We start from the raw sequence: 118,704 nt of genomic DNA, 5'->3' as shown, positions 1-118,704 counted from the left end.
GGCCCCGCCGGGCTTAACATTTCGGTTACTGTGCGCAGACACGAAGAAGATGGCCACAGTCAATATTTACAAGGATGTAATTCAGACGTTATTTGACCGCCGCGGGCGAACGAGGAGCAGCCGTCTGCGCCCGCGGGCCCGGCGGGACGTGCGCGGCGCGGACCCCCCACACCCTCCACGGCACCTCGCTTCCCCGTGGGCTCCCTGTCCCCGTCCCTGTCCCCGCAAGCGTCACCCCAAAGGACCCGAGTCTGCACAGCCGCTACCGGCTTTACCCCTTCCCCTCTCCATCACCCCGGCCTCGTCCCCTCCCGTCCTGCCAGGCCGGGGAGGCCGCCGCGGAGGGGGTACGCCGTTCTCCGCGGCCCTCGGAGCTGGGGTGGTGGGCACAGGCGGGCCGGGGGCCGCCGTCTTCCCAGCCCCGGAGCCGCGGCGGGGGCAGGTACCTGCTGCGGGCGCAGCCGCCCCGGGCACCCCCGTCCCCCCACCGCGTCCCCCCGCCCCGGCTCTGCCGCAGCGTTTCTGCCCCGCCGTGGGGTGCTTTCTGCACCCTCCCTGCACCCCTCCGTCATGGGCGCGTGACGTCACGGCCGCTCTCTGCGACGTCACACAGCCACACGCATTGTGCAAGGGGGTCCCTGGAAGAGCGGCACCCTGGCGTCGGGGATCACCAACCCGACTGTAATTTCTCCAGTTGCTGGAGGGAACCAGGAGAAACATTGGGGAAGGGGAATGTGCTGAAGATGCCCCATCGTTCAGCGAGAAAAATCGCTATCCCCCAGGTGGGAAAAAAAACCCACAAATAACTTGCTGCCAGTGCCCGGTCGAGAAAACGAAGGATAGAAACGGGTGTAAATGACCGTGAGAGTGCTTCTGCACAGCCCGTGCGACCCGCGCTCCCACGGGCCTTTGGGCAAAGTCCTGTCCGAGGCTCCGCCACAGTGCGTGCGCTCAGAAACAGCTCGGGGGGAAAGGCGAGCTCACAGGGACACCACGGGACAAATGCCTCCTGTTAGCCTGTGCTTATTAGAGGCTTGCTGCAAAACACTCAGCTCCAACCCTTGCCATGCCCGGCTGAACTGTTTATGACCTGGGAAATATTGTTATAATTAGATTACAGTGAAAGGAGACTGAGAAAGTGATGGGCTTGATCAAAAACAAGCTCCTGAGAGCTGCTGCTCACTCCCATGAAATGGGAAGGTGATCTCAACCACTTGCAGCTTCATACAAGTATTTGCCCCGTTGTCTTCCCATTCCCCTCTCCCAGCCCCTCTGGCACAGCAGGGGTGGTCCCCTCTGGCAGGGGAGGCGCAGGCTCTGGCCCCCAGCTCCCGAGGGAGGCACGGATGGGGCACGGCAGGTTTCTGTGGGCCCTGCAGGCTGAGGCAGCCTCTGGAGCAGGGTCAGCCCATGCACTGGCAGGGTACAGAGCAGGTGCCCTTGGAAGAGCCTCCCCTCCTGCCTGCCTGCCGTGGTGGGATGGATGCTCATTCCCCGCCTGGTGGCTCAGGAGGAGCTGAGAAGGCAAAGATAATCCTCCCTCATGTCTTCTGATGATGGTGCCGCTTGGGCATAGGCTCGGGGGATCCTTGTCTGCACTTGCAGGGTACGTGGCTGTCCTCAAGGACATGCATGCTCCCCAGGAGCGGCGGGGGTGCGCGCTGCCCACCCGCCTGCTCGCCCAGAGCCGGGCAGGGCACGGGCAGTGAGGGCAGCAGGTTGCTGAGGGCCTGGCAGATCCCACACGCACACCCAGAATAAATCACAGCAACAAGAGCCGAGGGCAGAAATCAGCATTTGGAAAGCGGCTCTGGAAAAAACCAAAAGTCTGTGCGGGGCAGGCGCTGCCAAGCGCGTCGAGGCAGCGGCAGGAGCAGTTGGCACCGCGGCGCCTTACAAGCCTCTAAAGCAGCGAGATCTCCCAAATCATCACATGTAAATCTCACACACGCCCGCCCCCTCCATATTTTATTACTTAGATCACAGTTGAAAAGCTTAAATGAAAACAGGGTTTCTATTTCCAGGGCTTGTTTAACATCGCGAATGTGATACAAATTGTGGGCTTCATGTTTTTAATTAAGGTTACGTACCCAGCCATGCATGGAAAAGTAAGTCAATAGCTGCTGGCCGCATACCACGGCCCGCAGCCGGCTCCCCTGAGGACGGTGCAGCGCCAGCTGATGGGAGCACCGGGGCTCCCATGCATCCCGCAGCGGGGTGGGGGCCTGGGGTGCAGGCGGAGCTGGGGCACCTGGGGCTGGAGCTGCAAGAAGCTCCTTGCTGGTCCTTGTAACACCCCTCTCCCAGCCCTTTGCCCACGTGCCCAGCCTCAGACAGCCAGCAGGCTGGGCCGGCATGCCAGAAAGTGGCAGCAAGGCACCTTTCCAAGGGATGTCGTGCAGAAAGACCCTAGGAGTAGTGCTCTGGGGCCTAATCTGTCTCACTGGAGGAGCCAGGAAAAAATCAACCATGCTGTCAGGCTAAGAGGAGAATTTGCTCCCAAACCTGCAAGTGATGGAGCTCCCCAGTGCCAGCCCTGCTCCAGCTGGTGGAGAGGCTGCAGCCCCAGCCCAGCTGCCCATGGTGCATGGCCACGGGAGCAGGGGGCAACCCAAAACCAGTTTGGTAGAGCGCTGTCTACGCTCCTAAATACGGTCCTCGTTTCTGGTTTGCACTCCCAGCAAAATGTTGCTTTTGTCCCTTGCTTCGTGCTCTGGTTATTTTTTAAAAGCTTTCAGCAAACATTTTCTTGGTGTTGCATTCTCACAGCTCCCTCCTCCAGCTGCAGATTCTTTCACAGCAAACATATATGTTTGAAATTCAAAGAATTTCCTCATGTCCCTGGTACACTCTGCACTATGGCATGCTGGGTGGCTAAATAACTACAGCCACGTATGTTGAAGGGCCTGAGAAGTCGGGTAGGTGAGAAATTGTTTAGGATTATTTAAAATGAGGTGTTATCTACACTGCAAAATAGCCACACTTGCAGGGAGAGCAGCTGCAGAGACCTGTTGCGATCCACGGCAGCAGCTGGGTCAGCACTGAGCAATGTCTCAAGGCACACGTAGACAAAGATGAACCTGCTTAACCAAGCTGGCTGAAATGGTGCCTCAAGGGGTTTGCTCTGCTTCTGCGGGCAGCCAGAGCTGGCAGAGCCGTGGCCTTAGCAGGGGCTCTTCCTTCTCAGCCTGGCAGCCCCCAAAGCACTGGGGTGAAATAAAGTAGGGGTGAAGTTAAATCTCGTTACATGGAGTTTTGTTAAATATAATCCTAAGGAAGGAAGAAGCGTCCTCTTTGAACATTCCGCGGGACCAATGCCTAGAACAGCCCCTGGCTTAGAGCAAGGGGGGCTCAGTGCTCCACCCTTGGGAACAGCAGTGTCATCATACTGGGCATACAGCACCTAAGGGGGGGGGATAATTATGTTGGTCTACTGGAAAGCAAAGATAGGCTCTGAAGTTTCCACCTAATTACAGGCCTTTTTGCATGCAAAGAGCTGTGGAAGAAATGAGCTTTGGAAGGTTTCTCAACAGCAGTGAAGGAGCACCTGAAAGATAAAATGTGTGCTTATTTCTCTTCTTTATGGGTGTTTGGTTTGGAGGAATTGGTAAGAGGGTGTACTGAAATGGAAACATGCATGCAGGTAGCAAACACATCGACATCAAGTGTGACCATCCCTAAAGCAGCTTTGCTGGTGGTGCTGCGGCAGGTGGTGCTGTCAAACAGCAGGGGCAAAGGCTGCGGGGAGCAAGGAGGGCACCAACAGCAAGAAGGTGAAAGGAGGAGGTTGTCAAGAGGACATCCTGAAGCCTGGCAGGTGTGACCATTAACCAAACCCCGGTTTCACGTCCAGGTCCAGCAAGACTGGACTGAGACAAAATTATAGGCTGTAGCTCCAGTGTAGCACTCGGCGTAACTCAGATATTTCCTTACCATTGACACCCGGGAAAGGTGTTCATTAAAAGAGCTGGTCTGCTGTCTGCAGGCAGCTGAATGCTGCAGAAAGGTGGACCAGACTTCGCCTGATGAGAAAGCCAAAAACAAGAACAGCACCAGGCGCTGTACAAATGTGGGAGGCAACCTGGTGTAAAGGTCCAGTTCTTGTCTTCCACAAAACAGGAAGGGTTGCATGCTATTTGTGTTTAGAAAGGAGTAGGCTGAGGGCACAGGCTGGGTTGTAGAGTGGACTTACGTGCTATGACACGTAATATTTTGTCACCTGGCTTCTAGCTCAGCTCAGCAATGAAACCTAGAGCCTGGGTTATGGCATGGCAAGGGAAAGTGGGCATGGGTCTTCAGCTGCAGGAAGAGGTTAACCATGAAGCTGTGCCTTGAACCCAGCCTTACACAGGGCTGTCAGGTGTGGGGGGACCGAGGCCACTCTGGGGGCAGGGAGCTGGGCTAGCAGACATGGGGAGGGAGCAGGTGCTTCTTTGGGAGCTGCAGCAGGCAGTGCTATCCTCTGCTAAGAAGCAGGGTGCCCTGTGGGGTGGCGTCCCTGGTGACACCCTCAAACTCTGGAAAAAGCGCTGGGGTTAGTGGCAGCAAAAGCCCCAGACAAACCACAGACCAAAAAAAAAAACCCCTAACCCATAGCTGTTTATTCATCTAGGAGGGTGGAGGACCCAGTTCTGTTCTGCACCTTCTTGATATGTTTTGTCCTAAGAATTAACAAACAAAAACATAACAAGATCTCCAACCAAGGACTAGATCTCAGTTCTTTCTACTTCCATGTGACCCCCCCCCTGAAAGATGCAGAAAAACAAGCTCCTTACTGATACTCAGGGGCTTTATTTTTTCTTGCTGCTCTGTTCCACCTCCATTTTTTGTTGCATTTTTTAGATTTCCATCCCCTGGGCCGTGTAAAACAAAACACCTTCCATAGGCCCCCTGCTGTGCTTCGCCTGCTGCGTGCAGTGGACATGGGGAGGAGGAGGGCCGTGGTGTTTGCGGGAGCCGTGTTTTCCCAGCGGCCCTTAACTCAAGCTCTGTCAGGGCTCTGTGACCAGCCCCAAGGGCAAAAGGGCTCCAGAGAGGGGCCGGGTACTTTTCCTGGGAATGACAACGGTGTGTAATGCAGTGTTAATTAGGGGGAAATGTAGTTAGCAGGAGATGCTGTGCAGTTTGGTCTGGGACAGAGTTAGTGGCTCAAGACCAGGCCTTTTGGTTATTCAGCTTCATTCGTGTGTGTGAGCTGTTCTCCATTTCATGCTCTTAGGACCCAGGTGGGATCTTCTCTGTGTGCGTCACCAAAGACCCTACTCATGGATCTTATGGCCCACCTGGTTTCTCCAGTTCTCTGCCCTCCTTCAAGTCAAGCTGTGTGTGGGCTGCACCAGTGCGCACCGTCCTTCCTCTGCTGCTCATTTTTGCTTAACCCCAAGGAATAAAAAGCCAGAGACTCAGGCCTTACATAAGTACATGAACCCTTTTTTCTGTACAAACAGGAGCTGAAACATCCCAAAAGAGGCTGATTTTTCTAATTATGTTGTAATGTATCAATATAATCAACATTAATAATTTTACTGTTACTTATATTTTATTCTTTTCATAACCATGTTTCTTTTAACTGAGTTTTAAAATCTGTATTTAATATCATTTCAGGAAATTCACATCTTCGGTGCCTTTACTGGCCAAGGAATGATTCCATTCCATTTAATGTAGTATCTCAGATGGCTGATGTCTGCTCTACATTTGAAAAATGAATGTGGATTTGTTTGGATTTAACCTTAATGGTTACAGGTCACATTGCAGAAATTACTGCTTTGAAAAGTTAAGGATAAATGTTGAACAGTTGATAACAATAATAATAATTCTAATTTTTCTTCAGCCACCTGTGCAAAAATAAACACTGTACGCTGTTGAATTCCCTACTATTTATTCCTGTTTTTCCATCTAGCACCACTGGAAAGCATAAAGTCAGGTATTTTTACCACCAATATGCTTCAGTATTACAGATATAGAGGTCAATCCATCATTTTTAATAATTATCTGCAGAATGGTTCAAACCATGAGGCATATTTGCTCAAGCCTGCCTTTTCCGGGCAGGGAGAGAGGAGGATGTGTGGGAGTGCAGGTGATGCAGTAACGCACAGGGACACTGTGATTCGTGTGGCGTCAGCCTGGGACCTGCCACCTGGGACTTACTCTACCAGCCCCAACTGTCGAGCGTCCCCAAATACCCAAAAATGTGAACTAAACTGGCAAGGTGGAGGGACAGGTGTGGGCTGAAAGGACGGAAGGGGCAGCTGCGAGGGGCTGACTCCGTTCCCCACTTGAGCCGCACGCGGTTTTGTGTGACCTCGAGGATTTCACAATCCCCGTGCTTCTCTTCTGCAGCTGTAACACGGGAATAATAACGCTTCCTTCCCTTTCTCTGCTTCCTACTCTGCTTTTGGCACACGGCTAATACAAGAGGGCTTGTTCTCAGTTGGAATCTATCAGTGCTACTGACATGTTAATAATACCAGCAGAAACGTTTCCTCTTTCCTTCGCACTGACAAAGCTCTGCGCGGGGTAGCAGCTCCCAACACGTCAGCCCAGAGCATATTCACTTTCAACCCCAAATCTGAGGCATTTTCTGGAGACAAGACAGAGAGGATACAAGATTCAGACTGACTTTTAGGATTTTAAACAGGGAGAAGTAGTCATAACATGCTTCAGTTTGATGGGCCTCCAGTTATTGCATAAAAAAAACCCTCAGAAACATCCTCAGCCTCTTGGCTACTTGCACAGCATAAAAACTTGTGCGGTTGAGTCAGGGTTTCGATGATTTTCTGTCTAGAAGCTCCCCTGGTAGATGTTGGGTCCTGGAGAGGACAGGCAGAGTCGGAGCATGTTGCCTTGGCAACGCGGATGTAATTGAGGGGATTTTGTGTCTTGAAGGAAACCCCCAAAGTTAATGCCAGTTTCTATAAAAGCTGTATGGGGTCAGGCACCCGGAACCACCCGGGAAGAGCTCCCTCCGGGACACGGGATCCTGCTCTCTCCGGCTCTGTTCAGGGGTCACCCAGTAGCAGCTTGGTTTCCTGCAGAGGAAGCCTGAGAAAGTCTGAGGATAAAATAAGGTTGAGGAAAGATTTTCTAAAGATGACTTGCAATTAATGTTTTTGGCCTGAGTTTGAAAATCTCCTTCCTTATTGCTTGCAGTCATATAAAAACATCTCCCTAGTTGTTCTAGCTTTTACATAATTGATAATTTATAAATCTCCAATGACTTAGAAGATTTCTTAAAGTTTTCCAATAATAATAAATATGTTTATTCAAGCAGATTAAAAAGTCAGGCAGAGCATATTAATCTGTTTAACCGCTGCTGATAGCTGTACTATCTCCTTTTTAGTAGAACTGAAGTTAAAGCTCTGTAAATAGTTTTAAAATACACAAATGTTACCCTAGCAGAAGCTAAAGCCAAAGACTCGAAATGTAGTTTGGCTTTCATAAGCTATTGCCAGCTCCAAATGTCAATACCCAAGGAGAGGCAACAAACTCATACTCTGTCTGTGTTTTCCTCCTTGTGTACAGAATAGATGGGTTCTGCAGGGTGCAAAACATGAGGTGTAGCAGCATAACTCATGTACAAACCGTTACTATTTATTATTGGTGAGGCTGAGGCATGCAAGCCAGCAAAGGAAATAGCTGGCACATCTTCATTAATTCCTTCTGGTTCTAAAGTAGTTTTCAGGAAATAATTCTCCAAGACCTTGGCTACACACACAGCGTATTTATTCGGAGTTGGCAGGGGCACCAGAAACCGTATAGTTCATAGAGCCCTTGTTTCTTTGGATCCTGAAGGTGTTTATCAAAAATGATTTTTAGACAGATTAGAGCTACACACACATACGGTACCAGTTCTACGATACTTGCTGCTGTCTTCAAGTACTTTAGGTTTAATCATAACCCTCATCCACCCTATGAATAAGCTTCAGAAATTCCCCAATTACATTAATGGTTATTTTGAAAATGAGGAGCCATCCACCTTAGCATGTCAAGTGAATATTGGCTTTGCAGGGTTTTTTTTTTTCTCCAAGATATTTGAATATAACTATTATCTTTTCTTCTGTATTGTCACTATTTGACTTGTGACCTCAGGGGTAGTTTTCTTGTTGCTTTGAGATCTAGCTATGACTAAAACCAGAAGTTCAGATACACATTCAGACTTTTTTGTCTGAAAAATAGACTGAAAATCTTGAATATCAGTCTCTCTCATGAGATGTCCTGATTTCATGCACTACAGCAGGGCCAGAAATAACATGAGAACAGCTTTTCTCACAGTATTTCGGTAGTTCTTTTCTGCCCATTGCCAAAAGCAGGATGTGAAGACATGCATGAACATTAAAGCAAACTCTTATTAGAATAGTTCAAGTTCCTTTTGCATTGTGGTAAAAATTTGTGTCAATTTTTATTCTATTCAGACTATTTCAACCCTTTCAGTACTTCAAAAATCTGTCAGTGTTTTTTAATAAATCATTTTGCTAGCTTAAATGTGATTTGTGGGTTTTCATCTTTTCTTTTTTTTTTTTTAAGCACAGGCCAAGAATATGACAAAGCGCTCAGAGCCAAATTGCACATTTGATTGTACGCATAAATGTTGGCTATCCCACTGGCTATCCCATTGGCTTTGCAAGCATTCCTCATTTGTGTAATATTAAGCATCCAGTAAGTGAGTGCTGGACTGGGACAGAAGCTGCCCTCAGGTGCCCGTGGGGGGGCCACAGCTGCCATCAGTGGGGACGTGCCCCAGGGCATAAGGACAGAACCAGTTTCAGGTTTGCATAATTAAATTGTTTCCTTCAAAGCTGTCAACAAATTCAGGTGCCCGTCACCTCACAGCATTTCCACAAAGTAGCAAAACGGTATAAAGTTACCTGCTTCAGCTGCCAGGGTAAATACTGGGAATAAGTGCAAGCACAAAGCAGGGTCGCAGCCTGCTCCCGTGTGCTCCTCCGGCGCGGGATGTGCCTGGGGCAGGCAGCCCTGGCAGGGCAGGGCAGATCTTGGGGCTGTGCCTGCCCCGTCCTGGCAGTGCCCGTAGCGGTACTTACGGCACTGTTGTGAAGTGCTCCGGCCGCTTATTGAGAGCAATATTCTAAACGTGGCTCTGCCCAGACAGTGGCTCGGCCCCTCCTGGAGAGAGGCTCTCCACCTGCACCGCAGTCGTGGTAGCACCAGCCAGGGTTATGGTCCTCTGCAGAGCAACGCTTTCCAGATCTCTGAACGCGGGTGCTTCCCAGGGCACAGTGGAGGTCAGCGAAGCCTTATTGGACTTTACCTTCTCCGTCAGGTTGAAGTAAGGCAGCCTGTTTTAACAGACCGGGGCAAGCCTTGCTTGCCTACGTTTCCCCTTCTCCAGTTCAGTAAGGAAAGAAACGTGGGGACATGGTGAGCAGCTTGTCCATGCAGCACCTGCAGCGGTACCTTGCTGCCGCTGGCAGGCTTTTCCTCATGAGGAGCCAGGCACCTCACCCGTAAACTAGGTTCTCCAACCAGAGGGAAAGTGAACAGCGCTTTGGACTGCCCAGGACAGCAGTGAAAGCCCAGATCTCCTCAAGTGATCTGTTCACTAGCTGCTAACCCCAGATCATCACATATAACCAGGTGGTTGGCTCAAGCACTTGGTCTTCTTAGGAAAGCTGTCACCCTGTCAGGTCCTGGGTGAAGTGGGTCAAGCCATGGTTACACACAGAGAAGAGACTTCTACTTTTGTGCTGAGACTCTCCCTGAGGACAGCTGAGGTATCAGTATCTTAGTCCAGATGGGTGAATCAGAGCATGAAAATAACTGCCTAGCAAGCCACGAACTGCCAGGCAGTTCAAGGTTTGTGGATCCAGCCCTGGGATTAAGAATCCCAGGATATCAGATTGAGAGAGGACTTCAGGAACAGCCAAACCCTAGTAGAGGATTTTGCTGTTCACCTTTCTCCAGACAATAACAGGGCTAGAACCACCTGGCTACAAACTATTGGAGTTGAAAATTGACCTCCTTCTCAACATTTGTTGACTCTCCTTCAGGGTCCTATAATATCTGCCTCCGTGGTTTGGTATGCAGATATCTGGGGAGGAACAGATGGCCTTTTGCAGTGCACAAGTGACACACTGCTGGTTTTATTCAAGAAGCCCTTGAGGAAGAAAGACATCCTAAATAGCTGCTGGGCCTCCTGTAGTTCAGTGAACTCAACTGTGAGACCTTTTTCAATGTTGTCCCAGCCACTGTCCTGTAAAAGGCTGTGACTGAGTTGCCTGCTCCCGCTCGGAGCACTCTCTCCAAAAAAAAGGCACTGCAATTCGTGCCTGTGTTTATCTGGGAGACTCTCCACAGATTAAGCCATAAGGTCCCCGTTAAGGTAATTCTGTCTGGCAGCAGCACCAGATAGTTTGCAACGAACATTTACAAACCAGCCAAGGAATATGATTTCTTACACAAAAGATCCAACTTTTTAAGGTTCTTACCCATGGAGCTGCTTCAAGCAGTCCTCATGTCTCGGTCCTCCCTTGGATGGACTCTGCAGCCCTGGACCAGGTGCCTGATAATACAGAAATGCTGAAAAAGCCTGGAAAGGACACAGTCATGTCAGTCATCTCCAATGAAGGTAGCAGTCACAAACACATGGGTTTGCCAAAAGTCTCTGGCTAGTTCCAAGAAGCCTTCATTTGTTTGCATTGCTAATCTACCAGAGACTGAGACTGCTCGGAGAGATATCAAGCCTTTTGTAAGCTTTCTTTCACCCTGCTTCTGTTGGGATCTGCAGGACAGCAGCCATCTGAGAAGGTTTTGGGAGACTGCACAGTTATCAGACTGAGACAGAAGGAAGTTGTCTGAGCTGGAGGCAAGGCAGCCCATGGAGCTAAATGCACGTGTTCATTCTGCCAGTCCTCTTGCTTCCCCCGTGGCTCAGCTGCTTGTCAGGGCTGGCAAACTGCAGCGGGGTCTGGACAGGCTGGAGGGATGCCCTCCTGAGGTTGCATGCCCGTGAACTCCAGTGAATGCCTTGACGTGAGGAGGGCATTTGACTCACAGATCATGTTGGGATCCCCCACGGCAAGAAAAATTTCCGTAAGGTTTTTTGGAGCTCCTTTCTCATAGCAGAGCAAGGAGGGTAATCTGTATCACCATATACTTTCAAGTCTTTATGGAAAGGGGAGCAGCATGAGGGTAGTATATGGTGTATAGGGCACACGCCCTTTTCCTGAGTAGAAGCAGCACTGTTTCATATGCCTTGTTGGCTGGAATGATTCCCCAAAAGAGGGGTTGCCTTTGGAGCCTGACAGTCTGGGTTGCCATCCCACCATGCAGCATCCCCAAATCTGCATTTATCGAGCTAAGAAACCACACCATCTTTCTTTGCTTCTTGAACAAAGTCCTTCCTTAATAAATCTTTCTTTCTACCTCACTTCCTTCCACACAGCAATGTGACGGACCAGCACCTCTCCCTGTAGCTGAGAATGCAGCTGCACTCGTGTGGGCCCTGCAGCAAAGAGCAAGGTGAGAAACAGAGTGCGTGAGTGCAGTCGTGCTGCCCTGGTGCTCCCAGGGCTGGAGCACATCGGGTGCCTGCACATCAGCGGCAGACGCAGGAATCACTGGGGGTGACTCCCACATCCCTCCCTTATAGATTTTCCTTGGGCAGGAGTGATATCCTACAATTTGTCTTTGGATTTTTGCGCTGTCACCTATCGCCCAGAGCTGCCCAAGGGAACTGTTCCTGGTCACAGCAGGCTGGGTTTGCAGCACATCCTCAGCCGTCGGGAGCTCTCCAGGGGCAGCCTGCAGCTCCCTTTGTCTCTCACCCAGCTGTTTTGCCATCATTTCGTTTGCAGTTATTCAAGACATTTTTTCCCAAATCACACTTGCTACTGGCCAAGACAAAATGTTACCTGCCCCAGCAAAGTGAGATTTCACCTATTTTTCCACAAACCTTACTGATTAAAACCTTGAAGGAGTACCTGCAGGTGGCAGGCACTTTTTCTAACTGAATTCCCTCCACATTCTTATTACTTTGTAAAACTGCTACTAGTTGATTATAGAAGCACAAGCTTGTTACTTTGTTGGCCTGTTTCATTTTAGAAATGTAAATCTGGTGGACCTCTGACAATTACTAACTTTCTTATTGGATTAAATTCTTAGACAGTTTTATTGTTTCATTCTGCGGGGTTTTCCAGGGTTTTCTTTGGCTGGGTCAGCCTTTCTAAACTGCCACTTAGATTTGCTATGAAAATACACGCCTCTGTGCATCCAGTGCACACCCTGCCAGCCGTGCAGTGGAAGCCCTGAGCCCAGGCTGCTTATCAAGCCCCTGCCCGGCACTGCAGGGTGCTTACAGATCTCCAGCGGGGCCCGTGGCACTGGAAAGCCCCATGGCGAAGATCTGTTTTCAACCTCAGCCCTCTCAGGGACATCGACACTTACTTTAGGTTGCAAAGAGATGCTTCACAGCCCTAAAGCTGCTTCTGGAGTTGAGCATTTTGGCCAGCACTTTCTGAGGCCCCAGTATCCACAGCGGCATTTTGTCCTAGTTGTAATGGTTGTCCATCGTATGGAATAGCTGTTCCCAGGCCACGAGGGTCCTCTCTCACATTGGCTTTCTCTGATGGAGACTCTCTGAGACTTGCAGAGTGTCTGAGGGTGCTGTGGGACACTTGAGCCTGCATTTCCCATCTCCCAGAGCAAAGATGTGCATGGTAGAGTACAGAGTATTTTCCTCTTAAAGCTGAAATATATTTCAGTTCTTTGGGATGGTGGATGTGGATGTGGCAGTCGTGTAGGAAAAGAGACACATGATTCAAATTCAGTTCTAGCAAAAGTTAAAGTGGTTTCTATTACACATTCCTACCAAGTTCAGAACAGATTAAGTGGCAATTAAATATCAGTAATTGTCAGTGGAACTAAAATCATAACATAGATCTCAGTAACTGTGTTGATTTAGAAATGTCAACAATAATGAGTCTACACTGGTACTTGTAGAGCCTAAGACTGCTGAAAACAAGCATATCCACGCAATGGAAGTGTCTTAAAGATATGCAAAAATCTGAAAAGCAGCGCAGGGGGACTGAAAAGAGTTCTGTTCTGGTTTGGGGTTTTTATTTTTTTAATGCTGAGTTTGGAAAGAATTAGGCCTCAGTTTCTTCAGAGAAATCACTCCTCTTTGTTTTGTACCTCTTCACGCCACATCAGATCCAGTGCTTGGCAGTCACCTATATTCCTTAATTGCTGTGCTGAAAAACATTCACCTAGTCATTACATTCTGGGAAGCATACCAAGGCTGGCCCACAGATGTCCGCTTTTCCAAATATTTTTCCTTTTACATGACACCCCACCACAGACAGTTGTGGAACGGGTTAGGAGAAGGCATCAATCTGACCATAACTTCTTCTGAACATATTTTGCCCCTCATCTGCAAGTGCACATGGAATATTTCTCTCCAAGAGTTGCTCCAGCTCCACTTTGAATATTTTCCTGCCTAACCTCACGCAGGAGTAAGGACTGGGTAGTCTGCTTTCAAAATGGTGTCATTAAAAAAGAAAGTCAGCCATAAGTGAGTTCAGTGAAGGTCTGCAGAGCAAGACTGGCAGCCATGGAGGCAGGAATTTTCCACATACTGGGCAAACACAGCACAAAAAGTGGCAATCCTACAGCCTCTGCACTATCGCGCCCCTTGTGACCAAGCGCAGTTATCGAGGACGTGTGGCTTTGGTTATCAGACTGAAGCAACACTGATATCCCAGAACATGAGGAGCTGTTTTTCCTTTGGGCTGGCTGCCCCCTGGAAAGTGGGCAGAGAAGATCCACTGGTTTTATACATGGTATCGTCCTCCAATGGGCCTCATCTTGGCCCTAATCAACCCCAGTCCCATAACCAAGGTTTACTAAACTGCTGACCATCTACCACCAGCCTCCTTCCGCTCTTTTTTTTTTACTTTTTGAGTGTCTGTTTGTCCCAATATGGGTTCCCCCACCCTTCCGTCATTGGAAGCTTTAATGCTGAGTGAAAAACCACGAACAGCCTTTGAACGTGTTCTGCCAAGTCTCTTTACAGTACAATACTGGCAGGAGTAAAACACTGGGGCCAGGCAAATATGCAAGCTTCATCACATTAAAGGAAGCAGAGCAGCACGGTTATTGCATCATTCTATGGCTTCCCAGACATTGTTGTTATTTTTTCATTAGAGCAACAGAACTGCGCTGGTGCTTTTTGCTGAAGAGCCAAGGAGGCCCCAAAAGGCTGTCGATTGGAGAAGAGAACACGGCAACTAGAAAGATGAGTGGTTTACTGCACTAATTTTATAGCACAGCCTTTACCAGTCTGTGGTAGAGGGAACCAGCAACATGATCTGTGTTCACATTTTTTTAAAAGAAGACACGTAGCCAAATGCTTAAAACTATTTGCTTGTTCAAGACAAGTTATTTGGAAATTTAACTACTACTGAATCAACCAACATTTTTCAACACTAAATCATTTCCATTCCATACCATATGTTTTTAATTTTATCAGCATCTGTAATTTTTTAATTACCCTTTTTATTAAAGCCTTTTTTTCAGAAGCAGTACACAAATCCCTCGTTATTTAATCAGGGTATTAGAAGGTGCAGTTCAAGGCTCAGCCATCGGAGCAAAATGCTGCTGCCAGAGGCACCCACTGTATCACAGGTGCTCTGTGTTGCTCTCCTGCATTCACCAAGCCCCTTGGAGAAGTGTGGTGTGTCACAGCATGGCTGGACAAAACCTCACCATCAAGATTGTAATGAACAATTTTGCCCCCCCCACCCCCCAAAGCTTCTCAGCAGATTCTCACCTCATGAAGAGTGGAGAAGCTTTAAAGGCACTCCAGGATCCTGGCGCAATGGGGAGTTGACTGACAGCTGCTGGTTTATGGCCTACTGTTTCATGGTTCAGCACTAGTACAATGTCATTCTTCTGGCCTTTTTCCAATACACACTCAAAATGACAACAAGCAAAGGTTTTGGCTGGCTGACTACTATCTTGTCACCGTGTCAGGATTCCCAAATGATGGCGGAAAACACATGAAATTAGTGAAGATGGTTTTGTGACACTGGAGAACTGCAAAGGTGATAGGATTAGGCCATATCATATAATTTGGTAGCCAAAGTCTAAGCTTCCTTACATGGGTTTATGAACCTTTCAGAAAGAAGACATTTGTGTTCAAAGTACAATTGATTACAGTCATTGTAGAAGAAAGATCAAGCAGCCGAAGGGTACTGTGCTTCATGTAGCCTAGGATAAAACACATAACTTGCCAACAACAACAACAGGAAAAAAGAGAGGAACTTGCCGATGGAAAGGTGTCCGGCAGATAGCGCAGGAACAAGTCAAGAGGATAAACGCAAGCCATGGTGATGCTGTCCATGGAAATCCTTCCCAGCAAGTTGTGAGTATTACTGAACTGATAACTAGGCAATAGGATGAAAAGCACACATTACAATGTAAAGTTGCACTCAAGGAAAAGATTCATGAAAAAGGATGACTTTTGGCTGGCTTCAATAGCCAAAGCAGCAAAATACTGAGCATTGAGGAACATCTCTGTTTAAGCAGGGGAGGGAACATAATTGGTAAAATTAATTCCTTCAGAAATGGTGCAATGTAACTTCCCACTGCAATGGCTACGGCTGCAGACACGCTGGTCCTGGCATGTGCCAGGTCACCGAACAGCAGAAGATTAGGTTGTCTGAATTGAGAAATGTCCAAGATGCAGCATTGCTTCCTTCTGTTGTTCTGGATCCTGAGCAGTGTGTGGCAAAGCTTAAGTGGCTAAAGAAGAGACAAACCACAATTTACAGTGGGGGAGCACTTAGCTTCTGACTCTGGAAATAAGCTCTGCAAACAGCCCGCAAGGAAACTTGAATACCACTGCTGAAGAAACACATTACATGTTTCCATCGCAGTCATCCTGCTGTCATGTGTGAAAAAAAGATTATTTTGGTGGAAATGTGCAAGGAACAACCATTTAATTTATTATGAGATGAAATTCTTAAACTAACATATTATCTAGTTCAGCCTCTTGGGATGATTCATATCTGACCCCCAGCGTCAGCAGCTCATTCGACTCATTTTAGGAGATGTGGAATGAAAGAGGTACCATGCTTTCACACAAAGCGATCAGTTAGCCTGAAGCAAATTAGTGAGTCAATTCTCAAGACAGCCCTGTGAATCTCAAGCTCATTTACTCGCCAAAGAAAAGTTTCAGTGACAGAGCAAAATAACAAAGCCCCTAATATATCGCAGATCCATTGCACCCAGGCCGTGAAGTTTATATTTCCCTAACAACTTGGAGACAATATTGTATGTCAGAACACATGCACTTGTCATTAGCATGAACATTAAGAGGAAATGAACATAAATCCCAGATTCAAATGTGTAGTTTGAACATCCTGGGACAATTAAATTTTTGATAATGGTTATCTGTCACCAAGCAATAAATCATAAAGTCACGGAGTGGTAGAAGAAAAGCTATCTTGCTGCTGACAGACGTGTAGATTGAAAGATGTGGTAGGCCTTTATGGTTCCAGAAATAATTGCATAAAGGTGAAAGATTTCTTCTCTTGCTTTTTTTCTCATCACCTATAGTATTTCCATACTCAAAGGAACATTTTCTCATGACAACTTTTCATACTTGGCCTCTATGTTTTCTGACATTTTAATGAAAATGAGGAACGAAGCTGACAATGAGCAGCTGGTGAAGAGCAGGCCTGGCTTTATGGCTGTAAGTTGGAGCTCCATGCAGAGCTGGGAGCTGGCTCCCAAAATTGAGAAAAGTGACGGATACTCTCAGCTGATGGTAACATCAATGTAAATAAACCGAAAAAAAAAAAAACCCTAGTACAAGACCATGAAAATACAGGAATCACATAGAGAAAACAAGGCGGGAGCAAACTGAGCAGGTGATGGCAAATGAGCAGGACAAAGGCTGATCTTTTTAAGTCACTTCATTTTTGCAACTAAAATAAGACTCTATATTGAATTTGTACATCAAATTGCTCTGCACTGAATATAATATTGAGCTCCAGTGCTCAGTATAACCATATTTCCTAAGAGGCTACAGGTTTATGTGGACAAGTAGCAGCTGGTGGAAAGAGAAAGGAGTGAAGGCATTTCCCTCGCAATCACAGGAGCCGGGGAGCGGGAGCTGGCTGGTGCCCGGTTATAAGCGGTGGGAATGCCGGGCCCGGGCGGCTGCGGCTGCTCGAGTCGGTGCCAGGGCTTGAATAGGCTGGCGGGCGCTGCCAGGAGGGGTGTGTGAGCAGCAAGTGGGACCCAGCTTTGTGAGGATCCCTTTTCAGAGGGCTGCAGTGCTGTGAAACTCAACACAGCCCTGCGGAGAAAGTGGAAGCTTTTCAAATGAACACGCTGTACTGCACTGCTCAGAGAGGCCAGGGATCACATTCATTTATTCATTTTCCAACAACTGAATCTCTTTGTATTAATTACGTGGAATCCACCAGTTTGGGCCAAAAAAGATGTATTTTTTTAATACTGATCCTTTGCCTGTGTGGTGATCTGTATCGATTTCAGCATTTCTTCTCCTTGTACAGAATTTAAAAACTGCAGGCATGATAAAGGAAAAGAAAACAGCGCAAATAAGTCAGCTTAAGTCTGGGATTAACTGTCTGAGGCCTTAAAATAAAGACTTCAGGTCAACTACTCAAGGGCAGAAGGGCTACCAGCGTGAGCGGAAGTGGCAAGCTGAAGCCATTTCATTGTCAGGAACATAACATTTATTGCCCTGACACCTATATCATAAAATTAAGTTTACTTCATAACTTAATCCATTTGAAATCCACGCTAAACAGTCAAGAGTGCCTCGAGAGGTCACGTTAAGGACAACAGTTATTGTCAGGGAGTTTTTTTCTCCTCGACAGTTAGAAAAATAAGCCACCATTTTATGTATTTTTCATAAGCAGGACTGTGATAACCTATTTGTATCTACAGCTTCTCTCACAGCAAAGACAAAAATAAAATCAAGCCTCTCCTCTTCCAAATGAATTTGGCAATTAGCATTTATTTTAGAAGTATTTTGGGGTATAGTGATGAAGCATATAATACTACTACAGCTGTGACATCAGTATAATAATATGGATATATATACCAGGTCTATAGGGCAGAGCTGGAAAATACCTAAAATAGTATTTGCTTGGTCACTGGTTACTGATGGAACTTGTGGCAACCCCATGACTATGTTGGTGTTTGCATTGATCAAAAAATACTACTTGGATTAATATTTTGATCTCCACACTGTCAGCACCTGTCTGTAGTTTGTTTCCTTTAAGATACTCTCTACACCTTCCCTAAGGGCCCAGTGCAATCCTCCTTTTTCAGAATTGCATCATTCTAAAATGAAATGTTAAATGAGCCTTCACGTCTGCTTCAGAGAAAACACAAATAAAAAAGCTGGATTTGCATTGTCTGCCTTAGAAGCTTCTGTTGGAGTGAAACTGTTGCCTTGAGTAGCCATGCTAGTTAGAATAAAAATAATGAAATTACAAACTACTTCCAAAACAAGAAAATTGTTAATTATTAAGGGTATTAAAAAAATCATTCAGAAGTGAGTCCTTGATAAACACAAGTTATTTAAACATTTGGGTTTTTTCAGTTTTGTCAGCAGTCTGTTCTTGTAATTAAGACATTACTGCTCTCAAGGAAATGCTTTAGTATTATTTGTTGAGCATGGTATGTACAGTGGGTCTGCAATCTATAATATCATTGTTTATGTGGTTATTGAAAGCAACTCTAATTCTGAATATAATTTCATGCAGAAAAATAAAATAACTACATCAATACAATGCTGTCCTCAGTTTAAAAACAAAAAAACACAATAAGATAATGTGTAAACGTAAATGTAATTCTCCACATTTTATTTACAGCTGGTAAATTTAAATTTGAGTTAAACACATGTTAATTAAAACGCATTTCACCAGCTACTTACAAAATTAAGCACTATTTTGTTTGATGTTGGTAGAAAGAGGAAATTTGGAGTGATGTCTACTGCTACAGCTGTTTGCAGTCCTTATATAACACCAGATGTGAGATTGATGTATCTGTGCTTTGTCCTCTCCTGTGAATTGCAAGCGATCAAACACACAAAAACATAATGACAGGATGATTGGACAAGTTTAGCACGAAGGGAATTGTTCAAGACTTTCATAAATCACTGCACAACCACACATGCAGTGAAGCAAAATTTATTGTAATGTCACAGATATGCAAACCCATTTATATCTACAGTGAATTTCAAATACAAGCATATTAATTGTAGAAGTCTTTGACATATCTTAACTGACAGTCTTTTGAAAGATGTAATACTAAAAGACACACAAAACTAGGTGTGAGTGCTTTATAAAACCTAGACGTGACAAACCAATAATGTAAAAACAAACATAATTTTCCACAGATTTATTTTTGTTATTAAATTATCCTCATATAAATGAGCTCTGCTATGAAATGCAGATGCTAGAAGGAGTAATAATGTATTTAAATGTAGCTGTATTGGAAAACAAGTGTGTTGGTAAAAGCTGCTGAAGCATCAGCCATACTTTGCCTTTTCTGTTGCTAGAGCCAATCTGCGAATGTTTGCTATGCAACCAGCTGCTGCCTCCTGCAGAGTTTCATCTGTAGAGCCTACCATGGCCAGTAGGAGCTAGCAAAAAACCAAAAGAGAAACAGCATAAGAAAAACAAATAAGTATGCTATTATTTCAATAATATTCAAATTATATCTAGAACAATTGCATGAATTTACTCACATATAATAAACAAAATACTAAAAATCATATTAACAACACTGTATTATATATGTATGTAGGTATACCTATATATGTGTACTTTTGTATACTTATATGTATTAACATACACATAGAGCACAACGCTTTATACTTTATCATATTTGTACCTGTAATTTGGTATTTTCATGTCTGGTTTTCTGTTTATTGTATCACACCTGTCTGTTGGTTGTGACTTGGATTTTTTCTTGTAAGTAGAAATTGCATATGCTTGAATTGAAATCATGGTTTACCCCCCCAGGTACACTAGTATATTTGTACATGCTCAAGACTTTTAATAAACAAAGCTTTCTTTTGGCCTTGATCGTGAAACTGGATCCATGTGAATGGACCCTCGTGTCCCATTGACTGCAGCAGGTTTCTTTCTTGTCATAGCAAACCACTCACATTAAACTGCTTGAGGGATACAGATCTGGGCATATCATTCTTAAACATTTGCATGTAAAAGTAAAAAACAAAAGCTCAAAAAGGCGCCAAACTTTTGGAGCTGATTTAGCTTTTCAGTCATGTGGAACAGATCTTTTACTCTGGGACTCATTCAATTTTTTCAATGCAAATTCACTTGGAGTAAGGTATTGTTCAACAGAAGTATGACATAAGACAGGCCTTCATGATAAAACATTTTTACATATCAGAAAACCATTCATAATGGGTTTGGATCTCACTGCCTCAGCGTCTTGCAAGTCAGTGATGCAACTGCAAGTGCAATATATGCTGGGAAACAGAAGAGTCTTGCTTAGCTTAAATCAGCTCCACGCAATCCTTGGATTTCTGAAAATCAGCCAAGCTTAATGTGCGTTAGGTATTTTGAAGCTCAGACAGCTCTAATTAAAACCTATATTTTCAGTCTGCAATACTTAGGATTCTGTGTTCACCCAAACAATGTTGAATCAAACCACAGAGAAATCTGTTATCACTCAACTACGGTGCATATTTTTCATACAGTTAAAATATTACACAAAATTATGAACTGCTAAATATAAAAGCATAAATTGAATGCAGACATCAAATTCGTATGCTACCTTTTTCTAACCTTCCAGCAATCGTGAGGCATGGGCCACAGCTGTACACATATGGCATTTGCTTAGAGAGATCAAAGCATTTTATACTTGAGGAAGTATTTGTGTTAGCCAAATGTACAAAACAAGCATCTTGCCAGTCACCTTTCACCCTTTGACCCCTACATGTAACTTGTAAGGGTGCCTGTGATGGGCCTGAACTGTGTCAAGAAGAGTATTACGTAAATTAAGCATCAATGATTTTTTTTTTCCTAGTAATTCTTCCTATAATTTCCATTAATTTAATCAGATGTCTCTGTACAAATAGCTAGATAAGAATTATTGAAGTGTGAACACTCCTGAAGGGATACACCAGAGGTAAAATGACATGAGATGAAATTATATGAAAAAGCTTTATATTCTTATATTTTATTTGCATGCAAATGTTGGGCCAGGGGCAGCAACCACAGAAGTCAGTGGAAGTTTCACCACTGACTTCAACTGGCAGGAAGACCAAGCAGCACAACTCTGTGTAGTGATAAAGCTGCTCTACAAAGCACAAAGGCCGGAATGCAAGTCTTATCAGATCTTAATGTCTTTTTTTTTCTTAAGAAATATTTCTGGATGAAGATCTTTCTTCCTTGCTATTTTCCACCACCTGATTTCTCATCAGCTTAAACTATAAAGTGTTTCTTTGGGTGCCTCACAACCTTCTTGTATAACTTACAGAGGAAAACTGGTACAGATCCTTCATATCCCTGACTCAAAACCAAAAATATGTATGCACATACCATTCATATGGTGGTTTTGGTTATGCCATAAGTTTCAAATTTGGGGGCAAGAAAACTATATGCCTTATGTGATTATTCACTGCATCTTCACAGACCTAGTGGAAGGCTTTTTCAGTGTAGTGAGTGTGGAACTCATACTTTCATAATAATTTCAGCATAAGACTTGTTATCGGTTTGTAAGAGCAGAATTTCATCACAAAAATAATGTTTTGGAGATACATCATCTAGTGGAAATATAGCAAAAAGCAAAAATAGACCTCTGTCTTTATTACAACTACATGTTAGGTAGGACTCAATTCAAGGTTATTTATCTCTTTTAGCCAACACTTCTTTCTAGGCTCAGAAAACTCAGGAAAATAGATATTTTTCTGTCACTTTCCATGCAGAGCTCAATATTAAGCAATAACAATAGTAGTAGGGGAGAAACTGTGCTCTTTATTGCAGGTGCATTTTGGAAAATCAGGGTTAGGTATCAAAGAACAGCCTACTACACAACACTGGTACCCAAAGAGATGTCTAAAGTATTAGTGGTACGAATGCAACCAATGCAATCAGCAATTTTTATAAAGGTATCAAATACTGTTTTTTCTCCTTCTGAGTTTGGCAGATCAGGGATCAGTTCCTCTGTAATTCGTTGTTCTTCTAAATCACTTGCCAGTGCTAACATCCATAAGAACTGCCACGTCATACAAAATCCTGTACTACACTGTGTCTCAGGATTTTCACAATACAACCTCAAAGAAATATTCTTGGAAACGCAGTCTAATACAGTAGTGCCTGAGGACTGAGGATATACAGCAACATTTGTCAGCCAACCTACTCCTTTTGTGCTAACAAAAAGGCAGCTGAAGAGAAGATTATCAAAGAAGCAAAATATTTCAATATAAGTAGGCAATTTCATATTTAGGAATCTAACTTTGAAGATTTTGATATAAATCCTGCCTTAAATGAAATAAAATTTTATTCTTTTTGTATGTACCAAGGAAGTTATAATTCTTTCACTTCCTGACTGCCACTCCTTGACCCTTTCATGGGCTCGGTTCAATTTACTGGCTATTTGGGTCATCCAATTCAGGTATGGAAATGTATTCATAGATAGTATACACAGACTATGCCCACCTATTAGATATATGTGACAAGTCCAAGAAATTTTTTTTTTATTCCAATGCACCAGTGCGATATAACATGTCCTTTTTCTTGATGCAACGCCCTTGAACTTCATGTATCCCTTCCCTTTACTGTTCAGGTATTGTTTTCTGACACATGTAAATGTTAACAGATGTGAGAAGCAGTAAAAAAGCATGTGGTATAAATGCTTCTTTCTGGCACATAAGAGGCACTTTCCATAGACAGAGAAAGCATTTGCAGCACTATGTAGCCTTCATTTTCTGTTGGCAGGTCTCTATATTCTAAGGCGAGAGTCCAAAATTTTTTGCACAGTTAGCACGTCATACCAGCAAATAAGCACAAATACAAGCTGTTTGGAGAACGTACAGAGCATATGTAGCAGTTCTGGGTTCCAAAAGCAAGAGTGATGCACAGCCAAATCATTTAAATATTCAGAACAATTAAGAAGATTTTGCTATTACTATCCCAGCTTTAAAATAGCACAGAATTGTGATACTATATTAGGATTGCACAATTCATAGAATAATTCAGAATGGAAGGGATCTCAGGAGGTCTCTAGTCCAATGTGATGCTCAAAGCAGAGTCAGCTACAAGGTCAGACCACGTTGCTAAGGGTTTTATCCAGCCTGATCTTGAAAACCTCCAGTGATGGAGATGGCACAACCTCTTTGGGCAACCTACTGCAGTGTTTGACCGTCCTCGTAGAGAAAAAGGTTTTCCCTACATTCAGTCACTCATTTCAGTTTATGCCTGTTGTCTCATCCTCTTGCCATGCATCACTGTAAAAAGCCTAGCTCCATCTTTTTGATGACTGACCTCCTTGTAGGTACTGGAAGGCTGCTATTAAGTCTGCTTGAAGCTCTCTCTTCTCCAGGCTGAAAACCCCAGCTTCCTTAGCTTCTCCTCATAGGGCAAGTGCTCCAGCTCTTGACCATCCTGGTGGCCTCTGCTGAACCTATTAAAGTTTATCCATGTTTTTCCCATACTGGAGGGCCAAAGCTGGATGCAGTATTCTAGGTGTGGTCTAATGAGTACCAAGGGGAACAGTCACTTCCCTCAATCTCCTGGCTGTTCTCCTGCTCATACAGCCCAATATTGTGTTGCCTTTGCTGTCAGGACACACTGCTGGCTAACGTTCTGCTTGCTCTCTACCAAAATCTCTATGCCCTTTTCAGTAAACCTGCTCCTCAGCCAGTCAGTCCCTAGCCTGTATCACTGCAAGTGCAAGTCCTTCTCAGGTGCAGACTTTGCATTTGTCCTTCCAGAATTTCAGAATGTTCCTGTTGGCTGGTTCCAGCCCTGCCTAGGTATCTCTGAATAGCAGCCCTTCCCTTGGCTGTATCAAAACCATTCCCCCCTACCCCAGCTGGTGATTTGGTGTCATTGCAAACTTCATGAATAAGCAGTGCATTGCCTTCCCCAGGTTACTGACAAACATGTTAAATGGTCCCAACAGAGAGAGCCCTTTGGCACTCCCCTTGTCACTAGCCTCCATGAAGAGTACAACCCGTTAGCTACTATGCTCTGAGCTGGATCATCCAACAATTTTTAATCCATTTGGTTGTTCACACATCTAGAATATAATACGTCCTAACTTGGACAGAAGTATGCTGTGGGCAACAGTGCTGAAAACCTTGCTAAAGCCAAGGTAAATTACATCCACTGCTCTCCACTCATCTACAAACTTATACACATAGAGGGCAACCAGGTTTACCTTTGGTAAATCTATGTTGCCTGCTCCAAATCATCTTCTCCTTCTTGTGCCCAGAAATGTATTCCAAGAGGACTCCCTCCATAATTTCCCCAGAGACCAATGTGAGGCTGACCAGTCTGTAGTGCCCCAGACTAGGAGGAGGAATTGTTACTCTGAAGATATGTTTTGCAGGCTCTCACTGTTGGGTCCTATGCTTTCTGGAATAGCAAAGGTGTAACAAAAATGGAAAGTCTTTTGTTCCTCAGGGCAATAGTAAGAGGTAAGGGGGTAAGCCATGATACTTGCTTGGATATTCATGCATCATGAATGATGTCACCTTCCACTGTCTGATAGCACAGCTTCCTTAAAATCCTATCTCTACAATCACAAAATAACCAATTGAAAAATTATTATTTCCAACAAGATAACACAAGCATCTACATAAGAAGTTGTAAAAGTGTCATTCCGAAATGGGTATGGATCTCTGGATGAGTAAGACAGTAATAAAAACGGGCTAGTAATTATCTTTTCTATGGAGATGTCTTTCTAGAGTTTTTCACTTCTACAAAACAAGTAGCTCAAGGGGATTTTAGAGCAGAAAAAGAGTAGACAACTTTTGCAACAGTAAATCCTGAATCTGACAATATCTCAGATGTTAGTGATGCTCTATGTATGGGTACAATAATTTGTAAGTACTCAGTTTCCTTTGGTCACAGTCATTGCAGCTTCCAGGCTCAGAGGTGGGAAGCAGGAAACATAGGAAGTGGTGATTTCAGAAAGAATACAGTTTTGCATGTATTAATCTTTAAATAAGGGGTTAGTCATGTGATCTTTCTACAACAAGTTTTCCAAAACAGTGGAAAGTGTAGAATGATACTGCTGGAAAGAGGTTCCCTTGCTCATATAAAACAGATAAAAGATCAGCCTATTCGATACTCGGGAGTCCTGTGAACATAAATGCAAACAATGAATAAAGAATAACTATAAAAAGAATATTTAATGCCCTTTTTTTCTGGCTTCTTCAGGTTTTCTGCCCTGTAAAACAAATTTTACTTGATTTTTTCTAATCAGAAGGAAATATGGACAAACTCCTTCAACAAGATTCATATCTATACTGGGAAGCTAGTCAGAGTTCACATAGAGCTTAACATTCCTGGAACTAAAGACATTTACTTCAATACAACTCCTGCTTCTATCTGCTGTGCTGGTGATGACATCTAGTAGATTGACATAGTTGGTGGTAGGACTTGCCATTTTTTTTTTTTTTAAATTTAGATTTAGTATCTGACTTGTTTTACATGCAACATTTCCTAAAGGATGCTAAATTTCTAGCACTGTGATTTTCTAATTGCGTAACACTTCTTTTCCAAAAAAGACATTTCTCACATGCTTTTTATAAATCTAACCTAAAAGAAAAAAATACTTTAAATAAAAGCATATGGTAGAAGCTTATCCAAGAAAGTATCAGTCTAGATCCAGCCAGCATTTTGCTAACTTTCAACACCATATTGCACGCTGGAAAATATTAAAGCACCTAGTTTGAGTGTTATGTTACACATATTCCTATGAAAATACTTCTCATAAAATTAAATTATAAATAATAAAACATACTCCACAATCAAAGCGTAATGAAGGTTAAGCTAAGTCACTGTTTCTAAACTAAAATTCAGGCCGAGTTCCTGATTTCCTCTTTCGGCTGAGTGAAAGGGTAAGACAACATGTACCATGCACAGCTTCCTAAGAAGAAGATGCTTGTGTACGTTCTGCAGTGTTTTCTGTTAATTTTGTTTTTCTCAGGTGGCAAAAAGAGAAGAGATTTCAGACGTAAAGTCCTGTGTGCCAGGGAACACTCTGAGCTAGCAGACGTACAAAATCCAGTATCAAGAAATTCCAGTATCAAGAAATTCCAGTAAAGGCAAAAGATGGGCAGGGCAGACACCAACTGTGCTGATTCCCTGTTGTATAAGGTCTCTTCTCTCTGGGGCTAAAGTCAGAGCAGCCCCTGATGCAGCCTTTACATTCACGTTGAATGTAAAGAGGTGGGAACTGAAGCTCTCTGGTGGGGGTGGAAGAAATCCTGGTAAGATTGCACCTGGCTTCTTTTCCCTTCCTCTTACTCCTCTTCTCTCTCCCATGAAACACATCTCCATTCTGGCAGCCATGGAAGAAGGATAACAAACTTTAGGAGTCACTCAAGCATGGCTGGGGGGACAAGGACGTCTAAAGGACGCAGCTTGGGCTAAGGGACGCCTGAACGTGGTGGCAGCCAGCAGGCTGGCCAGGAGTTGTCTCTTCTTCCTCATCTTTCCCTTCCTCCCTCAGAAAACCAGCTCTTTCGAGTACAGGGGCAGGCAAACCTGTGCACTTTCTGCAAACAGGTGCAGGACATGTTAGGATGAGAACAAACTTGTCTGCGGTTTGTGCTGCACTTCCAGATATTAAACATTTCACCTATCTCGGGACTTAACGACAGATGAGGTGTCCTCTGCAAGTTGTTACTTTTTCCTATGTGACTGCTTGTGACAAAACAGCCGTTGGTAAGCTGAATCCCAACCAAATGCGGGAAACAAGGGAGAAAGAAGAGTAGGGCTTGATAGATTCAGTGAATTCTTCTGAACATCTGATTACTGATACCCTACCATGAGATGTTTACTATTTCTTTAGAATACACAGCTTCAGTGAACTTCATCTGATAGATTTTGAGTTTAAAATCCTTCTGGGTACAGCTTCATGTTTTTGTTTTTTCCTACTGCTATCTGTCCCTTGTTGTCTCTCTATTTTTAGTCACCTCCTGCACTACAACAAAACCAAAAGGTATTTGGGACAAGGACTGTATTTCTCCAACACATCTGAATTGTGCCTGCTACAATAGCACTCTTGAAAAGAAATCCTCTTGAGCACACACTAATAAAATACAAAATAAGAATATAGTTCTCATACTCTCCAGTAAGGTCAAATGTTGCATTGCATCACTTTGGAGAAATACATACAACCCGAATGCCTAAAGGGAATTATAATACAGAGTACACACTTTAAATACATATGAGTACTTGCAAGTTTTTATGTATCTACAAAATACGAAGAAACCCTACAGCTCTCACTCCACCTCATATGTATTAATTGTCTATTTCTTATGTAATTATTTAGAAAAGGATGCCCCGCTTCTGTGCAAAGACATAATAAATGTGCAGAGAACTCTGAATATCAGTGACAAGGAGAAAGTGAACAAAATGCTAAGCAGTAAAATGTAAAATAGTTTAAAAACTGTAAACTTGCAGGCCACTTTAAAATACACTAAGGTTTTAAAGGTTTTCCCATCTCAAGTTGTTACTTATAGGACTTCAGAAGGATATTTCCAACAATTTCAGATGTAAGTCTAACTAAATATAAACATACCATGCAAAAGTAATATAGCTAAACAAAACTAGTAATAAAAATTATTTCTAATCTTTGTTTAAAAGGTATGATTATATGTAACCAATCGGAGCCCTTAAAGGCAGATAGTTTGAATCTACATTCAGCTGTAAGAAGTTTGGTGCAATATTAAGAAAGAATTCAATCATCATGAACATTCCAATTTACAAAGAGTCTTATGGGATATGAAATTCATCCCACAAAAAGCAATAGGCAGATCTGATAATCCAGAAGTGATGAAGCCCAGGGTCTTACAGCATATTTTTATTTGAACCACTTTCTCTATTTTATTTTTATTTCATTGTAGTTTTCAAGAGATTAACATATAAAAGGCTTTTGGTGAGAAAGAGAGAATAAATAACCTTTTCATAATCTCAGTAGAGTGACATTTTTTAAAAAGTTTTTTCAATTCACTGGAAATTCATATTATTAAGATTAAAACAGGAGCCTGCTTACTTCCTACATGTAATGAACATTCAAAACCGTAAACTTATGTCATGGATGTTCCTTTCATAATGAGGTATAACAAGGTATGAGGTTTAACAAGGCCAAGTGCCGGGTCCTGCACTTCGGACACAACAACCCCATGCAACGCTACAGGCTTGGGGAAGAGTGGCTGGAAAGCTGCCTGGCCGAAAAGGACCTGGGGGTGTTGGTAGACAGCCGGCTGAACATGAGCCAGCAGTGTGCCCAGGTGGCCAACAAGGCCAACAGCATCCTGGCCTGTATCAGGAATAGTGTGGCTAGCAAGAACAGGGAGGTGATTGTTCCCCTGTACCTGGCGCTGGTGAGGCCGCACCTAGAATACTGTGTCCAGTTTCGGGCCCCTCACTACAAGAAAGACATTGAGGTGCTGGAGCGTGTTCAGAGAAGGGCAACAAGGCTGGTGAAGGGTCTGGAGCACAGGCCTTATGAGGAGCGGCTGAGGGAACTGGGGTTGTTTAGCCTGGAGAAGAGGAGGCTGAAGGGAGACCTTATCGCTCTCTACAACTACCTGAAAGGAGGTTGTAGTGAGGTGGGTGTTGGTCTCTTCTCCCAAGTAGTTAGCGATAGGACGAGAGGAAATGGGCTCAAGCTGCGCCAGGGGAGGTTTAGGTTGGAAATTAGGAAAAATTTCTTTATGGAAAGGGTGGTCAAGCATTGGAACAGGCTGCCCAGAGAGGTGGTGGAGTCACCATCCCTGGAGGTGTTCAAAAAACGGGTAGATGTGGCACTTGGGGACATGGTTTAGTCTAGTCTACCCTTGATTGGTTTAGTGTGGACTTGGTAGTGTAGGTTAATGGTTGGACTGGATGATGTTAAAGGTCTTTTCCAACCTAAACGATTCTATGATTCTATGATTCTAATATTTTAAAGTATGTTAGATCTACTGGTATGCTTCAAATTAAAAAAAAAAGAGAGACTTCAAACTCTCTTCTGCATTCAGTTCCAAGTACTGATTTTGATCTCTAAAGTTAATATAGCTTTGGGTCCAACAGTCTAAGCATCTGTGTCTCTGCCTATATACGATCATTATAATCAAAACCAGTGGGGTGCTTTTGCTAGTAAACCTTACATATCAAAGTCTGGGGATAAAAGCAGGATGTTCTCACTGTAGAGCCATACAATAGCATTTACTTCAAATAAGGAGCCAGGGTATTTTAAAGCTGTTTTTTTGTGGCATGCAGGAAGACTGATCTATAATCTCATGTTTTTAGATGTGTGGGTGGCAACAGTGCATACATTTACATGAACTGGAAGATGACTAGCATTGTTCAACTCATAGTCTGGTTTTAGACTAGTAAATATACTAGAAAATGTTCAATTAGAACACAGCATAAATAAATGCATAGATGGTATGAACACAGCTCGGCTTTATTCATACAAGTATGAAACTGAATGTAATGAAGCAAGAAATGAGCTGGGGCTGTCCATGGGCAAAGGTCCCTGTATAGTCCACATACTAATTCATACCTGTACATTTAAATGTATGATATCAGAAAAAAATGAAAGCAACAATGAACATAGAGTGGAAGTTACTTTTTAAGATTGTCAAACTGCTTCTTTTTTGTTATTAGACAAAAACATAAGGAATAAATTATTTTATACTGAGGAGTCAACTTCTATTATCAGCCCAAATTTCTGAGTCACTTGAGCATTGCTTTATGAACAGCGTGTGATATAGTGATCATAAAATACATTTACTAGTGCTGGAAATGTATATGCTTTCTTAAAGTCTGTGCTGTGGAAAAACATTACCATGCACACTTATTGTGACAGATAAATGCTTTGGTTTTTTGGTGATTAAAATGTAAGGGGTGGCTTGAATTAGCACTCCATTCAGGTCATATTCAACCAAAGTATTTGTGATTTGCATATAGTTCTCTAGAGTGGAGTTAGACAGATATTTTTTAAAAAAGCAGCAAAACATCTCCCCAACATCTCCTTGAGTGGACTCACCCTGGCCGCAAACTGCATGAGTGGCTGCTGGATTTTGGAAGCTTTGTGAGATCAGAGATTTTTAAAGACACTGTGTAGTCTGCAAGCAAGCAATAATACCTGCCTGCCTGACTTGTGTATGTCAGCCAGGAAATACCAGAGGCCTTGATCTGCTTCCTTCCCACTCTAAAGATATAACTATGAAGTAGGGAATGAAAAATTCACTAATAGAAGTTAAATCTAAAACTTTCCTCTGATTAGAGCAAAAGTCTGTTCCTCAACTTTTTTCTGAGTAATTGCTCAACTTTAATTCCAAGCTTCAAGTTTAGGGGATGTTTTTGGCTTATTCATTTGCTTGGGCTTTTTTAGTTTTATAAAAAGAAAGTTACAGCTACGCTTGGGCAAGTGGAGGTTGTAGCACATGTATAAAAGCTCTGCTAAAGCTGGTTAAAGCATGCGGGGGAAGATGTGAAAATTAATTTCCTAAAACTATGCAACTCTGTGCTTTAATACAGAAAGAAAAAAATCATGTGGGTCTTCTAGCCGAATGCTACCACTGCACAAGATAAAAAGAATCACAATTAATACTCTAAACTGTGTATGGTGGTTACTTTGTATCTCAGGTAGGAGGAAATGGTTGGAAAGGTTAGTTACCTAGCTACCCAAAGTATTTCACAACACTAATGCTAGCACAGGAACATTATTAACAGCATGTTGGATATTTTTGGGTGAGTATACTTGGGGCACAGTGCCACCTAATTATAACAATATGGGGAAGCTGGTGTAAGACAAAGCAGTACTCCTACATAGGGAATGTACTCTCTTTTTCATCAGTTCCCAACTAAAAGAGGCTACTTCTTCATGAAAACACTGCATCACATGCTTGAATCATGATAAAATTAAGGAACTTAACATCCTTTCCTGAACAGGAGCATATTTATGCAGAATATTGGCATTTGTCAAAGAGTGGTTTCTCAAAATACAATTCCCTTATATGAATTTGTGATGCTGAAGGATTAAACAGAAGATCAATTTCTCCCCCTACTTCCCAGGAAGTCAACAGAAATTTAAAGATAAATAACTCTTACATTTAACTGCAAATGTTATAAGAATTCTTGGATCATGAGAAGAGCAGAAAGAGTATAACAGTCTGATCAATCAGAACCAAACCCAAGATCCAAGTCAGGGCTTCAGGGTGTCCCTAGCTGCATGTTACATTGAAAATTTTTTCTGTCCAAATTGTTTGCGAGGGCTTTATTGCCTTGCCCAAATATATAGACAACTTTTCAGTTTTAACAGATAGTTACTGGCAGTCCCTTTGCATCTGCTGCACATGTAGTATGCCATGCTGTCCAGCATAGTAAATCCAATGCTTTCATGGAAGGTAAAAACTTTGCGCTGAGCTGTGATGTACCTGCACAGCAGATGTGACCTCCATGGCTCAGCATTGCGGACTGCGCTTTGCAACTGGCTCTCATCTCTACTACCATGAAGAACTTAGTATTGCCAGCAAAGTTTGCAACCTCACCATTCACCACACTTCCCATCATCATTTATGAAATACTGAATGGCAAGATCCCTTGGCTGCAGAACTTGATCCTAATTCCTACACTTTGATTCCTCATTTTTAACCAATTATTTATCCTTTCTAGGACTTTGCCTTCTCATTGCATAGCAGTTTAACTTCGTTAAGAGTTTGTGGTGAAGAGTGCTGTTGAATCCAAGTGTGGTCAATTCAACACTTCCAAATAGCAACAAGATTATTGCACATGAATAGACTATACAACTGTTGAGAAGACAAAATACTTTGAGAAGCAAAAGACTAATAAAATATTCTCTATACAGTGAATGACCAGCAAATCCAGTACAAAAGTATGACAGACCTTCTTTAGGTATATACATGCTCCATTAGCCTACAATGCCTCTGGAGTCCAGCAATTACCTCCCTTTGGATTTCTGCAAAGGAGCTAATCCAGTCTAATGACCGTTGGATTTGTGCAGATTGCACAGATATAATGTACAGAGATAAAAAGAGCAAATAAACCTGCATTCATCCCACATAGCTGTGCACAAGGTAAGCAATAGTGAAGAATCAGTGAAGGACAGAACCTCCAGAGGACAATTCTGTTTTTAGGTGTTCTAAATACCTTTTGGAGATTTTTAATATTTCTATATTGCCACAGACCCCTAATTTAGGTATCTTAGCCTGAATCCAGTATTTCGAACTGTCATATCTGTATGGCAGTATGGAAGCACCTTTATCAGTGCCTGCTTTCTCAATCCAATGTCATGGAGAGGTGTTTTTATCTTCAACACAAATGCAATGAGCAGACTAGACACAACTTAAATTCATTTTCTATCTAGAATAGAATAATTTAGGTTAGAAAAGACCTTTAAGATCATTGAGTCCAACTGTTAACCTAACACTAGCAAGTCCAACACTAAACCATGTCCCTAAGCACCACATCTACATGTCTTTTAAATACCGCCAGGGATGGGGACTCAACCACTTTCCTGGGCAGCCTGTTCCAATGCCCGACAAACCTTTCAGTGAAGAAATTTTTCCTAATATCCAATCTAAACCTCCCCTGACGCAGCTTGAGGCTGTTTCCTCTCATCCTATCGCTAACTACATGGGAGAAGAGACCAACACCCACCTCACTACAACCTCCTTTCAGGTAGTTATAGAGAGCAATAAGGTCTCCCCTCAGCCTCCTCTTCTCCAGGCTAAACAACCCCAGTTCCCTCAGCCGCTCCTCATAAGGCTTGTGCACTAGACCCTTCACCAGCTTTGTTGCTCTTCTTTGGACACGCTCCAGCACCTCAATGTCTTTCTTGTAGTGAAAGTTTTCCAGTTTCCCCAGATCTGAAGATAATGTATAATTTGCAGTGTATCAGACTCCTTTGGTAATTAACTAGCAATACTGACCAATATTCTTTTACTTTAATTTTTTCTTCAAAACTTCTAGAGATTAAAAACTACCATAAACTGTTGCAAGAAATCCTGTACTGATTAGCAGCTGGTAAATACAGCCAATTACCATCCTTGGAGCTAAATCCAAAATGAAATAAAATAAAATTTCCAATAAAATGAAATTGTATGGACCTTCACTCATAGTCTAGAGTCTTTTAGCCTTTACATACAATTGATTGTTATATAGTCCCCATTGCATCATAACCTGATCCAGCCCTCACTGAAGTCAGTGACAGAATTCTCATGAGCCTCCTGTCCCCTGGCAGCCTCATCAGGCCTTTAGACTTTATGCCAAAGTACAGAACATTGACAAGGAACATTAACACTAGAGCCCATCCCATAATCTACACACTGCAAAAGGACTTTTCCTTAGCATCTATACCTTGAAAGTGATAGCAGTAAGATGTGCCATATTACTTAAAAGAGAGTACTCTTTGAAATGGCAACATAAAAGAGATTACAATGACTGGGGCTTGAATCCAATTTGAACAGAGTGATTGATTCTACAGGAAGAAGGAAAAAAAAAAGAAGTTTTTATAGATGACAACGATGAATGCATAATTCAGTACATTAAGGACTCCTGAGGGACAATTCAGCTTCTATTTACACATACATATACATATATAAATATGTGTGTGTGTATATATATGCATATTGTTTTTCGTATTTCTTATGTTCAGCTTCTTTGAATAGCTCCTTACATACAAGGAAACTATTTTTGATCTGCTGAATGCAAAAAATAATCACCTGGCATTCTGTCCTTGTACATTAAGCCTGGTATCTCTCAATTAAGAAAACTAATTTTAATATCTGACAATTTATATAAGATACTATTCCATAAACATAAAAATATTTTAATATTATTCTGTCTTATTATTGCCAAATTAGAAAGAAACATTTCACATAGTCACAAGGATAAGACTGGTGCAGGGAGCTAAACAATTGCAAGAAGCTGCTCTGTGTATGTCTGTGGTTTAGAAATAGTGCCAAGTCGGAAGGAAAAGACATTCTCTGCATTTTCTAAAGCAAGATAAATACAGAAAAGAAATATAGATGAAAGATGGAACTGCTATCTATGGACTCTGCCAGATTCCTTGGCTTTTTGGCACACCTATTGAAGCTGGCAGACTTAGCCAGTAGCAATCTTTTCCATTAAAAGGAGCAGCATATATTTTGGTTTAACATACTTTGTTTGTGCATTTTTAAGCTTCAAAAATGTCTATTTAAATTTTTTTTAAGGATTCCTTCTGCACAGTTGGCTGCAATTGCACTTATTTGAAGCGGCTCATTTATCGCTAAAAGAGCTGCAGGGCACAGCTACTGTTAAACAGCTCCAACAAACCTACAGCTTAGTGGGACAAGCTTCTTTTTATAAGACTAAAAGATGTTTAAAATGTGCCAAAAGGAGCTGTATGCCAGCCTCTACGTTTGCTATCCAAATGTTACTACATCAGAGGTCTCCTGAAGCACTGAGTTTGGGCAAAGATAAGCTGATCTCCCTTAGGCTGCTGGTTTTTCCTATCTGAGATCAGCCAGATTTTAACAGAACACTTGCTACATGTCACAAACTTTAGTAACGTGAAATTCTGAAAAATCATCTCAAGTCTGAGGCTTAATCTACACTGAAGCCAAACTTCATTACCTTTGACAATGGTGCAAAAGCAAAATGTTTTACATGTAAGTACTCCTACTTTACGAATGGTGAGGTTTTGCTAATTATGAAGGTAAAGGCTTACTGGTTTCTGTTTCCTGAAGCTGAAACGGTAAGGAAAATGTTCACACCTGGCAGTTGTTAACACAATAGAAACTGCAGTGGTGTAACATTGTCAATTTTCATCAATCCTTCTGAAATGAAACAAAATATGCCAGTATTTGACTTAGTTTATGGAATCTCTTATATCTGAAATTTTGAAGTATGATGTGATCAATACATTTATGGGTGAAGGGATTGGGCATACTTTCTGTAGCCAACAGACATGCAGAAATTTTACCATCTAGTGCCCTCTTTCTTGATGTCCAAGAACTGTAACAACTAATTTATAAAAAGCAACAGGCATCAGCTTGGAGTATGTGCCAAACACACTGTATCTCCAGCCTGAACTGTGGAGCCTGAATAGAGCCAACCATGATAGTTACAAAGTGGGTTCTTCTAAACTTAAAATAAAAACACAAATATGTAAATATGCAGTTACATACTATTATATCCCGATGATATTATTGCGTAGATACTATATGAAATATTTTTGATTGATTTATAAAGACCTTATCTTAAACCTTGCTTAATACTGTAAAACTCTATGTTCTCACCAAAGGCTCCCCACAAAAAACAACCAACCCCATAGCCAAATATTCCTAAAGAAGTAGGCGCCAGCGCTTTTGCATTTCATTTCCTAAACTTCAGATATATACAATTTGTGGCAAAAAGTTGTTTATAGAATGTTTTCAGTAGAAATTACTAGTAATTGCCCTCCATATTTTGTAAATCATATATATTTATTTCACAAAGATGGTCTTATGAAAGTCTTTTCACATAAAATGGTTAGCCAAAACTTCTTGTAGGGATTTATGACTTTAGTGAACAATGACCAATATTCTAGAAGCTCTGCACAATAAAATACACAAAATGTATTTTTTAATATAGTCATTATAACAGAGTATAAAAGAACTCTCCAAATATTAAATCTACATTTCACAATAACTTTCATAAATCATGGTTAAACCAACTGGTTTTATATCTTAGATTATTACAAGGGAATGGAAGAGCCTATGTATGATTAACCTTTCTACCATTAAGAACAGAACTCAGAAAGCACAAATACCTCTTATGTATTAATTAATCACAGAATTCAGAAAGTACATTACAGCTGTTACACCTTCTTTGCCAAAAAAAAAGAAAAAAAGTTAGCAAACCGAAAAAAAAAACCCCATGCATCTCTTGAGGCTATAGCCTGACGAGAAGACAGGAACAAATCTGTTGGATTAATTAAAAAATATATATTCAAACATATGAATATACAAATCAAGTCCCACTCTTAGGAGCATGAGTATCTGCTTTGTCTGCTTTATTGTACCAAGCACTTGAAATGAGGTTTCCAGCATCCCTGGTGAAGTTCCTATAAGCTACAATAATTGATATTCTAAAAGGCATCTATTAATAATTTGTAATATTAAGAAAACGAAGTACTTCCATGTTGTGCAAATAATTCAATAAACCAGACCACAGAGTAAGGATAAAGATCAGTTCTATGCACTGATTGGTTGGATAGACACTTTCAATATTAAAAAATGTCAGAACATGAATGGGAAGTCTGATCTTCTGCATTTCAGATATGTACTGTAATCATTAAGTTAATGGTTCCTCTAGCCCAAAAATAATTAGTTCTGTATATGCAATGGAATAAGATCAGGAGAAAATGGACTTGTTCATAGTGCAGCACAGCAATACTATCTTTAAATAAACTTGTTTGTATAATAAAAGCAGCTCAGAACAATGCAGAGCTCAACAGAGGCTAATTTATTCTAACTTCGCATAGCCTTCAGCACAGATACACACATGCAAAAAACTGCCAACAGCACCAGTTATGGTTCCCATATGGTATAAGTGCCTTAAAGTCTGGGTGACTGGCTACTATCCAGTGGGCCTGTTTCCTTGTTTTTCACAAAAAGCTTACAGTCAGGTATTTCTATTTTACTTACGATGACTGAGTTGCAGCTATGAATTAGCAGTAATTGTATCTTGGTTTGCTTGAATTATCAAATATGATCAATACAAATATTTTTATAGATTTTTTCCTACCACTCTGTTCATATCTGTTTGTTCACCTCCACCTTGCTGTGTGCTACCTTTAAATTGGAAGTTTTCTGTGGTTGTCTTCTTCTTATGTAGGTATACATCCCTGCCTAGCAAAGTGAACTACTTATCTGTGATCAATGGCTTTAGGCACCATCACAGTACACAGAAATAAATTAATAAATAGAAAAAAACCCCCCATTTATTATTTAATTACTTCGGAATTCAAGCACAAACTTTAAGTCAAAACATCAAGAGATCCTCATACGAGATACTGGAAATTACCTCACTAGGAAGATTTCCCTAAATATTCTAGAATATTTATGTACCATCTGATCAGGTACTTGCAAATGTAGACTTTCACTGGCAAGCACAACAGGTGTTTTTTAGCTTCATACTTCACAATCGAAGCCACTGGTATTCTTTTCACAGACCTTAATCCATTTGTGGCTACATAATTCAGAAGTATTTACCGCTTTCTCAGCCAGTGAACTCCTTCAGTTTTCTAATGAATTGTTATCTCTGCCAAACCTAGAATCTTCCATTGCGGAAAGGCAATATTTTGTTTTAAAGGCATTACAAGAAGAGTCAGTGTGTTGGTCTCTTAAAATTTTCCTCTCTAAAACAATAAAATGCTTGAGTACATTTTGTGTCTACTTTTAAATTGTGAATTATTCTTACAAAAATGAGACCTAACTCATCTGACATTTTTAAAGTGTATTGACAACAATTCAAATCTGATTTAATCTCCTGAAAAAAAAAAATCAACTTATATCACAAAGTCTAAATTCAGTGGTGATTTACATTAACAATATCACCTAATTTTTACTCCTGTGCATGAAAGGACAACATTATAGCATGCGAAGGTCTAACCTAGGGAACAGTTTCCAAAAAGACATGGAAATCAAGTAGAAAATTGGCCGAATATTAAATTTGAGGGCAATACTGTGGCCAAACAGAATTATGAAAATCTCTGATGTTCAAACAGAGCTTACATAGAAACAGGGAAGTTATTTTACCTGTTTTAAGTATTCATACAGTCATTACTGGAACACTGAATTCTGTTCTGAAGTATATTGAAATTCAGTCCAAAAGAAGTTCAAAAGTAAAAAATTCAGAACTGACACACAAATATAATTAAAGAATTAAAAAAGTAGAAATTCCATCAGAGATTACCCTTGCTTAGCTAATGAAAAAGATGACAATGTGACAAGTAATTTGATCTTGCTCAAAAAGAATGTATATGAGAACAGAAGTTATGTAGGGCTTTTCAGTTTACCAAGCAACAGTATCATACATGTAACTGCATAAGATAAAGCTAGACAAACCTTAGGCTACAAATAAGGTGTAAATGTTTTTATGGGGAAGGTATTTAGCTACTGGAACAAGTTATGATGGCTCTAGTGGATTTTCCATTGCTGGAATTTTTTAAGTAAAGAGTCAGTGTTTTTCTAAAAGATATACTCTATTCCAAACAGAAATAAATTGAAGCAATGTCTCTGGTTTATATGAGCAAGGCTAGTCAGACTAGATCATTAAAATGATTCTTCTAGTATTATAATGTATGTACCTATGATTATTTAACATGAGAATAGTGTCCAGTTTACAGGATTATAATCTTATTTAGGCTTTTTAAATATTGGCACATTACCTTTCTTCCAGCCCTGCAACTTCCCCTGTACCGCAAGGCTTGTTGAATATCAACATTCAGGAGGATATTAATTTAAATTCAGCTGTCTGAAAGCTAGCTGTTTAGTCTGAGCTAGTAACCTAGGTCTTTTCTATACTCAGTGAAGAAAATTAGGTGCTTTCATGAGTCTATTCCTTCCAGATATCTTGGGCATCTATTTTCAGCTAGCACAAGTCTGCAGGTGCTTCTCTCTCTTTCCACTGACTATAGAAGTTATCTTAGTTTAGACTACTTTAAACTCCATATCTAAAAGTGGCCAAAGTTAGATGAAAGGAATCCATCCTTAATACTCCAAAGATCTTTTTCAAAATCCATGGATTCAAGTTAGTTAGATCCACTAATTTAAAACATCTGGCTAAAGCCAGATCAAGTTCAAAGTGTGCTTCAGTTACTGCTGGGCAGATAGTGTTTCATCACCATCATAGCATATAAATGCATCTCATCTGTATTTTTCTAGGAAGAGAATAAATTATTTTTTTTAATAGCTCCTTCTTATTGCAGTATTATTCAGAATTCTGTCATTCCTATCTAATAATGAACTGGACTGCATGGTCATTTAAACAAGTTCTCCATTGCCTTGGGATGGGATTTACCCCATGAAACATAGATACCTACAGTGTAGATGCGCAGATCTGAACTTTGAACCTGCACTCCCATTACAGCCAAAGGAGACCAGAAAATACCGCCAGTACAAACTGAGGTGCCTTATCTTTGCATAGAAGTCTAAATTAGGAGAGACGAAACACAATAAAGAATCTGTTCCTCTTCCTTGACTGTTATAACAATTTGGGTGACTATTTCAGATGGGCATGTCCACAATGTGAACATTTAAAGCTAAGATGAATGATGACTTTGATGAATTTTGTTCTTCCACAGCCTGATTTTGGGTGCTTATTTTCCCTTGTTCTTGCTTTTTTTCATTACTTTAATAATCTCCTCAGAGGTCTCATTAGCCTTATCATAAAAAACTGGCCCCAACTCTGTAGGCGATGAGGCCATTCAAACTTCCCAGGCCTTCTTTACATAGAAATAATAATGATATTCCACAAAAACAAATCCTTTGTATCACTTACAAAGTCTGAAATTAGCTTCCACAATAGCAGAAATTAACTTCCACAATAGATTACCTTTCATCTTTCTTCATTTGCAAAGAAAGAATGACCAGAAATAATGTTACATGTTTTTCACTTGTACATACTTTGAATCTTTCAAAATATCTGAAGTCTTTTAGAAGGTATATTATGAGCAGTTTCATAAGTGCCTATACACACCACCATCCTGACTCACTCACTCCAGAAATATATCCCAATCTACAGCTTGCCAACATAACCAAGAAAAGGTGTGACTGTAACACAGAGAAGCATTGTACTAATCTGACACAGTGACATGGTCTCTAGGACAATGATTTAAATATTCTTTCAGGATCTTCAGATGACTTGAATTCTTCCTTTCAAACATGTTTAGACTCATCTTTTCACTACTAAACTAGTTGCACTTCCTCATCTGCCTGTGCCTTGCAGAACAGTCTTTCTACAATTCATCTTAAAAGAGCATCCCTATAAAAAACCACATACTCTTTACTGGACAGTTGGTGATCTTTTCATGAACAGGCTTGATTGTTCTAAGGTTTCAGCAGCAGTCAACTATAGGTAGACATCTTTGTTCCTTTGCAACAGCTACATTTTAAGGGAGATTTTCTGCTCTTTCCATGAAGAATGCAGTCACAGCTGGATACTTCCAGTTGTCTGTGACTTCCTATTTCTCTTCCCTCTAATTGTGACAGACTCCAAGTGTGAAGAACGTTGCCTAGTACTCCTGCTTATCTTGGCTACAGACTGCCAATCCCCCACTGGATTTCTCTTTGCCCTTGGTCTGCGGACAGCTATCTCCAATCTTGAATTCAGGTTGATGCCTGTTCCTTAGTCTGATGTCTAAAAATTTCTCCTGCTTTATAGTGTCGTACATGTCATTATTGGGTCTTTGAAAATACAAATCTCTTTTCCAGCACAGCCATGATTTTTTACTTCAGAAAGAGGAAATATTTTCTGGTCTTTGGTAGAAAGAAAGCATTGATTCATCTGTCACAGGTCATAACCATTGTTCCATTCCCAGCCATAAGAATATTGAGTGTGGAACTGAACATAAAAGAAAAATTTCATAAACTGCCTTTCTGAACTTCCTCTAAAATCACCCTGTTTGACAACTCAGAATTTCACATGGCAGCTGACATACACCAGTATTTCCCAACCTTTTTGTCACATAGCCTTGCTTGAGAAAACTGAATGTATTTTGGGTGCAGTTACAAATAGGTGAAAACTTGGAATACCGGTTTTCTCTCACAACTGTGTGCATATACCTGTTGTTCTGTGATCAGTAAATACTGTTTGCAGCAGTGCCAAAATGTGAAATATGAGAATCTGGCTGAAATTACTTTCCCTATATATTTTTATTCCTGGTTTCCTGGACAGAAACACATATATACACACTGCATAGTGAGTGGTCAGAAAGTCTGATGCTTTGAGAAAGTCTCTGACCAACCGTTCAAGCACTCAGCAACTGTGTCATTCACACAGAGTCAATGTTTCCCTGAAGCATCAGACTTTCTGTGCATGTGAACACAGCACATGAACATGTGCTGAAGAACACCTGGGATTACACATGTATTGCAACCTAGTGAGAACTACAGCAGCTGCGACATTAATCCAACTGGGTATCATTACTGAAACACCAGATATCGGGTAAAAGGACGAAAAATATCAGAGGAACCCAGACAAATTTTCCAGAAGCAAAAATATGATTGGTCCTGGAAAAATCTGTACATAACAACCCTTACATAAATACAAAGTATGCTTTCAGTCAACTATTCACTGGAGAGGCTAGAAGAATGAAAACACCCGGACATTCTGTCATCACTGAGAAGCATGGTGCAAAGATACCCAATAGCACAGACACAGTGCTGCAACTACTGTCTCACCTGTGCCAGGCAGACCAACTGAACAGACCAGGCAAGATTCAGCACTGTACTGACTTTTGCATTTGAGCAACTAAATCTCCTCCACCAACTCTCCTTGCCATCTGGGAATGCCTCTTTAGCTTTTCTGAAACTCCAGTAACTGATTCTTGATGGTAATTCCAACAGTGCCAGCATTGAAGTCAAGCTCATAATCACTGGTGGATTGGCCAGCTGTGCCCTGAGCTGTCATGGTGCGTGTGTTGATTTCCTTCATGATCTGCTCAGTTCTGGCAACACAGAACAAAAGCACTTGGACTAGCACACCTGGAGAAAATGTCAGGTCCAACAGAACATATTTTCTTAGACTGCCGACCAAGCTTCACTCTTATATGGGCGTCCTCACTGAATACGAACCACTATGTCTCACTGGTCTGATATATCCTCCAAAAAGGCCTATTTGTTGCTTTACTTTGCTGCTTTGCCATTCTAGGTATAACACAACATATAAGCATAAGAAAGTGGTTGGAAACATCACAGCGGAATAGTTGCTAATTAAACCAGGCTTTATTTAGGCTTAGAAACTCTAGATGGCCATAGGTACTGTCCTCTTGCGGGTGGGAGAATTCCACTCCCTGAAAAACAGGGGCAAAACCAAACTACACACTTCTTAAAAAATGGATATGCCTATACTGCAGTCATAGTACTAGCATAAGGGAAATCATCTGACACTGAGCTCCATGCTACCAAAGCTAGACAGGCAAGAAAGCTCAAGAGCTTGAGAGAGCTAGCTCTGATGACGTCTCACTGCACTTTTCTCACTTAATGGCCTAGGGAGAACAGGTTTTTCACAGTTTACTAACATGGATCTCTGAGCCGTGTTAACTTCAACACATACATTGGTACTGGATTCTCTCTGGCTATATCCTAGTTGAAAGGCAAATGCATTTTGCAATATGCCCTGCAGTCCTGATTCCCAATTATTCATACATATTGCAGTTCCATTCTGCACCTGCAGGTTTTTTTGACACACACCAGAAAGTATGCACCCAGGTTTAGTCCTAATGTACAATTAGTATGTGGCCAGGCTATGCGCTTGAACATAAGAGCTGGGAACTGCTCTAGGGTCCTACTGTTTAGACTTACCCATTTTATCAATTTGCCTTGTGTTAAGGATTTCCTAAAGACTTAAAGGAATAAAGCTTTAATAACAGCTCCATTTATACTTACTATTGTTAGAAAAAAATGTTATTTTAAAATATCTGGATAATTAAAAATAAGGAAATATTATTTGTGAAGAATGTTTTTGTTTGTTTAGGTATAACTACTTTCATATTCTCCAGATTAAATGTCATCATTAAACGTCTGCAGCATTTGTAATTAAGCACTTCCATGAATGTTCACTTGAATGTAATTGAAAACAAACACACAGAAAAATGAAATATGTGCAGATGTTGAATAAGATAATTCCATGTAGCTTACCTACTTATTTGTAGCTCTTAGCATTAATTATGGGATGTGTTTAAAGAATTTCTTCAGTGGGCCAGCCTTCTTAAAATAATTAATATCTTCTAATTTTAAAAGTATCAAACTTGTTTTCAAGGCTCAGTTTACAACTGTAAATTGTTACACCCCATTGTTACACATTTGCTGGGTGATCCTAGGACTTCAGATTCTACGCTATACACACTGACTTCAGTAGAACACTGAACAGAAGACGGTTTACCTGAAGAGCTGGACATATCTCTTGGAGATTTACACTTATTCAGTACATTTGACTGTGCATTGGCTGACAGTTGTTGGTATGGATGACATCAACCATCTGACCGGTTTGATTCAGTTTATCTGAAAACACACTCTGCCAAACTTCCATTATTTTTGCTTTTTTGGGGACTAGCAAGAACTGCTCCTTCAAGTAAATTAGTGTCTTCCAAGGATACTTCATTTTTTACTGCCAGTAAGAAAAATGAGCAGTAAGGAATCATAATGTTTCTTTTCCTGGCTATGTATTTGGTTCGCAGTCACCTCCTGGCTATGAAGAGATTCCAGTCTACCAAAACTGAACAGCTTATGGCATGAATCAACAGTACAGCCTTTTAAGGTTAGAGGTGATTTCACTGATATTCTGAATCACTTCCAAAACTCCTTCCCAAGACTTTTGCATATTGTGATGCTTAGCAGGTATGAAGAATTATTCCAGGTTCTTCATGGCAATGTGTGGTCACAGATGTTTTTATCTTAACGCTCTTTAACCTCTTAATTCTTGATCAGGCTTGGCTGCATTTTGAAGATTCATTACAGAATCAGTTTTGTTTGCAGTCAGACTGCTTTCCCCCAAAAAACTGAGATGTTGTGAACTACAGAGGAGGATTAGTTAAAGCTCATGGAATTTTGAAGTACTTCAAGGCATGTGGGATAGCACTGCGTCTCTTAGTCACATACATTTGTAGCCCTGACCTAAAATTCAAGTGAATTTTCTGTTCATGGAATGAATATTTCATTTCCGAATGAAACGGAGTGGAATTCAGACACTTTATCTTACACATGTTCCTAAGTATCTAAACAACAGAGTGATTAAATCTGTTCCTCTGACAGTATTTCTCTTGAGATACCCATCTGACTAGTATAGTGAAGAAAGTTTCTGCCACATTAGACAGGGTGACTGTTTCTGGATAGTGAATGGGAAAGCTCATTACCACAACTGGCTGTTTTCCCTAATTGAATATGCCATGGGTATGTCTCAATAAAGTCCACTGAGAAGCTGGAGAACACTGCTTAATTATCAAAAGATGGTGAAGAAGTGTTTTGCAAAGATCAATCATTATTTTCCGTATTTCCTATTATTTTCATTATTTTCCATCTGATAGAAATCAGATGATCTGAATCACAGAATCATTTGGGTTGGAAGGTATCTCAGGAGGTCATCTAGTCTAACCTCCTAGTCAAAGCAGGGTCAACACTGAATTCTGACCAGGTTACTGATTGGGTTTGTCAAGTCAGGTCTAAATTCCCTTGGATGGAGATTCCACAGCCTCTCTGGGGAACTGTTCCAGTGCTTCATTACCGTCACAGTAGAATTTTTTTCCTTATATCCAGGTGGAACCCATCAGATTCAATTTATGACCATTGTCTCCTGTCCTCTTATCATGCACTTCAGTAAAGAGCCTGCCTTGGTCACCTTGGTAAATTTCTCTTAGATAGTGGCAGGCTGCTATTAGGCACTGCTGCCCAAAGGCCTTCTTTCTCAAACCTAGACAAGCTCAGTTCCCTCACAAGTCATGTGCTTCAGTCCCCAACCATCTTCGTGGCCCTCCACTGGACTTGGAGCCCAAACTGAACATAATACTCCTGATGTGTTTTAATAAATGCTAAGTCACCATCCCTGACCTACTGGCTATGCTCCTGCTAACACAGCCCAGGATCTGGTTAGCCTTCATCACTCCCAGGGCACCCTACTGGCTCATGTTCAGCTTGCTGAACCTACTCTCCAGGTTGTTTTCAACAGAACTGCTACCGTGGCTGTTAGTCTCAACATGGACCAAATGCAGGTGCTTGCTGTCGTATTACTAATGCACATCTGCTTATATCATACAAATACATGTGTGTGCTGGCACACGTGATGAGAATTGGTCATATATCCTCTCATATGTTCAGGCCATCCATCAATTATGAGATGAGAGGCACTTCCACTTCAGTTCTGTGACAGACCCACATACAAACCACATTCAAACACTTGTCCACTGCATTACAAAAATACAACTTTCTTGTACATGAGAAGTGCACCTGGACAAAAAGTTTAGGTGCACCAAACATAACCTAAGTTCCTTTATTTTGTAGTTTGACTCTTCCTTTCATCAGTTCTATTTTCTCTCTCTTAACATAGAATCACAGAATCATAGAATAGTTTAGGTTGGAAAAGACCTTTAAGATCACCCAGTCCAACAATTAACCTAACATTACCAAGTCCACCACTAAACCAGTTAAGGGTAAAGTAGCAATTTCATGTTTCCTGGCTTGGTGGCTGGGTTATTTATAATGAAAGTAAAAACATATTATAGTCATTCCAGAATACTGTGAATAACAAAAAAATTAAACACCCGTGATACTTTTCTGTACGTCCCTTTTATCTGCAAGTGCAAATAAATGTTTTTAATTAGTCTAAATACTTTAACTAGGACTGAAAAATAAAGATGAACTTAGACCGAGATGGAATCATTACAACAATACATTATCAGAATTGGCTTTATACGGTGTGTTCAGTGTGCTACAACTTATAAAACCTAAAACTTGCATAATAAAATGAATGAAAACAACATATGACAGGAGGGCAGAAAATGGGTTGTGTCAGTTGAATGGAAAGATAAGCAACATTAAAAAGTCATCAGACACTAGTTTCAAATTGAGCTATAGTACAGAATATTTTCCCCTGTGCTGTGTAGCCCGTATAGTGCAACTGTGATGGGAAGATGTTACTTTCCAGCACTGAAAGGGCAGCTTAGATCTGAGTCAGGTGAAGTACTGGCATTTAAACTGAGCCTTTAAACAGTTTTGACCAGTGGATCTTTTTAACCTGACTACAGATACATGTATGATAATGCAGGACCATTAGACTATGCCAGAATTGAAACTGTTCACAATAAAGTGCACAATCATTATTGCAGGCATAAATTCAACATTAATAGTAACACTATATCATAAGTCAACTCCTATTTTCAATACATTTACCTGAACATGAAGTAAAAGGAAAAGTCTTCAAACAGTTAATCTTTCAGGAAATTTATGAAAATTGAGAGCTCCTACAATCTCCATCTCTAAGACCATAATCCTTACCTCTCCTGTGCCAAAGAAGTAACTCTACTGGCTTCAACTAGTGAGATAAAACATTGCTAGAAAAACCTTTTTGAGAGAAAAAGTAAGGTCTTTGCAGAATATGCTCATACTTAACTTGTAAATTAAGACTTTTTATAAGTAAATGTATAATTCACTGAAACAGTTCCAGGTAAACTAAGCCTTTGTATTATTCTGTCTTAATTTGTCCCCAAATCCAGTTATACTCAGTTCCTACGTGACTTTCTGCTATACCAGGCAACTATCCATTAAGATAACCCAACTTCTTTTGCAAAAGACATTTGAGAATGACAAAATGCTTATGAGACATCATTACCAGCCTAGGTCAGAGCCAAGTCAAGTACTGTAGAGGTGAATGTCCATACCATATTTCCATTCCTAACAACCACCTAGCTGTAATATCTTTACCACTGAAATACTGTTCCCTAATTCACTATTTAACCAAACATTTTTAGGATAAAGCTCAGAAAACCCGAGGTGCACAGCAGTATTCAAGAACTATTTCAAATGAAAAATCTCTTCTTTTGACCATGCCAAATGCCTTCAATAATTTGAACTCCAAATAAGAAAAACCTTCCACCTCACCTTCACCACTCCATTTTCATGCATAGTGATACAGTTGTTGGGATCCTCTGAAAGCTGATATAAAGCCTGAGCTGTAGCTCTATGAACTGACGGATCATTTGACTTCAAGTAGCGTACTAAAGGAGCTACAGCCTTGGTCTCTCCAAAGGTAACTCTATTGCTCCCCCACATGCAACAGTGGGAAATGGCCTCTGCTAAGTGACGTCTTAATTTGTCATTGTTCTGAAGAAGGTAAAAACATAACAAATTAAAGACAACATAATACAATAAAAATTTCATAGGAAAGCAGAATTGTATTCTCAAACATCTTTAAGGCATCCCAATTTAACTGCAGTACAATTAAAAACTGGAGAGAGCTGTAAGGCATGGAGCTAGTAGTCCCTTATTATTCGCTTTGTAGGAAGTGCTGTCAATTTTTACATTATTTCAAAGGTGCTTTTAGACTGACTGGAAATTAGATAAGATTAGCATTAAAATGTAACATATGGCCCCATCATTGAGATTCTCTGCATGGTTCAGATTTATTGCTCTCTCGACCCTTTGTGCTTTTTTCATACAGCAGCTGCATCTCTCAAAAGCAATATTCAGCAACAGTGACTATTAAAATGAAGCTCATCTTCCAAAGCAATTTTAGTATCAGTCACAGAGTGTTTTCATGTCCAATATACATCTCATAGAGGAAGGATTCTACAGCCCTTCCTTGTAGCTGCTGCAAAATCTACTGCTTTTGTCATAACCTTTTAGTTGGGTATAATGCAGTGTGACATAAGGAACCTTATACTTAGTATACTATGTTTAGAAGTTACTTACTGTGTTTGCTAGTTTGGACAACAGAGGGATGACTCCATGATCTGTTATAACAGCTAAATTTTCTTCATCTTTAGCTATATTTGTAATGGCTGCACATACACTTGCTAAAACTTCTTTATTCTTTGATTTTAGCAAATTGACTATCAGTTCCAAGCCACCAACAAAGGATCGAACCATTTCGCCAGCATCCTAAATGAGAACCAAAAGAAACATTATTTTAAAATATTCAATCTGTATTTATATGCAAATGTTAAAAAAAGAGATTAGTATGACCTAATTATTCAAAACTGCAGCTATTGCTGTGTTGCCTTCACCAAGAAATACGGCTAATTTGGAACTCAGAGCTCTCTTGATTGACATATGAGAGTTAGACTGGTTTACATACCACCATCTAGGCAGAAATTCAATGCCTAAATAAAGGTATCTAGCGTCATTTTAGATACCACAGAGTATTCTTTATGGCCTCAAGCTGTCACTCCAGAAGCGTGCAAGTCTCTTATTATTTGCCGTATCAGATTTGCCAGGTCGGTGCCTCACATACCTTAGGGCATCTAGAACAGCAATAGACACCCCTGTTCAGGCTCTCATAGTGTCTTCTATTTCCTACATTAAGTCTGACAGCTGAGACAAAGGAGTGGTATATTATTTCCTTGTATCAATGCAAATGAGTGTTCAGGAATACTTAAGAGGGAAGGTTACACAAGCCATGACAGCAACTGTGGGAGAACCATGGTGCACCTCAGAGTATGATCAGTGTAAAATGTGACTAAAGGACACAAACATGACTTGGGAAAAATGTCTAAGTATGCTCTTAGAAAAGAAATAGAAAACTAAGCAGTATGCCTTGATCTTGAATACAGTATGCAAATCTGGTCCATTTTTTCCATCTTGAAAAAGTTATAGTAAAATCAGAAAAGGTTTAGAGAAAGATGACAAGAATAATCAAAGGTAAGGAACTGCTCTGTAGAAGAAATGACTAACCAACTAGGACACTGAAGACAATGAAAGAGAAAAAAGAGGAGCAGTATGATAGAGGTGTATAGAAACTTGAGTGGAACAGAAAGGGCACACAGGGATCTCTCTTCTAGCAGAAGACCTGGGAGCATCAGATGAAACTAGCAGGTGGCCTGTTCAGAATAAAACAGTTATTTTTGAACAAAGCATAGTTAAGATGCTGAAGTCCTTGGAGCAGGATTGCAGTGGCTATTAGAAGTTTTCATGTTACAAATTAACTAGACATTAACAGAAAAAAAATCCATTAAGGGTTATTCAACATAAAAGTATTTCCTCAGATTTAGAAAGTTCCTGAGCCACAGATTTCTTGATGGTGGGAAAGCATTCTGGGGAGCAGAACCACGGCTACGAGTTTGCCCCGTTCTTCTACCTTTCCTTAGGCATCCCTTGTGGGCTAGTATGAGAAACAGAACACTGTGTCAGTGAACCTTTGGTCTGACACAGCATTGCCTGCACTCTTGTGTTTATTAGTCAATTCAAATTGTCAAGCACATGTTTACACATCAATGTCTAAACCAGAGAAAACCAGCAGGTTTGGGATTGTGAGACTGAACTAACAGGTATGGAATTCATTTGGTTGCCTCAAGCAAAGAGGAACTGACAGTATCTGATAAAGTGACATGCAGCATACAGTACTTCATGCACCCTTAAAAGCACACAGGGTATAAATCTAAGTTTTGTTTAAGCACAGATTCTTAGCTGATTAAGTTACACAGTCACTGACTAATGCTGTACACCAGGATTCATTGCACTCAGTTAAACTGAGAGGCTTGAAAGGAAATGTATCTCTTTCTTTGGTAAGATATTCCACCATGTAAGATTACATTATTTTAGACAATCTCTTTTCCGTTTCCTCATGGACAGAAACAATGCCAGAAGAGAAGAACATCTACTTGGAATGATTTTTTACATGTTTATTCAATCTGTGGGTAAATCTAAGAAACATTCTGCCAACAACCACCTAGATGGGGTTCTCAGGATGCCTAGTTATACAGAGCCTGAAAGACAACACTGCAAAATGCATCAGCAGTTTCAGAAATTTCATTGTAAACATAATAATTAGGAAAGGGGTGGATGGAGCTTCAAGTGCCTAACCTGAGGATATCAAGTATTGCAATGTAATCTGGAGAAATCACCGTTTCTACTTGAATGGGCCCATCAGTTACTTTAGTTGAGTGGACCTCTATACTAAGCTTAGGTATTTGTGATTATTGGGACTTCTTTATACAATCTATAATCCAGCCCAACATTTTTTTGTTAGATTTTCAGCCTTTCAGATGTGGATCTGGAAAGCTGAGTAGTTCTTTTAAAGTTCTTTGTCCAATGAATACAGAAACTGGCAAATGATTTAATTATGGATAACTTAAGGATTTCTGTAGAAATATAGAACTTAAGAAAAGCAAATGAACTATTGATTACAAAATAGATACAGGTCAGAAACCACTGTGGGCAAGAACTTCAGGTGTTTTTTGACAGTCATCTAATTTTTATGGAACTATTTAGTAAAAGTATGCCATTAGTACCCAAATACCCTTCACAAAGGGTATTGAAAATAGGAACTGAAAATAGGTCAGACGAGATTCTTGGTGACATCGTGGTGGCACATCTGCAGTTGGCATTGGATGGCCTGGTGCCAAACTGTTATTACACTGGAAAGAGAGTAAAAGTGACTGGCCAAATGGTCAGCAGTAACTTTGTAGAAGAAATTTTAGCCTATGCACCTCAGCGATGGTAATTGTGCAGAGATGGAAAGAAAGGTCTGCAAGTGGAATTTCTTTCGTTCACTTCCTTCAACAGGCCAACAGGAGAATTTTTAGTAAAAACTACCAGACACTCTCCTGAAAGCTTTTTGGACTGAAAGGTCTTAGGACTTCATGAAAGTGCAAGCATGGATGGTATGAACCTTCCTAGGGCTAGGGAGTGACCCTGAGACCAAGAATGGTTTTGATTATATTTAGTTCTTTTGGGGGGCTGATTTATGAACACAGTAGGGTCCAATTGTATTCTGTTAGCTTTGCTGAGCAAATCCATCAAATTGCTCATGGACTTGGTAAATAAAAACTCCAGAGGATGCTGCAGTTCATCTTTTTTAGTTCTGGGTCCAAATGCCAAACAGAACTCTTAGCTGTGATGTTTCCTTCTCACAGAAAGCAAAAGCAGTGGGTAGGCCCATCAGGAACGAAACATTTTCCACCACAGGCGGTGCAATTCTTCGGACTGGAAGAGAGAGGTTAAAGCCATATACTGTGAGAGTCAAAACCAGAAGCCACAGCATGTGGAAAAAGGGTGGTATCCAAGAGCAAACTTCGTGCTGAAGTCCTAAAAAACCCAGAATGAACAAATAACAGAGGTCCTCACAGAAGCCAAAAGAGGATCTAAATGTTTATGCAGAAGAAGGACAATAAAGGTTTGTGACTCAGAAAAGCAGCTGAGAGAAACAGACAAGGAAGGGCAGTGCTCTGCCACTTCTGTTACCATGTGAGCTGCATGTAAAGGGAGGTGGGTTACAGCGTGTTTCCTATGGATATGCTAGCATAAAAGTTTCTCTATCATTGCTAGTGTATATGTACCACAATGTAAATGCATCTACAATCACCTGAATAAAAACAATATTTTGTGATATCAGTTTTCATGCCTGTCTTGAGATTTTAAAATTTGACCAAAGGCAGTAGATAATGGGTTGCAGAGAAAGATTTCTACACAGAAATTTCTTACCTGTATGTATTAGAGGGCTAGACAGCTAAATGAGCAGACACAGGAGAAGGAAAGAAAATGAGATATTTTACATTAACTTCAGTTCATTGAAACTTACTACAGAAGTGTGCATTACCTTGTGTCTAAATATTGGCTCAACAAATGAGAAAGGCTTCTGTTCAACAGGTGAACTCTATAGTAAAAGTGTCTAAGATTTGAAAGGGGCCCTGCTACACATGAAAATGATTCTGCTTTTTTGCATGGTTCAGATATCTGTGTATTATCATCATGCTCTTGAAATGTACTTCATGAAGAGGTAAGATAATTTGTATTCCATCTTAATAAACTAATATGTACATTTTCTATTTTCCTACCGGTACATATTTTCTTTCCAGGTGATTATAATCCTACTTGTTAAATTTCTCTTCTGACAAGCTTATACTTTCCACATTTTGTAAAGGAGCATGGTCCAATTAAACTGATGGAATAATATATAAACAATCCAGCAGTAAGTAAAAGAAAAGAGATTCAATAATCGTCTGTGAAACCAGCTGAACACAAGGACAGAACCTTCTCCCAGTGATGAAAAGCAGAGGGAAACTGCAGAAACCACATGTCAGGAAAGTTTCCCAAATGTGATTGTGGGTGTAGTCTGGTGGTCTGTGCAAGACAAAGAGAAAAGTAAAGAAGCAAGAAATTTGAAGAACAATGAGCAGAAAGAAGGATGGAAATGAGAGCTTTAAATTCTATTATGTTACTTACAAGACCTTTTTTCTTTCCAAATCAATTTAAAAAACAAATGCAATCTTTTTGGTATCATTTAGCAAAACCACACACTCGCACTGTACAGTAAATTTCTACTTTTTTTTTTTTTACTGAAAGATGTGTGTTTATTATATACAATTGCCATACTTTAAAGATATTTAAAGAAGAAATTATATTAAGTTGTGCCTGTGATTGCAGAGGTCTGGATTTAATTCCTTTGAATCTATGTTCTTTGAGTATACTTGTATTAATGATCAGATAGCTGTTCACACTATAAAGTCTAAAGTAATTTCTGTGATTTTAGTTTCCAAATACTCTCGGGCATTTTCATCTATACTTATTTTTGTAACAGAAGACAAATCATATATAACATGTCTTTGGAAATCTTTTTTGCTTCACAAATCTTTATGTTCCACCTTCTAAATGAACCAACACACAACTTTCTTTGTGAGACTTAACCCAAAGGGTTTGTCATTTCCAGCTATTAGTGTGTGATAAGCTTTCATATGTACCTGTAGTCCTTAAACTTCACTGTAGAAATGTAAATGTCATGGTTTCAAAATCTGGGTAGTTTACTATTGCATAATAACATGATTTTGATATTGAACTTGAAGTGGAAAGTGTCCCATTTCCAGCCCACGACTACATTTATACTTCAGTATTTACATACTGCAAAATCTAACTTATTAATATAGCCATTAAACTACATTTACTTTCTTTAATGTTACACATGAAGTTATTCAACAAACCGAGTATTTTGAAAAGTGTACAGAACATCTTAGGATATGGTTATACAAAAAACAACTTGAAAGAAAAGAAGAATGCATTTAAGTGAATTTAGGTAATTTACTCCCCCCCTTACCTGTTGTGACAAACCCTTACTTCTTAGTTGTCTTAACAAGGCTACTCAGCTTGAGTTAGGCAGGAAAAAAAATGTTATGGTAAGAGTAAAGCCTAAGAAACAGCCTTTATAGATAAAAATATTGATAAAATCACTCCCACCGATAAGCAATAAAATAGATAATTTTATTATCTATAATAATAGCTATGTAATAGATATACATCTGATTGTATGTGTTAATGATAGGTTAAACACTTTTGTTTTAACAATAATATTTCCTAAGGTGAACAAAGTAAGAGGCCAAACACAAACATATTTAAAGAAGCAATAAAAATGCTTAAAAAAATTAGGGGAAGGGGAGCTAGAATGTTTTACTGTATTAACAGGAAATATCTTCATTTTAAATCTTCATAATTATTATAATTTTTAGTGTAATATTTAACCTGAGGTGACAGATATGAAGAAACATAGATTGCTACACTACATTTTAAGTGGCTGAAGAAGATGGGAAGAGATAACAGGATTTTTCATGACTTCACATGACCACATCTTCTAACTAGTGGGCAGCAAAGTTTTTATCCTCTGAAAGTATGATAAATATTATTTCAAAACTGGATTCAAAGGCAGGAGCTTGCAATCTCAAGCAGTAAAAAAACCCCAAACTATCTGGTGTAGATGCTGAGGCCAGCAAAGTTACCTGCTGTGCTAACAAAAGCCTCATCCTGCTACTCTTTAATCACATATTTTTGTCTTGTTGAACTGCATGACTATTTACCAAATTTAGTTAACTTTCCCTTTTCACTTATTTCTACATTAGCTTCTGCCAATGTGAGATAGACGAGCTTTACACATTTTTTTTTAATTAGGAGCAGAATGCATTACAATATTTGCAGAAAGACAAATTTGGAAAAATCACTTGATCTTTGCAGTATTTATACAAGGAGAACATTTGGGATTTTTGAGATCTCTTGTTGTCATATCATATGCTTTTTCGTGGTTATTTTCATTAAGTAAATAAAGTTCATCAGCCTTAAGTTGAGACATACAGTTCTTCTAAAAGAACTACTGAATTCTTTTGTAACTGAACTCCTTTCTTATTTCTTCCAAAGTGAATACTGATTTCTTTATTTGAAAGACTTAAAGCTAAACACTGTATTACAAAAACACATTGTGTTTATCTTTAAAAATACTCCACTGGAAAGATAAAAGTTTCTCCACTAAAAACAAGTAGTACTTCACCCTTAGAAAATCTTAAAAAGCTTAAGGTGTCAAAGCTAATTTGTCAAATTGAATTGCTTTTGCCCAAAAAAGTGATGGTGTGGCTGTGAAAATAAACTTTAGTTATCAACAGTCATCTTTAAACTACCTTTTCTTTAATGAAGGAAGCTGTCCATTTCCATGCCCTATTGCCAAATGAATAACTTATCATCCTAATGCACAACCCAATTTAAAATGCAAAATAAAGAAATGCAACACATAAAGTTCTATAGTATAGCTGTTTAGTGAAAAAGGGAAACACACAATTTGTATAATGGAGTTTCTATTCATTTTCCTTATTAAACAACTCAATGCAATGTGCTGGGAAAACAACAGCAGACAATCAACATGGATTTGCTTGTCCGCTGCACCTCACTGAAGCAGCTAAAGCCATAGCAGCAAAGCAGAGTAGCTTTAGCATGGCTTCGATGCTACTCTGTAGCCTGGAAGAGCAGAATTCCTTACTCCTGGCTCTTCAGGGATTTGATCATCACACAGTTAAATATTTGGCAAGTATATTGCTATTGATAGTTTCAAGAAACAAAAGCAAAGTCCATTAGCCAAGTGTACAGCCCAAGAAAGCACGCAATGCATGTTCTCTAAAAGATGGTGGGGAAAAAAAAAAAAGTCTACACAGTCACACATGCAACTTCTAGTAGTCCTTTTGTCTATTGTTTTCCTTACTTTTCAGTCTGGTGGACTACACCTACTCTTCCTCCCCCTCCTCACAACTTTCACTGAAGTTCAATCCTGGGTAAATGCCAAAATCCTAATTTTTCTCACAGAAGCAGTGAAACTACTAATATCAAAGTCCTTTGAGGCAACAGTACAGAAAGCATCATGATTTGCTTTAGATTATTTTGAAAAGCATTTTAATAATGGAAGTATGAGAAACAGATAACATTGAATAACTGGAAAAACTAGACATTGTTTCCATTGGTTTTGGATTGAATTGAATCCAAATAAGTGTCTAAGCAAACTTCTTATAATTATTAATATGTTTATGAGATAGTCATCACTAATATACGGTTTAATATTGCAGAGATGCAAGACAGCAATATTGGAATGTTCTGAGGACAGTCTAGGTAAACAAATCAATGCAGTGACAACACAAACTAATAAATTGTTACAACAATTATTGTTCGTGTCTTTGCAACTCTGGCATGGTTCCATAAGTTAGAGTGGTATATGAGAAGGCAATCATATCATATTGTACCACTTACCATTACAGACCACTGAGAATCTGAACAACAAGCATGAAGTATAAAATATGTTATAGTTCAATCAAAAGCTTCTGCGCTAGATAAAGTGATTGCTTGAAATTTTCTGGTTTATATTATGCAGCAAATCAGACACAATGATCTCCATGCTCTTTTCTTGCCTTAAAATCTATGGAAGTCCCACATGGCAAGTGAGAGAGTAAAGAAAGGAAAAAAGTGAGATGGACAAGAAGGAAAACCAAAGAAGAGATGAAAAAGAAAAAATGTGAGGATGGGGTTTAAACTTTTTATAGATTTTTAAAATCCAATTAGCAAGTCTAATTTAAAAGTACAGAAGCTACATGACAAGCTGTTGACTAGCATGTGTAGTTATTATAAACTAAGTTACAAGGGAAGCTGGTCAAATATTTTCCAGTGGAACAGTATTCCATCAGAAAATGCTAATGGAATGGAACCAAAACCTTCCATACGAACATGACGACTTCTTGAAAAGTTTTGACAGAAACCAGGCAGAAAGGCAGGCTAAATTACCAACGTGCCTCTTCATCTTTTCTCTTGTCAGCCAGATGGCTGGTGAGTTGCCTGCCAGGCTGCTTGGCTTCTGGTTTTCACAGAATCCCTGACTTCTTGCCCGATGGGCTGCCAAACAGCTGGAAAGCCAGGTCTCCAGGAGCTCCTAAGCTTTTTGGCTTCTTATGGTCTCAATGTCTCAGGCAGCTGCTTTGCATGCAACTTAGGACCTGAGGCTCCCCAATGAAGGAGATATGGGTTATGCTCTTAGCTTCCCTTTGCTTCCCAGCTTCCAGGTTATGTGTTTTACAGGAACTGGACTCCTATATTTGTAGGCATTAAGGACCTCAGGGCAATTTATGGCAGTCCATTCAGGATCTCTAGGGTAACATATCTATAGGAGGCCCAAACTCCTCATGATGGTTGGTTCACTACACTTCTAGGCAGCCTGTGTCAAGAGTCATTGGATAGGCTGGTTCTGCATGCACCTTGGCAAGCATGGCAGTCAGCTATGGATTCACCAAGTCAGGTCTAACTTCCTGGGCTACCTAAATCTCCAAGGACCCTGGTGCTCTGGAAGGCCTGAGGAGCAAACAAAAAATTCCTTTTTGTCTCTCTCATAGTACTCTCTTGAAGTTTAGTTCATAGCAAATGCTTAAAAGTTGGAAAGTCTATCAGGGATATCAGGGATTAAAAACTGCATAAAAGTGAGATCAAATATAGAGAAGTAGGTATGATTTATGATAAAAATGATAATGTCTAGAGAAAACAAATAGGAAAATGGAAAGAGCAGTAAGTCTGAACTGCCAAGGTTTCTGTATAGAATTGCAAAAAGCATAGCAAGGAAAACAAAGAAACTGGAAAATGCTGTACATACTCAAGCAGGGAATTTGACATTATAGGTTTAACCAAAGAATGGTAAGTAAACAAAAATGTATTGGTACTACTTAAGTAAAATTTTTAAAATATAAAACAAAAGAACAACTGTGCATTATGGGGCATGACTGATCTTTATATACTACAGTTTTAAACTAGTAAAATGTGTAAACAAAGCATCTTAATTGATTTAAAACAGCAAATAATTTTATTTGTTAAATATTGGAAGAATTTCCAAGTTCAACTACCTTTCTTTGTTACTTTTAGTAAAGAAAATGTTCTCTGTGGTTTTATACATATGGTTACATTAAAATTTCCATAACAAGCAAAATCTATGTAAGAATCCTAAATAGCATGGGTCAGCAGCAGCATATTTTCCACCCACAGGTTAACTCCAGACTGCTGGCTCCAGCAGAGGTCACCTCCTCAGCACATAATACTTTTGCAAGAGCGAAGGGTACTTGACCTTCACACATACCCATCTCATGACCCTTCCCTCTTAAAACTGATTTAGTTTTGATTTGCGTTTTTTTTGTGTCAGCATGGACATTCTCTTTCCCCATATATAGGAAATACACAGACAACTTTAGATGGCTAGTCATCCTTCATCACACCCATGAAATTCCACTGCAGAGCTGAAAGGGATGCAATGACTTTGCGGGAGAAAAATCACGCTTTATCAGAAAAGTGTGAGATGTCATTTTACAAGAACATTTCAAGAAAATAGAGTAACTTTCCCCCTCTCTTCCCTCAAATGTCCAGACTCAAACTGTTTACTTATTTTGACAGACTTTGTACATAGCCTTCATAGTTGTAGCTATAACAAAGGCTAAAACTGAAACTTTGAAAGTTGAAAGCTGATACACACGCACAGATAAAGGATAGAAGAAAGGATGAGGCCTGACATTACCATTCCTACTCTAATGTTTGCACACAAAACTCTACTAAATATGCAGACAGAAAACAACCTCTGTAACTTTTTTTTTTTTTTAAATTTCAAGACATACTATTTAAAGGTTACTGTGTGAGGAAATAGGTATTTTCATACAAACTCACACTGGCAGTGTTCCTGTTATTGGCACAATGCCTTTGGATGAATTTTATAATAGCCCAAATAACATCTTTGTAGAGTTTCTCTAAATTTTTCTGTTTGGGCCGATGTACATTGGGAGAACACTATAAATACTGTTTTTCAAAAAAGCATCATAACCAAATATTGACGTTCCAACATCAACAGAGTTGAGTAGACTTTTCTTAGCCATTTTTCATAATCATTTGTGTTTCTTGGATGGTGCGCTTACACTTTGTCATTACCAACGTCCCTGCAGTAGTAACTTTTCCTTTTGGAGGTAAGGAGCTAGTTAATAAGAATCTGCTTCCATTAAGGTAATTCCTTTGAATACATTACATTCCTGTCTCTTTAAGTCTTATATTTTAAAGAAATGTATGAACTAATTTATCCAAAATCGTAAGATATTTGTCTAAGACTCACAAGTAGCACTCACAGGTGCTATGCATACTTTCTCAGGAGAGTTTTACCACCCAAGTTATATCACTGCCAGCTTACCTGTAAGATCTTCACTCTACAAGAAATTCTTATGGATACAAATATTTAGAACTAATGGTGACGTACAGAAGTGATGACCGATACCAAATCAATATTACGGCTGTCAGACCTGTAACAGTTTATGTACTACAGTGTACAATTTATATCCTCTATTTAAAAACTCTTAGATATGGCATGGACCAAGTATCACTGACCTATATCATATTGCTCTGACAATATCACTTAGCTGTATCTTACTGATAAAATTCTATTCTATGGGAAGTACTCTGAACCAGCTACCATAATCTAACTGTCGACATACATAATCTAGGGTTACGGGAACTTGGATTCTGCTCCCTTTGCAATTAACCTCCTGACTAACAGCAAGCAAACCAGTTAGTCCCAAAAGCTCAAAACTGGCTAGCACCTAAACATCTTGAGAATTCAAGGCTTGGCCTTTTGTGACTCTTATGCGCCTAATGGTAAAACAGAAATGGTAGACTTTCCATACTTAGATTATGAGGAGAGTGGATTGCATGAGAGAGAATCATGTACTCACACACTATGACAATAACAGCCCTATAAGTATGATAGATTAGCTTCTAAGATTTTATAAATAAAATTTAAAATAACCTTTAAGAACATTACAGAAAATGTCTGTGCAGAAAAATGGATGCTGCAGTACATTGTTATAAAAATTTGTTTCTGATACTATTAACAAGTTCTATTTCATCTATGAACCTCCACACTACAGAAGAGAACCACTACAGCTTCTACAAAAGAACAGAAAAAGAAAACAAATCCTGATTCCAAGCTCACAGCTATTTGAAACATGGTTTGCAGTCCCAAGCACAGGCTTGGAAAAGCCAGAATGCACATAACCCTTTTAAAGTCATATACTTATTACTGCTTTTGAATCAAGCACTGCATAAACCAAACTGTGCTTCTTAGAAGATCATGTAAATTGTTGAATATTATTAACTTTGAATAAAAACATCAAAATTTTGTTCAGATAGACATAGTTACTGTACTTCCACAGTGTGGCTATAATTGCTGCTTTATACATATTTCTTTCCATTCAGTGTCAGAGGAAAGGGTATTATTGGTAGGTTTGTTTCAGTGTGCCACTCTGCCTCAGTCTCACACAAAGAACTCTTTGTGGGGTCACAGATTAGCATTTGGGCAGGCAGCCAAGAGAGATGAAAGGAGGATGGCTACACTAAGGATGTACATAGCTTACACTCATCAAATACCCAGGGGAAAAAAAACAAGAAAAAAATCCATGTAGTCTATAATTTCAGTAGCTGCCATCAATCCCCTTAGTTTCTGAATCTTTTAGTGGAAGCTCTAGCAATGTGGAGTTCTACTCTGGCACTACAGGTTGCAGAGTCTTACACATAATAAGAATTACCCCAGTTCTGAGATAAAGTAGTATTTTAACATTCAGTTATAGCAATATTGTTCAAGAGAGAGGCATGTATAGTCGTATCTTGACAGATGAGACATGTATACACACCATTATTAGGTAACAAAAAACTTTATTATACTAGAGTGTATATGTTTCAAAAAAAGATGGAATGATAATTCAGAATAACCAGTACGCTTGAAAAATGGCAAGCAAGCTGCCATTGTAGAAATCATTGTGAAGAAACAGAAAATGCTTAAGTTATAAAAATCAAGATCAAATGTTCTCACAATACTTTCATCCATATATCTGTATCTACATCCATCCATCTATATAAATTAGTAGCAACCATACAGTGCTCAGTTTCAAAAAGGAAACACTACCTGCAAAGGACGCTAAGGATATCTAGCACTTTGAAGGAATTTCCGTTCTTTACATAGTCAGGATCTCAAATGATATGTAGAAGGATATATATTTGTGGTACAGTAGATAGAAGATACAAAAGCTGCATTAAATATGGTGGTAAATAGAAATGGAATATATTACTGTACAAGGATTAAGGATAAAAGTCTACATAGTATTCCAGGAAACTTCTAATGGGAAACAAAACTGTCCCCATTTATTTTACCAGAGGTCAGTGGTAAGAATTCACTGAAGATGACTTACAGCTTAAACTCACCATTTTATCTCTATTTGGAAACTGACATGAAATTAATGAATAGCTCAGTCTTCTGTGTACAACTGACCTGCACAACAACCACTATTCACAACTGGCACTTTTTGTTGGCAGTCTGAGCAGAAAATCTAAGGATTACATTGGCACAGAGTCTGAAATATGCTCTGAAACCAAATGATGGTCTCTTGAGAACATAGCTGAAGTACCTCATAGTGGAGAACAACTACAACTACCTGTGCTATTCAAAGCCTGTGAGTAGAAGCTTTCTGTTTTCAGCATTGTCAGATTTTCAGCATGCTTTATTTGGGAACAGGAAGTTTAGGTCCTGATAAGTTATTAAAATATATTTTCCAAATACAGTAAGCACTGTAAAGGCAAAACAGAATGTATAATGAGTGCTAGATGGAGGACTATTCACTTTTGAAAAGTGAATACTTTAACTGTTTTAAGCAGTTAAGAGAATGAAATAAAGAGAGCGTAAGTAGCAAACAGTTAAGTATTGCTGGAAATCATCCAAATATAAAAATTATATGTGAGTATATATGTAACAAAACTGTTACTTTAAATATTTTCTTACCTTAGCATTTTCAATGCAAGGACAAATAGCCCAAGCTGCACTTGCTTGAACGTCTGGATTAGGATTTTTCAACAATGACCATAACAAACGAACTCCATCTAGACGGTCAATTATCCTATTGCAGAAACAGACCAAAAAAAAGAGATAATTAATTATGGAGTAGACAATGTTAAATTTTAGATTGTATCAGTTTGTTTGGAACACTGCTTTAATAAATATTGGTATGATTTTCTTTAATATACTGTTTTGCTTCATGTAAGTGCTCATATTTAATTGTCAGCTGATCGCCATCAGCATAGTCAGTAAACATTGCTTACTATAGCAGATGGGTGTGAACAAATGATGTAAAGTGCTGTTAACTTTTTTCTCATTCAAAATCATTCAAAATGCTTATAGAAGATAAAGTAAAATAAACTACATTATAACCAGAACTCATATAAACGTGAAAACAGGCATGTGACTTTTTAATGATCTGCATGCAAAGCGAAATCTGAATTCAAGCATACTGGCTTCTTTCATATAGTAACAAATACTTTCCAAAACAAATATTTATGCCCAAAACGATGTACTTAACTTTTTATTCAGCCTATGCTTAATGTATTTACCTTGCTCTATGACATATTTTAAAATACTATGTTTCTAATCTAGCATTAGAAATTAAAATGGTCACACCACAGTACATCCTTTGTTGAGCATGAATAACGTGTAACTTGTTTCCCATGTGTTCCTTACCAACGAGACTAACACTGAACACTATGTTGCAATTACTTAAACACACTGTAATCAAAGTATCTTCGTGACTAGCTGAAAACTGAATTATCATCAGAATCATCTCTACACCATCTGTGTTATGTTTACATATCAATCAGGCTTGGGGATCATAACTTCACATTAGGGTCCAGTGAATACCTTAAATGGAAAGGAAGGTCAAACAAAACTTAATAGCCTTTACAAACATGCTTTTTTTTCCAAAAGATATGTTAAACCCAAAGCAGATGATCTGAAGATAAAGAAAAGCAAATATACCTTCATTTTCTAACCTCAAAAGTAAAAATTCAATTGTATAAAATCAGTCTACATCTTCACTTGTAAATGCAAGAGAAATTAAAATACAGATTGTGCTTAAAAACATCATATAAAACATCTCATTTGTGTTCATGATATATAGGTTTGCCATGAAATTTTTAAACTAACTATAAAATCAGCTTTGTATGTAATCCTACCATCATTTGAAGCAGAAAAAATAATTAAGGACACAAACTCTGTCTAAAATAGCCAAGGATTTTATTCATAATGCTTGTATGCAAACTGGTTAAACAACCATGTTTTTCAAAGTAACATTTTTTTGCACAAAGCTATGGTAGAGATAGTACACATTATTTAAGATATGTTAATTTTAATACAGCTTATTTTACATACTCAGCTCCAAATCAACTGCAAGAGGATCATCATTCAAAGGACAAATTCAGAAATCTTAATGCATCAAAATAAAATAGCATGATCACAAACTACACAATTACATATATATGTTCAACAAAGTAAGGATGACAAGTAAAATCTTCAAAACAAGCTTTTAAATCCCTCCAAACTCCCAACACTTTTAAGCAATTTTAACATTACTTCCCTGTCATTTCAGAAAGCACAAGGAATTTTTTCTTAAATTGGAATTAATTAAAAAAGAACCCATGAATCTTTCTTCTAGTCAAGCAGAGTACTGACCATTTACCAACATGAGCTACTTCCTCCCAAGAGGGGCTAAATATAAATGACCCAGCTCCAACCAGTATATAAAAATCAAGAGATAGAAGCCAAACACTGAGCTCAGCTTTTTCCACCACACTTAAAAAAACAACCTCTACGCTGATTTATCTTTCCTTTCTATTTTTTTGAAAGCTTCCTTTTCAATTTAAAGTTTACTTTCATTTTCTTTTCAGTTTTCTTGTCTTCTCTTCAGCTTTTCAAGGTAAACTAGCCTCACTCTGTGGTTCATTTTCTAAAGAAGAGTTTTGCCTTTTGCTTGAAGACCAGAAGGACCAGTTGTCTTACACCCAACAGAACAGCTCAGAATATCTGAAAGTGTAGTCCTCTGTCCATTCAACATGTATAAAATCAAACTAAAAAACATTACAGACAAAACAAAAAATCTCCAAAGTACATTCTTCATCACCGATTACTGCTTTCTCTCAATTACACCAGATTAACTCAAATGAAAAGAACTCTACATACCAGAACAATGCTCTTAAATTCTCATACTGGAAGAATTATCATTGTGTAATCACCATACAAGCACAAACCCTTTTATTTTCATCTTGCTGAGAACGTATATTTACCAATTAAAGAAAGCATTGCTAAACAAATGACTAATCCTTTCTCAGTTCAATTTTTTATCTTTCTATGGTTTCGCTGTACAATGTAGCAGATGAAGAAACTGGGTGATAAACGAACATATCTGCTATAAAAGCAAAGGGAACACTAAAATAAATGGCCCTGAAAAATGTTCCCTCTATAAAAGTGCTTAGACATTAGTTTCCTTTCTATGTGAAAATTCCTTTTCAAAGTGGACAAAAATAGAGTTTCTTTACAAATAAGCAAAGAAAGAGATGGGAAATCAGACCTGTAATCTTGAAAATTTCAGCTCTGATGGCATTACACTAAACAATATTCTGATTTGCTTCTGTATATAGATTTTGTATCTAATTTTCTTCCCAAAATTTATTAGAACATTATTAGCAGGATGCTGTAATAAAGGTACTTACCACAATAAATACAAGCAAACGTACCTTAAAATTTACTTTGGTTGGCATTCAATTCTGTATTCATCCATAGCTAGTACATTAGTCACTCTGTGGTTACAGTCACTTAAATGACATAATAATTTGTTGACATTATGATGATAAAATTAAACTACAGTTAAACCGGTATTAACCACTCACAGGATGTTAAAGGACAGTTCTTTTAATAAAGATGCAGAACATTTCCTTTGAAAGCTGAAGGGAATCCCATAAAAGCTGAAATAATTTATTTAGTTGCTATCAAAACTCTTAATACTTTAAAGTTCAAATATTTAACTGCTTTATAGAATAGCTGAACTACATGTATGTAATGTATCTAATGTATAGAACACTATTAATAGTCAAAATCTTAATCTTAATCTAGTCACCTAAAGTAGAAAAATTACCTTTATTATAGGTAATTGCCTTCTGGTGCTTCACTATAAGTACATAACAATATATAAATATGCAGAGTTCAGAAGCAAGAGCCCAGATTCTGAACTATTGTTGCTCTATACTTTAACATAGCAGAGGCATCTCACAATAAACCTGGACCAAGATGGCCAGCGGCCACCTCTTCTGATTCAAAGCTCTATGCCACATTTTAGAACAAGGTGTAAATTATTCTGCTCCTTAAAATAACCAAAAGTAGTTGTATTGGCAGTTGGAAATAGCTGTAGTGAAGAGGCCCTCCTGTCAGGCACTCCTGTGCTGGCCAGACATGATTAGAGCAGAGATGAAGGGGTATGCAGCTGACATCACTCCTACAAAAAGGCCAACTGCAAGGTGTATGAGCAAAACATCTTCCTGGTTCCCACACAGAACAGCTGACATATGGTGTATATAGAATGTGTCTTATGGGCAAATCATTTTAATGCAATTAAATACATTCAGAGATTACTGGAGTGTCTAGGACAGCCTCTGGGAAATCTCAGGTTACAGTGAATTGGTGTTTGCTATTTGACCAGTGCAGATAATTTAACAAGATGATTTTTTTTTAATGACTTTTGTTGGCTGTTTACAATCAACAGTTGTTTAATAAAGACTTTTCACATTATTTCATTTAAAAACCTTGATATCATGACATCACTGAACATCATGAGATGTCTGTGCAAGATGTGGGTTACAATTCTAGAAATTTCCTTTAGGATTTTTTTATATATCTGAAACGAGCAAAGCTGCTAATCTGAAATAGTACTTCTCTTTCAAATTCAAACTTAATATTGAACATTTCCAGTAGAAACTTCAACATGTATTGCTTAAACACACATGCATACACACAGCCTAGACATCTGTTTGTCATATCTATCATCTTTTTCTGTTAGTGTTGTTTGCCAGAACTTTTGAGAAGTCTAGTTTAATTGCCTGCCAATTTAGACCACAAATACAAATGTAAACAAAGAAAGTTATACTGACTCTGTATTGTGCTCACTGGTAAGATTACAGGGTTTAATTCTGGCAGAATGTAATCTTGTCTTTTTTGAAACCACAATTTAGCATGTTGCTTAAAACTTTCACTAGTTGCTGTGGACTGCTTTGATAAATAGTATTATATACCAATGACTCAAACTCCATCTATTTGGCTAATATAATTGTACATTTTAGTTTATAAGGTTCTAAACCCTCCGTTTTGAATGCTAGAGATTAATTCTATAGGTTTTCAAATGAAAAGGGCAAATGAAAATCTAGTGGCAGTTAAAGAATATGCACTAGTCCTCTGTTTTTAGTAACAGAAAAAGAGTGACTTGTAAAAAGTTCCCCCAAAAGACAAATGTACATAAAAGATGTGTGGCGGCATCTCTGTCAGTGGCCATGCAGCAGACTGAGTATGGAGAACAGCTCCATGTTGTCCACATAATAGCAAGGAAGTTCAGTCACATAGTTTTTTTAAGAAAAGTCAACTTATTTTTTTGCTGTGAGAGAGGCTGGCTGCTATTCTTTATTTTACAAAGCTCAATAGAGCCAATAAGAATCACTGAATTTCTTGAAGTTGCCTTAAAGTAAAGGCTTGATGCAGAAAAGTAAGACTATTGTACCTTCCGCTCAGTAGTTGTAGAAGTTAAAGTGTCAGCTATGAAACGTGACAGAGATAAAATATATAAAAGACATACAGAAGCTGTAGATTCACCTATGCCAATCTACTAGCCTTCTCTCTTTGTCAGTGCAGGTTTCCTCCATGGAACATGTGATAAATATACAGTATTTCCCTCAGAACTTAACTGTACTGTTTCATAGAACACTCAGGTTTTTATTTCTTATATTAATCCCACCCTCTTCAGTACATAACCTCAAATTATTCACAGAAACTATGTGAGCTCCACTTGGTCTGTATGGTTTCCACATATCTACTGCTTCAAGTAGAACCACATTCAAAATAGGAGACTGCTCAACTGAATATTTAGTCTTTAATCCACACTTTGTTAACAGCTAATGAAATGTAAGAATATATCTGAAAAATTCTCAATCCTTATGAGGGCTTGATACTCCCTTTAAATTTTCCCACTTTGTTCTGGGTTTCTAGTACATATGAAGTCAGTGATAGCAGAATCCAGAAAAATCATCATAGTTTTCAGAATTTCTGTAGTGCCAGACTAAAACAGTAACTCTTTAAACAGTGCTTGTCTGTACCACATGACAAAGAAAACAAGCCTTAAGACCTGCCAGCCAAATTTGCCAGGAGAAAAGCTAATAGTAGAGTACAACTGATCTCCTAGAACCTGTCAAGCCATTCTGAGGAATAAGTGATTATGAAATAAGGAATGTAATAGGGACCCAGACAGATGAACCAGGAAGACCAGAAACAGCTAGGTATCAAACTGCAATAGGAAGTTCTCATCACCTGTATATACTTACAGGCTACAAGTGGCTTTGCTTTGCTTCTTTCTAGAACACAATCTTGGCACACGTATTGAGTTTGCGTGGCAAGATTTTGGTAGTGGGGGGGCTACAGGGGTGGCTTCTGTGAGAAGCTGCCAGAAGCTTTCCCCATGTCCAACAGAGCCAATGCCAGCCAGGTCCAAGACAGACCCACCACTGGCCAAGGCTGAGCCCAGCAGTGATGGTGGTAGTGCCTCTGGGATAACATACTTAAGAACAGAAAAAAAAGTTGCGCAACTGCAGCCAGAGAGAGGAGTGAGAATATGTGAGCAGAACAACTCTGCAGACACCAAGGCCAGTGAAGAAGGACAGGGAGGAGGTGCTCCAGGTACCAGAGCAGAGATTCCCCTGCAGCCCCTGGGGCAGCCCCTGGTGAGGCAGCTGTGCCCCTGCAGCCCATGGAGGCACACGGGGGAGCAGAGATCCACCTGCACCCGGGGAGGAGCCCACGCCGCAGCAGGGGGATGTGCCCAAAGGAGGCTGTGACCCCGTGGGAAGCCCGTGCTGGAGCAGACTCCTGGCAGGACCTGTGGACCCATGGAGAGAGAGGAGCCCAGGCTGGAGCAGGTTTGCTGGCAGGGCTTGTGACCCCGTGGGGGACCCACGCTGGAGCAGGCTGCTCCTGAAGGGCTGCACCCCGTGGGAGGGACCCACGCTGGAGCAGTTCGTGAAGAACTGTAGCCTGTGGGAAGGACCCACATTGGAGAAGTTCATGGAGGACTGTCTCCCGTGGGAGGGATCCCATGGTGGAGCAGGGTAAGAGTGTGAGGAGTCCTCCCCTGAGGAGGAAGGAGCGGCAGAGAGTGTGTGATGAACTCACCGCAACCCCCGTTCCCCATCCCCTGTGCTTCTCAGGGGGAGGAGGTAGAGAAAATCAGGAATGAAGTTAAGCCCAGGAAGAAAGAAGGGTGGGAGGAAGCTGTTTTAAGATTTGGTTTTATTTCTCATTACTCTACTCTGATTTGATTGATAATAAATTAAACTGATATCCCCAGCTCAAGTCTTTTTTCCTGTGATGGTAACTGCTGAGTGATCTTCCTGTCCTTATCTCAATCCACGAGCCTTTCGTTATACTTTCTCTCCCCTGTGCAGCTAAAGAGGGGAGTAATAGAGTGGGCTGGTGGGCAGCTGGCCCCCAGCCAGGTCAACACACTACAGCACATCTCCACATCCTTGTTAAGATGTGTCCTTTTGGTTAAGAACTTCAGAAAACGTTTACAGAAGGAGAATGAACTCCACAGTTGTTTCTAACAAGACTACTTATTGGTTTAGTCCCAAATTCTGTAAATGGAACAAAATGATGATACAGACTATGTATCCTTCATGTCTTTGGTGACTTACTCTTCCCAAAAAGGAGAGCAGTTTTGATGAGGAGCTACAATTTCAATTCCTGCTCTACTGGTCTGAGAGGAGGAGAAGGGAGAGGAATGGATGTCCCTCTTTTTTTGGGGGTGGGGGTGGGGGTTGTAATCTAATATCTTAACTCTGTGAGAAGAAGCAGAGCACTCAACCAAGCAAATCATTTAAACATGTGAGTTGCACTGGTGTCAATGTTTTAACTAAGCATTGTTTTAAGTATTCTGCTGGACTGGTATCAAACTTATCCACACCTGTATGAATCACACCTTGGGAGAAGATAGCAGCATTATCTCTTCTAGTACTAGAAGTCTAAATAGCACAATACATCAGGTACATGTCACAGTCTTGCTAATAATAGTGATTTCTGTGTAATGTTTTTTTTGTACTAGTAAAAAGTATATACTACTCTTGATCTAAGATCTTGCTTACTTGTTAATGTTTTGAAATATTTTTAAAAACATTTTAAAAGTTGAGAACCTTCAGTAGAGAATTTTTTCATATGAACCGAATTTGACATTTGATCCCGTTGTCCACTCTTTACAAACTCCATAAAATTTTTGTCCCAAGCCATCTGTACTCTCTCCTTCTTAAAAACCAAGATGGACTTTGTTCATCACAATTCTAGCAGCAACTTGTGTTATTTTTGGTGCTCATACTGACCACATTCCAGTACGAAACTATCCATACTAGATACTACAAGTGATAGTCCTGAGCACTGGAGTATGTCTGAGGTTTTATAAATATCAATTTATATTTATTGGCATTTAAATTTCTCAATTGATTTACAGTGTTAACTCTGTCAGGTTAATATATTACTCTAAAGGCTGATTTTCAGTGAGATATGTCATGAAAGTGATTTCATTTAAGTATACTTTTATGCTACGTGGCTAACTGTTCATACAACCCATGTTTACAGTTGTGTACCATCTAGCCTTTTGCCACTGGGTGACAGCCAAAGCATGAAAACAAAAGCCCTATTCAGGAAAAGAATTTCCTGCACTGTTATATGAATATCAAGTGAATTATGCAAATCAGAACAGGAGGAGCTTAATAAAACTCTCTTTCTAACCTTTCTTATGTATAAGGAGGGAAATATGCAGAGAATCTTGAGGTAAATATCCCTGTAAGGGAACAGTAAGCACAGTAAATGCCGACCTCAACATTTAACTGGAACACTTAATCATAAAACTCAAGGATCTTTGTAAGCTGTACAAATCTACATCACAAAACCAAAGAGAGCAGCAACTCTTTCAGTAAAAACACAGTCTTTTTCTTTGATTTTGCAAAGGAATAAGAGGGTAGAAAAGGATCAAAAAAAAGTCTGAGTTCATAAAAGGAATGATGGAGAGGGACAAAACAGATAAAATATAAATAATGCTCTACTTTAAAAATTTTCAAATTATTCTTCATGACAGTAAATGTGCACATTTCCTTTTAGAATTACTGTCTCTAATTTAGGTTACTATTTATAGAATTATAGAGTCATTTAGGTTGGAAAAGACCTTTAAGATCATCAAGTCCAACCATTAACATAACACTTAAGATTTGAGAACAGATGTAAAAGGAGAAGGCAAAACAGGTACCTACCACACAGCACTTTAAAACAGTGCTCTGTAACTTTTGAATTTTAACTTTAATAAAAATCAATTTACTAAAGGTTTATCTGATTTTCCCCAAAATGTAAAAGCTTTACATTCTACATACTTCCTTAATGTTTGGGGTTTTTTTTAATATATAGCACATTTTACAGTAGGATGTAACTAATCCACACAGCCCTGTGGAAAACAAAAAGCAAAATATCCTTTTAAGTCAGATTAGAGTTCACTATATTTGTGCCAGAATTACTAAAACAAATTTTTTTCAATATTTAAAATATTATGAATATGAATAGCTTACATCATATTTTCAGGTTCTCTTGCACAAGCTCCCACTGCTTTGGTGACATTCACAAGTAGTGCCTGATCAGTTCTAGTAAGTAACTTCACTAGAGGTGGTATTCCACCACATTTACGGATAATAGTTCGATTTATTGGCTCTTGGCAACATTCTCCCAGTGCTCCAACGATATTTACAAGAACTTCTTCAGGCTGGTCAGTGAGCAGTCCTACCAAAGCTTCTATGGCTTTATATTCCCGAAATCTAAAATACAGAAATAAAATCAAAGTTATTATTTTCAGTATGTTACTGTTATAAGTTTAATTTTATAATTAAAGTATAATTATAATTGAAGTATAATGTTTAATTTCTGTATGTAAATTATCTTGTTGAAGACATCACAATACAGGTAAGCCACTTCAATCAGTTCTTGAAAGTGTGACATACAGCATAATTTCTTACTCTACCTTTTTAAATACATTTCTCTAATTTAGCTATCTAGGAATCTGCAGAGTAGTTTGAGAGTTTTTTAAAAGTTGACATGTGGATGGAACATCTATAAATAGCTGAAAACATACTGGAAGACTGGCAATACTGTGGCATCCTAACTTCCAGTACTTTGTCCTGCCATGTTAACAATAACTAGAGTAGCAGTATATCAGACCCTCTTCCACCTCTCTGGACCACAGAATAACCCTTTCTTTTCACTAAATGTTGGCCTTTAGAGGGTTTGCCCTGACCAGTTCTATACTTAGTTCAGGCCTAATAAATGCTATTTTTCCTAAGGTCAGACCTATAGTTGTAGTCCATTTCTATTGTACTATGTTAGATTCCATTTTGAAATCAAGTAATAAATTGACAGAAGTTTGAGTTGACTGCTATATTAATACTTCCCTCATTCTTCATAGCACTTTTGGTACTGAAAATCAAAAATACGTTTTTAAAAATCCTGGAGGTCCTATCCTACAAACAGATGATGCATGCTAAACCTCAGAAGTTTATCTTTCAGAACAGGACTTTACTTCTCAGTACTGGGGTTGTCTTCCAAGTTCATTTTGTTCAGAACTTAGAAGATTCTTAACACTTAACAAATACTGTATCTTCCTTTCATACATTTTCTATGATACACCTTGACAATTCCACTCGGTATATCAAGCTATATCTAACCTGTGTATTATCTAATAATTATGCTTTGATTTATACCTTTGTGTAAATAGACATAGTTCTTCCCCTAAAGAGACAATTTCTCTGAGGGTACAGAGTTCTCATTTTGTGCTACCTCCACAGCCCCTAGCTTCTGGAAATGTCTACTTGAGCTACAAATACTCTATATTTTCCAGTAATCAGTTGTACATGTGGCTTTTCTTTCATACTAAAAGAGTTAATCCTTCCAAGCTGGTTTATCAGTATAGCAATTAAAGTAACTGAGAAATGAGAAACTTTCATTTTTCATGATTCAAGCCTTTGCTTAAGGAGCAATCTTCCTGTCTTTGTCCACTATAATTTGGAAGTATACCTATACGTTTTTTCCAAGAGAAAACATCAACGGCATGAAAAAAAGAACAACAAAGCAAGCAAGCAATTTAACCCCCCCCTGATTTTCTCTGGCTACTTTATCTGTGTTGCATATCAACTGCTTCACAGATGGAACGATATGAGCTGGCTCTGTGATGGGAAGGCTACGCTCTGACAGAGCTGTTGGCTCAGGCCATCTTGTGTCCAGAAGCAGTATGGCTGCTTGCACACAAACTGGAATCCGAGCTAGTCAGGCCCAGGCACCTGCATCAGCTCATTGCTGAGTCAGCACAACATCTCAGCAACGTACTTCAGGTCTAGGAAATACTGTGGAGTAGTTTGAAGACAATCAAGTGGCACTGCAGGAACCAGCAGGGTTTGTTAGTTCTAGCTTCATGCCAGACTCAAGCGCATCCCTCCAGATCTACTTACGTGTTTTCATATTATCCTCCCTCCCTGTTCTGTAATGTCCTCCCATCTTGAGTTTGGATACAGTTTACTGCTTCAGACTCAGCACTACGTAATACATGAATTCAGCTCAAATCTGGAGCTGCGCCTGGCTAGTAACCTTCGTGGAGCGTCAAGCACTTGCCAAAGATATGTGAGTAGCCCAGCAAAAATCTGTTTGCATTTGGACAGAATTATTGGCTACAGCTATACCAATAAATAAAACAGGCTACGGCTCATTCTCTAGCCCTGAGGACAAGAAGCACTACATAGCATCCATATGGCTAAAATCTCTTATCCTCACAATTCAGGGTGGCCTCACCCATTCTGCCTGATGGAAACAATCTGTTGCCTGCACTGTTCCCAAGGAGTGTCTGGGCATTGTCTGGGAGAGCGCTTGCTGGCACAGGCCAAAGTGTGTAAGGGACTGTGCTAGCAGTTAAACAGTATGGATAATCATAGCAGTGCCTGAACCCTGAGAGGTTTGGCCCTGTTTAGTTTACTAGTACAGAGCGACCCATTCAGTCCATCTCATCGCTGACTGATCCAGAACCAGGATGCCTCTGTGCAGATATCCAAAGCCCACAGGAAAGAAGGACATACCCCTCTGAAAAGCAAGGTTACTGTGCAATCAAGAATGCAAAAACCAGTAGGACAACACTAAAGTATGTAAAGACCATGGCTCTGTATACCAACAGTTTGGGAACTCGTTGAGGACAGTAAAAAGCCAGACTGTAAACCCTTATTACTGAAATTCTTTCTGATTTTTATCCAGCAGTTATCTCTCATATCTGCTTGTCCAGCAAAGTACACTAGAATTAGGGCTGCAGGAAGAGGTTACCTCTTACTGACACTCCTTCCAGCCTATGAATCTTACATTCCTCTGTACAGAGCAGCATAACTTCAGCAGGAACCCTAGCGCATACTCCAACGCAGCAGGATTTTTTTTGAGGTAAGGTGCATGAATCTGATAAATGAATTTTAGATGAGGGGGTGGACTATTCTGAATCATTAAGCTGTTCCATGAAAGGTGGAGGGTGATAACTCCTGCTGTCACATTCTCAGATAGTCACTAGAACCCTGATACCGTGAGGTGGTAGGTACCTATGGTAGGACTCTCATCAGTTAATTCCACTCATTTAGAAGCTGGGTGTCCAGACTAACCTACTTTTCTGAGCCCCTTCTGTAGCCAAGGAGAGAGGCATCCTAGATTCCAGTGTATTTCTAAAGTAGGTGGACCTTATGTGTGTTAGATATCTACCCTAGAATGAGATAATTTGCTCTCTGTCTCTCTCAATGTAAAACATTAAAGCCAAGTGTGCTAACTACTCTCTCGACTCCAGTTTGTAAGCTACGGAGAGGAGTGGGGATATCGGATAAGCCCACGTGCCAAAGGTATGTGCTAGTACACCTCCTGACTCAGTGACCTATATCTTAACCATTCTTTAGAGGGACCAATTGTCCCCATTGACTCTTAAGATTCTAGGAACCTAACACTGTATCCACTGTACCCTGATGAGGTCAGGTGGCAATTTTTTAAGTACTATAAAATCTAATTTGAAAGCTCAACTGATTATGAAGTATGGTTTTGAAGAATCATGACATAACAATAGTGTAATAAATGCTTGTAAAATTAAATCGTTACTTTGACACATTTTCTCCACTGATCGCACATTTCCAGATTGCTCCTGTCACAGCTGCTAAAAGTTGTTTGTTTTCAGAGTTACCAAGCAGAACAGATAGTGGTTGTAGACCTCCATGCTGTCTAACCAGGTCACGTGTTTCTTTATCTTCTGCACACTATACAAAAAAATTAATACATTTATCATGTAAAATGTGTAAAATGATGTCTTCAAAAAGCTAGGTGTATTATGTTGTAACTAGTAAAAACTAATACAGAAGAAAACATAAATATTTTATTAAAGTATCTGAATATGCTAACAACTCACTAAGAGTTTTGCACTAATGGATATGCAGCAGTGCTTATACCGTCACATTGTCCACCTTGTGGGCAAACAAACATAAAAAACCCAAAGCAGCTCTTTGCACAGTATGCCCCGCCTCTTTCCATTGGTTACCTGTGCAATATAGGGCTTGCACACAAGAAGAAAAAGCAGGAGCTTAATTACAATATTAAATATGCAGCTAAAATATTCTCATAAGAATTAAGCCAAAGACCATCAAAATTTTTATAAAGTAATTTCTTACACATTAGAGAAATAGTAGAACTAGGAAATATTAAAACTGACGACATGAAAACAAAGGGCTAATCCTGGCTCTGATCTACTGATTATTATAATACCATTACCTTAAATATGGCACTTGCACAATGCATCTGAAGCTCCTCATGGTCACTACTCAGATTTTTCACAAGGTTCTCAATCATTCCTTCTGTCCTTATTGCAAGCCTGTAACTTGGCTAAAAAGATAAACTGCATCTTTTAAATCCTGTATATTAACAGTTAATAACACCAGTCACAATAATAATAATACAGTGTTACAATTCTAAGCTTTGATACAGAGAAGCCTTGTACTTTTAAGCACAAGTCATCTACATTGCCTTGAAAATACTATTGATGTTCTCAAAGTTAATCAAATACATAAATTCTCTGCAGTGCTCTTCAAATCACCTGTAAAACCAGGTGCTGCAATGCCTGTTTTGTAGCCACCTGGCTTAAACAGAATTCAGAATATTCTGAAAGGTGTCCAGCCTTCCTGCTCAGAGCCAAGGAAGAAAAAAATGCTTCAGAATGGGATCAAGAAATACCCACTCATTTCACTGAGAGCCAGCAGCCAAAACTACAGATCTATTCCTAGAACAAGGTTAGAAAAACATGTCCTTAGAATTAAAATTTTTTAGTGATCTTTTCTTCCAAATTTTAACCCACAGGCACTGTAACAAGGGGCCATTATTTAAGAGGGGAAACATCTGTGTAAGAGATGCATTTAGTGTTATTTCCAAATACGGCCAGATAAGAAACCCTCAAAAACTTCACCTTCTCAATACAGACTTACTGAAGCTAAAATCTGCCAGGTTGCTGTCTCATGGACCATGCATAAACCTGTGTATTTCAAGAAGATAATTTTGAAAATAAAGTGGTTTATAATGTAAAACCTTTTGAAAAATCATGTCTTCCTTGTCTTAAATTCACCAAGAGAACTTACGTATATTTTTGACCTTAAGTGCAATGCACCTTAATTTCAAATATGATTCCACAAATTGAGAAATAACCACTCATGTTAGGCAGTGATGGTAAAAAATACTTGTATTCAAATTTAACAATTGAATATACTCACAGTTGTGAAACCTGACAAGGAAACCTGTAGAAAAATCACATATATTCCTTTCTTCTTTTTTCAATTGATCAGACACCATCTTACCCAATTCACAAGGACATTGTAAACCCCACTGCCCTGCACTGCATTGGATCTTCTTGCCACATCTCCACGTTAGCTTTGTAGAATTTAAATGTACTGATTAACCAGAACATAGCATCTTAAATTGCCAAATTTGTCAAGTATGATGAAAAAAATGAGAAAAAAATGAAACTGATTAAGGATTTAATTTCTATATATTTTCTTTCACAAACTGCTCCTAGCCTTTTAAATAAAAAATATGTGATCTTTACTTCATTACAAGCTGTGACCTTATCAAAACCAGTTTGACCACACAAAGCATCTACTTCTTGATGGGATAACTGCCCTGGTTTAAGTGACAGTCAAATGTAATGCTTCCTTTTAGTAGCAAATTGTTTTAACGATTAGAAATAACTTAGCTATATGTGTTTACTTACTTCTGAGGCACATTCTTGTAGTGTCCCCACTACTGGGGTTAAGATGTTTGCACGTGAACATTTGAGCCATCTAGCTAATAACGGAATGCCACCAGCTTTACGGATTGCTTCTTTATTTTTGATGCTTTTGCTGCAGCTCCAGAGTGCCAAAGCCCCACAGCGTGCTATTTCAGTATCTTTTGCTTGATATGGTGTTAGACTGATTGATCCTACTGAAACACATTCCAACAGCCCAACCTAAAAAAAATATTTTTTTAATTATCTACAGAGAAGTTTGATATTATACTGCTTTTTAATGATGACAAACACTACCAGAATAATAATGTATACAACATATGATGTATTTTTTGGACAAAAATATGCATATGACAAGGGTACATATTTCAGTGTCTGCCTACCAGTCTCTTGATTCCTCCATGCTGCCTTACTGTCCTTCGTGCTTCTTTAAATCGAGCAACATTAGCAATTGTTTCAGCTGCCAAACATTTTAGAACTTTATCTGGAGAGTCCAGTATTTTCACCATGATCTGTAAGCCTCCAAGATATGCAATTGCATGTCTGATCAGTGTATTTTGACTAATTTCCTTCAGGATTTTTAATGAACCAATCTAAATAATGGAAGATAACAGAATTTAAATGTTATTTAAGTATACATAAACAGAAAAATTCTTCAAAATGCTGGGTTATCTAGAACATTTTATCTTTTAAATTGAATCAGAAGAAAAGAAGGGAACTGAAAGTCAAAGAAACTAATTTTTTTCTAAAAAATCCTTGAAATCAAGAAAATACAGACATGAGAAAAGAAAGAAATCAATTTTCTTTATACTATATAACTTCAAAAATTGAAAAAATATTCTAATAGAAAAGGCATATTCATTGCTCTATTTGACAAAGCTATTTACCTGACATTTAATTTCTTCTGTATCAAGTAAATTAATTAACACTTCAAGACATCCAGTGTCTCTGATAGCCAGCTGACAGGTTTCTTGAGCCAGATTGAAATCCTTCATTGAACACAATGCGATTACAGTAGCTGTTGGATTACCCCCCTAAAATAAAGCAAATAATTAACAAATGTGTAAAGTGCATTTAATACGAAACTTAATCTCTTCTACTACTACTAGTAAAACTACTAGTAAAGCAGAAACATGTTAGATTGTTTTGATTCTGTGGTGTTAAATAATGCAGACATAGTAAGAAATTGAATAATTGATAAAGTCTGCAAATGGCATATAGAGTGAAGTGAGAGTGAATAGCACAGGTGACAAATTACTAATATGGCTTGCTGTGAATGGACTACTAAATTAGGCAGTCGTGTATGGTGAGTTTTGTATGAGTGTTTGCAGATAGCAAAAGTATACACCGTGAAGATACAGACATTTCAGAGAAGCTATCTGCATTCTTTGCATTGGTGTTCACTCTGGAAGAAACCAGAGATTCCATCTGGAATCTTCCATTGTGGAGGACATTTCAGAGGGTTTTTCTGGAACTGAAGTCACTGTAGAAATTTTTTATAAAAAAACCCCGACATTATGAACAATTACAAATTGCCATTATGAGATAGTATTCAACTGAGTTATAAAGGAAACAGGGTAAAATAGTTGACTCAGTAGAACTGGCATGTATCCTCTTGCTTCAGAGTGCCCCGTTACCAATGTCCTGGGAAACAACAAATGTGATGTCAACTTTGAAAAGAGTTCAAGGGTTATCCAAGGCCTTTTAGCCAAATATCTGTGCTGGACAAATTGGTAGACTGTAATAAAGAACAGAATTAATAGACATCTCTCTAAATATGATATCCTTGCAACAATGTGATATACTTAAGAGTCACTATGGATCTGTTAAGAGAAGTCCTACCTTACAAAACTTACCAAGCTTGTGGCCATGGTGATCTAGGTGATATGCCTAAACGGACTCCACCAGGACTTTGACAAAGTCCTTTCCTGATACCTTTTAAAGAAACTAAGCCACTATATTATAAGAGAAAAGGTCATTTAATGGATTGAAAAGAATGACTAAAAGATAAGAAACTGGGGATAAGAGCAAATAGTCAGTTCAATAAATGGATGTGATTTAGTGGTGTTCCACAGATCTGTGTTGAAGTTGTGCAATTCAACATACTCATAAACACCCTGAGAAATGGAAGGACTAGTTATGTTACAAAGTTTGCTGCTGATGTTATGATTCAGGGTCAGTTGTGATAAAGTGCTAAAGAACTTACTAAGAGGGCAATGAAATAGCAAATGAGAAAATGAGAAATGATGCACATCAGAAAAAACAATCCTAACTCCACAGATAAAATTATAGGTTTTCAGCTGACCATTAAAAATCAGAAAATATATCTTGGGGTTAGCATAGATGGCAATCAAAAAACAAATGGAATATTAGGACTTATTTGGAAAAACCAGTGAACAGACAATGTCACTATACCACTGTATAAATCCATGGTTCACATTCACCTTCAAAACTTCATGCAGTTCTGCAGCCTCAGTTACTACAGCACTGGAAAAGTTTCAGAGAAGAGCAGCAAAGATAATTGTTTTTTTCAGTCTAGAAGAGGGATGCCTGAAGGGATATGATAGATGTCTACAATGTTAGGAATGGCATTGAGTGGGATAGATAGGGATTGACTGTCCAACGTCTCTTTTAATACAGATATAATCTCTTTTAATAATGAGGTATAGTGATATTCAGGTTAAAAAGAAATAAAGGGAGTTGGTTCTTCAAATGAGGCAACAGACTAGTGGAACTAGTTGTGAAAGGATTCTGTGAAAGCTAAAACATTTCATTGAAGGTCAGTAAAACTTAAATATCTCATTCAATTTTCAACTCCCTGAGCTAAAAACAGATGGGGGCTTGGAGAGTATTGGAAAGCTGTGTGTTTGCCCTGTTCTTACTTTGCCCTGGGCATTCATTTATAGTCCTGGGTTTCTTCTGCCTTGGTAGAGTATGAACAGAGTTATGCAGTCAAACTTCCCACACTTGTGGAAATCAGAGGTCAGGACACCTGGAGTGCAAAAGATGAGCTTTAACCACAGAAAACTTCCATTCCGATAATTGTGTCTCCCCTCCTGTTGCAGTCAGGTTATTAGGATACATTGGCTTTTGACGTGCCCAATACAGTTTCTTTTATGTCTAAGTTTAAGGTCATACACTTACAAATAATGAAAACAGGCTATAGCTCAATGTAGGAGTTCTATCCTGGAAACTAGAGCATATAAAAAGACTTGGGATGTTGAATAAGAGTTTGAGATTACAGTGTAACATTTGATTCATGGGATGAATTTTGTGTAAGTGAAAGTACTGTGCAACTACTACTGAAATTCTGTGTCTAATTTTCCTTTTTACAGTTCTAGAAGGAAAGTGAAAATATGGAGATGATTCAGAGAAGAGAAATAAAAATTATTGTAAGCCTAGAAAATAGTTGCATTAAGACAGACATGAGAAGCATTATTCGTTTTATTAAAAAGTAAATTAAGGTATGATTTATTCATAGTGAGTAAATAAATCTATGAGGAAGAGGAATGTGATCAGAGAGCTCTACAGTCTAGCACAGAGGTTTGATAATTTGAAGTTAAAGGTACTAAAATTTAGATGAGGAGTAAAGTGCAAGTTTTCCATTGTGTGGTTAATTATCCTTTGGAAGAAATTACTTAAAGTGATGATAAGTTTTTCAGCAGTGGAATTTTTTCAGTCAAGATTGGATGTTTTTCTAAAAGATAAGTTCTATTTCAGTCACAGCTACTAGACTAAAAGCAAGAAAAAGATCAAAGAATACACCCTGTGGTATGTAGAAAGTTAAACCATGTGATAACAATGGATTCTTTTGAATGTCTAATATAGATTTACTGTTAATCATATCAGGCATGAACCCAGCTGCACAGAAATTAGGAGGGCTGAGCTACCATGTAGCTGCAACAGAAGCTGGAGTGCATGAGCAATGCCAACTGGTGCTAATGTGGAAGTTACAACTTAGAGCGCCTAGTAAATCAAACTACGGTATCCACCTCCCACATGCCTCTGAATTCCAGGGAAGCTTTGGCTCCCATCCAGATCTGAACTGTGCTGCCCAAGCCCATCTCTCTCAAATGACACTTTTGAAACTGTGAAGGACTTTGAGCCAACCCTTTCCAGAGGAAAATATTTTGCTCAACTGTGCACATCATGCTGAAATATGGAATACTGAAAAACTGAGTGCTAATATGAAACAAGTAGATCTAACAAAAATAAAGCATTTTGCAGCATATGTCTTAAATCTAAATAGAAACAGTAAGACAAATACAGAAAAAAGTCTTTAAATTTAACATGGTCTTCAACAGATACCATAAATGTAGTAGAGAATCACAAGTGAGAAAATACATCTAAAAGGAATGTGAGAAAAATACTTGATAAAGTTTCAGATCAGTAACTTACATCAGACAAAACACTTCTGCTAATCAATGAAGTCTATGGGGATGGAGCTGCATAGCTAATTTTTACTTAAATTTCTTGTAACAATAGATATCCACAGAATTTCCCCACAGAAAATTGCTGAAATATAAAGGTAATTTTTTAACATCTGTATCACATAGTGTCCTGAAAGAAGATTTCTACAATTTTTTTCATGTTACCTTTTTTTAATCGTGGTTATCATCTTGACTTCAGAAGAAAATGAAACGTGTCTAGCTTTAAGAATATATTTTGATCTATTTTGTAAAATATGTCCTAGAGGAATAAAATAGTGTAGCAATTTCTCAAATGTTTTCCTAGAGAAATCAGTTTACCCACACATATCAAAGTCTAAATGATTTTTTTTAAAAAATTCATAAGATATGATCCCAAAACTACACAGAATATTCTGCAAGCACAAAAGGACCAACAGCTGTCCTTTTATGAAGTTTGTGTTTTTTTCATATAGCTTAGACTTTGAGATTTACTTTGCTTTGTATTATAAAAATTTTGCAAGAGGTGTTTAAAGAGAAAACTTGTCTTCTTAATATTTTACAAAAATGTAAGAAGTATATCGCTAACCTGACGAGCGATGTCTCTTCTTTTGAGGAGTGCTTTTCCTACAGTAAAGCTACACTTATACAAAACATAGTAATTCATAATCACTCATCTTACATGTATAATGGCTGGCATATGACATTTAATATGGACCAGGTTTTTAAAAAATAAACAACTTCTAATCCTCCTATATTAAATAAAAAATAGAACTATATATAAAATATATATATGTGCATTTTATTTTTCGGCTTCAAAAATGCACACACCACTTGAACTGTTTTTAAAGTAAAACCACAATAAAATATTTTTCATATGTGCTGAAGCATCAGTTCTACAAAATAAGAAATATTACTGATGGTTTCAACAATTATTTTTTGTTTCTTGATGTTATCATTACAGTAAGTCTTGCAGTACTTACAACATAGATTTTAACATGCATGGAAATAGTTACCTCTCCACTAAGCTGACATAAAATATGCATCATGTTGTTACACCATCTGAAATCTGATATGTTGGATGCAAAATAAACTCCACTGGCAGATCAACAATCAATTTTAAGGCTTGAAATTAAACACAGATTCAGTTTAAAATGTGCCTCTCTTCCTATATGGTGTATAACATACATATCCACAAATTAAATGAAAATAAAACAGTATCAGTGTTACACTATCAGTAAAATATCTTCTGTGTAATGTCTGTATAATGCCTCTATTATGATACTCAGAGCTCACAAGTGAGAATTACAGAACTATAAACAATGTGTAGCAAAGGTTGTCTGTCTTTGCTTTTATTTTTGAGGTGTTTAACAGACCACTTTCATAATACAATAATGCACAGATTAATCTAGTTAAAACTTTTAATGTACATATACAAAGGCAGCTGTTTTAGATGATGATAAAACTGTATATATATTTGGTGTGTTAGTCCAATCTCACCGTCTGTAATGAGAGGAAGAAAAGAAAAAATCTATGAGCCCTTCCCCATAAAATTTTTCCATTACAGTAGGGCAGGATGTGGAGCCTGCCTTTATGTTCTTTCCACAACTGAAAAGGGCACTTCAGGAATGGTGAAAGCTACAGAGGTGTCATGCAAAGGTTACTGAATTATCTTTTCATTCTTAAAAACATAAATCAAGATATAATGTAAAAAGGAATATTAGCCCAGCTAGTTTGACTGCCTTCACAATATAGGTCATTAAGTTTTCATCCATTTATTTTTGTGTACCACAAAATAACTAGCATTTGACTAACACATACTTTGCATCTGTCTGGGGCATGACTTCGGTCTTGATTTAAAGATGTCAAGAAATAGGAATCCTAAAGGCTAATCATCTTTACTGTTAAAATAATGAGCTTGCCTGACTTCAGTTTTTTTCCAATACATTTTGAAAATTTGGACACTAGAACAAGACTCACTGCCTCCAAAATCAGTCTTACCAGTGCTGTGTAACAAGGTAACCTTACTTCCCTAAGCCTACTCACTGCTCCTGATTACAAAAAACACCATTTATTGTCTTTGCCACATAAGTACTGAGCAACTGTTCACTTGCTTGCATGCTAACTTCTAAAGTTTCTAGTGTAACTGATTCCAGAAGACAACCCTCCACCATACAGGCATGTTCTGAATTTTGTGTTCCCATCTACTTAATTTTGCACCTGGGAATTGTGAAACACATTTGATCTGAATGGAGACACCCTGCCAAGCAATTCAGATCTGCCTTTGAGAGCCTGTCCTGTTATTCCACATCCTTCACCATTTCTGGGTTTCAAGAGTGACTTCATATTCACATCCAGAACTCTGATGAAACTGTTGAACAGTGCCAGGTTTAGTCACCACCGTACTAGAAACATCCTTATTTGGTGATGTTTCTCCAAATATGACTCTATGCATCGGTTAGTCCATTCTAAATTCACAGCAAGATACAAGATGCATAAACTTTTGCATCCAGGCCCCCTTTTCACTGGCTTGTTTAATGTCCTATCTTTCTCCATTTAAAAATCATCAGGCCTTCAGAAATTCTTCCTTAGGATCTCATGGAATGCCGGATACTACTTCTGAAGTACTCAAATACCTTCTGACACCTTCTGGCAGAAACACATTCAAATACAGCATGCCTCTCTCCCCCGTCCCATTGCTCAAAGATCTCAAGTTATGGTGGCTCCTCAACAATACAAAATGGTAGAAAATAGCGACCTACTTAGTTGCTAGTGCTAATGTTTGTTCAAATTACTATTTAAGGTCATCCTAGGACTTCTTAAGCCACAAGAGAGTTCCAGTGGGGAGAAAAACCCAAAATTAGCTACAGGGACATATTTTAATACCTTAAGCATTTCACTTTTTTCTCTGTAAGTTTGTTACATGAATTTTACAGTGAAAAGAACTGGCAAAAATGGCTTCATGCTTATTTTGCAGCGATTACCTCCTAAAGCAGCTGAAATCATCCTGAATCCAAACATAAGTCAGGGCAGTTTGAAGGCTGGTTGCCCAGGACATTGCACAGGTACAATAATGTTTTTAAATGGCAGTGTATCAAATACCAATTAAATAAAAGCTAGTAGGAGGCCCTAAATTCATCCATTGTTGTTATGTCAATTCAGGAAACCAGAAGGCATGATGTAATAGGAAAGAGGAAGTTCAGAAGAGTCATCAGTGCCATAAAAAAATTACATAAAGAGTACAAAAGCAAAAATCTCATTGAGGGTGAAGAACAGGAAGTGTAGAAAGAGATTAATCAGGCAAAATCACAAGCTCTTCAGTTGGCTGAAACTCAGGAAGCATACAGAGAGTGAGAACAAGATCAAGTAACTAAGAATGAAAATAAAAGAATAACACAAGCACATAAGGAAACAAACCAAAATACAACTACCAAGGGACACACAAGTTGAAACTATAATTTTGTTTGATACTCCCATAATAATCAAGAGAAAGAAAACAGTCAACAGCAAGCTTTCAACAAAGGCAACCAAGGCTAAAAGCATTAATGGGTCTTTTTTATGCATTAGTCTTTACTATGCTCTAGCAATGTATACTTGATGTCAGTGATGGCATAGTGAACACTCTGCTTATGCTAAGGACATAGATAACTTAGATGTTTTCATACTAGCCGAACTTCATGGAATCCGCTCTACAGTACTGAGAGAACTGGCTGATGCTGAAGTCATTAGTTTGCAGAACTGCAGAAAAAAATCTGGTGTTAACAATGGAACACAACATAGATATTACCTATCACTATCACAATGTTCTCAGGAGAAAAAAGCAAACTTTACAGAGAGGCTTATAACCAGATTTGTAACCTCTAAGAAACAAGAAATCATCCTCCTTCTGTTTGGCACTGATAAAACCACAGTTTAACTATTACATCCTTTCTCGGTATCATACTTCAAAAAGATACTGACCAACTTGATGAAGACCAGAGGAGGATAACAAAATATCTCAAAAGTATGATCTACACAGAAAAACTGAAGGAACTGGAGCTGTTTACTCTAGAGGTGAAGAAAATAAGAAGGTGGTTTAAAGAACAGCTATAAAGACAATCATCCGTTCTCCACGTCCATTGTGGGTAAGACAAGAAATAATGGCGTTAAATGACATCAGGGCTGATTCATGCTAGGTATTAGAAAAACATTTTTAATGGCAAGAATATTTGAATTATGGAATATATTGCGTACAGCAGCTATGAAATCTCCCTCACAGGTGTCGTGGTTTAGCCCCAGCCAGCAACTAAGCACCATGCAGCCGCTCGCTCACTCCCCCTGCCCCAGTGGGATGGGGGAGAGAATCGGAGGAGTAAGAGTGAGAAACACTCCTGGGTTGAGATAAGAACAGTTTAATAATTGAAATAAAGTAAAATAGTAATGATAATAATAACAATAACAATATAATAATGATAATAACAATACACAAAGCAAGTGATGCACAATGCAATTGCTCACCACCCGCCGACCGATACCCAGACAGTTCCCGAGCAGCAATCGCTGCTCCCTGGCCAACACCCCCCAGTTTCTATACTGAGCATGACGTCATATGGTATGGAATAGCCCTTTGGTCAGTTTGGATCAACTATTCTGGCTGTGCCCCCTCCCAGTTTCTTGTGTACCTGGCAGAGCATGGGAAGCTGAAAAGTCCTTGACTAGCATAAGCAGTACTCGGCAACAACTAAAACATCAGCGTGTTATCAACATTCTTCTCCTACTAAATCCAAAACACAGCACTATGCCTGCTACCAGGAAGAAAATTAACTCTATCCCAGCTGAAACCAGGACAACAGGAAAGAAAAGTTAAAGAAATATTTGTCCAGAAGACACACAAAGAATTGATGCTGCTTTGGAGGCAAGCAGATAGAGTAAATGACCTCCTGAATTCTGCTCTAGCCCTATTTTCTATTATTTATTTTTTGTGAACTTTTATGACCATAAATTTTTGTAAATACTAAATGTTTTTCATTAGATATTTCCTTCTCTTCTTTAAAAAATATGATTGATCCATAATAGATAATAAGATCATAGATACAGATAATAGATAATAAAATATACAGGCTTAAGATTTCAGTATCACATGTCTGATCTGAATTAAAACCCTTCCTAGAGAATACAAAGCTTTAAATTTTGAAACTGTGATCTCAGTTCAGTAGGCTAGGAAAGAAAGATACAAAATTTCCTCTAGAGTCACCTCTGGAAAGGGTAAACACCATTAAAGTTTTTGCAGATGATCTGCCAGAAGGCGGAAACATTAGCTTTTCAGATAGCTGAGACTGTACAGGAGCTGTACAGGAGACCTATGGAGTATGTAACCTGGCACAGTCCACTTCATGGCATGCATTACCCTGTTCCTTTTGCTTGAACCCTCCGACATCATATGTGGCATAATTATGCCACTTCGACTCGTCTTCGTACAGCAGAGACCTATATGAGAGTTTAGAATTGTCACAATTGACACTACAGAAAGGATGGTGTTACGAGAAAGGCACCATACCTGGACTCAGGATACCAGCAGTCTTTGAGTCCTTTGACAAAATTCCTGCCTAGATGCCTTTTCACAGTATCTTTGTTCCCCACTTTCAACCGAAACCTAAAGGCATTATTGGAGTACAAGTAATAAAAGTACTAATGTATAAAGAAGATGATTCCAAACGTGTTGCTCAATTTCTAGTAAAATACACATACATGCATGGAAAAATACAAACATTACAATAAAGTTATAGTGCATTTCAGTTTCCTGAGAGAAAGCAAGATTAAATAAAATGAAAATTATACAACTTTTGGCTCACAAACATTTCTATAAATATGGTACCTATTTGGAGTTTTTTAAATTAATTCATTTAATTTGTATTTGGATTTAGCGTGAGTATGACTGAATGCAACCAGAAAATTAAATATTATTTTACTTTGCATGGCAATGTCAAGGATTTTTTTTTTTCTTCTGTTTAGACCTATGGCTGAAATTTATTTTGCCATAGCAAAAGTTCATTTTATTTACTGTATTACGTAAGTCCTGGATAGATACCTTAATGTGCATGTGTGTGATAGTATGCCTATGACTGAATAACAGGAAAGAAAATTGCTGTTTGTGGGCAGTTCTGTCATTCTTATGTATAATAATACCCTACTTTTGATTATAAGTATATATAATCTGAATGGCAATTACAATATACTTGAAAAAATTAAGAGCGAACATGCCAAGTCAATATATTTTTAGAAAATAGTGAACAAACAAAATAGTTTTATGTGATATCCAAAAGAAAGTAGGTCAAATTATAGAAACCATTATTGTTATACCAGAAAATATTTAATTAAAATTCATTAAAGCATTTTAAAGTGGAATCCCAGCCCAAAATATTATTAAAATATTGCCATTTTTATAAAGCAAGAAAGCCAAAATAAGTAGTAACGTATAAAACAGAATTCTTCATTTACACCTTTGTGACTTCTTGATTTTCTGTTGAACTTGACTCTCTCAAATCACAGACTATTTTGTAATTTTCTGCTGGAAAATACTTCAAAATTTAAATAAATTTTGATAAAGCTTAATGAAAGACTGAGTATTGCAGTATAGTATGTATAATATGCTTCAGCAAGGCAATTTTTCTATGCTAGTGAACCTCTAAACACTCAGTTTTGTTTTGGTTTAAATACTAGTTCCAATTTTTCATTTTAGTTTATAAAACATACAAGCTGCAACTTGTTAAGAGATGAGTTATGGACAAGTATAACTGAGTTATGGAATAATTCCCTGCCCCATTTCCTGAATCTTCTGGCATTCTTTGGCTACAGCCTGGCAGTATATAAACCATACAGATTAATGTAACTAAAGCCAGTGGAAAATCACAGGCATCACAAAATCACAAAATCCAAAACGTTCACAATGGACTAAAACCATGCACAGAAGTTGCATGGTTTTAGTTGCAGATTAATACCTTGACCCTGACCCTCCACAGTGGCAGAAGAGACATATATGCTATGACCCAGACACAGTGAGTTTAAATTGTCACCATATTTTATGAAATTGAAAAGAAATGAGTTTCCAAACAAAAGAATAAGTCTATTATTTTCTGAGTGAACCAGAAGGTTTTGTTAGGCAACTGTTGATTCCCTCTTAAAAACTCTCCCAAGGCATGCATCCATTCTGTTAGATTTCCTTTTCTGATTCATAGTAACTGGATTCTAGTATAGCGGAGATAAAAGTCAATGTAGTTCATGCACAAACATACGAACTTTTACTTCACTGGACTAGGAATAGTAGAATGTTTTTCTCGGTACCTTCTCAAACCTCAAACTTGCAGAGAAGTGGAATGCTGACCCAAAAAACACAGAAAACCTGGCCAAGGAAATATATAATATCTTAACAGTGCAAGTTTATCTTCTCATTTGTGAAATTTTCAGCTTAGGAGTGTATTTGTTCCCAGTTACATCTGGACAATTTTGTAAAGACAATGGACCACGCTCTTTTCAATCCTAGATAAATTTGGGGAGAAAAATAAAAAGATTGTAATGTGGACAACAAACCCACAATTCCCATTGTGATCAGATCACCACAACAGATGTTAATCTGGGATTTAATCTAACTGATCCATCAGAAACTACTGTTACTGCAAAATCTCACCATTCAAGAGTATGTGTAAGCACAGAGGTCATTCTGAATTTTAGCTCTGGCTTAGGTTTTAGTTATCACAGGCCACCTGTAGTACCTTTGGTAGCTGTACCAGAGTTCAGACTTCAGCTTATGCGGAAAAGTGGCTTGAGTTAACCATATTTACAGAGTAAGTCTTAGATTGTCTCCAACTCACATCATAGTCTCCCAATGACACTCAAGCATGAATGAACTCAGCTTCACCACCATCCTAGACCTCCTCTGCCCACCATGACAGGCTCTTTTAGCATATGCAAATTGCTGTATTTAATGCACAAACTATGGTCTTCCATCGTTCTTTGTAAGAGAAGCCACCCTCCTTGGTACTGTCTTATTTCTCCAGCAGTACACTGCCTTCAGCTGCCACTATCACCAACACAGATGGAGTCCCTGAAGAGGTGATTTACGTCAGCATCCTTAATGATAAGACCATGCTTTTGAAAGTGACAGGCTAACATTTCTTCAGCCCCAGCTGAAGGATGATTGCTCACTTGTTTGTGTGGATCGTGACATACTGAATCTCAGTCACTGTCCTGCCCTCTCCTTGCTTTCAGAAGAGGTTGTTCTGGAGAACAGAGACTTACACACCTGGTAAGTCACACACAATAGGAGAGTTGTTCCATTCAATGCTCTCTTCTTCTGTACTGAAATGCAAGGCTTTCTGCATGCCCACATCTGTGGCCAAAAGGTCAGACAGCTCCCTCTAGAAATGGTCACGCTAACTTCTACCCTTATTAAGTAATGAATTGTTTTGGGGTGGGAACTCCATTGCCACAGTAACTGTAATAGTAACGTGCAACATCATCATACATATACTCAGCCTGCCTGATGAGCATCAGAAACATGGCCAACACCACTCACAGCTTGACAAAACATCTTCAATTGTGAGGTTAAAGAAGATATCCATACTCCATCTTGCTGCCTGCTCTAAAAGCACAGTAACTATGTACATAACAAGACTAGCCTCTTTGTATATAACCCAGAGCCTGGAGGATCATCATGGACACTAAGATAGGATTCAATGAGTGTGTGCCCCACACCCAAGTCTTCAGCATTTGTGTCTTCTTCAGGCATAGAAGACATCAGTGCTGGTAGGATACATGTATTGTTGATAAGCCTTAATTCCATATAGTGTCATGAGTCTATAGTGTTTATACAAACAATACAATGCCTTCACCTCTTGCAGGCTTACAGAGTTATGTTCAGACATTTCATCCTGAGATGACTGATTTTATACAAGTATCTGGATACTCTGTGTCCTGAACAAGTCTGGCTGCAGACTTGAAGACCTCTGCAAGGCCAGCAACGGGCCCTTTTTCAAGTTTAAGGGAATCAGGCCATGGCATTCAGGACTAACTTTATTCAATCTAAAACTGCTGCAGTCCTATACTGTCCTGTTGCAAGTGCGTTATCTTCTTAAATTTAAATATTTGAGCCCAGTCACCTGCAAACATTTTTTTTTATATAGGCTTCCACCTGATGTTAGTCTTTATCTGCTTTCTTTCCTCCCCTTCTGCCTTCAGTCTCTGGCTGAAGTCATATGTGATGCTATATGAACCACAAGCCCTTGAGACAAACTTACTCTACAGTAATCCTTCAATGGCGTTCAAAATGTCCCTTTGACATGAGCAGTGAACTTTTAGGGCTCATGGTGTCCTTGAGCTATGCTTCTCTCCCAATTCCTTCCCATCCCATAAAGATGCCCTTTACGCTGCCTATGCAGTCTCCCTCCTAAAAGATACCAACTAGCTAAAAGATACCAACTGAACAAAAAACGTTCTTTCAGGAAAACTGCTAAATATAGCTAAATTTGCTTTGCAAGAAAAACAAGCAAACAAGCTCTCAGATGTATTAGATGTGTACAGATAGGTGAGAACAGCTAGTTGGGCTAATATAGACCAAAGTAACTCAGAAGGCCAAGATAGAGACTTAAAATTGATTCCTGGGTAAAGAGAAGAAAAATGCTGTTTCGCATAGAACAGTGAGTAACTTAGATTCATATGATTCCTCAAAGAAAGGACATATGTATGTTTTAGTGACCAGAAGGCAGATAAGGTCCTTTGCATCTGCGTAGAAATTACTGGATTTGCTTTTCTGATTGCTCAGACAACATCAGTCTCAGTCAGATGTCACAAAACCTCCACATTGCTGGTTTTTTTGACAGCTAATTCTTACAAATTCCTTCCAGATATTAATTTACTCCTGCTTTTCTCCAGAATCCAGATAGCCTCTCTCTTTGTTCACCACATATTGTCAGAAGAACCATCCTAAAAATGTGAGGATACTTTGCAGCCCACTCCCTGAAGAGCTCCAAAGACAGTGCTGCATATGGTAATAAGAAGGTAAAGAGTTGTGCGAAGCCAGGTCTGGTCTACTGAAACCCTTCTGAAGAACTAGAAGCAAGACAAACCTATAGGATGCTGATCACACACCTATTGTCTATGTAAACAAAGCTCAAGCACAGTCACCAAGCTGGCTAGGCCAAAGTTAGAGCACAGATATCTAGCAGATGCCCATCAATTAATTGTCCCATTAACTGAGGACTGCCAATTAGTTTCTAAGCCTGCTACCAAAAAGTCTGATCTTTACAAAGTACTCCAAGGAAAAAAGGCCAGAAAGCACGCAAACTCCTATTTCCAAATACATAAAGAATCTGGAATAAAAGTAGGCCTTCAAAAGACTGCTTCACATTACGCTCACTGATTATTTCAAATGCACAAGACTGTGGGGATGGGAATCATCTGTCTCAATTCACTTATCTACAGCCATCCTACATTCCTGATAATTGAGATCGAGTCATCTATAGCCATCCTACGTTCCTGTTAATTGAGATCAAGTTAACAATGAAGCTGAAAACATGATCCATCTCACTCTGAATTAGATGCTTAAAATATCAGATGAATCATCCTAAAAGTGACTATTTTTTCCACTCATCTTAAAGGTAGCCTTGAATGCCCAGCTCAGCTAAAAACACCTACTCTGTTTACATTTAGAGCTACATGAGATGAATCACAATCCCATTGCCTCTTATGTCTTGGCACTAGAACAAGAATACAGACTCCTCCGTGCCTTTGGCCACTTCATCTTAGGAAAATAAAGCATATATGTTTTCTAAAAGAACATGCAGAAATTAGCAGGAAATGAGGACTGAATGAGAAAGAGAAAAGGGTCTAGTATTAAATTTAAAACAACCCCTAGACAAACAGCACTACTGTTTCTTAATTTAACATTGATACTTGTAAATCCTGACTGCAGACTTGGAGATGTGACATATGCTGCCCATAGTACTACTGACCTTGCATGACAGTGTCAGACCTGCCTAAGCAATTTTGATTTTGCCTAGCACTTGGCTCACAAAGAGAATAAAAACCTTAATGTTATTACAACTATTTTATTTTCATGGATCCAACTCATTTGGGAAAACAGTGGAAGTGCATCTGTGGAGAAAACTTAATGAGATTGAACTAGAAAGACCTGTGCCTGTACAGACTATTGGAGAGCTAGCATGCTGCTGAAGTTTCGTAAGCACTGAGCAGACAGAAAAGACAGTGTGATTTGAAACCAGCCAAAAAAGATTTTGCAAGAAAAACAAAATGACACCAACAGTTTATAAAAAACTAAGAGAAAAATATTCTCTGGAGCAATAAAACAAACTTAAAAACTGAGCTTAGTGAGAGCCTAGGAAAAACAAATATAGATGAAGATATGGCACAGGCATGCTTCTGAAATAACTGTGTGTATAGTAAGCTGTGATTAGATTGAGCCTAGATCCAATGTGGAACACTTAAAACCAATGAAGAATGCTGTTCTCACTTCTTAAAACTCGTGGTAGCTTTCAGACACAATCATGTTCTAATTCTTTAGGAAAGCCAACAATACGATTATCTACTTCATGATTATAAAGCTGTAAGTCAGACTGAGACAGCTGTGGCCATTTACAATTATTTTAGAGGTACAGTACTTATGGTGTCAAAACTGTAGCTCATTAATTTAATTACCTGCTTTTACAATAGAATAGTCCTGCAGAAAAAGGAGACTCAAACACCAGTTATTTTACATTCTTTTCCTCAGCCCTTAATTTTTGACATACCTTCTCTTCTTTCTCATTTTTTGTTGACTTCTCCTTTTTTTGCCTTTTTTTTCCCCTTTATTTCTATCTTGTCTTTCATCTAATCAGCTATGAAATGCTTAGGAATGGGTGACCCTCAGAACATTAATTAAACCTCCACTACACAGAAATTCATCAGAGTTGGTGTTAATGGTCAAAAATTAACTGGCTGTTCTGAATTTTATATGTCTCTTGTGATGAGGAATGGTTGTTTGTACAGTATTTTGAGGAAAGAGCTATGCAAGTGCTTCAGAGTTGCCAATTATAATAATAATAATTTGAGAGTTCACCGTTTGCCAATATTTCCTACCCAGTAAATTTATCATAAAAAGATTTCTTTTTCATGATCAGCACTGGCTAGGCTGTTAAAAAATACATATCTTAACTACAAAATGCAGTTTTCCCATATTTCTATCCCCTTTTTTCCCAGTAATCACATTCTTTACTGAAATTTAAAAAAAAAATCTTGGCTAATACTGGAAGATAGGAACAAGAGATGTTCATGAACAGTGGAGAAGAGAGCGATACGATGAGATTACTTGCCAAGGCTGACAGGTTAGCCAAACATGTGCCTAGAAACATTAGCAGGTGGCACATGATTACATCTCATATACTTGAGATTTTCTGAAAAATACGTCTACCACTTAGCCAAACTACAGCAAAATTTATTTTTCATCTTGATCTTTCAGTTCAGTTGAATAAGCTCCTTCATATTACCCCACCATATACTTTCATAAGGGAAAAGATTTATTGCTAGACACTCTACTAATAAGTTTAGCTAAATTCTCTGCAAAGTTGGTCAGTCCTGAAAACACAGTGGCAACATTGTTTATATACAAAAATATTTTATATGCACTTATAGATGCTTATTTTGTATTTAATACCTACAATATAATCTCATGCAAGTCTTGCTAATGTGATATTATAAAGAAAAAAACAGTTAACTCTTATCCACAGATTGTAGAAAAAAATACTATAATGTGCAATATATATCCTACACAGATTAGATATTTTTGGTCCTGCTATTTGATTCTAATAGTTGCCTCTATTCCACACCTAGGGCCAGATTTCAAGATTACAGATAAATTTCTCTGATAATTTTGCACACAAAATAATTTCTAAGTTTGTTACATATCTGACCAAATTCATAACTTCTATGCTAATCATCTAAGTATCCAATTATAGTTGGAAAGTTCTACCCACCAGTAACTCTTCCTGGGAAATGGGAGCAGAGTCAAGAAACAGAGAGTTAGATCCTCAGAATTTATATTTGCAGTTCTCTGTGCAGTTTGTTGTTCAGGGATATCCATAAGCACCAGAGATTTTGTACTTTTTCTATGACTACCACAGAACTTTTGAGCAGTATTATAATGTGCAAAGTAAGTAAACAAACACTTGGTATTTTAGTGGGTACACTGTAACACTATTTTTTCCTGTCTTAGAAAATTTAGAATTACTTTTTGTGTAGTTTCACTTTAAATTAATTAGTATTAAAAGACCCATTTTATTCCTTAGGCTAATATGTTCATGTCTCTTTTGAGGTTTTGCATTTGAGAATAAAAGAGAATAACTTTTCTGCTAATCCCAAAATACAATCTATTTCTTAATCCATGCATAGTTTATGAAGCTGGTTTAATTTTTTATGAGTACTAGTATAATCTTAATAATTTGGAACATTTCCAATACTGTTATAACTTAAGAAAGCTATACTTTTCCATTATGCAGCTAAAAATACTGCGCCTATCCTCTATTTCATACAAATTTTGAGAAATATCTACAAGCAAGTGCCATAAATTTATAGTTGGTTCCTATAAAAGAGTTGCTGTATACACCACCTGTTAAACCACAGGAGGGTTGAGGCTGCTATGCAATTTTCATTTGCACAGGAAAGTAATAATTTATTTTGAAAGGCTGGATGTTGTCTATTGCAAAATTTTGTGAGGAAGATACCTATTTTTCAGATATGTAAAACCTTAGACCTCAGATATGACAAGTCTCATCTTAGAGATAAACTGTGACTGACTATACATTAATGCATAGTAGGGAACTGTGCAAGTAGTTGTTGACTGCCTCCTCCTTCCCCTCCAAGTAGAGAAATGTCACATTGCAAACTTGCATACAGAGTGCAAAAGAACTCCTCCCACACACAACAACTGCCATTTAAGATCTGGTTCTCAAATGTTCTAAAACAGGCTTCCTGTGTCTGCAATGGTTTGGACCTTCCTCATCCACATTCCTACCTTTCATGCATACATGGTTTTCCTGCACCCTGGTTTGCCCCAAGTCCCTAAATTCCAACCTCCAGATGTCTCCCTGTCTTTTCCTGGGGAATAAAACTATCCCATACTGTTTATCAATAATATCTACATGAACCTGTCATTTCAGATCCTGCATCTTATTAGCTCCTGGCAGAGCCTCCCTGCATTTTTTCACTCTTTGACTTTCTGCATTTCTAACCTGTACCTTTCTTCCCCAAGAATGCTGGTGCCCTCCATGTACAAAGAGCTCAGCTGGGGATCCACCATTCCTTCCTGCAAGCCAACACACAGCTGCATTTCCCTAACTGATAAATTTGAGCTTCCTGAGAAGAGGAAATAAACTCTGCCTGCGGTGCAGCGGCCACACTACATCCTCCTGGCTCAGCTCTGCTTGCACTGCAAAGGGGAAGCAGAAGTGATGGACAGTAGGTCTTGTCCAGCCAATACTCACTGCAACATGTGCACTGTAAGAACTGGACTCATAGCTTTGATCTCCTAAGACTTTCATTTCCTTGACCCAATTCCCTAGAAATAAGTGAGGACATTCAGAGGGAGGTGGACAGAAAGACAAGGGAAAGACCAGAATGAATATTCTGGTACATTCCTGCCTCTGTGGTCTGTTTGCTATCTTTATGTAATGTACACCAAATAGAGAGGGGCCTCCTGCCAGCTACAGAAATGTTGCTTGAACGCAACAGTCATCCAAAGGTCCTGCCAAAATGCAGCTGTGGACCAGACCTGAATACACCCAGTGCACCCTTTTCCTTGTCCAGTGAATGAGATTTCACTGAGTCGTGTGACAGATGTCTTCCCTTCCCAGACATCCACCGCAATGCAGCACCAGCACGCATGGAGCACCTGGGAGCTGGTGTTCAAAGCCATACTCGGGGCACATCCTCCCTAGCTCCTGTGCAGCACCATAGCTTTTCTCCAGCTCCTGGACCTGGCACAAGATGCAAACAGCTGGGGAGAGACAGCAGGTTTTCTACTTTGGAATCATAGGTGGACAAAGAAACACAATGCTTTTCTGGGAATGAGTTTTTGAACTGGAGCAATTCAAAGCAGATATGAAATTAGTGGGTATTTTACACGCGGTGTGAGACTTGACTGATTTCACTAGTGTACCCCTGAAATATAGCCAAAAGTAGAATGACTTTCTAGGTAGGAAACTGAAGGAAGAATTCTGTAACTGACATGGTCCTGCAGAACTCTATTCAGCGCTCACCCTGGCATAGCTGTACATATAAATCACACCCTTACAGGGAACCAAAACCAAGCAGCACAAGAGCTTAAGAGATTAAAGACTTACTCTAGAGACTGGAGTTATTCCTGGCGCAGTCACCAGCCCCAATTCACCTCTCAACATCTCAGTTTTATCTTAAAACTGGCAATAATCAGTGTTCAACAGCAGGCAGCACAAAGCATTGTGCTCAGCTATCACCTTTTTTTTTTTTCCTTTTTTTTTTTCAGTGAACAGCCTCAGTTCTGCTGCAAAGAAGATACTGCATTTCTACCTGATGTTCGCCATTTCTAGTAAAAAGACCACTGTACAATGTGACCCCTTCACTCTATTCCTAAAAGTTTTCACGTGTAAAATGTAGTCCTTGCCCTACAAATCTAATACTTCAGAAGCACTACTTTAATAAATAATGTGAAATCTGAAGCAGGCTCTCCTGAGTGAATCTCACTGTTAAAAACATCAGCAGATCACTTCATTCCAATTTTATCTACTGTAGCCCCAAAAGATGCCTAACACAACGCCACCACCGAGCTCACTGATCTATCTTCCCTGCCCGTTCTTAAGTTGATGGGGAGACATGGCAAGAGCACACATGCTCTATCTTCTGTTTCACAGCCCTGGGAAGCTTGAAGGTAGGACAAGGAGCCAGACCACAGAAGCAGCTGCTTCCCAGTGGAGCAATTCCAACATGGCTGCTCTTTTCCAGAAAGGAGGGGGAATGGAGAAGGGCAAAAAGTCAGAAGGGAATTTCCCCTGCACTGGAATTTTTCTCTCCAGAGGTATACACATAGTCTACAGGCACAATTCACGGGATCTGGCAACTTTGCTTTATACAGGAAGCAACCATCTTTTTAAGTTTTAATGACAATCTAACATTGGTATAAAAACTAGGTATCTTTCAGGTTTTATGGAAGTTTTGTGTTTGCAAATTGATCTTTCATAGAGTCTTGCTGAACTGTGATTCACATTTACTTTAACAGATTAAAAAAATGGTTGCATCTACAAATTATTATATTTTCTAACTTGGTATCTCAAACATCTATTATTTAAGGCATTTTATTAAATTTTTTAAGATGTGCAAACAATGTATACAACCTTTGAAGACACACAAGTCCTCTGAAATTTGTGCTTCCATATAAATATACTTGTAGATACTTAAATATTGCAGTCATAAATTTATTTTCTCTTATGTTGCATGTGTCATGAACACTTGCCTACATGAACAACAAGAATGCCAAAAAATCTCCTAAGTCTGGCCAGAAGTGCAGTATTTATACTTGAATTAAAATGAATTCCATGTGCAAGCTAAAGTAGCACTCCATCAATAAAAATTTCAACCACTGTCTGTGGTATGGCACTGAAGCATCTCTTTTCAGCTTTATCTGACACTAGGGATTTCTTGCTTTACGTAGCTAAGAATCAACAGAGAAGTATTTTAAGTATATCTTCAAGTACTTTCTTTAATTTGTATCTAATTTAAAGAACTATTGGAAGACTCGGGTGTGCATGAATACATAAACAAGTATACATTTGAGTTTTCATAACAAAACTTCTTCATATGATAGAATTTTATATTATAAACACTTCTTAACAGGTACTCACAATTTGATCAGAAATGCTCCCCTTTCTTTTTCTAGTTCTAGGCCACTAAGTAATTTTGCTTGTTGATAGCTGGAACAAAATACACTCATTTCTAAAACAGAGGAGCATGAAAAATATATTTTCCTATTTGCCATTCTCACTCTTCATTCAGAATGGTTTCATGCAAGTGTAGATATGTTTCAGTATTCAATCAAGTCCAATACTGAAATCTAAACATGACTACATGAAGGATCTAGAGAGGAAAGGGAGTTTGAGAATTACACAACCAGGAGAGAAGAGCCTTGTCAGTGAAGAGGGTGGTCCATAGGTGGGCCAATGAAAAGATTTCAGGGAGTTCATCAAGACTAATGAATTTCAAGTATCCTCTCCAGGAGGACCTTGGGTCTTTACCAAAAAGTAGCATGGTTATTTCTCTGAGCTCTCAGAAAAGCACAAAGTGGTGGTCCATAAGACAGACAGAAGCAAGCTATTAGTAGATTGAAAGATCTGAAAACAACATGTTGAACTGTAATTATATGCAAATAGAAACAACTGTATGATGCAAAATGTATATACAGTGTGTTTAGCATTAGCGAATAGCTGAGCAAGTTACATGCTGAATGTTACACCAGGTTACACTTGCAAAGGGTTACTTTAGCATAGCCAAAATGACAAGAATATAGAGGTCCAACCTAGAAAATATAAGGCAAAGAGAACTGTAGAAAGACTTGCATTATCCATGCTTTTCTGTGTCTCTCTGGCTACAACCACTAGCATAGGTCCCATATACACAAACTGAGAACAAGCAGTGTGAGTGCACTGAAAACTGTTTAAAAGACTAAGTTATTCTTCTACAGTGCTTAAAGGACTGGAAGGAGCCGAAGCTTTGCTTATTATTATCACAAGTATTTCTGCTGTACCAAATGCCAGCACCATCATTTTATCAGTCGGATGTGTATACTCTGTCGCTGTAGTCAAAAAAAACAAATAAACCAGCGCTTTTATTAGCAACTTGCAGTACATAAATTCCAGTACAAACTTGTAAAGGAATTTCTCCTGAGGGAGAAACATAATTAGTTTTAGAGTTTTCCAGAATAGTAGAGGGTTGTTGGTTTTTTCACAGGTTTCAGACATACGCAGAATTCTAAACATCTATATTTATTGGTTCCAAAAGATTTTCAACAAGTCTGCGTAAAACCCCTTTTTTTTTGTTTTAGAGGATGCCTGTTTATCATACATTTTCTTGTCCACTAACAGCATCTATCCAGACACAAGACCACGTTAGAATTACTTCAGTCATGCATTAATCATAGTTGATGAAAGACTTCAGGCAACTATTCAGTTTTAATAAAAACTCCTGCAAGTTACTATCCACATAAAGAAATATCTTGGAAAGTTTCACCCAAAAAGCAAAACAGAAACCCAATAATTAATAAAGAAATTATACCATCTTAACTTTTAAATAACACTGAACAGATGGTTTAATCTAAGGGTCTATATAAGCCAAAAATAGCAGATAAATAAAATGCAGGAGAAATGGGTGCATGATAGGAAAGTCCACAGTTCCACAATCTGAACATACTACATAGCAAGGCTATTCTAAAACATATGGAAGGTGGAAGGGACGAGGAGCTGGTCTGGTATCCTCAGATGTAGCCGGTAAAGCGTAGCTTTATTTTTTATAAAATTTATCAACGCTTCTTATTTACCTTTAAGTATTTTGCAAGTTTCTGAATTCCCCAGTATTCTGATGGCAAATCGGTGTTTCCTTCCTGATGGCGTACAGGCTGTTCTTCATCTTCCTCAGTCTCTGAGGAACTTTCACTAATGTCTTCAAACCTGCCTGATGTTTTACTAAAAGTAAATAAACAGTATCACCTATTTTAAACAGCTCTAAACTAATACGAACAAATACATTTTAAACAGGTATGAAAACACTGCCTAATAACAGAATTAGAAAAATATAATTGACATTGCCAAATACTAAGTATGGTGATAATTACTGTAGATACGGAAAATAAAAATTAAAAAACTGAAGGAAGAAAATTAAGTAACCCATACCATTTTGAAGCTGGTTGTATTTTAACAGATTCAGAAGACATGCCACTGGCTTTCTTTTTTATTTGCAGAGACACAGTACTACTTCTCCCTTCTTCTTCAGTACCTTTTTTTGCAGCCTTGTCACTAAAATATTTGGTTTTATTAAAAAAAAAAAATTATATATATACATAGAAGCAAAAAGCTATGGTCGGACACATACTATGTCAGTACATAGGAGCTTACGAATCTACACAATAAACTTCATTAAACAGAAAGTATGCTGTGTCTTAAGTGACTAATTTTGCTTTAATAATATAGTGGAATATTAGAAAAATTATATTATCCTGACCTGTCTGTGATACAAGAACAAAGAATGAGTATATGCAGATAGACCACAGGTCCATTTATCCCAGGATACCATCTCGAACCATGACCAACAGCAGCTATCTAGGTAACAGCAGAAGAACAATGGAAGAACATGGAAATTATTTCTTCCAGAATATTCTTCAGCAAACTGTGATTCACGGAACTCCTGATCATCCTTGCATTAGCAGCTTTGGATGGATTTTTCTTCCATTCATGTGTCTGGTTGCTTTTTGAACTCACATAAACAATGGCCTCTACCATCCTGTCGCAAAGAATTTTAGAACTTAGCCATGTGTTGTATGAAGAAGTCTCTCCCTTCATTCTGAACTGGTCTCACTGGCTCATTTTCATTTGATGCCCTTTATTCTTGTATTAGAACAGCCAGTGACTACCTGTTCCCTATTTACCATCTCCAGTCATGATTTTTTGTATCTGTCTTACTGTCCCCCAGTCAACTTTTTTCCAGGCAGAAGAGTTCTGGTCTGCCTAGTTCTTCCACACACTGAGCTGTTCCATAGCTTTGATCATGCTGAATACAATATATCTTGCTTTCCTCATATTCCAAGAAGACTTCTAGGCCTAGTTGGGCACAATCTCTGGTACTTTTTTGTCCCTAATTTACAGTGTTGTGAAAACAGAATGTCCTTTTGAGCCTGGGCTGGTCATACTATCACAGTCACAATAAAAGAGAATGCTACTCATAATTACAGCCAATTTCACTACATCTCTCTAACAATGACTGTGGAAAAAGACAAGCTCTTGTCTCTGGAAAACCACATTTTTTTAACTGATGACTGTAGGTCACAACTAAAATCCCTTAAAATGTTTCTTGCAACATGTCAAATTGGCAGACTTGAGAAGATACTGACTTTTTTTTTGTAGGATGGCAATCAAAGCCTTTCCTTCAGATATTATTCTTCCTCCATTAACACAAAATCAGGAAACATGAAATCAGAATGGAGCTCTGATTTCAGAAGACAAATCCAACAATATCCAACATATGTATACTCTATTTTTGGGTATCCAAACTTTGAGAAAATCTCATTAGTGAAGACTGTTGCTAAGCAGAGCTAGAAAAGTGGCTCATATAACATGAAATAATTAAAAATTGTTAGTATAAGTCAGAGTCATCCTGATTTTTCATCCTGGATCTCTTTTGCCTCCCTCAGAAAGTGTGGTTTAGATTAAATCATCTACTCTGTCTTCCTTTAAAGGGCATTTTACACCAAAAATATGATAATATCACAGTCCTGGAGGACCAGTACTGCAGATGGTTGCAAGATATTTCTCTGCCTTGCTGTGGAAATGACATAGCATCATCAAAGTTGTTGCATGACAGAAGAAAACTGAGAAATCTCCTTGGTAGTCCATACCCTCTTCTTAGAAATTAACATGTACCAAATTTTGTTTTATTGCTCCTAACTTAAGATAATAATGCAAACCTATAACATGCAGCTCAGTCATTAGCATAGTTTAGAGAGATCTATAGGAAAATGCAATTATAAAGATAACTACTTATCTGTGGGAAGCAGAAAGCCCAGTATTCTTCCACTTCATAGATGGTTCTAATTTCTTCTTGTCAATGGATCTCCTTCTTGTTGCAGAACTTTTCGCTTTCTCACATACATTCTTTTCTGTAAAATCATAAAGGTTCTGGGATTGGCCAGAGACCTTAGGATCAACTACCTCCATATGCTGATAATTCTTCTCATATGTTGGTTCTTTAAAAAAAATATATTCCTAGTAAAAGGAGGAGACATGGTTTGTCAGTCATATTGCTATATGAATAATGCATATTAAAACAATAAGTTATAAGCACCATTCCAGAATGCTGTGCTTAAAAATTCTATGTATTAAATGTAGAATTAGATTATAAGGATAAAATCAGATTGCCTTTAAAAGAATGAAACATTAATCTGGAAAGTAGCTGTTCCTGTATACAAATTAAAGTTTTTGAAATAAATGAACTAGCTCAATTTGGAACTTCCTGAACATACTTGAATGTTGGGTGTTGTTCAATTTCTAATATGTTAAATAATTTGTGACACAAGCACTTTTGTACAACCTAATTCCAAATGAGTTTTAAGATCTAGAATTGCAAAGTCAGTCATTCTGTGTTCAATGGATCATTCATATAAAAACTATTTCCCTGCATAAAGGATTTACAAAAAATTCCCACAAAAAAACCCCAAAACCCTAAAACTGAAAATAGGCTACGATAAACTGCTAGACTTCAGTTCCAAGTAATTTAATTTGATATAGTTTAGAATTAATATAAACACATTCCATTTCAGTATTTTCATCTTCTGTCTCTCAGGACAAAACTTTGTTGAACAACTCACACACAAGAATGGAGATGAGTGGCACCTACCAATCCTTCAGCTGTCTGTGTCTAGTACCATGGCTGATCAAAAATATCCAGGACAGAAAGGACTCTTGTCAACTCTTATTCTCTATTGGAACATATTCAATTTTTACAGGAAAGACAGCATATGATCATTACTTACTATTATTATTGCAGCTGTCACTACCAGATAGGTGAAGACATTCCTTTACATATCTGATTCAAGGCAGTTTTAAGGAGACTGTCACAGTATAGTCTGTTTTTGACGAGTCCCTGATGTGAATCGGCTGCTCCAGGCTTGCTGACCCAACTGTCTAACCATAAACTAACTCATGCTAATTCTCTCATTCTGAAAATGTACTCTAGACAAGACAATTTAACACATGATAAACTAGACAAATCACAGGGGAATTGATCCTATAGCTTGACCAGCTAAGCACATGTTAAAAAGTATGTTTCCTACAGCCCTATATGCCAACACAGCAATTCTAAATGTTAGCTTAAACAAGGCCAAGAAGATATTATAACAGTTAATTGGGTTTGCAATATATGTGTACATAATGAGCTTTCTGAAGCTCTCCTCTCCTCAGAAAATAAATCAAAACTATTTCCAGTTATAATTTATTTCATGTAGGCAACCTTGGAAATACAGCTTTTCTCTGCTTTTCAGAGTTCTAGAGTAGAGAAGATTTTCCCTCACATACAAATGCTCTGCAGCTTTACAGTATTAACTTGTTTAAAGTCTAGTTTTAGACTGCAGAATGTACTAAACCAGCTCTTCAGCAAGGCAATATGATATAATATTCCTAAACCATTAAAACGGTATAATTTATACTCTTCAGCATAAACTTATTTACACAGTCAGGGAATACTAAGTGATTTATATGACAAATGAAGGAAAATAGGATAAATTCTATTTATTTACTTTTATGAAATAAGTGTACACATTTCTGGAATAGCTACAGTATGTTTACAAGAGCAGAAAACCAGTAAGGAAAGGTATATTATCTCTATTATTGATGTTAACATAATCTACATTAACATTTAGGATTAGAACTGTAAAAAATTATTAAAATATTACCATTTTTTACCTTTCATGACCATGAAATGAAGCCAAATCACTTTGAAAATACATTAAACCAGTAATTATGTCTAAAAACATTCATATATTGTCACATTTATGAAATGTAAACCCATATGTAGATAGAACATTAAAAAAACACTTGCTTATGGGATAAATAAAACACATTTTGGAACTTACTGCACTTTCAAACAGAACAACTTACAAATTTAATTCCATTACTGTTAATATAAGCTACTGTATTTATGTGTACAACTTGAAATGCTCTGCTCTTTCAGAACTGTCAAATATCTATACCTCAAAGAAAATATATATCAGCCCTACATCCCAGAAAATCAGAACTAAAGGATAAGAAAGTTTCCCTGTTAATGACTTCCTTCTTGCAATAATTAAAATTGCATATAAATAACCACAATAAAACTTTTGAACAGGTTTTAGCCTGTAATGAATTTTACCACCAAGGTATTAATCTGTTTTAACCACACTAGAAATCTGAAAAAAGAGTTTTTATCAGGAGTGGTGAAACAACTAAAACTGTAGTGGCACTATGTAATTCTAGCTAATATAGAGCTCTAAATAAAAGCCAAAACGCTTGCATTTTACAGTGGCTGAAGCAACACATAGTGTGTAAGCTGGATGCTTAAGTCTCAGCTCTGATATTTAAATCAGACAGTTCTCGTAAAAATGTTGGGCTAATATTTATATTTGGGTTACAAAGAATGAAGATAAAAATTTAAGTGGTTTTGATCACAGAGAAATATTGTCATAAAAAGTTGACCTTTTCCGTAAGGATATCATATTTTCCTGCTTAACATTTCCAGTGCTCCATAAAGAATGACACCAGAAGTTGAACAAAACTTTTTATGCAAAATTAGAAGCTGACCTCACATATTGGATCAAACCTCATAATAAGGTATGATAGAATGAGACGTGAAATAGTGTATTATTTGCTATTTAGGAAAGGAACATATTTAGTACAAACTGAAACAAATCCAAAGAAAAATAATAAATGCATTTCAGAGTCTTTAAAATTCTTCATTTAATCGCAGATTTATCTTTGATAAAGAACATAAAAGTTCTTCAGTTTATAATGTAATTATAATTATAATGTAATAATGTAATTCTTACTAAAGTACAATGTACGTTTGTACAAAGTAGAACATACACACAGTATCAGTAAATACATACCTGTTTAGACATACTTTCTACAAATCTAGGTGATCTCTCCCTTAAAAAGGTGACAATATCTTTATATACATCACTTTTTCTTTCATAGTCAATGTCATCTTTACCCTTTAGCTCACCCTTAAAAAAAGAATAAATGTAAAATTAATAGTATTGCCTCACATGGGTAATTTAATCTGCATCATAAAATACTGCTAAAGAGGTCATACTCTAATGAATTATGTACAGAAGTCTCATGCTCAGCACAGAGTCCATCAATTTTCAATAATGCTTTGTAAAGATGCATGGATCATCTCCATGGATCCCAACAGATAACAAAGATCTTACCCAGAATTCTGCAAGTAATTAGTATCAGTTAATTGTACTGTGAGTAGTTCCACTGACAAGAATTTATGGCTCACAGCAAACAACTAAGTAAATACGAGCTTCCGGTGCAGTATAGCAGATGTGTAAAAGGATCAGAAAATAATGTTACCTGAATGAACCTGAGCTTTATGAGCTTCATCCATTACAAACATGCTAAGCCAAAATTTCCCTGGATTTTTTAACTCTTACAAAATCAATTTGTGGAGTTACACCTGACAGACGTCAGTCTCTCTTCAAAATGCATGTAAGAGCTCTGGTCACTGCTTAAAACACATAAAGGACTATTATGTCTAAATAAAATCTGTAAGGAAAGAGGTAACTAAAATGAAAAATAGAAGAAAAGAGATAAATAATTATTAAAAAGCTTCCACTGAAAGGAGGAAGAACTGCTTAGCATTTATAAAAAGACAAAAGCAAGCTATATTAGCCACACAATGATATTACACCTCAGATCAAGAGCAATGAGGCACTAGAGAGGAATCTAGTCCCACAAAACCTTTAAATAGAATAGCGTGAAGGACTGTTAGGGCACATTTAAAGACTAAACAAACACTGCTAGCATGAAGTGCAGAATACACTCCTAGTATAAAACTTACAGAAAAAGCACTCAAATCATATGGGAAAACTAGCATACATTTATTACTGTGTCTTCTCCTTCTGTACTGATAAACTAACTCTGCAGGTCTTACAGCCTCAACACCAGTACCCTAAACCTGATGGATTATTGATTTTAGCACATAAAAATATTCACGGCATCCTTTATTACTACTTACTCCATTTAAAAAAACTCCTGCTGTGCTGCAAGTGACATACAAAGGATCAGTGTCATGTGGTTTGATGACTAAGTAACAAATTTCTCCATGCACTTGTCTCCAGGGTGGAGCTCGGCATCCATTAGAGAATGTGTAATCTGTAACCAATTAGCATCAGCGTTTTTATCCAGTTTAAAAGTATTTTTATTAGTTATGCTTGTTGATAAATATAACATGTATACAAATAAAATTCCAAAACCAATACCTTACTCTTAAGAATTCACACCATTAGGAATTAATCATGCAAAGCTCTGTGATCCATGGCCCAATACAACTAAGAAGTGCAACTGTGCTTATCACATTTCAGGATCAGGGACTCAGTTCACTTCCTCTACCTCCACTGAAGAAATTTGTATGATTGGAGATTATTTCTATAACTAAAGGCTGAAGAACAGCATGCCATATCTGAAAATACTTTCTATTTTACTTTATAACTTTAAAGTAGAAATAAACATTTTATTACTGAAATTAACTTATTGAATTTCACACAGGAGTCAAGTACTTTAATAAAGGTATATAGAAACGTGAAATATGATCAGATTTGAACCTGATGTATATTCCAGTGATTCCAGTACTGTATCTTCTCCTTTCCCAGAGAAATTCTTGAGAAGATTCACTTCATTATTTATAGCAGCTGGATTTAGTCTTACGTCTCTGCAACGAATAGAAAATGGTCTAAAATGTATTCATCAAAAGGATGTACTCAGAGAAATTAGAAGATAATATTACATGATTTTTTTCTTTTATATTGAGTCTTAATAGTAGCAACAAAAATCTGGAAATGGGTCATCTCCCATTGTTTTTCTTAATTTTATCTGTTAGTTTCGTGAAATTTTAGTTCCATAGCTAATATGAAGTCCTTGTAACTACGAAACAGACTCAATATAATACTTAATACGCTTCCATGAAGAAGTAAACATTTCCTTGAAAATATTTAACCATAACTTAGTTGTTTGTACAAATGACTTCAATTTGCTACCAAACACAAAACATATGCAACAAAAAAAACCACACTCATGGGCACACACTTGCATACCCACACCTACAGCAAAATCTTCAGGAAAAAAATGTTTTTTCAATAGCTGAGTGAATAGTGAAAGTTATTTCAATAGATTTCTTTATGTCACACCAAAAGCACATGTTGTGGGTTGAAACCAATCTGATTTAACAACAAAACAAAAAAAATGCACTGGTTGACATGCTTAGCTTCCATTTGAAATGTACTTACTGTGAAATGTGTTTCAAAGAATTATTAAGCAGTTGTAAATCCAGCTGATGAAGAAGAAGAAAGATTTTCATTTTCATCTCTGTTTCAGGGTCATCATCTTTTTTCACTTTGTCAAGTAAATTCAACATGAACATATCTTCTCCTTCAACAGTCCCATACTCAGGGCCAAGAATTTTCACTATAGGATCTCTGTTAGCTGTAAACAAAATCATATAATGTGATACTATGTTAAAAATGATTAGGCAAGACAAACACTTTTTATCTCAATTGCTGAAGAATTTTGATGCTATTAATTTACAATAAGAACTCTAATAATGTGCACAGTTATTCATCAAATATTACTGTATGATGTATTTTTTATATCCCTCTTGTAATCTGAAATGCACTTTTAGAAGTACGAAAACTTTAAGAAGAAAAAAATTTTTCATAACAAAACTGCTTTTCACAACAAAGATTAAGATTCACTTGACCAAGAGGTGAATATTAAATAGTTCCCTTTATCAACAGCCCTCTTTCCAGAAAATATGCCTGTCTGATCACCAAAACAGGAAATCAATGGGTTTAACTCACTGAAAATTGATCGCTTTGGAAATATGATTTAATGTTAAAGAACATCTTTAAAGCTTTCTAGGAGCATTCCCAATGGCCCCATTACTTCCTCAGCTGTGCCAGCTGTTCTTTTTGGTAAACAGTGACATAGCTGCATGTCAACGGGTTTTACAAAAACACGTCACTGTTCCTGCAAATGAAGTCCCATGCATCTGTGAACGCCTCTGCATGACACCCTGTCCATGTTATTCTTCCCTATTATTCATGGTTAATCACTGTAAGTGACAGGACGCTACATTAGATGAAGTTTTAGCCAGTATGAGCATTTGTATTTTAGTACTGCAGATGCAATTTTTACTAATATTACCAAAGAATATTATTGATCTCTTCTACCTCCAATGAGAGGAGGATATCCAGCTTAGCATATGACGAGGTCTTCTTATCAGTTTGAAAATTTAGGACTTGAATATGACACACTAAAAGTACTTATACCTGTATTTTAAAAAACATTGTGAGAATGAGCTGGAAGTGCTCACTGTGAACCTTGTGCAGGTAAGAATGCCTTAAGCATGTAAGTTTTTCTTTGGCTATTTTTTAAGGATGTCACATTTTAAAAGAGGATTAAACTACTAACACAGGAAAAACTGCTATTAGCCTCAGATAAGACATTCTTTTTCAGAAATTGAAACCTACTCTCTGTTGCAATAGCTGCGGTATTACTCAGTATACATGAATTTGTATATGAGATTCCAGAGTTTTATTTTAACTTTATTCCAGATTTCTCTGTTATTGATTTCTGTGAAAATAAAGAAGAAATAGAAACTTCACTAAGTTCTGGATCAGCACCTTTAGCCACATTCATGAATCACCACCTTCTTACATACTTAAAATGAAGGCATGCCTTTCTTCACATTTCATAAACATGAACTGAAGGAGAAGACATACTTCTTAAGAGAGAGGAAAGATGAAAAAAAAGAAGAAAGGAAACCTTCAAGGCATGCCTGTGCTTCCTTTAACTTTTCTTCCATAGCAATTTGTAGCAAACAGGACAGCTGGTCAAAACTGCGAACTCTGAGAGTTGATGCCGTGAGGAGAAGCAATGGTTGGCCATCTTTACCTTTGGCTTCAGACTGAACAGTTGCTTCACTAGAAAAAATAAATGATATATTTTTAAAATAAGAACTTTAATAAACAGCAAATTTTAGAGAAGAATCTTGAATGTTATTCAAGCTTCACATGATAAAGCATATACAATTTCTTTAAACTGTATTTCAGAAAACTTCCGAGGCAAACCAATTTATTCACTGCAAATCAGACATCTGTAAATCATTTGCTTTACCTTGGCAACATCTTTAAATAGACTTTTGACAGGCTGAACTGTGAAAAAATATTCTTACAGGACTGGTCACACCTGCTCTTTGGCCTCACAAAATATTCACTCGTATTCTGCATGTTCCTTCTACAAGTCTGCTGAGTGATTTTCTGACTATTAGGTTCATAAATGACAACTGACTTAAAATTATATAAATGTATATTTCTGTTTGGAAAGAACTTTGTGGTGGAAGGGAATAAAATGTTTTCTCAGAATTAGGGTATTTCTACAGCGATACCTAAACAGAACCTGAATTTGACAACTTATCAAGGAAAACTCTGAAAATTCTCCAGTAGCTTTGTGATTTAGCCAAGAAAAATAATTTTGCACATCCATGGCACCTTGCTATGTCATTGTTCAAAGAATCACAAAAATTAAACCGAGTTACTGTTGTATAAGTGTTAGGTATCAATGCAAAATCAGTCAGCACTCAATTAAAAAAGAAGCATAAACCTCTCGATTATCCTTATTTTTTTCAGCACTAATTTTCAAATGCTGAAAGAACTGTTAGAATATTTGATAAGTAAGCTACAGCAGTATAACTGCTATTTTGATTAAGACTGAAACCATGTTAATATATCAAAACTGCCTACTTAGAATTTGGAGACCGCTGTTCACAAAGAAGCTGTAATGCAAGACTGTGCTTGTTAATCCTCCTCAATAACAGCAGTAAAACATCTATGCTTAATCAGGAGTGTATTGCGTTTGCATGGCAAGGTTTTGGTAGTTGGGGGATACAGGGATGGCTTCTGTGAGAAGCTGCCAGAAGCTTTCCCCATGTCCGACAGAGCCAATGCTAGCCGGCTCCAGGACAGATCCACCACTGGCCAAGGCCGAGCCCATCAGCGACAGTGGCAGCACCTCTGGGATAACATATTTAAGAAAGGGGGGGGGGGAATGGGCACAACTGCAGCCAGAGATTGGAGTGAGCATATGTGAGAGGAATAACTCTGCAGACACCAAGATAGTGAAGCAGGAGGGCAGGAGGTGCTCCAGGCACTGCAGCAGAGATTCCCCTGCAGCCCCTGGTGCAGCCCCTGGTGAGGCAGCTGTGCCCCTGCACCCATGGAGGCCCACGGGGGAGCAGAGATCCACCTGCACCCGGGGAGGAGCCCACGCCGGAGCAGGGGGATGTGCCCAAAGGAGGCTGTGACCCCGTGGGAAGCCCGTGCTGGAGCAGGCTCCTGGCAGGACCCGTGGACCCATGGAGAGAGGAGCCCAGGCTGGAGCAGGTTTGCTGGCAGGGCTTGTGACCCTGTGGGGGACCCACGCTGGAGCAGTCTGCTCCTGAAGGGCTGCACCCCGTGGGAGGGACCCACATTGCAGCAGTTCGTGAAGAACTGTAGCCCGTGGGAAGGACCCACGTTGGAGAAGTTCATGGAGGACTGTCTGCTGTGGGAGGGACCCCATGCTGGAGCACGGGAAGAGTGTGAGGAGTCCTCCCCTGAGGAGGAAGGAGCAGCAGAGACATGTGACGAACTGACCACAACCCCCATTCCCTGTCCCCCTGCACTGGTGTGCAGGAGGAGGTAGAGAAAATTGGGAGTGAAGTTGAGCCTGGGAAGAAGGAAAGGGTGGGCGGAAGGTGTTTTAAGATTTGGGTTTATTTCTCATTATCCTACTCTGACTTTTGGTTGTCAAGAAAAACTAATTTCCCTGAGTCAAGTCTGTTTTGCCTGTGACAGTAACAGGTGAGTGATCTCCCTGTCCTTCTATTGACCCAAGAGCCTTTTGTTGTATTTTTCTCCCACTGTTCTGCTGAGGAGGGGAGTGATAGAGTGGGTTGGTGGGCATCTGGCATCCAACCAGGTCAACTCACCACACAGGAGCCACTCCTAACACTAACAGAAAACACAGGGTTAATCACTGTTAGACACACGTTGTAAAACGTCTTACACAGTGCAAGTTGTATAAATCACTAACTAAACAGGTCTGTATGATCGCCGAGATAGAATAGTCTCAAACTCTCAAAAATACCTACAAATATTAATTCAAAATCTTCAATATATATTAGAAAGAGCCCCACCCATTTCAGCCTCCCAAAGGTTTTCTTTATGCTAAATGAGCACAGTTTTGCTTCCAAACACACTGCAATTCAGACTTACTTGATCTCATAACCCTCTTCAAATACTGAACAGCCCAATCGCGTTTTCCACTCAAGGGGCTCTCTGAAGACAAATGCTGCTTCCCGAGGATGTCTAGCGCTGAAGTCCTCCACAAACTTAATAATTTGATTTAAAAGAGATTCGTTCAAAGGGGTGATTTCGAGTGTGCCAGTTCCAGAACCAGCAGCAGTCCACTGAGCCGCTCTTGCCAGTGCCACTCCCATGGTCTCAACTAGTATCAAAGACGTACACCTTAGCAAAGAAATAGCCAGAGAATGACCAAACTGAGCTCTGACATCATAAATGCAATACGCTGTGGATGCTATAATTTGAAATAAATATATCTATGAATGATTAGATTCTTTTAACTTGTTTAAATCTCCTAGTGGAGAAGGGGAAATAGAAGAGAACTCGCAAATATTTTTAAAGAAATGGGGAAATCTGGTGAAAACACAGTTTTTTTAATCTTGATTAATTAATTCCCGGTGCTATTAGAAACTCAGCTGACAGCATTAGGTCTCCATTACGGCTGTAACAAAAGGCTCTCGGGTTCTCCTTGTAAGGTTGAGGGCACTCTTAAAAACCCTCTGTGCAGGGGGTCAGTCACACCCAGGCCCCAACAATGACACCCCCCAGTCATTTGCCTGAAATGGAGGAACAAGCGGGGTGACAGCCCCGCCCGTCAAGCCTGGAGGGGCCGAGAGCCACCGAGGCGAGACGGGCGCGGGGAGGCCCCGCTCCTGAGGGCAGGCCGGGGCGGCCGGCACGGCGGCGTGCCCGGGGCGGAGGCTGGCCTCAGGGCTGCCCCCAGGAGGCGGGAGGGATCCCGGACCCCGGCAGCAGCGCGGAGCCCCCCCGGGGACGCAGGGAGCCCGACGGATGGCCGCCCCGCTCCGCTCGCCCCCATACCTTGCCCCGGCTGAGCCGCGCCGGACCCCGCCATCGCCGCTCGGGCCGCGGCCGGCGGCGTTGCTATGGGGACGGGGCCCGGCGGCAGCCGTTACCGGGAGAGGCGGGTAAACACCGGCGGCGGGAAAGGGCCGCTGACCCCGGGCTGCCGCCTCCGCGCCTGCAGGCCCCGCAGGGCGGTCGCCTGAGGGGCAGGCCGGAGGTGGCGAACCCCGGAGAGCAGGTGGATGCGTGCGAGGGCTGGTTGCTGCCGCCGCGGCGCTCCGTTGCCCACAGTGTCCCTCAGAAGCGGGTGGTGCTGGGGCAGGGGCACCTTCAGGGGGCTTGCCCTACGCCGGGGCAGGGGCACCTTCAGGGGGCTTGCCCTACGGAAAGCACACGGGTCGGAATTGGGAACGGGGGCTGGGGGCCAACAGAGGGGCCAGGCTTGCGGCGCCCGCGCTACCCCGGGGGCCTGTGGGCAGGGTGGGGGGGGCGGCGTGGGGCTTCTCCTTAGAAGGTAAGAGGAGCTACATTTAAAATACTAAAACAGGCTATATGTTTTTGGTGTGGAATTGAATAATGCCGTGATTAAAGTTACTTTACACCAGAGTTTAAACGAAGGCCGCTAAATACCTGAATTAGCTGGAATTCAGCCAGTGTAAGCTAAACCTTTCACTAGCTTTCAGTCACTACAAGAAAACAGCTTTAATGAATAACGTTAACATTGACCACTCTTAGTTCTTGAGGCAGTGTGACAGATTATGCTTGAAATGCTTTTTGTTGAGGAACGTGCAATGTGAAATTAGTGTTTCTTGAAAGAAGTAAAGGAAATATGTGTGGACAGTGCCAATGAATAAAAGTCCTTTCATGTATTGAGGGCAACGCAACGCTGTAAACATGCACATAAAGCACCCCAAACGCAGAATGGAAATTAGTATTATTTCCCCAGTCATATTGTAGATTGATAATGTGAATGAGCTATCGTTCTGGATAAATTTTTAAGCTGCTCTTCCACTCTCCCCTGCCTGCCACCTCTTTTGTACCACTGGGCGGATAAGAACTGTTTTCCCTGACTTCCCACCTGTAAATCACCCCCAGTTTCATTATCTGGGTCTGCCAAAATACCTGTCAGATGATAAAAATGGGCTTAGATTTGAGCTAGGAAGGAATGGTTACTTGTTGCACACCAGCTGAGTTTAGGAAGCTTTCCAGTATAACGTATCCTTCCGAAGGCTTGGGAAAATAATCCTTTCAAGGGCAGTCCAACAGAAGTAACCAGCTGTCCCAACAACATAGAGTTAATGTAGCCAAGAGTTATTTTACCAACTCAGAGCTCAGCTGGGTAAGAAACTTCTAATAATGAGGAAGGTCATGGAATGTATGTGGGATGTATCTCAAAGAATAACAGTGTGGGATTAATACATTTTTTTCACTGAGATGATTGTCCATATACATTTTACTTACCGAAACTTCCAAGCAGTAACTATGGATAAGTACATGCAGTCTACACAATAATGACTTAAGAATAGCATTGGCTTTTCTTGTTTCACGGCATAACTTTGAGAAGATAGAAAATGAATCATTTGATTAGGTGAAAATGAAAGAGCATTTTTAGTAAAAAGCCTGGCTAAAGACTTAATGCAATTTCTTTTCTTTATGGAATACTATGTATGAAGACATTTCCAGAAGGATTAAATTTCTTCTTTTTACTGAAATAATGACCATTTAAAAGTTGAATTTGATGGGCAGAAGGTGCAAACAGCAAAATGTGACAGAGAGTAAAAGTATGATCTACCATGGGTGGTGGGGCGTGAAGACAGTGAGTTTTCACACAGAGCTGAGTATTTTAAGCAAGAAGTCGGTGGAGTAAGAAATAGAATTCCTAAATGTGATCACTCTGTTCCACTGAACAGCAAGAAAGAAAGATGTTTCAGTGGCTAAGATAAATGGGATGATTTGCCCTCAAAGAGTATGCATCTCTACTGGCTATAAAAGGAGCTTCACTAACTAGCTTAGGCTTAGTTACCAGTAGAACTTCCTGTGGGGACAGGTAAGTCAAAAAAATGAAAAAGCAGAACATGTCCTGCAAGCCAGTAATGAGGAATGCTGCTGGGATCTGGTATTGGAAGCTAAAGGGCTATGGATGGTCTAGAGGTTGGAGGTGCTTCTCACCTTTCTTCTTTGTGGCAGGCAAATACTGAGTTTGTAGCTCAGCTGTACTCATAGCAAGACGGCTAACTATTCTGAAGCCTAGAAACCATCTGATTTAACTCCTAACCTCAATTTGTATGACTAGTTTGTGTCTATTTGTTCTTGCACCAACACTGGTCCTTTACCTTATTTTCAGCGGCTACTTTTCCTCCTTAGATTTTACACCCAGTTTCTGAGTTAGAATATTTTCTCTTAGACTTCACTTTGCTAGGCTAAACAAGCTTAGTTCCTCTAGTCTCAGCAAGCAAGTTTGTAATGTCTCTTACCACCTTTGTATCCCGTTTGCCTGTGTTCCAGTCTGAGCTTGTTTTTTTTAATTAGATTTGACACTATTTCTAAGGAGTTTTCACCAGGACCCTTTACAATAGTTCCTCATTTACTACATTCTAGGATTGCATTTGTTTTCCAGATTCTATTAAGGATTGTTGTCACCTTGCAATTGAATAATACAACCAATTTTTAATCCATTACTTTTATTTTCAACTGTTGAGTTTGTAGCTTTCTGCAGGATTTAAGCATATAGTATTGCAGTTTGCCCTTATAAAATGAAATTCCTTTTCTAAAGAAAAAAATATTTATAGCACACAATCTCTATCTTTTGGTCCCCATCCTCTTCCTCTTTCCAAAGTAATTTTTGAACCTGATAGCAAATTTGTAGCATATTTCACAGCAGGTTGTGGTCTTGGAAATAGTTAAGCTCCTACAAGTTTTGTAAAATGTAAGGTAGTTGAATGGAGGGGAAAGGAAAATTAATGCCCCTGCTGAGGTAGAGGCAGGCATATGAACTGCAGATCACAGTCTGCATCAACCAGCCAGCCAAGTATTTTGCTATTACCATGTTGGCTAATTAGAACATGAGTAACCTCAGCCTTGCCCAGTGGGTGTTTTATGGAGAAGGTGGACAGCAGAAGGTGAAAGGACAAAGCACAGAGCTCCATAAGAAATCACATCTCATTACTTTTGCTGCTCATGAATTCTTTCCCCGACCTACAAGTCAGATGAGAAGGTTAGGGAGCCTAGGGCAGAGTTTGTGGGTGCAGGGACTGCCGGGTGGTGCCTGTTCACACGCAAGTACTCTGCCATGCCTGCCCTACACCTTGCTGAGTTCTGGGAACCGCATTCTTCAGTACCAAAACTCTTCACTCATTCCCCTATGTGATATGAACTATTTCTGTTCCTGCTGTCTGCTCACAGTTTCTGTGCTCTATAGTCTTTTGCATGTTTTCAGATACATACTGGCTCTAGCAAGTCATTGCTGCAGTTATTGCATTGGTAGTTAAGTTCTGGGTGATTCCCTTGGTTGTGTTCAGGCTTCTCTTGCTGGACGACAAGAAGTCATGCCTTCTTACATCAGCTATCACTAAAAAATAAACACTTAGGAACTCCCTCACTTAGCCAGACTGGAGGATATTTAATACCACCTTTAGGTTTTACCAGATTGATTGATCAATGCTATTAATACCTCCTAGCACAAGAGTATAAATGGATATCTTAGAAAATTTTGTCTGAAAGCTGAAGTGTTAAGTAATCACTTAAAAAATTATGAAAGTATTCTCTTGGTGACTCAAAATCAGCGTGCAAAAACTTGCAGGCAATGAAGTCGAAGTGTATTCTCAAAAGCAGCTTACTCAGGAACTGGGTCCACCCAGAGATGGCATTTGCTCCATGTTTGGCTAATTCTATGAATCAGTAGTAGTACATTTATGTACTAGTGACTTTTACTGTAAGTTATTTTTACATTTTAATGTAAAAGACATTTTATAAAACAGTAGGTGAAATGTTTGCCTGAGCATAGTCAAAGATGAGATCATTTGTTACTGGCACAAAGAAATGGGTAATATGAAAAATTTGTTAACATGGAGAGAAGGGCAATTGGAAATTTTTTTTACAATCTAAAAGTTGCAGCCAGAATGTGTGAGGAATTTTTCTTGTATATTTTTCCTCACATTATTGTAGAATAGGGTGTAGATTATTACTGTTAAAGTAGAACAGTAATACCAGTTGTAAAAATCAGTTGTAGAAGCTTACATAAAATAAAAAAGCCATTCAAGGTAAATAATACCAGCTATTCCTTCTGTTAAATAGCAGTTCAGCTGGTCAACTTCATGGGCAGTTTGTCAGACAAGTTGAAAATCAGGAGAAAACAAAATATTTGTAGATTCCCTTTCATTGTTCATTAGCTTGCTTTTGTTGCAAAATTTACATATTTTTGGCATTCACAAACCAAACCAAAGTCCTACTGTTTTGGTGAAAGGGGCTTAGCTAGAGAAATAAAAAATCCAGTTGTACTGCATTTATTTCATTTTGTATCAGTACAAATACAATATTTAGGTGCTTAGAGTTATTAATAAGCATTTTTATGCATCTTAATTTCTTGTAACCTATTGTTAGTTTTTTGGGTTTGGTGGTTTGGTTGTTTTGGTTTTTTTTTTCAATTAGGGAGTAGTGTTTTGTGGAAAGGCCAGGTTTCAGCTCAAGAGGCGACCTAAATGAAAATGTGAAAAGAGGGAGAGAACGTGATGAATCTGTTGATGTCTTTTCTTTAAGCACCATTTTATGGAAAGCAATGTTCAAAACCCAGTCCTTAAAAAGCAAATGACTACTCTTTTTTCACTGAGTCTCTGATTTCTGTGTTGTGATCTCCTACTTACCTCTTGTTTTCTGAGTAATTATGCTTCAAAAATGCCAAATGATCGGAAGTGAGATTTTTTTAAAGATTTGACATTGTGCAATACACTGACTTGGCCCTAGGAATTAAAAAATAGAAAAGACCATTTTTCAAATGGGACTCAATGCAAGGGACAAAGAGGTATGCGATGTTGTGTATGGGTGTCTGGCAAAGAGACAGTTACTTCAAAAATCTTCAAGGAAAATAAAGCAGGACAATATTTTGGTTAGTAAGTTATAGATGAACGATATCTGGATAGTTATTTTCTGAACAATGACAATAACAGAGATTCTGCTGTTCTTTTTTAGAAATGGATTCCAGATGGGAATCATGGTTTACAGTCCAAGACTGAAAGTGATTTAGTAAGTTTTTAATCAGTAAAGAATATAATATTTCAGAATATGAACTGTGTTACTAGACTGTGCTTCCCTCTATGTGTAGATGGTTGTTTATTGCCTTTTGTTCGTTTCTGTTTACTACTGCTGAGGTCTTTTGAGTATTTCTGAGTATAATTTGGAAGAAATAATCAGTATGGTGTAGTAACCAGATGACTGTGACTATGTCATAACAGTACTTGCAGTACCAGGTTAGAAGACTATGATTTTTAAAGACATAGTAAATTCATTCATATGTTTCCTTTGTAGCATCAGAACAAGATACAAGTCAGGTTATCAGGGGCCTTAACATGGTGGGATATCTTTTCAGTGAAACTTAGGCTGTTTTTCCTGGGTTTGTAGTGCTTTAGTGGGGGATAATTATATTAAAGGATTTTTCTTTTTAATTCCTACATTATCTTTCTGCATCTTCAACCTCAAATCCCTCTTCATGTAATATTTTGTCTTGAAATTTCTGCTATTAAAATATGTGTACATAATAACACTGAAAGAGAAAGCTTCAGAGAAAGACACGCTGGAGTAGAGTTATTTAAGTGTATGAATAAATTTTGAATTGTTTTAAAATGCTGACTTTTACAGGAGGAGTCACCAAAGTGTTGACTCCATTAGCCACCTTAATTTGTTCATGTACTGGTACAACCCCTTACACACAGAAAGGATTAATGGCTGATTCTCTTTATATTTCTCATTGATTCTTCCCTGCATAAAACATTTATATTTTGCTTATATTTTTCCAGGGAGAAAGAATATCTATGCATTTTGATGTTTATATAAAATGCTTTTTCTAGAACTAGTTAATTATTCTCACCTGAATAGTAGAGAAATTCATTATTCATAGAAGCTATAGAATGTCTCTTAAAACTTGCTCATTGGTGAGTTGAATTAGTTTTATGAGTGAATTATAACTACAAAGCTAATACAGTGTCTGTACAGCCATCAGGAAGATACAGACGCTTTTTAAGGCTTCAATGTAAATCAGGCATTCTAATTTATATTTTGAAAATCAGTGGAACTTTGACAGTGATATTTTTCTCCAAAGTAGTAGACACTAAATTAAAACAAAACAAAACAAAACAAAACCAACAGAATATTTATCCAAAATAGCATGTGCCAAGTGGAATGGACAAAGTGGTAACCCTGCAAATTAGAGCACCTTACTCTAAGTCAGGGGTATCCAGAACCACTTTCCACCTCTGCAATTTAGAAAAGGTTTTGACTTGTTGGCTAGTAAAACAAAAAATGGAGAATTATTTTAAAATGTAGGAAGAAAAATTGCCAGCTACACTTATTAGCTATATGTTTAGCATGTGGTGCTAGACATTTGAAATAACTTGATATTAAAATATAATGTCTTGTACTGTGATTGAAGACAGTGTTTTTAGCTTTCAAACATAAACCCTCTGCAAGTGAATGCTACTGACATGCCCAAATACCTTTTGCTTTCCTAGCGGTTTCTAAAAATTGCCTCCTTTTTCAAGGAGAAAAAGGGAGAAAGGATTGGGCTGTTTGTTTCGGGGTGGGAGTGTGAAAGGGAGATCGTTTTAAAATTAGAAATAGAATGTCATAAGTAGTCTCCATTTATGGATTTCTTTTCCTAGAGTGAAAATGAGAGGTATTGGTGGGAAGTATTTTGGACTGTAACTTGGTGATAATAATCAGGAAAGAGAGTTTGGCTCTTTCATGAAGACTGGATTCTCACACTTGGTGCTAATACAAACATGCAAAAGACACTACATAGTTAAAGAGAATTTTAAATCCTTTTCTTTTCAGGTATTCAGCTGCCAGTTATTACTGTGCTAGCCCCATTTCACTAGTTAGGCAATCACCAATAGTAATTCTGGGTAATTCCCTGCATAGTTTTTATGAAAAGTAACATAAAAATAATAATAATAAAAAAATCCA

The 118,704-nt window shown here is 38.7% G+C and overlaps 1 protein-coding gene across 2 annotated transcripts; it reads right to left on the bottom strand.

Annotated features, from left to right (window-relative positions):
- Positions 1-19,528: 19,528 nt before the first annotated feature.
- ODAD2 (outer dynein arm docking complex subunit 2) lies at positions 19,529-110,861 on the bottom strand. 2 transcript variants are annotated; one of them, XM_075706126.1, is made up of 19 exons: positions 110,638-110,861; positions 108,149-108,306; positions 106,612-106,807; positions 105,931-106,037; positions 105,345-105,481; positions 104,209-104,325; positions 101,115-101,335; positions 99,251-99,388; positions 98,899-99,043; positions 76,794-76,940; positions 76,290-76,499; positions 75,892-76,128; positions 74,406-74,516; positions 73,743-73,897; positions 70,157-70,399; positions 61,254-61,368; positions 47,873-48,061; positions 47,063-47,284; positions 19,529-19,642 (listed from the first exon to the last, which is right to left on the bottom strand). In XM_075706126.1, exons 1-19 carry the CDS (start codon positions 110,859-110,861, stop codon positions 19,529-19,531), a joined length of 3,186 nt encoding a protein of 1,061 aa, XP_075562241.1. The 2 variants fall into 2 exon arrangements, with proteins under 2 accessions (XP_075562241.1, XP_075562242.1); XM_075706127.1 differs by having other exon boundaries at positions 99,251-99,376; positions 101,118-101,335.
- Between the last annotated feature and the right edge of the window lie 7,843 nt (positions 110,862-118,704).

This window comes from Pelecanus crispus, chromosome 2, assembly GCF_030463565.1.
Source record: "Pelecanus crispus isolate bPelCri1 chromosome 2, bPelCri1.pri, whole genome shotgun sequence".
In the NCBI taxonomy this organism is placed as follows: Eukaryota; Metazoa; Chordata; class Aves; order Pelecaniformes; family Pelecanidae; genus Pelecanus; species Pelecanus crispus.
The sequence above is the reverse complement of the archived record's forward strand: the minus strand, read 5'-3'. Positions and strand labels throughout refer to the sequence as shown.

Bases quoted from the DNA above. Each gene is read 5' to 3' on its own strand.
- ODAD2 (XM_075706126.1), bottom strand. From the start codon at position 110,861: ATGGGAGTGGCACTGGCAAGAGCGGCTCAGTGGACTGCTGCTGGTTCT. The intron at 99,044-99,250 runs GTATGGGTTACT...ATTTACTTTTAG, and splicing joins ATACAACCAGCTTCAAAATG to TAAAACATCAGGCAGGTTTG. The intron at 70,400-73,742 runs GTAACGATTTAA...TCTGTATTTTAG, and splicing joins AGTGGAGAAAATGTGTCAAA to ATTTCGGGAATATAAAGCCA.